This window comes from Pyrus communis, chromosome 6, assembly GCF_041283825.1.
Source record: "Pyrus communis isolate YQ-2024b chromosome 6, ASM4128382v1, whole genome shotgun sequence".
Lineage (NCBI taxonomy): Eukaryota > Viridiplantae > Streptophyta > Magnoliopsida > Rosales > Rosaceae > Pyrus > Pyrus communis.
The window spans coordinates 1,154,451-1,294,466 of record NC_142570.1 but is presented as its reverse complement, the minus strand read 5'-3'; the positions used below and the strand labels follow the sequence as shown (position 1 = coordinate 1,294,466).

Below are 140,016 nucleotides of genomic sequence, written 5' to 3'. Positions count from 1 at the left end.
ATTAATTAGCAGCACTCATACAAATAATTAAGTTTAATCAATTGAGAAGGTATGTCTAGAAGGCCGGGATTAGTATATTCGTCGGATTCTGATGACGATGGAGTAATTCACGGTGCAAAGCTCTTCGGACGTGAAAGGCCGATATATCATGTTCTTGGAGGTGGAAAAGGTATATGTAACGCTGTATATCATCTTCATTCATGTGATCTGCTAATTAATAATCATGTTCTTGAATTAAATGTGATAGAGTAGTAATTAATCACATTTATTTTGCAGTGGCGGATGTGTTGTTGTGGAGGAATATAAATGTATCAGCTGGGCTTTTAATTGCCATGACGGTAATCTGGTTTCTTTTCGAAGTTGTCGAGTACAATTTCGTGACGCTCCTCTGTCACATCTCGATTACCGCATTGTTGGTAATCTTCATATGGCGCATGGCTGCAGAAATATTCAAATTGTAACATTCTCGATCTCATTTTTGCTAATTGATTAACTCTTATGATATCAGCTTAACAATTTAAATTAGTTTTATTTAGATTGAATAATTAACATATTTATCCATGCAGTCCGCCGCCTATGGTACCTCAAATGATATTACATGAAAACACATTCAAACAAGTAGCTTCCACTGTCCATAAAGGATTCAACCACTTCTTATCAAGAGTTCTTGATAGTGAATGTGGAAGAGACTTCCCATTCTTCTTCTTGGTATATTGGAAGTTTTTTAATAATTAAAAACCAATTACCTGTTTTGGTTAATGACTAAACTTGGTACTAATTAACAGATTTAACAACTCATTCTCTTTACATTTTCAGACAATCATTTGTCTCTATATTTTGTCTGTGATCGGAAACTATTTCAGCTTTCTGAATCTTCTTTACTTGGGTAAGAAGTTTTGTCACCTTATTCTATTTTATATATACGTATATATGTATATATACGTGTATGTATATGGGCGGATCCGTGATTTATTCAATTAGGTTAACTAATTGGCACTTTGTTTGCTTGCAAATGAAGGGTTCATCTGCTTGGAAACGCTACCATTCCTCTACGAGCGATTTGAGGAAGACGTTGATCATTTAGCCGGAAAAATCAGCCGAAAGATAAAGAGATCGTACAGAAAGTTTGATTCTCAATTTCTCAACAAAATTCCTAGAGGTCCAGTGAAAGACAAGAAAAACAGATGAAACTATAATCCCATGGACTATTCATACCATGGAACACATGTATCACTCACTGTGTGAAGATTTGTGTAAATAAAACACATTATATATGTGCATATATAAAACTGTATAATACACATGTATATATATCAATACTACAGCATTGGTTCCATTTGATTAGTTGATCACTTTAGGCTTTGTGAAATGGTTCCCATTTTCTTGGCTGGCCCCGAACATGTTCCCGATCGAGTAAATGTCTATCAAATTCCATCCGTAAAAGGTCAAATTTGCCATGAGCAGTCCCATTCTGTACATTATTGACACATGCATGCATGATATGCAGCAGAAGCAAAGCCCACCTGGATACATATATATGGTGTTGTTTAGAGGTTACAAATCAACTCATTGCCTTGTTAATGGATATTCATTAAGATCCATTTAGTTTGATTTTACATTATACCATCATCACCGTTATCAATCTTACGTCTATATTATGATGATATCAAATTAAATGGATCTTAACGAATATCGTTTAACAATCTAATGAATTAGTTTGCCAACTCTAGTGCTGCTTCCTCAAGCTTTCTAATATCTACTCCACTAATAAGTAAAATATTACATGACTGCTGACTAGATATGACACCTGGGGATCGCTCAGATGGATCTCAGGATAAAGGCAGATTAATTATTACAGTTTAAATCTCTAATGGGTCACCATTAACCTAGATAGATTTGGACTAGTTGTAGCCTTCTCCAGTCAAAATCTCAGAAAGGATACATTTATCTTCTCTTAAATTATTGTACATATTGGAAAATGATGGCCATTTGGTGATGATAATTTTCACGGAAGTGCTGAGCGCATGCAGTCTAATAAAGTAGAATTTCTATAATGCATCAGTGTTTGGATAAATTAGTATTACATTAGACAGTGGAACTTGTGTGCTTCGATTAAAACATTCCAATCTAGCTAGCAGTTCGTAAAAAGCAAAGCATCACTCATCAGTTTACAGTAGAAGGTCATAGTGTAGAACACTCGCCGTTGTACTAATGTATGGAGTGCATGGTACTACAGTGAATAGTTGGTTTCGATTCAAACATTCTAATTTAGTCGCCATAGCACACTACTAGTGTAGGAGATGCATTCATAATGATTGAATTTATGTTCAATTTAACCGTTCATAGAAGCATCATATACACTGGTGTACTGTACAATGCTAAAGAATAGAAAACACAAAACCAATTTGGCTGTCACTGTCTCCAGTGACAATTCAACTTCAATACAGAAAAGGCCAGAGTGGGATGTGAATGCAATCCCAACAACCCACCATCATAATTTTTTGTGTCAAACTCTGAGCTCTGCTGTTTTTGCCTGCCAATTCTACCACCTTAAACACCCCAATTAGGAAAATCACGTACAAAAGTCCAAAAGTAAACACACACACACACACACACACACACAGAGATCCCACTAAGAACAAATAATTCTACTTGGAATGTCGACTTTAGAACAATATATTATTATTAATTCAAGAAGCCTATATATAAAGAGAAGGATGTTTTCTTAGGGCTTTTCATTCAGCAACCTGTAACACACACACACACTCACACACAATTATAGTTTGAAAGATTAGATGGTGAGAGTATCGAGCGAGAGAGGTATTAGTGATGGTGGTGGCGCTAACTGGTTAGTGTTATGGGCAGCTTTGCTCAGCCTGTGTGTTGTCTCCGCCGTAGTTTTTTCGTGTGCGGGTGGTGTGTCCAAAGAGAAAACCACAGCAACCGATACAGAGTATGACGGCGGTGAATGGGCAGGCTGCGGAGCAGCATGCGGTGCATGAAATATTCATCTCCTTACAATACGTAATCATTAAAGTGTGAGAAGTTTGCAACTTCGATAATTAATTTAGAGAAACAATATGAGATTTAATTTCCGTTCAAATATTGTATCAGTTGACATTGTAACCCTACTCAACAATTATAAAAGTGCAGCACCTTCATCTGATAACTTTGTTTCAGTGGTCATCATTTTCGTTGCTATTTTGCCTCAGTCTGTCCTTATGATCTGGAATGCTGTAGAATACATTAATTATATATGCTTTGTAAAGGGAAAACATTTATTTTGATGGTTGGGGATTATTGACGTCGCGAAAGATTGCAACTACAAGGCATATCTATAAGAGAAACGTTGGTTTAGTTTGAAGGGTGTTCAATTGAAAAGGCTTCAAGTTTTGGTGGGGTTGTTGCGAGCCTGTTTGAGATTGCTTCTTGAAAGGTTTTGTAAAATACTTTGCAACATTTAAAAGTGTTTTTAACTTCAATTTTTAGGTCATGGAAGTGATTTTTAGAGAAGTATGTTAGATGTTAACAAGTATTTGAATTTTAAGAATGAAAATGATAAACATACACTGTTTTTAACTTCTCACACAATGCTTGTTCCTACTGTATGTTGTTTCTACTTGATTTGTTTAATTCGATGACTAGAAATAAAGAAAAATGCATGAGAAGCTAAAAGAAATTGCTAACAATATTGTGAAGGAATCATTGAAAATTTCAATCGGCTAAATTGTATAAATGCGCAAGTTCATCAGTAATGTCAAGATGGCCGAGTTGGTCTAAGGCGCCAGTTTCAGGTACTGGTCCGAAAGGGCATGGGTTCGAATCCCATTCTTGACAAAACATTTTTTTTCCAATTTTTCTTTTTCTTTTTCTTTTTCAATTTTCAATCATATGTTCGACATCTTCCAATTTTTCTTTTTCTTTTTCAATTTTCAATCATATGTTCGACATCAGGATGAAAATCAGAAGACCAACAATATAATGTAATTTAAAACTTTAAATTACTGATACAATAAAATATAAGGCAAACAACTGCATCTAAATCTTATAAAACACAGGAATATAAGGCTAAACAAATTTTAAAACTTTAATTAACGTTTTGTATGCTGCAGTGCCGACCTTTTGAGTTGGCATGGAGTTTTAGAGCATGTGGTACCATCATGTGCCTTACCAGGCACACTATCCAAATCAACGTCCGAAAACGAAGAGTAAGATGCGTACACTCTCTTCCCAGCTGATCCACAAGCGCAGCGCGTTACGTGCTGCACCGCGTGCGATCCAACCTTGCACGGTACCTTGATGCAACACCAGACAACGGTTAAAGGGCAACAAATGCACAGCAAACAGGCGCTGCAGAGAAACTGTGTGGCTTTTTCGCTCCATTTCGCCTTTCGTCCATGAGAAGAAGTATAACTAGAAACAGAATGAGAATCCGAAGGCCTTGCAGTGTTCATCTTGCTTCGTTTGACATCGAAGGATTCGTTTAACCTAGCTTTCTTTTTGCTCTGTCACTCCTTTTGTAAGGTTCTATCAAGTTGCTGTTCAGTGTCTTCTTTTTCTTCCTTTTTCCTCTTTTCTGTCTTACTTTCTGTGCAAGCTTTTCACTTTTTATCATCTCCGCAGAGCACTTGAAATATACTCCGGACGCCTTACGTGGTGCTTGATTCGTCAAGGATCAACTGCCTTAGAATATCGAAAGGCAAAGCAAAAGGGGGAACTGCGCGCCGTTGCAGTACGGGGAGGGAGGGGTGGAAAAAGGAAGACAGAAACCTTCTCAACCCTATGATAGATCAGGTTCCCTTAAACTTTTTCAAGTTTTAACGATGGATATTGTTGTTCATAAAGTAGCAGAATCTTATCTCAAACATATCGTTATGCATCGATGCAGAAACCATTCACTCCGAAAGAATCGGATTCCAAATCGAGGATAATCTGTTGTCCAGGTGGAAGCAAAGCATATTTCAAGTAATAACAGATTGAGCAATAATAATGTAGCACTAACCATCTCATTAGTTAAAAAAGCAACTCATGGGTAGTACATTTAAGTTAACAGCGAAAGAGCTCGCCGAACCAAAAAGATCTTTGAAAGAATTGCACATAAACTTCAAAACAACACTGATCTTAACAACTTATACATCCATGTAAACATTTCAAGGACATGAAGGCAAAGCAATTGGCTTCCAACATTAGCAACTAGCAAAATGTACCGATCCGTGCACCAAATATCCATTTGGGAGTATAGACTCTATTGCAAAATAATAATCTTAGAGCGGGGGTCGACGAATTAAAACACTGAATGTCAAGAAAATGTCATCCCAGACCAAGAAACTTATTTGAGCTGCTGGAAGTCAAGATCTCAAGCAGGTAATGCACTCTTTCCTTGCAATCTCATGGTCTTGTTCTGCAGCCTCTCCATGAATGCAGGATTTGCTCTTAATCTCTCCTTGACATACGAAACTCGAGCATCCTCAGCCAGTTTGTTTGCTTTCCCAGCTTCCTCAATGAGGGAAAGAAGTGTCCTGAGGCAGTCCTTTCTATTTTCTTCTCGGAGTTCAAACCTTCACAAGAAATCACGGAAACACTGATTCAGCTTAACTAATAAAATACACAATCAACAATACCATGTTGGAACTTGGAGGTGTTAGGGTACACGCACTGCACTCTAAACAACAATCAACCACTAAGAACTCCAATTAATAATGAAAATGATAATAGAGAAACAGGGCATGCAGTTGCCAGTTGACTTACCTCTCACTAGTAATTGTAAGCTCATCTTTCCCTGGATGGTACCGCTTTCCAACCAAGTCTCTGAGCCGACGGAATTGATGCTTTGAAAGCCCGAGTTCTTTCACTGTAACAGACAGTTTCACTTTTCTATTCTTGGGATGCCAGGAATCACCACCAGGAGCAAAGACTACCCGTGTTTGCCACCTAAGGATTGGCCCTTCGCCTGGTGGGTCAGCCAGATCCTTCTTGTCAGACACATCAGCCTCATCAAATTGTGGGGGGCCATCGGCTTCCATCTTCTGCAAATAGTCCATGACAATCTCATCCTCAAACTCCTTGAACAACTCATAAGCTTCTTCAGGTTGAAGCTCCCCTCTTTCACACTTATCCCCTAAGTCATTGAACTTCTCTTCTACCTTCCTTTTCATGTCATCTGGAGAAGACAAATTCTATTACACATTATTCAAAACAAAACAAAAAAATGCAAGTTTGAATCAAAACGTGCAACTTCGGTGGCATTTAAACTCTTTGGTACAATATTCATCTCTGTGATAAGCAAAGAAAATGCTTGACAGCTAACAATTGGATGCACAGAAAATTACCCTTTGAGCAAGGTCTAGCCATGTTATTAATAATGATACTAAGAAAACAATTAGTGCAATCATGCCAAAACAGATAAAACAAATGGTAAATTTGAACATTTTGTGGGCAGATGCCGAAATGTCATAAAGCTTAACACACAAACATCCAGCACAAATAAGTGTATACCTGGTAGGAGCTTATCCCAGCTAAGCATATCCTCGAGAATCTCTTCACACTCCTTCGTATTTTTCATAATCCCGTGCTTAATTGCATCCTCAACAATATCATCCCACTTCTTGGGATCCATGTTGAAGTACTCATCGTTTGACATCCTCTTCATGACTATATCCTTTGCGTTATACAAGTCATCAATCTCTTCATCCGTGTCGTGCAATTCCTCAAAATCCGATTCAAACTCTTGGTCCTTAACATCATCCAACGGCTGCTTTTGCAATTCATCTATCAGCTCATCATCCGTTTCCTCATGCTTCCCAGCCAATCTCCTCTGCAGAATTGCTTCGAGTATGGCCGGAAGCGCCTCCTCATCACCCTTAAAATATTTATCAATCCGCTCCTTCAGCTCTATAAAACCAAAAACGACAATTACAACGAAAATTTCAAACCCAATCGATCTTATCTCTATTTAGAAGGCAAAAGAAAAATAGTTACAAATGTCACTTAAATTCAATAAATTTGTCCCTCCTTGGTACTAAACCAGAAACCCAATTAGCCAAAACATCCAAATAATCCAATCTCCATCAAATTAATCACACTTTCTTCCTATAGAATGGAAAAAAATTACAGACCCAAAACCCCAAAAATCCAAAAGATCAAATCTTTAATATTTGGTAATAAAAAACTTGAAAAAATAAGAGTTGGGTCACCTTTGTTATTGACGTCCTTGACTTCGACGGAAGCATCTTTCTTTTTGGTTGGGATCAAGCTCGAATCAGCAGCCGGATTGGGGCTTTCGGCGGAGGAGTCGCCCTCCGAGGAGAAGAACCGGCTGAGCAGGGACTGAGTCGAACGGGCGAGTGGGACGAGTGATGGGGTTGGATTTGGGTTGCATGTTTGAGGAGAGAGAAGGCGATTGCGAGTGTAGAGAGAGAGATTGCTCAGCAAAGTTCGTCTCATGGTTCTTTCTCTCTCTAGGGTTTATCAAAAGTTGGGATTTTGGGTTTCCATTAAAATGCTTTGCCTTCTTTCTTTCATTTTCCTCTCCGCCCAAATGTATTTTTTAAAATAAAATAATTTTCATCTTACTACCTTAGTTTTCTCAAAAATGGCACTTTTGGTACCCTTATTTTTCGTTTCACTTTCATACCTAAAATTATATTAGTCCACCACTTTCATACTTCCGTCAGCATTGCCGTCAAGTGCTCTGTTAATCGGTGACGTGGCAAGATCCATGGATTCAAAGGTTAGTGAACCAAGTCTGCATCAATATTGGGTTCTAGGCTGCCAAAACTTACATTCTAATTTACCTATTTGGACAATTACACGCCTAGTTTCTTCTGGTTGTTCTTGGATAATGGAGGGGAAGTTGTCCCGGAACACGCCCCAGAAGCAGCCGTCTGTGGTAAACGATACCAAAATCGGATTGTAGTCAATTGCCTCGCTCGCTCTCTCCCTCCCTCGCTCGTCGTTGATTAACAACTTTAGCTAGCTATCTTCAATTTTACAAGTGAGTTGCTCGCTCTCTCCCTCCCTCCCTCACTCGTCGTTGATTAACAACTTTAGCTAGCTATCTTCAATTTTACAAGTGAGTTCATTTTGCAGTCTGTTTTTCGCTACCTCTGTCGATTGTTTGTATGTCTGTTTTGCTGCTCGATGATAGAGTTGGTCTGCTCTACTGGATTTCATGCTTCCTTTTGTGCATTTCGCACCATTCGCGATCAACTCAAGTTTCTGTTTTCTATCTTTCGAAACTGGTGCATCAGATCAATCAGTTAGCTAAACAAAATGTTCATAGCAGACTGCATAAAAGTGAGTTTCGTTCCTTCTTTTCTTTTCTGTAGGCACAACGATTTCGCCAATTTGCAAGTACACATTTAACTTAACCTAAGATCATCGACAAACAGATACCATCCTGAGTCCGAAAACTGAAACAATTTGAAGAAACTAAACCATAGAGGTTTTGCTACTTTTGTACAACATTTTTCTAAGGGGACAACAGAACACCAGTTGCCTGCTGCACAATGCAATGTACTTAATCCTTGTTCCTTCATCACATTAGCTTTAATCGTCATCAAATTTCTAAATCGCTGCCGGGGAATTCATCGGAATCAGCTTCAACCTCATCTTCGATATCACTCAGCGGCTCCTGCCCGTGTCCGAGAATCTCTTCCATCAATTTCTCATCGGTCTCTTCATCCTTCCCTGCCAACTTCCTCTTCAGAATTGCTTCAAAGATTGATGGCAATGCCTCCTGATTCCCACTATAGTAGGAATCAATTCGCATTTTCAGCTCTGAAACCACATCATCAAACCCCAAAGCATCAAAACAAATGATTGAAATATTAAATTTAACCTCCAAAAAAGTAAACATCTTTCGTCCTACCAATCTTCAAGATCGAACTTTTATTGGAAAAAAACACGAGAGAAACAAAATTTATGTAAAATTTCGGATCAAATAAAAATAATAAAACCCCCCAAAAACCCAGAAACTCAACAAATTCCAACTTTTTCCAAGCCATGAATACTGCAAACTGCAAGTGATTAAAACGTAAAATAAAAAAATAGCATCTTTAAATCAATCAAATTGCCATTGTAATTTCCAAAACTTTCACAGGAAATAGCAGATAATTAAAAGCTAAAAGTTTCCCAGAAAACCCAAAATTTATATTTCTCAGAAAATCTTAATTACCTTCATTACCGACACCATCATCCCCTGCACCATTGGAAGCCTCTTTCTTGGGTGAGGGTGACTCGGTCGAGTAGAAGCTGAGTCTGGGCCGAGTCGAAGCAGCGAGTGGAGGGCCGGGTTGGGTTTTAGGGATCGGATTGTAGGAGGGAGGAGAGAGAAGACGAGTGCGAGCGTAGAGACAGACATTTCTAAGCAGGGATCTTTTCATCGTTAGGGTAATTTTTTTCCGCTCTGAGTTGGGTTTAAACGGGAAAATACTGATAAAATGGAAGACGAGTTATCTGGACCTATCGGCGGATTTGAATCATCAGGCCCAAATGAATTACGGCCTTTGGGTGGGAAAGTTGGACATAATATTGGGCTTGTTTTTTTTTTTTAACCTATTTTTTTAGGAAATTTTTTTGAAATGTCATATAAATTTGTACAACTTTTTTAATTTGTCATAGAAACTAAAATTTTAAGCAATTTTGTCATACTAACTTTTCAAAATCATCAATTTGTCACCTCATCTTAACTCCATTAAGTTTTCCATCCACAATAAGTCATGTGCGAGGCACATGACTTGTGTTCAGGGTTATTTTTATCATTTTAAGATCTTTTTACAAATTCTTTATTTTTCTTTAGTAAAACCCTTAAATTTTGTGTTTAATGGTATTCATGCGGATCGTTGTGTTCGAGCAACGTATATGCATCCTCAACTTCATTTCTAGCACCATACAAGTTCTCAACCAGTTTCTTGTATAACACAGCCCATATAAAATTCGATTTCGTGACATACCAACTAAATGCACCCACTCATGTAGCTTAGCATATTTTGAGCAACCATACGAGAATGCAATGTATGATCATTTCATTGCTACCATATCAAAAATATTGTTCCATTGCTTGATTATGATCAAAATTTAAAAAAAAAAAAAAAAAAAAAAACACCAAATACTGAGGAAAGATTGCTTAAAGTTCACAACATTGTCTTCATCCGAAAAAATTTGACATTAACAAAAGGGTAGTGTTATTGGCACTCCAAATATCTCATTCTACACTCCTTACAAGTGTATTTTTCTTTTCAAATATAGAAAGTTTGGAGTGCCAATAACAATTCCCTAACAAAATGTCTAAATGATAGAAACCCTAGAATTGTGGTTTTAGAAACCCTATAATTGTTTTGATCGAATGCAACTTAATAGAAGGAAGTGTGGTGTTTAAATGACAGAAATAATTATGAACACAAGTCATGTGCCACACACATGACTTATTTGGATGAAAAACTTAATGACGTTAGGGTAAGATGGCAAATTGATGATTTCGGAAAGTTGATATTACAAATTGCTTAAAATTTTAGTTTATATGACAAATTGAAAAATGTGTATAAGTTCATATGACATTTCAAAAAATCCTTTTTATAATGGAAATGATTTTCGGATATTTTTTCTTTCGCATGTTTCATTGTAAGGTAGTGTTATCCACACATCCATTTTTACTTCTCACACACCTGTCTCAATTTTTGGCCCTTAGATCGAATGAATTCGAGAATATCAATAACAAAAAAATTAACAAGTGTGTGGAAGTAAAAATAGGTGTATGAATAGCACTTTCCTTCTATGTATTTTTGCTCATGGATTCTATTTAAGTATTTAATTCAAAGACTAAATAAATAAAGGTGTACATAAGAAGAACAAAGCGTATGAAAAAAGAGCACGAAAATCATTTCCATTGTCGAGCCTGGTATTAAGGTTTGTAACTAAGTAAGACATTAAACTTATTTATTGTATGATGTAAATAGAGCCTAAACCAAAGTGGGTAAAGGATTTCTAATTTGGTTGACATTACTTGATGTGCGAGATCACTTAAGCACATCCTTTATTACTCGAATTAGTAGTGCACACTATCAGGATGGGTAGCTATAATCATGATAAAGACTAGAAATTACTTTCTTTTGGTAAAATTGGATCACTTAAGCACATCCTAAACTACTCAGATTAGTAATGCACACCATCAATGTGGGTAGCTATAACCATGATAAGGACTAGAAATTCTTTCTTTTGGTAAAATTGGGCATGGATTTATCGTCACTTGGCAAGAAAAAGAAAAGGAGTTGTATCAACTATATGTTTTGATACATATTCACAACTATGCAGTTTAATGATCCTTTATTTTCATGATTAAAAGAAATCCGTGTTCAAATCTCATATCGTTCATTAATTAAGGGGGCGTTTGTTTGCCCTCACTAAGTTGGACTGGACTAGCTATTAGTCCAATACTGTGTTTGTTCCATGCTGGGACTAACATTAATGAGACTAAAAGGGACTAGCATGGACAAAACCCTTCACTAAGAGGTCTTAGTGAGACCCCCCAATAACCATGGGACTAGCTAAGACTATCCTCTCTTTCTCGTCCTCGTCATGCTCAACGACCACTCCCGACAGACTCCTCGTCATCTCCGGTCACCTAGATCAATCACTAACTTTCCGACTCTCTTTCAGATCCATTTCACAACCAATTTTCATATAAAATATACCAAATTGAAGCTGGGAGTGACAAGATTACGATTTTACCTGAATCGAGGCCAAAATGTGGTCGAATGTGGCCGGAAAATGGCCTGGAAGTCTCGGCCTGTTTGAGCTTCTTCAAATCCATGATAGATTCGAGCATTCAAAGCTAAGATCTCGGTCCAGGGATGGTGATGATTTTTTTGGTGGTGCTAATTTCATCCAATTTAACGAGGGTTGGCCGGAAAACACATCAGGAAACCTGCAACTCGTCGGGAAAATTGGAGCCGTGAGGTTCCGTTCGAACAACGTATAGTTAGAGAGGGATGGAAGACAGAGAAATAGAGACTGGAATCAATAAGGAGTTTGACCAGGAATGAGAAAGAGACATGAATTGAGAGGTCTAAGAGGAAAAAAAGAGGGAGAGGGTGTGACGATGAGAGAAGAGGAAAAGAGTGGGACGGAAATGGTAGGAAAAGATGGAGAAAAAGATAAGATCATAATAAAATATTAATAATTTATATATTAAATAATATAATATTAGAATTTGTTATTATCCAGCTTCCTAGTCAAATACTACACCAAACGCTTCACTAAGTTAGTCCAGTTTAGTCTAGTCTAAGCCAGTCCAGCTTAGTCCTTGAAGCTAATCCAGTCCGAGATAGTCCGGCGCAACAAACGCCCCCTAAAAGTTCTCAAATCTATTTCATTATGAAAAAAACAATAATAATTACAAAAAATAGTTAGAAATGACATCATGTTCTTTTATAAATATCTTCATATTATGATATTTTTACTTACCGGATAAGTGATATGACATTTTGAAAATTCTTTTGTAGTTTTATACTCTCAATTTCAAATGTAATTTTGTCCTTCATGTTTGTTTTATTCTTGTAGTCAATTATTCTGTTGTAAGTGATTTAGATAGTTAGCACATTGTCTTCTATTATTTAAACCCCTTATTACATAAGAAATCCATTTTTTAACATGTGGATTGTAACTAGAAAGATGCTCAAACATTTCAATAAATTTTTCCAACTTCTAAAAATGTTTTGTCAAAACTTGACCACCTGCTAATTTTTGTTTTCTTCAAAAGAAATGTTTCTTGTAGCTGAGTGCCAAAAATGCTATTTTAAAAGCTATTTTAAAAACTATTTTTGAAAACAACGAAAGGTTGAAAAATAAGCATGGCCACAGACAGAGCACAGAAGCTGATTGTGCTTTTCCTTAAAAGCCGATTTCTGCTTTGACAATTGACTTTTCTTTGCGTCTACCATTGTCTTGTGCTTTACACTTACTGATATAAATATTAACCTGCTGCTGAGAGGAGCACACCATTTTTCCCTAATATAATAAAAGATACCCTCTTTTTACAGCATAAAACAAAGCTTATTCCGAATGGTCCGATCCTAATGCATTAACCATGAGACTAATCATAAATCTAGACATTAAAAAAATGCTTAATTATGCTTTATGGACATGGTTTACATTTTGTTCAACTATACATGATCGACTCTCGAAACTACCAAATACTTGCTGGCTGTTAAATAATATTGTCTATTGTCGAAGCACCACATATACCCTAAAGAATCCTTTCGAAGCACATAAGTCAACCCGACCTCCTTATTATGCCGCATGTTAGTTTAACAAACCAGAACAACAGTACATCCGTTTCTTTGCATTTGAGTTAAAATCTTATTTTGTAAATTAGAGTATTTCTTTTAAAAGCTAAAGCAGATTAATGTATAATCATGACTAAATATTTGATGATGAAAAAGTTCAGCTACTCTCACCACTATTACCAGAGTACACCCACAATCTCAAGTTGAAAAAACTTACGCGTGACATCTAATTGTCAGCTCCCACCAGTATGAATTGACGTAGAACTTTACATATCGTACACCAACTAAAATGCTGACAGCGAAGATCAAACTTGAATTCAAGATTAACTATAAGCACACTATTACCAACTGAACTAACCCGGCTCATCATGACTAAATTTAAAGACAAACTAATAAATTTTTTCCCTCGTGACAAGATAATGAAATCAAAACCTTTTTAATCCGTAAATTGTGGTGAAATGGTGGAGAAACAGCGAGCCTCTTTCTTTTTGCCACTATTTTGTCTGTTTGGAGTTGGACTTGGACCCATCCATGCACTCGGACACGGTTAGAATCTTCGACAACAATTTTCGTTGAATTAGGTAATTAATCCCTTGCTTTTTAGTTATATAAATAAAATAATATAAGCGGCAAGCTGTTGAATGTTGATGAATCGTGCAAACTGAAAAAATCAAGTTGCTATAATATATATTTCTATTTGAGCGATGTTATAATTTAATTTAAATTAATCATTCTTTGTTATCTGAATTTAAATCAAAACGTCACGAATTTTTATACAAAGAAGAGAAGCTAAATACACGACGATGTTGAGTTAGTGGCCGGGAAAGGCTCGAAATTCAGGCAAACGTCTAGTGGTGTTGTACGTAGTGAGTTTAGTGCACTAAGCCAAAATGGCTCGGATTTCACATCCAAGAAATAAAATGCATAGAGTCTTTATCATGGTTAAAAATCGTTATGCATAAAGAGATTCAAAATTAAATATAAAAGAAACACTACTGCAACAACCTTATAATTTCATTTCAATGTCTTTATAATAGGAAATAGAGCAACTCCCTTTCTCAAATGGCACTCAACTAGTGGAGTCATGGGGTGGGCTTCTAAAGATGCCTTGGAAATTCTCAAGATTTAAAAAAGTAAAGAAAAGTGGGGTTTTTCTAATAATTGCCTTAAATTGTGATTATAAAGCTTGCTTAGGGATCCCTCCACATTCTTTATAGTCAAAACTATATTGTCCCCTCTGTGGACATTGGAATGAACAAACAAGTCATAACTATATGATGTTTCTGAATTTGGATCATCTCTATACCTTAATGTTCAGAGCCTGGATCAAAAAATTGAAGAGAGTTGGTTTGTATGAGGTGAGTCAGCAGATGAGTTAATAAGGATCGTCAATTTTAATTTGAATGGTCCAAATTGCCTGGTCTAACTTTGACTCCAAACAATGAGTTCTGTAGTAGATCTTTATTCAATACTTATACATAGGTTTACGTTGCAATATGTTAACCTGTGAGGATTTTATTCTTAATTTTCCCTCATATGGAGCAATTAAATCACTTGAGAATGTTCTACTTCTACATTAGATAGTTTGAAAACGTTTGAGGAAAATTGGAAGTTTGAAATTTTCTCACGGAAGAGCCATTTTAACCCTTCTAGATTTAGATGTAACATATCATAGTAACATCTAGAGCAATATACTCGTCACTCCACAAGTACACGAAATATTGTATTCTATTTTGCTTGGTTCATCATGGTTATCATAACAATGTATTCACATTTATGAAATGAAATAGATAATGTAAATATTGAATAAGAAGAAGTATACCTAAAAAGGAAAAAAGTTAGTCAATGTCGTAAAAGATCATGTGACTCAGATTACACATTAGAACTTAGACTGGGTGCCAAAGCAACCTACTTCTTTACCCCGCCTAGAAATTAGAAGAAGTCATATTCCGGTAGAACGGTCCCACTGTCCCCTACGAACACAAGCTAAGAAAACCTAATTACCAAATAGCAAGGTAAAACATATATGCGTGCATGCCAAAAGGACATTTGCGTTTCTCATGTGATACATTTGCAGCTTATGTTTTGACACAATGTTTTATAATATCGACATGAAAATTGACGTTAAACTGTGAGATGACAAAGAATTTATGAAGAGTTCCACTTTTGAAAGAATCCTCTTAGCATTTCTTATTAAGTCAATTCTCAGATGAAGGTGACTAAACATATCCTCATTTATAGCACATATACATTCACCAAGTAATTGGGTGTATGCAATTACATATTCACCAAGTAAGTGGGTAGAGAGGGTGTACGCAATGAACTCGGAGTCGGAAGTGTATGAAGAATTTCACATAATGGAAATATTATTGTGATACTATGTAAATACATGATATTATGTGATATGATTTGAGATACTAATAATGTGACATCCCGTCCCGGGATTATTAGAACGCACGTGTGAAATTACATTATTGCCCCTAGTTCGTTTTTGTCACGTTGTGGGTTGTTTTGTGTGGTGTGGCATGTGTTGGACCACACACACACACACTCACACACACAGTCACTCTCATTTTCCCTCTGTCTTTCCCGTGTCTCTCTCTCTTTCTCTTCTCTTCCACCATTAACGTACAGACACACACCAAGAACCCTCAAACCTTAGCAGATCGAGGGAACCAACTACACCATTGAACTCGTGAGGTCGAGGCGAGCACAGCCATACCATTTTCAGGTGAGAAATCCTTGGTTTTCACGTCGATTCAACAATGGCCGATTTGAGTACTATTCATGCAAAGTTTATACATTGAGTTTTTGGGATTTCTGAGCTCGTAGGTGTCTTAGTGAGGTCCTAAGGAGCGTCGGAGTAGCTCGTTGGACGAAATTGGACGTCGGGAAGGCCTGGTTCGAAGTTGGCCGAGTTTTGAGTTTTGAGACAGGTATGATCGCGTGGTTTTTAGCTTTTAAAAGTTGTGTAGCGTGATTCTACTAGTCTAGGGCTTTCTTTTGGTACAAGAATCATAGAAAATGGTTGAAAAACGAAGGAGAATAGTGAATTTGAAGTTTTTCCAGTTTTCCGGCGACCGGAGTCCGGCGAGGGTAGATCGGAGAAGAAAGGAGAATATTCCGTTAAGTTTAACGGAATATTCCTAACGGCAGTGACGGCGTCAGTTAGGTTTAACGGAATATTCTGTAAGTTTAACGGAATATTCCTGACGGCGTCTGTTGACACCGTCAGTGTGCATGGCACGTGGTCGCGCGTGGGGGCGCGTAGGTCCGTGCCTATTTCGGCGCGTGGGGGCGCGTGAGGGGTCCAAAAATTATTTTAAAAATATGGTTGTGACCCTAAGGTTGTGTAGAGTACGTTGGTATATTCATTTGTCCATTTTGAGCAATGTATGAGAAGTTATTACGAGAAGTTGGTTATGTGCTTTAAAGTTAACGTTTTTATAGTTGTTTCGCATCTAGGTGACACGTACCCCGAGGACGAGCGTGCACACGCGAGGCAGGGGGGCTACGACCCTTCTACATATCAGTGAGTGAGCTTTTGTTTCCCGTATATACCAATATACATTTATATTCCCAGAAATTGATTTAAAAAGGGTTATTTGTCTTATGCCATGCATGTTATTATTATCGTTTACGCATCATTGCACACATTAGTAGTGGCATACATATATATGCATATTGGGTGCTGTGGACGCACAGGTAAGTGCCATGTAAGTGGTATTCATATTTACTTTCAGCAGTAGTTGAGAGACTTAGAGAGCTCATAACCTGCACCCCCGGTGTTAGTGCTCCCGTCCAGAGTAGGGCACAGTCTTTCACGTGATGTTCACCTCCCGCACCACACGCTCAGCTTGGATCCAATTTAGGTGTATAGGCCTGTCGTACAGACCACATTAGGTGGTTCCGACTCGTAGGTGACTCGCGATTATTCGCACAGCCTTCACGTGATCGTAGCACTAGAGCGTATATATATGTTACACCCAGGCCTGTCGTACAGACCACCTTGAGTGGTTCCGACTCGTGGGCAGGTTCAGTTATAGAGTTGAGATTTGAGCTCTAGATGCAGCCATACAGGTCACGTTAGGTGACTCCGGCTGCTAGATGTTATGATGTTGATATAATTTATACCTGGGCACTTACATTCATTATGAGGCTTTGGCATGGCATATCTTGAGCATGATTGACATACCCTTGAGCATGTTTGGCATGTTTATATATACGTTTATATGTTTATTTTCTGGGAAGTATACAGGTTTTACGGCGAGGGGTTAGAATGTATTTTGTTAAATGGTTTTCAAAGAGCTTTGTTTTTGCCCACTCACGCTTTTGTTTTGCGCCCCTCCAGGTTCTAGTTGCTTAGCCGTTGCAGTGGTTTCCCTTGAGGGCTTTCCGGCGTTCTGACAGACACTCCCCATTGTAGGGTCGCCTTCGGGCGTACTACTGTTGTCGTTTTGTTTGGGCTGTTATAGACCTGCTCTGAAATTGTATCTCACTTACTAGCACTTGTTTTAGTACTTTGTATGCTAGTTTCTAATTATTCGTACTTTTATATTGCTACTTTATTAGCTTCCGCACGTGCACATGGCTACGTCACCTTCGTGTGACGGCCAGCACGCTCCGATCTCGGTCGGGGTGTGTCAAATAAAATATATGATATTGTGAGATTGAATTGAAATATCTTCGAAATAATATATGATAATTATTATTTTTTTGTTCTTCATACTGAGTATTACCTACTTAAACCCAGCAGCCAGCATTTGCATGGACCCCATCACACTGGATGCTTGACACTGAAAATTGACAATATCCCTTCAACTTCATGCTTCAGTAAAAGTTAGGTCTCCTTTCACATGAGATTGTATATAATTTGATCAAACTTGAAAAAAAAAAATACTTGCGTGAAATAAAAACTTTAATTACAAATATTTTAAGTCTAACACGCCTTGTTATATTTTTTAACTTTCACAAATCGCTATGCATGTCTAATTCAAAATACAGCTACAGTGACGTAATTAAATGAAAAATATGTAAATCCTTGTACAAAAGTGATGAATTTCGACCTTGAGATCTGGCAGTGGGACCATTACAAATGCTGACCACAGTAACACACACATCTGTACATACGTAGACGACATTTTTTCTGCTGTCTATGTACTAGACCTGTCTTTGTCTCCAAGCCTCAAACCACTGTAGAAAGAGACATACAGAAAAATACGTTAAAATTCAAAAACCAATTAAGTCTTTGGTTTTGGGTTCGATGATAAGAAAGCATCAACTGACTTTTTTGAGAAGCAGCTGGCTTTAAAAGCACAAAAGAAAAAAGAAAGCAAAAGTCGAAAATTTTACTCAGATACCAGAGGCTCCCTTGTCTGCAGTGCTTGATGGCATGCGAAATAGATCATCTCCAGATTTTCATACTAAGAGGATCCGAACGATTAATTAATATTAAACGTTCATTAAAGATCGTACGGTTATAATTAAATGTTTTTTATATTTTTAAAAATAAAACAATCTCATTTTGTATGAAAAATATAAAAAAAAAAAAAATTTGTAACTGCATAATCTTTGATGAACGGTTGTTATTAATTAATCTCTAGAATTCCAATGAAGAGTTCCGAAGAGAATCTAATTCCGATGGCATATACCCTCAAAATCCAACAAGAAGACAAACCACAACCCACCTAAAGAAGCCATTCCCACAATTAAAATTAAAAACTCATATCTTAAAATAATAAAAAAACTTAAAAGCATTTCTGAATGTTAAAAACGCTATTTAAATAAACGTTTTTCTAAAAGAAGTACATGCTAAGTGCTACTTCTATGTTACTAGTTTCTACCACTATTGTAAAATAAAAGTACTTCTAATATAAGCACTTTAGAACAAAAGTACTTCCTACAACAATAATCTAAATGCTTAATCTCAAGTCAACAAATACAAATAAAAAACGGATATAAAAATTTTAAAATCAAATTCTATCCTATATTTTTTCTATGTTGTCTCCACTTAAATTCACCACCCCATTATTCTTTATCTCCTCTCAAACCAAACCAGTTTACTCCTCTCTCCTCTCTCCCTCTCTCTCTCTCTCTCTAGGCAATCATGCCTCTCACAGAGAGCTCAACTGCAGGAGCAGAGCACATGAAATGGAGAAGACCCAGAACCCAATTCAACCAACCCATTTCAGAAACGGATCCAGCCACCTCCCCCCTCCAGTCCACCCGCTGCAAATCTACCATCTCCTCCCTCCTCCTCTCCAGCTTCACCACCTCCACCAACAACGAAGCCTTACCCACAAGCCTTACCATCAAGAAAAAGACAAACTTTCCCTCGTCGTCGTTCAGAGGCATGGGCTGCGCCGCCTCCGCCTCGCAGCAAGTCTCGGTGCCGGAGGAGATTCGGAACTCCGCCGATTGGAAGGGAAAGAAGGTGAAGAAGAAAAAGGAGAAGAAGAGCGCCGCCGCCAAGGGCAGCACAAGCAATGAGAAGAATGAATACCGGGATGTCGGTGATGGCGGGCCCACCATTGGTATAAATTCTGCAACTTGTATGGATTTTCAGGATGTTTGGTGCGGCCCCGGAATTGGGTTCTCGCCGGAAACTGCCGGCTCGGTGGATTGCATGGTGGCGAGGAGGAATGTCTCCGGCAGAGGCAAGATTTATGGGGATAATAATAAGATGAGCAGCCACAGGGAGGTAAAAACTAATAAGTTTTTATTTTTGCAGTCAATATCTTCATGTAATGCTTCTAATTTGTGCCATTCTATTTTTTATGAGTTGGATTACTATTTTTTATTTATTTATTTTTTATTAGAACGATATTCTAATCTAATCAAAATTATGAAGGGATAGCGATATTCTAAATTACTCTAATTTACGAAAAGGGAGGGACGGGGATTCAAATTGGGTGCTTGAAGGGATGTACAAACTGTCGTAGCCAACTAGCCTGACCCTCGACTAACAGCTTTTATGGTTATTTGGTGCTTGATGAGGATATGCTGCATTGATGGTCGTCTTTGATCATTTATACATTATTGTATTCAAAGCTGATTTTCTGTAAATTTTGTGCTTCACGGGATCATTATCTCATTAATTTTTCCCTTAATTATTTTGGTAAAGCTAGGCCTCTTGATCTGTTTGGTTTTATGATTTTTCTTGGGCACTTAAGAGTTGCCTTGAATTTACACCTTTTGATTTTCTCCTAACAAGTGCAGGTATTAATTTGCGTAGTTTAGGAGAGATTTTTCAGTGTGTCAGGCCGTGTTCTCGAAAATTTTCTCATAGTTTTTGTAATCCCACACTAAACGGGATATATATCTATGATTAGATTGTGTTAGGCTTCTCGGATTTCTTTAGGGTAGGACTTTTCCTTGTTTTTCTCTAAAAACTGAATTGAATATCAACTTAATTTTCTGCTTGTGTGATGTATAAATTCTTGTTACTTTTCTAATTTGTTTGTTTGTTCATGGCAGCGTCCTTGTTTCGCAAGGCGAAACGTGAGCCCTGAAACCATCTCGTTTCTGGATTCTGAACCGGATTTTGTCTCGAGCCACCCTGAATCAGAGGTATTTGGAAGTAGGTGTTTTCGGCATGTCCGGCATCCATCCCCTGAAGGCCTTGCAGAGGTGAGTGTTTCTATGTGCTTTACTCTTGCTTTTGCCTGTTCCATCTCTCACTTGGTTTGGCACTAAAATCAGTTTCATGGAGCAATGTTAGTGTAAGGTCTCTGATATCCTTGCTTTGGTTTGGCAAGAAATCTAAATAATATGCATCTTTGACGGTGGAAACAAATTCGATTCAACAATGTAGTCTTGCCGCATATCATGTTATTAGTCTTAGAAAGGAATTTTGATAAAGAACATATTAACATTACGTATGTTTGACGGTTTGGTGATTGCAGATTATGCTGTTTCAAAGTAGTCTTATGATGGGTGGAAGAATGGATAGATTCCGTGACTGGAGACTCGATGTTGATAGCATGTCATATGAGGTACCTTTTTGCTAACTTCATCTTTGTTCCAAACGTGTGTACATTTTCGGTTACCTAAGGTCGGTATTGTATGCATTTCTGTATTTACATTCTCTCATAGTTTTTTGTTTCCTTTCTTTGTGGATAACAGCAACTGCTCGAGTTAGGCGAGAGAATGGGCCACGTGAGTACTGGATTAAAAGAAGATGAAATAAACCACTGCCTTCGAAAGATTAAGCTTCCAATGTCGAGTGACGCGGCATCACATTCATCTGGGAAAGTAGATAGCAAATGCATCATTTGTCAGGTGAGTTTGTAAAAACTCTAGCGATTATTTCTTAGAGATCTTTATCCTTTTTCGGTTTTTCATTTCTTAATCTGTAATTACTCGATCCTTACAGGAGGAGTATGAAGCAGATGACGAGATGGGCAAACTGCACTGCGGACATAACTTCCACTTACAATGTATAAAACAGTGGCTCACACAAAAGAATACGTGCCCTTTCTGCAAGGTCGAAGCAATATCTAGATGCTAGGGTTGGTGAAATCTTCGTATCCCCTTCGGTACTGGCGTATTTTCGGTCGCTGTTATTCCCGGCATATCTAGATGCTAGGGCAAGTATTCATTCTTTGGTTTGAAGGTTCCAACTTTATTTGCTTACTTTGAGGTTGGAGTTTCAGCGGCATGAAATTGAACAGTGGTCATTACACTCAAAATATATTACAGTCTGTTAATGTGGCTTTTCCTGCCTAATATGAATTTATTGATTGCTTGAATTTTCAAATGATGGTTTCTGTTGAGTGAACGCTGGTGTTTATACGATTTGTCGGGTCGGGTCGGGGTGGAATTTTCGACGCCGTAAAAGCGTTTCTCAGAAGAAAGAGAATTTGGGAAGAATGGTGTGTGGCTGCAGAAAGAAGAACAGCAAGTTATGCTGAAATGGACAAATGTCCAATCACAAAGGGATACAAGGCTAAACATTTAAAGAAATTAAAACTTGAGCCAACGTTGTTAACTGCTCTTTTTTCAGCAGCCAAACATTATTTATCTAGGAATTGGTTATACACAATAAGAATGGTGAGCTTAATTTGGCGGGTTCGTTCGTGCTTTCTTCTTCACAACAATGTGCAAAATATTTCGTTAGTTTAGTATTAGTTTAACGGCCTGTTTGGAATTGTTCATAAAACGGTTGAAGTGGTTTCTTATAGCCAAAAGTGTTTCTAACTATGTTAGAAAATTGAAAAGCATATTTAGGTTGTAAGAGCATCTTCAATAGACAAAAATCATATTTACATCTTACTTTATATCTTCGAGAGATAAATGTGAGTTAATACTCCAATGGAAGATGTAAAATTTGAAACCTCATTCATTTCTCACTTTGACTAGCACATCCTAGCTCCTAAGGACATAAATCTATATTTTATTAAAATTTTAAAAAAATATATATTTACGCCATTGGAGAGCTTTTCAGCCGAGAGGAAAAAATGTAACATACCAATTTCAAGGCATTTTGCATCTCCTGTTGAAGATGCTCTAAAAACACAATTGTCACCTTCAGTTGGTGGATTCCCTGGTGCCTTTCTGGCAGGGGTTCGAAACCAGTTGAGAGCACTTTGTGGCCAAAGGCAAGCCGAACCACGAGCGGAGATTAATTCCCCCCCTTCGGGTGTGGGGACACTTCGTGGTCTTTACCAAAAAATAAAAACCACTTGGATTATTTATTAAAAATGCAGAAAATAAAACCAACAAAACCGCTTGTAGTAGAAACGACCTCGAAAGGAAGCTTGCTTAGAAGTTCTCTTTGCCAAAGGATACATTTGTAATACAAGTATATTCTTATGGTCAAATTGCAAGCATTCTAAGTTCTAACATTTACTCATAACTTACAATCTTTCTGAACTTTGAAGTTTCTGTTGTCATATACATCTTTTCCCTTACAACTTTGTGCAAATCGTAACACAATCCGTCTACAACATACTCGTATGCGTGAAGGCCTGTTCGGAGGGTACCTCGCTCGCCATGCTTATCGTCTGTGAATTCCTTCTGGGGTTATCTTCATCTGGTTGCATTCTGTTTTGGAACTAAACAAATGGCTTTAAGGTTCACGGGTTTCGGGCCACAGAGGGAAAATAAGATGAAGAAATCAGGTCCTGTCATGACGATTGAGAAATTTGAAAATGTGCGGATATACTGTATCTGCTGCCTGCATTTAAACATGAAAACGGAGAAAGGAAAGGAAACAACGGTCAAATAACACATCCAGAATCCAATGTTAACTAATCGTGCAAGTAGTAGAAATGTATAGCTCATACCAAGCGACCTCCTACTAAATCGTAGTGAGCATAATGAGGACCGCTGGCTTCTCCAAGAACTTTGAAAGTAACCATTTCTTCGGGAATCAGCTTCACTGTTTCTACTCCACGTGCGTAGTCAAGCCCATGGACGAAAGGGAGGGGTTAGAAAAGAGGAAATTAGTTCGCTGGACAGATTATATTAAAGACAGACAGTTCAGATGAATTAACATTGTACCGTAAACAGCTTCGAGAGGACATATTAGGTCTTGATCGCCTCCAAGAGCTAAGATTGGGACATTGCTTTTGCAAAGGTGATCCTTGTAAAAGAAAGTTCCACTCCTGTCACATAAACCCCCATCCGCGAAAAGTGTTGCTAGCTGCAAGAGAAGCTTAGCGGGCACGGTACCTGCAGGTTATGATCAGATATCAGTCCAAAATTATAAGCTTCGCATAGCTCCTGAAGGTCATTTCTAACCAGCCAAACAGTAATACGAATCACTAAACAGTTATAAGCAGTTTTTACAATGCAGTTCTGAAAGCTTGGAACAATATATGCAGCAATATGGCAGTGTATGTTGACTTACAAAAGTTGTTTAAAATAAGCTTTCTGAACAAATCTGGCTGCATCATGCCTTGAGCAGAAACTTGAGGCTTAAGCCAAGACGAAATTGGAGTGCGAGTACCAAGATGATGCACAGCAGTGGCAATTAGATCAAATGGAACGGCAGGAACGTTTAGAACCTGTGCTGGGTCAGCCTAAGCACCACAGCAAGATTAAAGTTTCCTCATTATATTTTTTCCACAAGAATAAAGTTATTGTAGCATACAGAAAAGAGATTTTTCTTTTATATAACTTGCCAGAGGTAAAAATAACTTGCACGAAGATCTTGACTGCGTGTAGTCAAGCGATGATGCCAAAGTAGCAACTGATGCCAACCCAGAATCTCGCCCTTGGTAAGCTATAGAAAAAAGTAGTCATTTTAGTGTACAAGAAAGACATCGATCTTCTATAGTTGCTACATAAACGAATAATAAAAAGGATAATGACACAATAATTAAAACGACAAGTTTAGCCTGGCAACTTACAGCAGCGTGAGAGCATTGCATATAGCAAGATACCGCCCATCGAATGACCAACAGCAAGAAGCTTGCCATCCCTTGGTTTGCATTGAGTTCTTATATACTCCATCTAAGATGACATGAAGTTTAAGATAACCACTCTATCAAAGTATTAAAATCTCATGTAATCGCACACAGACAAACACACACATGCCATCAGTGATGAAAACTTAAATCTGTGGTTCCTATTAAGAAAACTAAACTGTTCCAAACAACACACAACAAAATTTCGATGTCAGTCATATTAAAGGAATGTCACCTCACCGCAACAGGCACATCCTCTTCCAAGTAGTGATCAAAGTCCCAGTCACACTTTACAATTAAGTTGAGCTGTTTCTGGAAATCTTCTAAGGCAGTAGAAAAACGTTCTTGGAAGTCTGCAAACCTTGATAATCTTTCAGATAATTGCATAAAGGTCTCCATAAAGTTTCTCACTAGTTGCAATTCATCCGATTGAGACACCAAATTATATGTCCCATTCGAAGAAATTGTCTGCTTGGACATGGCATGGGGAGGCCGCTTCACCGCCCCTAAGTCCATACCATATGTGCTCAACCCTGCACCTCTCATCTCAAGAATCCATGTATCATATCCTTCAGCAGACATGGAGCGCGCAAACGAGGACTAAACAACAAACAATTATGTATCAATAGTCTTATATACAACTCGCGAATTACGAACAAAGAAAGCTAAGCGACTGTTTGGAATTGATTCTGGAACGGCTAAAAGTGTTTTATGACAATCAAAAGCCCTCAAGTTTGGCAAAAAACTTAAAAATGCGTATGGGTCCTACAAGTGCTTTCTAGAGAAGCACCTGCTATGTACTTCTTCAGGAAGCATTTCCTGATGCAAAATTTTGAGAATTTTTTTGACATGTTTTTACTAAAAGCACTTCCTACAGAAGCAATCCTAAACGAGCCGAAATTACTAGTATGAATTTTGTAATTTATACACTGCTACGTATTTACCTTTCACATTTCAATTTTCAAAGATATTAACTTTTTAATTAAGTTTTCAGTTTTCACAAAAATAATTTGATTAACATAATAATGCTGCTGTTTAATCATCACCTCGGGAGAAAGATCGTATCCAATCGCATTCGTCGCAAGTCCTGACAGCAGCAGCAACGGATGATTCCTCGGCTCCGCCTGCATATCAATCAATCAATGAATCAATCATCCATACATACATCCATAAATGCATATATACATACATCATACGTACATACATACATACATACATGCAGAGAGAGAGGTAGGGAGAGAGAGGACCTGAGGAGAGGGAAGGTAGCGCCAGAGAGCGAGGCTCCAATCGGATTTTGGAACAGAGACATAGTGAAGCTCGTCGGCGGTACAGACCGACCACCGCGGGTCCTTTCTCTTCTTCAAATCCAAAGCGACGCCGTTTGCCACCGGACTCTGACGGGCAGAGACCCGGAACGGCTCGGGTTTCGGGTCAGGCCATGTGATTTGGCCGAAACTCCAACGGTCCGTACCACGAATCGCGGTCAGGGAACGAAGATCCGAATGCGGAGCGAGAAGCGACATGTTGTTTTTTTTTGTCCGGTGGTGTTTGGCTGCCGTTTTATTGGAGGAGAAGAAATGGTTGTTTCCCGGGAGGGAGGAGAGAAAGTGTGTAATATTTGGTTAATTCCGTTATTTGGGAAGAGGGCATGACCCGCCGGACAATAAAGCGCCTACTAAATTTGAAGAAATTTTTCAATGGGCTAAATAACCAAAATATTCTCTGAGATTTGTTTACATAACTCATCATTTTGATCCATGTGATTGAAAATCAATAGAAATGGTCTTTGAGATTGTCCACAATCTATCATTTTGGTCATTCGGTTAAAAATTTTTTGGGCAATTTTCAAATTTTCGTAACTCAATCGTTTCTTAACCAAATTCGACCTATAATATATCAAAATGAAGATAGGAAAGTGTAGAACAAGATTATACCTATTTGAAAGCCCAATGGTTGCCGGAGATGGCCGGAAAATAGTCTCAAAGGTGACTGATCCGCAATAAAATTGGAAAACTTGCCGGAAATTGTGCAAACTTTAAACGTTTGTAACTTCTTCAATACTCAACGAAATCGAGTGATTCAAAAATAAAAATCATACTTCTTGATAGGATGAAGATAATGGTACCTTTTTTGACTGCTAATTCATGGTGGTTTGGTCGGAAAACTGCTCGAAAGTGGCTAACCATTTTCAAGTTAGTCACTTTCGAGCTGTTTTCTGGCCAAACCACAGCGAGTTAGCCATAAAAAAAGATACCATTATCTTTGTCTCATCAAGAAGTATGATTTTAGTTTTTGAATCACTCGAGTTCGTTGAGTATTGAAGAAGTTATGAGCGTTTAAATTTTACCCAGTTTCCGGCGAGTTTTTCAGTTTTCTCGCGGACCAGTCACATTTGAGGCTATTTTCCGACTATCTCTGGCAATCATTGGGCTTTTAAATAAGTATAATCTTGTTTTACACTTTTCTATCTTCATTTTGATATATTATGAGTCGAATTTGGTTAAGAAACGATTGAGTTACGAAGCTATGAAAATTGCCCAAAGAGTTTTTTATCGAAGGACCAAAATGATGGATGATTGACAATCTCAATGACCATTTCTATTGATTTTCAATCTCAAAGACCATTTAGGCTATTTAGCTTTTTTCAATGTGATCGGTACACGGGGTAATATACTTCGTGTCACTATATAAATTGTAGGATATGTGTGTTAAAAAGTTAATAACTTAAAAAATAAAATTTCTCGCCATTTATACAAAACACGTGGTGTACTTCCCGTGCTCCGGTCATAATGAATTTTTTTCCTAAATTTGTTGTTTGGTTGGAACTTGGAAGCATTCTACTTTTGTTAACTTATGTAGCCAAAAATCAACATCAATTTCACCAAATTGCATGGTATTTAAAATTATTGAGATACGAGTCAAGTTAGTTAGTTCAAATAATGCGGACCTTATACTCAAATTTATGTACTTCTTTTATATTTCTTTTCGCTAACGTACATTGTTTGTAACTTTATATTATCTAATAAAAATAATAGTGAGTTAAGGAAAAATTGATTTTTAACAAAGTTGCATAAATTGAAGTAATGTTTGTTGACAAGGGGTTAGATGTAAGAGAATTGTTACTTTTACTTTAAGAAGATCATCGTGTGCTCCAATTTCATCAGAAACACGAGGAAAATTTTGTATACGTATGAGTTCATGATGATCATTTTAGAACCCCAATCGTAAATTCCATACACAATTAGATATTAAACTCACTACAAATATATGTCATCACGTCAAATTTAAAATACCAAGAGAAAGTGGCCAAATGATCATTATACAAATCCCAATTGCTAAAATAATCAAATTTTCAGTATATCGTCAAAATTTGATCGTCATGTCATCAAAATTTGATCAATCAATTAATGATATTTGATTTTAATCAGTTCATCGTTTAAAGAATTTGGATTATTTTAGCTAATTTTCCAAATATTGAAGTGAAGATAACAACACTAACTCAAAAACTAGTTTGGTTTCAAATGGAGAAAGAATGATATCTCCCTTTTGGATCTTGAGGATTGGGATGCCATTCATCATGTAGGTTGTTGAGTGTTCACTGTACTTGACATGGACCATCGACCAACCAATCGTGGCTTGTTCAGCAACTTCAACTACTTAGTTTGCTGTTGATTTTTAGCTACTTCTGCAAGAGATCCGTCCGATGGTGGGAGAGAACCAGGACAAACCGACAAAGTTTGCTTTGTCAAATATAAGTAGATGATGCATACATACATTGCTCATAAAAATTCTTCGGTGTCAAATATAAGTAGATGATGCATACATACATTGCTCATAAAAATTCTTCGGTGCTCCTGAATGTTTAGCGCAAAATCGTGAGCAATGAGGTCTTAAGATTTATATAGCCGATCTTACTTAGTAGGATAAGGTTTGGTTGTCATTATTTTGTTGTTTTTTGTTGCTCCGGAATACTATGAATGTTTAAACCTTTAGATTTTGATTTTTATATCTTTGAACAAAAATCTAAGGATTTAAATACCGGAAGTACTGAATACTTCATAGTACCCAAGAAAGTTCTCAAGTCATTGTCTTTGCTGGAATTGGATTCCATTCGGATTCACTTTGTGGGGATCCTAGGGATTTCCACATCTTAGTCATTCATCGTGTATTGTACGGTAAAAAATCATTTGACTTTTTTATTTTTATTTTAAATTAAACATAAATAGTATCTGATGAAAAGTGACCGCATAATGTACGATGAACGGCTATGATGTAGAGATCCCTGGAATCCCTACAAAGTGAATCCGAAGAGAATCATTTTCCGTCTTTGTCTATCTTCCTCCACAAACAAATTAATCAACTTTGATTTTGTGGGGACTAAAACATTAGTTGAAACAAACAATTTGGTTCATCAACTTTGATTTTGTGGGGACTTTGTTGATTCCCTCTCTTTTTTGACAATTGCTGTATTAGGGGGAGAGAATCAAACACGAGAGGTGTAGGAACGAATACTCTTAACCAGCTGAGATACAAACCTCCTTGAAATTCCCGCTCTTGAATTATAGGGAAAAAAGAAGGGTTTATTAAAATTGTGGAGAGAAAGTACACTCCACATTATTAGTTACAGAACTAGTCTAGCTACAACCATCGTAATCTCTTTCGTGTGGGATTACTCTTTCTAATCAGGCATGAAAATGAAGTGCCTAACAATGGTAAGGAACAACTTGGCAACTCATTTAGGCAAAGCTAAAGCAGTAAGTGAAAAACAAACTCTAGGAACCTAGCCCGCCTACTACATTCATCGACAATTTCACGACCTCAAGTTCTACCTACGAAACACTCAAAGCTTCTGCATATAACAAGCTAACTCATCTTCTGTCGACTGCAACAATTTGAAACGGAGGAACCAGCTTTCAGGCCTTGTCCTGCCAAGCATTGAGTACAAATTCTACTTCTCTTTTGTTGTTGACAAGTTGACTAGAGAAAGAACACGCTGTACAATCTCTGTAGAGGCGTTCGAATTTGCAGCTTTCAGAGCCCTCTCGGACAACTCTGCCATTTTACTCTCGTCCCCTGTAAAAAAGAAATGATGGTAAAAATACAGATATCTACATTTTCATAACAAAATGACGTTACTCACCTTTAATCTATCATATCTAGTAAATTTTTCATTACAAGCGGTGAAATACATGCACTTCCTGTAGTTCAAATAACTCTGTCTTCCATTACAAAACGATATACGCAAAACGTAAGGGAAAAATACTTGGTGTGAGTAAGTGTTTCAAAGTTCCGACCCTCAATAGGAAAAACACTTCCACATGTAAGGGATCTTAATTATTTCCGCAGACTAATTTTTCCATGACTCTAAATTATCTTTTGTATCAGCATGACGAATAAAAACAATACTTATCCCTGATTCCCACACTAGGAGAAACTGCTACTTTGTGGCAAGAAAATGAACATACCTAATATCTCTTCAATTGCACTCCCAAGAGTTGTTGAATCAAGTTCATCTTCTGTTATAACCCTTGTACCAGCTAAGTCCGCCATTAAAGAAGCATTTCTGAACTGATGACCTTCAGCAACATTTGGTGATGGTATCTAAAAATTCAAAAACCAATTCTCAATTTTCCCCTTAAGCAATACAATCAACGCAATTACAGTTATTAAGAACACGATCAAAACTGATAAAAAGGAAAAAACAATGACTGTTAATTTGCTCTTATATCATGAAAGTCAGACAATCAAGCAATAAGGGTCATCCGACGCCAATGTTTTATTAGAGAAATTAAAAAAGTACCAGAATGGAAGGCTTCCCAGTTGCCAAAATCTCATAGCAAGTCATTGCACCAGCTCTAGAAACAATAAGGTCTGCTGCTGCATATGCCAAATCCATTGAATGCAGGAACCTTCATTATACAGAGATACATCAGCTTCAATGAAAATATGTAAACATACATCACAACCAAAGGTGGAAGATAAACAAAGTCCACTACCACTATTGAAGTTGAACCCTCTTGGGATTACGAGAAAGTTATTAACAGGATTCTTGAATATGAATGCCACATAAAAGTAAGCATTCTTAGCTAGAACATTATCTGAAGTTCGTTACGGAACCCTTATGTAGGAAATTCTTCCCCAATCTTTCCAAATACGAATAAGTTCTAAATTTCAGCATTTCATCGTACAGAAGTAACTTTCACTAGAAGTTCATAACCGAAAACCAGAAGCACTTACGGCGTCAATAGCAAGTGCGGATGATTCTTAACAAGGCTCTCCATTTCATTGTGAACCTCCACTCCTGTTTGCCATATGATAAACAAGTTATCATTCTCCAGCAGCATCTGATAATACAAATTCAGCAAAGCAATGTTAATAGCATTAGCCCCCAAAGACCCGCCAAGAACCAAAAGAACCTTAGCTTTCTCCAACTCCCCAACTCCGCCGGCCTTGGGAAAAAACCGCCCTGTTGCCGCCGCCTTAGGCACTTGCTTCTTCAAGGACAACCTCACCGGATTCCCACAAACCACACACTTAGTCCTACCACTCGGGAAGCAATCAATGGTGCAATTGTAAGCTACAAACACAACATCTGCAAAAAATGACAGAACCCAATTGGCGATTCCCGGAACGCCGTTCTGTTCTTGGATCACAAGCTTGGCGCCAATCAGCTTTGCCGCCAAGCCTAAAGAGAAGGAGACATACCCGCCGGTGCCGATGACGACATGGGGGCCGAATTCGCGCAATTTTGAGTAGCTGTGGACGACGGACCTGATCAAATTGTAGGGGAGGAGGAGGTTCTGGGGGGAGAATATTGGGCGGTGTAATTTGGTGGTGGGCACGGTGTCGAAGTCGTAGCCGGCGGAGGGTATTGCGGTGCTTTCCATGCTGTTGGGTGAACCCAAAAAGAGGATTTTGGAGGAGGGTTTTGTGAGTTGGAGCTCGTCGGCTATGGCTACGGCCGGGTATATGTGGCCTCCGGTGCCGCCTGCGGCGAAGACCACGCGGAGGTTGTCGACGGCGGCGTTTTGGGTTGCGAGAGCTTGGTCATTGGATTGCTGTAGAGACAAACAGAAGGTGATCTTCAACTTCAAGGTCCTGCAATGGAAAAACAGAGTTGTTAGACAGAGAGAGAAAGAGAAAGAGAGAGAGAGAGAGAGAGAGAGAGAGAGAGAGAGAGAGAAGGAATTCGGTTACCTGGGTTTTGCTAAGGGGGTTGCGGGGAGTGGGAAAGTTGGGAGCTTGGGAGTGAGAGAGAGGTGGCGGAAGGCGGCCATTAAAGGTGAGGTCTTTGGAGGTCTGGGGAATGCATTGGTGGAGAAGGAGGAGTTGCAGAGAGGTTCAGAGTGGTGTGGGTATTGGGTCCTTTGTGGCCGCCGTATTCAAAGCCATTGAGGGGGTTTATTTAACCAAATGGGGGAGACTCAGTGCGACCGTTTGAAGTCAGAGTTGCACATCATGAGCTCGAGTAAAAACAGGCCACCGGTGGCCGGTGGGCCGGTGGCGACCTTTATTTGTCTTTAAGCTTGCTGATTTGAATACACACCACTTTCACTAGAAAAGTTGGACAAGAATCCGGCTCTCACAAAAACATGATATTTTTAGTATAAAAGAGATATAATGTGACACGTTGGATTCTGATATTCTCCAAATACCAGGCTAGACACACGTTGGCTGACACATGAAGGTGACGAAATCATATTAGGGTGCATGAGAAATAATAAATATAAACAAAATATTATAAATTTAAATATAATGAATATGCAATTAAGGAACGTGTTCAGAGTATACAACTAATTCTAGACACTAAAAAGGAAATAAGATAAAATTGAATGAACAAAGGAGTGGGTCCTACACCGAGAGGACTCGAAGATGCCGAAGTGGGCATGCCTTGACGTCCGGATTGTACGTCTCGATTCTAAATCCTGAGGGGGCGCAAAACAAACATGAATGGACCAAGTTGATAAATAAGTAGTACAAACATAGTTATTCAATAACGTACTAACCTCCAAAGTTTATGAAAGCTAATAGTAGAATATATAATAGGTTTTCCAAAAATCATAGCATGCCATAAAACCTTTCATGAAACATATATCGTATAATGTGCTAAATAGTGGTATCATGTATCAGTATCTCACGGCAGAAGCCACCAACCTACGCCCGACCGAAGCCACCAACCTATGCCTGGCCAAAGCCAATATAAGTATCTCGCCCGTAGGCAGAACAATGACCACTAGATAAGCACAAAAACATTGAATATACATTTTCCAAACATATGTGCATATATCTCAAACCATCTTCATAGTATATAATCATTCATCATATATACTACAAAGAGTGTAAAAATATGTTCATAAATAGTATATAATCATCCATCATATATACTACAAAGAACATAAATTCGATAAAGTATGGTATTCCAAAATATTCTCAGTAAAGCATGATAATCATAAAGTGTAAATCTAATTTACTCACAAAACGTTTCATAACACGTAACCATTAAATCATACTTTTCATGTATGCATTTCTACTATTAAAACATGTATTTTAGTAGGGGTCCACTCACAGTTACTTCGCCGTCGAAGAGCCATGCAAACTAGCGAAGTCGAAAACGCCACAATAAATGCACCTAAGCACATAAAGGGTCCAATTAATAAAACTCTATTAAAACAAATGAATTTGGGAAAACAGACGTCGGAAACAGATTCAGGACATCAAATTACCTAAAGAAGGGTCCTGGGTAAATTTCGAAAAAGTCGACACGAGAATATTCCACAAAATATTCCTCCAATTTGGGTTGGGCCATTCAGCTAGTTTTGGGCCTAGACTTTGGGTTGGGTTCTGTGGCCCAAGGGCCTAGTTCCATTTGAGTTGGTATTTGGGCCAGGGTCTTTAAGTTGGGCCTATAGTTGGGCCAAAGGATTTCAAGTTTGGGCTTGGTAGCCTGGCCCAAGGACAATGGGTTTTGGCTCTTGGGTTAGCACGGCCCAAAGGCTTAGTTTCGACCGAAAATGGACGCCGGAGCTTCCCCAGCTCTGGTCAACTCGATTCTCAACCAAACGTATACATTAAAAATAAGCCTGAGAGACAAGGAAGAAGTTCGTACCACTTTCACGACGTGTGGTGGTTGGAGTTGGCTGGAAAACACTCTGAAACCCACGGGTTCTTGCGCGAAGACTGGGTCTAGCCTTCTCGTGATGTTTTCACTATAAACCTTCACCAAGCACCTAAAATGAGTCCCAACTAGAGTTTGTTCAATCTACAACAAAGGTTAGAAAGAGTCCTAAAGCTTATCAATGTCAGGAACAGCAAAACTCGCTGGATTTTTTCCCTGTTTTGCACCAACTTTCATGGGGTTACTGTCCTAGTTGCAAAGGGAGAAGAGGAACAAATGATGAAATGAGGTCTGAGGGAGAGAACGTTGGTGTATGGGTGTGGAGTTGTGTGTGTGCTACTCAGGGAAGAGAGGATGAGAGGGAAAGTGAGCTGAGAGAGAGGGCTCACGAGTCGGAGAAAAAGAGAAGGACCGAGAAGAAGAGAAGGAAAAAGGGCCGGGGGACAACCAAAAGGAATTAGGCCCCATGTGGCACACACTTTAAGACCCAAAATCACAAATAAAATACCTAATTTCCAAATAAAATTACCACAATACCCTCCCGATTCAAGATCCATTTAAATAATCGGGACGGGTTGTTACATAATGTGAGTCGGGGACCGAAATATAGGGAAAAAAAACAGAATGTCTTTAGATGAAACGATAGGGTTTTATTGCATTAAAGTTTTGAAGTCATCTACACCCAAGCTTAGAGGATTGAGATGACACTCCAAAGCCAGAAAAAATTTCATTCCTAATGAAAAGGTCAAGCACTTCGCGAATTAATATTTGAGAAATTATACATACAAGTCTTGAAAAGAACGAACATGAAGACACTCTTTGACAATGAGCAACGTTGACTTTGAAAAAGAATTAACAACGAACAAACTAGTGTTCATGCCAACATGAATTTTGTGTACAACCATCAGCAAAGATATCTATTCCAACAAAGTAACCCAGAAAGAGCCAATGACACACCAACACCAAATTAAAATACTCGCGAAGAAGGACTCACAAAAAAGCTCACCAATGGGGCACATATTGATGAAGAATAAACAAGCAACAATCTATAAGAAGATAAAGGATGGAGGATAGAAACATGAGGAAAGGGCTTGCCACCGGCCCCAAGTTGGATCAAGGGGCTAGTGGCTACGAAGTTTGTAGATTTAGGGTTTGGTTTACATATACCTCTCGTATGTTTCTAATATTGGGCTGAGCGCCGTTGCGGCATTCCAAAGTGCATGTAAGTTTCTCTCTATGTTAAAGGTCATTGAATTTGAACTACATAGAATGAAAGCCCTAGCATGTTTATTACATGACTCATGACACCATTCACAAAAAAGTAAAATATATTTAATATTGCAAGAAAAATGTTATTCAGACGCTCATTTTTACTTCTCACCCTTGTTAATTTTTTGATATTGAACATTTTCAATTCATTGAACCGACTGTCAAAAATAAAGAGTTTGTGAATAACAATACTCGGTTATAAAAGACCTATCATTTTAAATATCTCCTAAACTGTTTGGGCTAGACACCATCCACAAGACGCGCAAAAAGAAAAAAACATATCGTGGTCGTCACCTTTCCACAACATTAAAAAGTGACCTTACATAATGTCATGATCATGGCTCCTAACTTTCCTTTGGTGCTTCACAGCACTGATAAGGGCAAACACTTGTTGAATAATAATTGTGTATGTGCTTGAAGTGGTAGTTTGTGCACTTCAAGTGGAGGGTTTGCACACAGAGCGATAATATCCTAGCCCGGGTGAAAGCTATCCGGCGTTTAGTAATTTCAGATACGTTACACTATTGGAAGAGTACTGACCTTTACATTATTGAAATGGTACCCGAGCTGACTAAGGTTATCGATACTTACATTGTAAGTAAACCCTAGCCATGATTCTTTACACTATCGAAATAGTACTTAACTTTCCACGATCAAAACTTCGATTAGATTAGTACTAAACTATATGGACATGGAGCCAGCTCTGCATCTGGCTTTTCAGAAAATATGGTAGAAAAGGTCAGAAAATGCGGATTCCCCCACGATGCCCCTATAAAATATTTCAAGTTTTATGTTATTTACGATATGCCAACGCCACCAACCAACATGGATCAGTCCTATATTATTACACACACATGATGGGAGTTTTGGTATTGTTGTGCTTTGAAAAAAAAATGCGTCTGTTTATTGTGAGAATAAGCTCATTTTTGTTGTTTCACGTTTTTAGTTTTTTTTTCATCCAAAATTGTGAAAATAAACTGTTTTTAAGTGTTTACCAAACACCTTTTTGAGCTCAGATTTTTTTGATACCCACTTTTTATAAAAGTACTTCAGTACCAAACTAGTATTTCTAGTTTTTATTTATTTATTTATTTATTTTTATTTATAAAAATGAAGTTAGTTGTGAGGCTCACACCAAATGAAATTTAACGATCCGAACTGTCTATTTTCAAGTTGCATATCATAGATCATCCTTGCAAAGAATTAGCCAAATCAGAATATTTGAGGCATCTAATTGAGTTCAAAGAAATTGACAATACTTTGTTTTCTAAGAAACATTAGAATTTCATCATGATAATTAAATAGACAAATGGTTTCAAATTGAAGTGAATTTTTGCAACGATGATCTATGAATGAAGACTTGCAAAATGAACAATTTAGATCATTAAGGCTCAATGCAAAGTAGATCCCACAACTAATCCTCATATTTTTTGGAAAAAATGAGAATCATTTCCCTTAAAGGCCCGTGTATATGAATATATATGTATGCATGCATGCGCCCGTGCCGGAGACCATGTGACTTTATATATATCTAGCTAAGCTGTCAATTTGCCTCATGAACTATCACTTAACTTTCGATTTCCCTCATAAACTTTTTAATTGGAAAATTAAGGACTTAAACTAATTTTATTGGCTGATTTCCCCTACCGTTATTTTTCATATATTTCATCCAAATTAACGTTAAATCTTATCATATACACATTGTGCACAAAAGTGTCATTTCGCTAGACCTTCAGACACAAAAGTTATAGAATCACACATATTTGCATAAGTTTATATTTTAGAAATCTAAGGTTTTCAATTATTTTAAAAAATGAAGCGATTGAACTACTCTTACATGTTGTGCACATGCTTCCATTTAATAAAATTTTGGATGGAATGAATGAAAAATTAACAGCAGGAGGCAAATCAGCCAAAAAAATAGTTTAAGTCCTTAATTTTCCAATTAAAAGTTCGGGAGGAAATCGAAAATTAAGTGATAGTTCGGGGGACAAATCTTCAGTTTACTCTGTATATCTACATGTTCTGCATGCAATAGTGGCTGTCTATTTATATGAATTTAAATGAAGCCCCAAAGTGATCATCTTCTTTGCCAATTGTAAGGAGAGGGTCTACATACATTTCAAGTCAATTCATACTGAATCACTCATACACGTCACTTGAAAAAAAGTAAAACACATGATAACGCTACAGTGGCATTCCATGGGTGTATGTAAGTCCTTCCTCAGTTGCCGTGCTAACCCTGTTGTTATGTACATTGTGGACCTGAGACACCACAAATGTGTGTCCGAGAGGTGTACGTAAGTCCGTCCCGTTTGACGAGAATATCTAGTGGATCAGTACAGAGAAGCAAGTATTCACTGACATGAATCTCAGCATTCATACAACATAAGACAGCAGTTCTAATATATAGCCCATAAAAATATGACAGAACAAGAAAATCTATTCCCTTTATTAGATCAAATTCTATGCATAGGAGCAACGTCTATAATAATATAACTATCAATTAAAGAAAGAAGACCAAATATATGTGAATTTAAGGTAATTCTAGCCTAATGAATTATGGTTGTGTGGTTCTGATCTGCTGAATATGCCGGTAGCTGCTGTTTCGATTCTTCGGACAGTGCCACTGCTGCGGCCGCTGCTGCAGGAGTCATAGACTGGTATTGGGGAGGCAATGGGGCGACCTGATGCTGTGTGTAGAACACTTGTTCATGTTGAGGATTGGCGTATTCGTAAGAGTAATTAGCAGTTGCAGACGGAGGCATGGCAATGGACTGAGAAGGATGGTGATGCATTTGAGAGAACCCCGCATATTGCTGCTAGTATTGGTTAGAAGGAACTTGGACTAATGTTGGAGTTTGTGGCCCAGCCGTTTTGTAAACACTTGCAGACACTTCAGGCGAAGCCGTCATTGTGGGATAAACGGGTGGGATATTACTGTCCTTGTAGACGGCAGAACCAGGATTTGGGGATGTTAAGCGGCTTGAGGCAACCACGCTCGTGTCAACCATGTTAGGTTGCATAGGGATATTGTAGGATTGTTGTGACTGCGCAACAGGCATCAAATAGACTGGATACTGCTGGTGATCCATTTGGTGGTGAGGCTGTTGCTGTGATGGCGGCGCATACATTGTGTAGTAAGATTGCATTGGCACTTGGCCTGCAGCGGGATGGTGCATGTAATGTGTGCTGGCATGGACAAATTGTTGTTGCTGCTGCTGCTGCTGTTGATCTGATTGTGGAGGGATAGCGTACCCGGAATCCTGAACTTGCTGAACTTGATTTTGAGATCCTGGATCGGAAGCATCGCCGGGTGTATTAGGGCTAGCAGGACCTCTGATGTTGTCCCTGTTTGCAGCTTGAATCTGCTCTTGGTAGTACATTGGTTTGGAGAGAGAGTTGGCAGATGTAATGCTACTATCACTGGACAATTTGGACAAACAATATAACCCATTTTTATCCAACTATTATCTCCAAACTCTAAAAACAAAAATTGGAAAAACGCAACTGACTTGTAACTCAGTTAGGAAGAGCATTTGCCCCTATACTCAATTCTCCAGTTTGATACCCCCTCCCAATATCGCTTGTGTAAAACAAAATTAGAAAATTGGTTGGATACTAAAATTTGAGGGCGAGCCTTGGCACAACAGAAATATTGCTCTTTGGTGACCCAAAGGTTTGAGTCATGGAAACAGCATACGATAGACGTTTCCCTCATCTAAAAGAAAGCCAACCCTACTTAATGGGATAAAACTTAGTTGTTGTTGTTGGTTGGATCCTAAATTTCTCGGTATTAAAGTAAAATCGCTCATCAAGCTTTACATCTAAATGTTGAGAGGCACATGTTCATACTCATGGCAATTACTATCAAGTATAAACTATCATCTTTTTTGTTTTTAAAAACAATATTGTAAACTACACTAATATTTCCGAGAATTCAAACTCAGCTGCAAAAAGCGGGCACACTGAACTAACCCACATTTGCAAAAAAAAATATTTGATACAAACATTGAAAGCACGTACCTTGTAACTGAGTCCGGTGAAGGCAAACTATAACCTCCGCCGCCGCCGCCGCCACCAGCCTTATTAACTTGCAAGGGCTGCAATGGCAATGGCAGGGGAGGCTTACGAAGTCCGACCGGCATACTCTGATCCAATGATCTTTCATCATCTACCCTGTTCACATTTTCTCCAGAAACACCAGAAGCATTCATCATATGACCCCCAGATGGCGGCAAAGCACCCGAAATCGCCACTATTGGCGGCGGAGCAGCAACAACAGCAGCATAGCTAGTACTTATCTGACCAAACTGCTCCTCAATCCCAACACCCCTGTTACCACCCTGCATCAATCTTGCCCCATTTTCGTCCATTCGAACCCGAATCGGAGGTAAATTCGACAAGCAAGGCGACGAAGTAGACGACCCGCATGACGAAGTACTGTTCTCGACAAATGGGGACTCTTGACTGATCGAATGAACATCATGGACAACCACATTATCAACATTTTTCATCACGACGCGGTTGCCCTGTTTGTTGTTGTCTCCGAAGAAGTCGCCTTGCGCCTCCAAATCATTGCAAGAATTCTCACTCCTCGTCAGTAAGCAATCCATGGTGGCAGAATCCGACAGGTTCCTCGGAGGACCGGACCCGTTCAGCGCGTCGACGAACCAAGACTCGGACTTTGCGTCGTCGAGCAGAACACCCATCGACGCGGCGGTTTCGGGTTTCACGAAGAAGAGGAACAGTCGGAGGCGGGAGGGTTTGTAGGGGGAGGCGGAGGCGGTGCGGTCGTATTCTTCGACCATGTTGTCGAGATCTTCATCGGTGGTGACGGAGATGAGGGAGTCGAGGTCTTCGTTAGGGAGCTGGTACTTGAGGGAGAAGGGGCGGCCGTTGAGGAGCGTTCGGGAGAGGCGGGAGCAGAGGTCGGAGAGGGTGGAGTGGCGCTCGGCGACAATAATGCGGGTTTCGCCACCGACGTAGCAGAGGGTCTTGTCATGGGGGCGGGGGATGATGTGGCCGCCGTAGCTGCACATGAGGCGGAGCTTGGCGCCGGGGACTTGAGGGAGAGGGTCGTCCCAGGTGTCGGCATTGCGGGAGCGAGGGGAGGAGTCCACGGAGTCGGGGTAATTGAGTTGCATGCTAGTGGCTGCCGTAGTTGCGGTGGTGGTGACTGTGGTGGGGAGAGGCGGTAGTGGCGGTGGATCCATTTGGTTGTGGCCGTGCGAATGAAAGTTTGGGGCTTTTTGTTTGTGCTTTTTGAACGTTGGCGCCTCTTATTCTGCTTTTGACTTGATATTGAACAGGTAAAGAGAGTCTTTGTGCTTCTTGAGGTATGTTATGTGTTGTCTATTTCACTTTGAGAGTTCCTTTAAGTTAGGGTATTATACTATTATATAAGAGGAGAGAGACTTGAACTCCAATGCAAACACACTATTTTGACAAATTAACATGAAAGATTGATTATAGGAAAAATATTTGGATTTTGAGTACGACGGTTGAACACATTATTCTGAGTCCTTCAATTTACTGTAAGAAAGATTTGAACTCGATTTAAGGACTTTGACAGGCACATTATCTTTATAAACCAACCTAAACTATTAAATTTACAGAAAAAAATTTAAACTCGAGTGTAAAAGAATGAACACACTATTCTCACAACCTAGTCTAAGTCACGTCTCTTGATCACCTTTGAGTATAAATTCAATGAAATGCTTGATTTGTCCCCTGCCTTCGGCTGGTTACATGATCTGTCCCTTATGTTTTGCTTCTAACAAAAGTGACTTCAAAGACAAAAGGGAGAACCCTTAATTATGAGTAATGTTATTTATATCGTATTTTTATATTACATTTCTATACCACCTTAGATGACATCTAATGTAGACAGCCACATTATTTGAAAAATTTGCAAAACTCAAGGAAATGAAGGAGAAAGACTCCTCGTATACCACAATCATCATTAAATTAACTAGTTTTTCTTAATTATTAGTTTATTAAATAATGAATTAAATTTAAAAATCTGATTAATTCAAATGATGTGACCGTAAATGTGATATAAAAACACGGTATGAATAGCATTACTCTTTAATTATACACCATTCATGGGATTAAACCAAGTAAATGGGTTTTATCTCTGCAAATACAATTATATAGGTAATTAGTAAATTTGGTAGATGCAACACAAAAGTTGTGTTAACCAACCAAATGAAGGTCCAGTTTGGTCAAATTAAAATTAAATCTGAAGAAAAAACAAAAAGAAAATGCAATATATTGCTCCTATGCACGCGTGGAAGAGCCGAGGTCCTCTCTGGAATTTACATTGGCGGAGTCGGAGTCCAAAGACATAGAGATTCTTGTCGTTGAAGAGAGAGAAAGAGAGATCAAGACTTTTGATCGTACGAGGTGGATCAGTAAAATGAGCTAATAATGAATGTAAGATTTAAAATGAGTGTTCTGAAATCTTCGAGTTTGTCAGCTTCAGACACAACGAAGATCTCAAGGAATGTGATATCCATAGACCACTTTTTACTTTTCACATACCCTTCTAATTTCGGCCGTCAGATCAGATGAATTGAAAAATATTAAATGATAAAAATTAATAAAGAGTATGTAAGAAATAAAAAATGATGTGTGGATAATACATCTATATCTCAATTGTGCGTGGAGAGAGTTGAAATTTTGACGCGTAGCCCATTCACTGAAGCACATGAACTTTACAGAGAAACGGATCAATCACATGCACATTTCGTAGGTACTTGTGCACGATTTATTCTAAGTTTATAAACCCTTGGTAGTTGTGGGATTAGATTTGGATCTATATAATTTGATTTGATGAAATCAAAACCCTTTTCTTTCGCTTTAAAATGATTTGCTCCTTTTGCTTCTCCTTCAGATACGAGAATGCTGTAACGCAATATCAAAACACGAGAGAGCAAATATAGGAGAACAATGTGGTGTGGAGTGTGGACAATATTAAATCTCAATATATATATGAATTACATATACTTATCATAGGAGAGAAGTTTATACCAAAGATAATACGATGACAATCTATCATATCTTTCACGTAATGTTGTGGATACTGATTTTCGTACATGACGCCATCATGTGAAAGAAACAAAGATAGAATTAAAAAAAAAATTCATTAATTTGATTCACCAACCAACTTTAACATGATTGATTACTTAAGATATCAATTACTTGCAACATCATCGTTGCAAGAAAGTTCTTTCGCTAGCTTGTTACAAGAAACTAGATTCACTTTGACTAGTACTAGTATCCCTTTTTCTTTAGATTGTAATATTTCTCTTTAGCAAACTAATGTGAAAAATTGTCTGCAGTAGTGTGTCCATTGTCAAATGTCATGTATCCATTGTGTTGGGTTAAGGAAGAGTAATGTTATTCATACCATATTTTTATACCACCTTAGAGCTACGTCTGATGTGGACAACCACATCATTTGAAAAATTTGCAAAACCCAAGGAAAGGAAGGAGAAAGACTCATCGTATACCACAATCATCATTTAATTAACTAGTTTATCTTAATTATTAGTTTATTAAATAATGAACTAAATTTAAAAATCTGATTAATTCAAATAATGTGGCTATCCACATCAAATGCCACCTAAGATGGTATGAAAATGTAGTACAAAAACATGGTATGAATAACATTACTCATTAAGGAAATCAGAGGCCTTTCCAGTGTGCAATTACTGTCATAACTTCTATATTATATTGTTTTGAGCAAATTTAATACAAGAATGTGAGTTGAGTTTTCCTAAATAATTCCCAAGCTCATAAATTCTTTATGGAAGAGCTAGGTGTTATCCTTCGAAAATCCAAGATACCCTTGAAAGCTGCCCTCTAATTGCTGGACGAATTACCTCTATGGACACTGATTGGGTAGCTACTAGCCTCATGCCTTAGTATGTGTTATGGGCATATGGTGATAAGCTCACTGGGCATAGGTTAGCATTTGTTGACATGCTTGCTCAAAAGTTACTGACATCAGTTGACATGCTCACTCGAGAAATGTTGACATTTGTCAACATGCATGCAATATAACTTGGCAAACAACCTCAGGCTTACCAAAGTTCGATGAAACGCCAATTTACGCACTATTCTTACTGACTCCCAAATAATATTTCTTGAATCTGCCACTTATTCATGGTACTTGAAATAACAGATTATACACGAGGTAGCAATGGGTGAGAATTATGGAGAACTTGATCAACTCGATGGTTTTCAAATTTGATTAAGCGGACATTTCCCAAGGGAAAAATTAATACAATTACGTTATTTAGAAGAAATTATCTATGTCAAACCTATATATACACGGAAAAAATCATGTGGTAATTAATAAAACTCACAAAAGGCGGATATGAAATGTGGATTAAGTCAGTTAGAGCCATGTATCTTCTTTTGCATTCAAGTTTAAGTTAGTCGACTCCGTAATAGGAGTACTGATATTAATCTCATCTGCTATACTTTTATTTGTAAACAAAATTTCTTCGACAATACATTTGGCTTATTTTATTAATGCATATTCAAGGGAGATTATCCAACAACAACAAAAAAGAAAATAAACTTTATAGCAAATGAAATTAAATGAAGGAGAAGGATGAGGACTGAAGTTATCATTTGAACAAAATGTTAAGATAATAAGATAAACTAGGTTTATTTTCTATTTTTTGACAGACCCCGGCCGTCCGCCCGCCCTTCTCTCTCCCTTTCTTTCTGTTTGAATCGCGCCATTGATGAGGGAGCCCGAGGCTTGGGGAGCTTTTCTTCTTCACAGTTCTCTATAATCTCTCCCAATCTCTCTATATCCAATGTATATAGGACAGTGTTTATTAGGAAAATATGATACGTCGTATGAAAACTAGGGTTCATGCATATCTTCAAGAATTGTGTTTTGTGAAAAAGTAGGCTTCACGTTCTTTGATTAATAAGAATTTTACCTGGCAGTTTGAATTGAACCACAAATTGTTATTGTGAAACTTTAATCAGATAGTTTTCATGAAACCTAGCTTGAGCATCAAATTTTTGCCAAAAATGGATTGGTATTTTCATGTCATTGATATCGTTGTCACACTAACAAGCTCAAAAATCATTCTTAGTCCTCGTTTGGTACCAAGGATTAAATTGGATTGGACAACTTACTAGGTTCATATGATCCTTCAAATGTGTCATTTTCAGTTCCTTATCTTTGGGAGAAAGAAAACAGTTGAGCTAATGACATTTGATTCTTCAATTGTGCCTATTCTTCTCTTCAAACTGGCCGTGTAGCTCACTCCTTTCCGGAAGATCATTTTGAATTGGTTTCGCACTCCAGTTGGAAAGAAGATGCCAGAGATGCAGCTAGGATCTCACACATTAAGATCTCATGGAGTCAAAATGCCTAAAGTGCACTAGTATGACTCGTTAATTCTTCTGCTTCTCGCGGCAGTTGATCTAACTTTGAATCTTATAGAGCCTTTTCATCGTTTCGTTGGCAAAGAAATGATGACTGATCTCAAATACCGTTTTCAGAAAGACACCATTCCTTTCTGGGCCGTTCCAGTATGTATCAGTATTGACAGTATGGACAATATGGAATAATGGACAGTATGGAATACTGTCAGTATGGCAGGGAATATTGCAGTCAGTATGGAAGGGCACGTGAAAAAGGAATGTTGTATTATTCCTTGACAGCTAGTCAGTATGGTTTGCTGCTTATTTTTCTCTAGTTGCTGCATCATGGACAGCAAGCACAACACACTGCATTGCATTTGTTTATTGCATGCGTATGTGTGCATGCGTGTATGTAAAATATGTATAAAACACTGCTGCCGTTGCAGCAGTTTAATCAGAAAAGAACAACAAGTTGAAACCAAAATCGTGAGATGGTATCAGAGCAGGAACCATAGGGTCCTGCCTCTGTTGTTTATTCTTCTAGCATGTTCTTCTTCCTCTGTTCATCATTTGTTGTGATGGCAGAAGATATCCCATCTAGTTCTGAGGCTACAAGTTCCTCAACCCTAACACCAGCCAACATGATACACGGGGAGAGCAACCCACGACTGTGCACCGTGTTGTTGAATGAGTTCAACTACTTGCCATGGTCACGAGCTATATCTCTTGCTCTAGGAGGAAGATCGAAACTAGGGTACGTAAATGGAACCATCAAGCCTCCAGATTCTTCCTCAGCTAACTTTGATGCATGGCACTCAAATGACCAGCTTGTTATGTCCTGGATACTTAACTCGATGGAGCCCAAGTTGTCCGAGATCTTCAGCTACTCAGATTCTTCACACATCTTATGGGAATCAATCAAAGAAATGTACGGCAGTCAACACAATGCTGCCCGTGTGTTTGAACTGAAGAAAAGCCTCGCTGGACTTAAGCAAGGTAATCAAACTTTCATTCAGCATCTTGGAAGCATGAAATCTATGTGGAATGAACTTGATCTATACCGTCCACACACCACTGAATCCGCTGCACTCTTGAAAAGGGCTGATGAAGATAAAGTGTTCCAACTATTGGCAAGCTTGGGAGTTGAGTATGAAGACTTGCGTAGCCACTTACTAATGACTCCTGAGCTACCATCGTTCGTCAACGTGTGTCATGCAGTCCAAAGAGAGGAAACTCGAAGGAAAGTAATGCATGTTGAGCCTCGGTCTAGCCCAGAAGCTAGGGCTTTCACCAGTAACCACAACTTCACTAGTGAAAGGTTTTTTAATGGAAAGAAAGCTGACTGGAAATGCACATACTGCAACACCAAGGGGCACGTAAGGGAAAAATGCTGGATTTTACACCCTGAGTTAAAACCTAAGTTTAACAAGGAAGGAAAAATGATCAGGGATGGGAAAGGGTTTACGCCTAAAGCCTTCCAATCTAAAGAGATGTCAAACTTCACCTCAAGCCCTTTCTCCCTGATCAATGAGTTTGCCGCCTTTCTCCAAAAGAAGAGTGATATCGCTGAGGGTAACAATGTCACCACGGAAAATTCCACAGAAATGCTTGGAAAATTTGCTGGTTTTTTGGCAAATTCAAACACCACTACATCTGGCAATATCCCAGGTATCATTTGTGCACTTTCCACGGCTCTCAATCTCACACACGATTTTTGGATTGTAGACTCAGGTGCCACTGACCATATAACCAACAACCAAGCTTGTCTTCATGAGTTTCAAAAATTACCTAATCCTACTCATGTGTCTGTAGCAAATGGGAAAGGGGAACCAGTCCTAGGAAAAGGAAAAATTAAATTGATGGGGAGTGATGTAGAGTCTACGGCACTATATGTACCCTCATTTCCATTTCAGCTTCTGTCCATAGGAAACATCACACATACTTTGAACTGTCTTGCTATTTTTTCTCCTCACACAGTTGTGTTTCAGGATCGAGTCACTCAGAAGAAGATTGGTGAGGGTTTTTTCTTAAATGGTCTGTACTACATCTCAAAGGAGTTCAATCAAATTAAGGAACCCATTGCCACCCTAAGCCATGTCCAGAAGCATCAACTTTGGCACCAACGTCTCGCTCATCCCTCCGAACCAGTAATGTCTAAATTATTTCCAAATTATTGTACCAACACACATGAGTGTGAGATCTGTCAAATGTCAAAAGCCACTAGGCTACCTTTTGTACCCTCTAAATCTAGAACCAGTAAACTCTTTGAAGTTGTACACTCAGATATTTGGGGACCTACCCGTGTTGAGTCATTTGATGGGTACAAGTATTTTGTTACATTCATAGATGACTACTCTAGGGTTACCTGGTTATATCTCTTAAAGTCTAAAAGTGAATTTTTTACAGCTTTTCAAGACTTTCATAAGCTAATAACCAACCAATTCTCCTCAAAAATATATACCTTACGGTCAGATAATGGCACCGAGTATACCTCTAATAATCTGTCAAACTACTTGAGCAGTCATGGTATCTTGCATCAAACTAGTTGTGTGGGTACACCACAACAAAATGGTGTTGCCGAACGCAAGAATAGGGATTTATTGGAGAAAACTAGGTCTCTTATGTTTCAGATGCAAGTTCCCAAGAGATTCTGGTCCCAAGCACTCCTCACTGCAGCCTATATCATTAACAGACTTCCCACTCGTGTCCTGAATTCCAAATCACCTTTTGAAGTTATGAAGGGAAGAACTGCTGATTTAACTCATTTCAGGATTTTTGGATGCACTTGTTATGTTCACGTTCAAGCAAATCATCGTGATAAACTCGAACCTCGAGCTATCAAGTGTGTGTTTATGGGGTACTCGAGTTCTCAAAAGGGATACAAATGTTATAACCCACACACTGGGAAGCTGGTTGTTTCTAGGGATGTACGGTTTGATGAACTAGTTCCTTTCTTCAACAATCACTCCCCGAATAGTTCTCAGGGGGAGAGTCTAATGGATATTTTTCCACTACCAACTCTTGCTGAAATCCATACAGACACCCCCCCATACCACCCTATAAGTGATTCCCCAGTTGATGAGATGGTCAGTGAAGATATACCTCGTGCCCCAGCACCAGTTGTTGCCACACAACCAATTGTAGCAGCACCAAAAAGGAACCCAACTCGCGATCGCAATCCTCCTCTACGGCTGCAAGAGTACATCACTTACAGTGCAAGGCATCCCATTTCTGAAGCTCTTACTTATCACAAACTGTCAGCATCTCATGCATCCTTCCTAAGTCAGGTGACAAATAATGTTGAGCCTAAAAACTTTCAAGAAGCAGTATGTATGCCCGTGTGGAGAGAAGCCATGCATAATGAGCTCAAAGCACTGAACGAAAATCAAACCTGGAATGTGGTAGACCTTCCCAAAGGGAAGAAAGCCGTAGGGAGTAGATGGATTTACAAGACCAAATTCAATTCCAATGGTACCATTGAAAGACACAAGGCACGATTGGTTGCACGGGGGTTCACTCAAACCTACGGTATTGATTACAAGGAGACTTTTGCTCTCGTCGCCAAAATGAACACAGTAAGGGTGTTGTTATCAGTAGCAGTCAACCACGACTGGCCCTTGTTTCAAATGGATGTTAAAAACGCATTTCTTCACGGTGAGCTTCAAGAAGAGGTGTACATGAAGCTACCTCCAGGACACCCTCAAGAACAAGAACCTACCAAAGTCTGCAAGCTTCATAAAGCTATATATGGACTTAAACAGTCTCCTCGAGCTTGGTACGCCAAACTGAGCTCCGTTCTTGAAGTGGCAGGGTTCAAAAGGAGTCATGCTGACTCCTCTCTCTTTGTTCGAAGTGGTGTCCAAGGGAAGCTCATAGTTCTTATATATGTTGACGACCTTATCATCACGGGGGACAACATGGATGAACTCGAGGCTCTTAAACGGTCGCTTCACCAACAGTTTGCCATTAAAGACTTGGGAACCTTGAAATATTTTCTGGGAATTGAGATGGCTACCTCTTCCAAGGGTCTATTCTTGAATCAAAGGAGGTATGTTCTTGACCTTCTTAAAGAAGCACATATGGTCAACTGCAAACCTGCTCGCACCCCACTTGCTAGCAAACTTCAATTGGATGCTCCAGGTAAACCCCTATCAAATCCTAATGTGTATCAACGCATGGTTGGGAAACTCATTTACCTCACTATCACAAGGCCTGATATTGCTTACTCCGTTAGCCTTATCAGTCAGTTTATGCATTCTCCTACATTGGTTCATTGGGAAATTGTCAAGAGAATCCTCCGATATCTCAAGGGCTCGATCGGCAGAGGCATACTCATGCAGAAAAATGAGTCTAACAACATTCTGGCCTATACCGATGCTGACTGGGCTGGTAATTCCCTTGATCGAAAATCCACCACAGGTTTTTGTACCTTTGTAGGTGGAAACCTTGTCACCTGGAAAAGTAAAAAACAAACAGTGGTTGCACGGTCCAGTGCGGAAGCTGAATATCGGGCCATGGCAGCAACAGCTTCTGAACTCATCTGGTTGAAGAGTCTCCTTCTTGATCTTGGCTTCACCAGCAAGGAACCCATGTCCTTATTCTGTGACAACCAGGCTGCAATGCATATTGCATCCAATCCTGTCTTCCATGAACGGACTAAACACATTGAAGTTGACTGCCACTTCATCCGCACTCAAGTTCAATCCAAAGTCATCGAAACTGTGTACACTAGAAGTCATGATCAACTTGCGGACCTTTTCACGAAAGCTCTCGATTTTACACAGTTTCAACGGTTATTGTTCAAGCTTGGATCAATCAACCCCCTTGATCCAGCTTGAGGGGGAGTATTGACAGTATGGACAATATGGAATAATGGACAGTATGGAATACTGTCAGTATGGCAGGGAATATTGCAGTCAGTATGGAAGGGCACGTGAAAAAGGAATGTTGTATTATTCCTTGACAGCTAGTCAGTATGGTTTGCTGCTTATTTTTCTCTAGTTGCTGCATCATGGACAGCAAGCACAACACACTGCATTGCATTTGTTTATTGCATGCGTATGTGTGCATGCGTGTATGTAAAATATGTATAAAACACTGCTGCCGTTGCAGCAGTTTAATCAGAAAAGAACAACAAGTTGAAACCAAAATCGTAAGAATCAGTTTCTCACCAGCTCTTTTCTTTCTATCTTACATAGAATACTGAATACTTTACTTGACTATATCTTCACTTCCTGCATCTAGATTTACGCCGTACTCTTGCCTGTCGCCATCTTTCTCGTGTACTACATTTGCAGAAAGGATGTTTATGATTTGCACCATGCCATTTTGGGTACTGCCTGTGTCCTTATAGGCTTCCTGTATACTCGGTTTTTGTTTGGAAAATGATTTCCGCACAACCCTTTTCTTTTTGTAGGTTGATGATTACTTTTTCAACTTATAGGTCTTTTCTATTCTGTTCTCATAACTCTTGTAATAACGGATGCAATCAAGGATGCTGTTGGCCGCCCGCGTCCAAACTTCTTCTGGCGGTGTTTCCCTAATGGAATAGGTGTAGGTGACAACTTTTCTTTGGTTGTAAGAGTAAGGACTTGTCCTGCATTATGCTGAACTCTTTGTCAATCACGTTTACAGATATATGATCCTGCCACTAACAATTGTGTCTGCACTGGAGAGAAGAAGATTATAAAGGAAGGACATAAAAGCTTTCCTAGTGGACATACTTCAGGTATCAAATCATCAGTCTCTTTCTGTGCTTTTTGCATTTTTAAGGCTATGCAGCTGAAGAAGACAACGCCTAATTCAGTTTGCAATTGTCAATTGTGCAGTTTCATTTGCAGGTCTTGGTTTTCTTGCATGGTATTTGTCCGGGAAGATCAAAGTGTTTGATCGTAGAGGCCATTCCGCAAAGCTCTGTATTGTTATTCTTCCGTTACTCTGTGCTGCTCTCGTGGGAATCTCTCGTGTGGATGACTACTGGCATCATTGGCAGGATGTCTTCGCAGGAGGTCTTATAGGTTTGCTACTAAATGCAATGATACAATTTTCAGTTCCTTGATCTTCCACTATATGCAAAACATAATGTAGAAAGTTAAAAGTATTAGTGTATAAGCTGTGAGCTAAGTAAAGTTAAAGTAAATAAGCCTTGTTTCTAATTGTGTATTCACTTAGTCTTAGATTATGACAAGTGTAAGGCTGAGATTGTATTGTTGGTTGTGTGTATCCAGCTAAGGCTATCAGTTATGTACTCATGCCTTTGTGCATGTTTTTTAGAGTGATATATATGAAAAAGCATCTACTCTCAGACTTTGAGAGTGAGCAGAGCATCGTTTCTTCATACTGTATCTTTCTTTATTCACTCACTTTTCTTCCTCGCATAAAAACTCAATTAAACATCAATACTCTAACATGGTATCAGAGCCAGGATCGATTGTTTGAGATCTGGGAGTAAAACCAATCGAGCTATACTCGAACTTGTTCCGGGTTGGGTGACGTTGCCGGAAATTTACAAAACTCGATTTCGATTTGTATTCGCATCATCAAAGCTCGAAGATGGCTGGATCTGGAAGTTCTGAGGTGAGAACTCCGATCTTCTCCGGTGAGAACTACGAGTTCTGGAGAATCAAGATGGTGACGATCTTCAAATCTCATGGGTTATGGAAATTAGTTGAAAAAGGGATTACGATCTCAGAAACAAAGAAGAAGAAGAAGGCTGAAGGAAGCTCAGAGGAAGAAGAAGACGATGAGAAAATGGTCGCAGCATATATGCAAGATGCAAAAGCTCTGGGTATTATTCAGAACGCAGTCTCAGATCAGATATTTCCTAGGATTGCTAATGCAGATTCTGCGAAGATGGCTTGGGATCTGTTATATGGCGAGTATCATGGTGGTGATCATGTGAGATCTGTGAAACTACAAAATCTGAGACGTGAATTTGAGTATGCTAGGATACGCGATGATGAAACTCTGTCTGGATATCTTACTAGGCTAAATGAATTGATTAATCAGATGAAAACGTTTGGTGAGATTCTGTCTAATGAAAGGCTTGTACAGAAAGTTCTGATTAGTCTTAGTAAACCATATGATCCCATATGTCTAGTCATTGAAAATACAAAATGATTGGAGACTGTAGAATTGCAGGAAGTTGTAGCAATTTTGAAAAGCCAAGAACAACGGTTTGATTTGCATACTGTTGATGCATCTGAGAAAGCATTCTCTTCACTTTCTGTGAATCCAAAGGAACAAAACAAGAGTAGTGCATACTCTAGTTCATCCAGATCTCAGAAAAACTGGAATTATAAAGGCAAGAAATGGGAGTCTAAGCCTAAGTTCCAACAGAAATCATTTACTAATTCTGCACAGAATTCATCTTCTTCAGGATTCATGAAGCAAGATATAGTTAAACCACAGTGTAAAGTGTGCTCTAAGTTTCACTTTGGAGAATGTCGATACAAGGGGCAATCCAAATGTCACAACTGTGATAGGTTTGGACATTGGGCTAGAGAATGTACAGCAGGCAAGGTTGTTCAGAAGGCAAACTGTGCTAATCAGGCAGAAGTGACAGGTAATCTTTTTTATGCTAACAGTGCAATTACTGAGGTCAAGGTGAATGAAAACTGGTACATTGATAGTGGTTGTAGTAACCACATGACTGGAAATGCTGAGCTACTTAGGGATGTAAGGACAAATGTCACTGGAAAGGTACAAATGCCCACTGGAAATCTGGTAGATGTTGCTGGAATAGGTCCACTTATGATTGATACAAATTGTGGTAGTAAATGCATCAAGGAAGTCATGTTTCTACCTGGTTTGAAGGAAAATCTGTTGAGTGTGGGACAGATGGACGAACATGGATATTATTTGCTATTTGGTGGAAGAGAGTGTTGTATCTTTGATGGTCCTTCACTTGATTGTCTGGTTATCAAGGTTAAGATGAAAAGTAATAGGTGCTACCCTTTGTTTTTAATGCAAACTGATCAAGTTGCATTGAAAACTAGTGTAGCTGAATGTACCTGGACTTGGCACAAGAGACTAGGACACCTAAATCTTAGAAGCCTCAAGCAGCTTAGAGAAAAAGAAATGGTGCATGGTCTTCCGCACCTTGAAAATGTTGATGGTGTGTGTGCATGATGTCAAATGGGAAAACAACACAGAGATTGGTTTCCAAAAGGACAAGCTTGGAGAGCCAAGAATCCTCTAGAATTGATACACACAGATTTGTGTGGTCCCATGAATAATGAATCAATTGCTGGGAATAAATATTTCATGTTGTTTATTGATGATCACATAAGAATGTCATGGGTTTATTTCCTACGACATAAGTCTGAGGCACTAATCTGTTTTAGAAAGTTCAAAACAATGGTGGAGTTACAATGTGGATTTAAAGTGAAATGTCTAAGAAGTGACAGAGGGGGAGAATTTCTCTCAACTGAATTCAGCAAGTTGTTGGAATCTGAAGGCATACAAAGACAGTTATCCATTGCTTATACTCCACAGCAAAACGGAGTAGTGGAGAGAAAGAATAGAACAGTTGTAGAGATGGCTAAGGCAATGCTTCATGATAAAAGCATGCCATACTTTCTGTGGGCAGAAGCTGTACATACAGCTGTTTATATTCTGAACAGATCGCCTACAAAAGCTCTTGAGAACATGACTCATTTTGAAGCCTATAGTGGGAGAAAACCAGGAATTGGTCACTTAAAGGTGTTTGGATCACTCTGTTATGTTCATGTACCAGCTAAAAGAAGACAAAAACTTGATGCAAAGTCTGTCAAAGGTGTGTTTGTGGGTTATGCAACTTGTGAGAAAGGGTACAGAGTATTTGATCCATGTTCAAGGAAGTTAATTCTATCAAGGGATGTGGTCTTCGATGAAACTATGTCTTGGAATTGGAAGAAGAATTCAGAGAAGTCTATTGCAATAACTAACATTTAAGATCAGTATAGGACTGTGAATGATTTCAGTCTACAAGAAGTGACAGAAATAGTAGACAGTAATCAAATGGGAGAACAAGATAGAGATGTCTCTGAAACTGTTGAGATCACTAGTCCATATGACCATACACCAATTCAATGGAGAAATATCAGTGATATCCTAGCACAATGCAATCTTTGTATTGTGGAGCCAGAGAAGTATGAGGAAGCTGCACAAGATAAAGCTTGGATAAAAGCTATGAAAGAAGAATTGTCCATGATTGAGAAAAATGAGACTTGGAAGCTTGTAGACAGACCAAGTGATAAGCAGGTTATTGGTGTGAAATGGGTGTTCAAAACCAAACTAAATTTGGATGGCTCAGTACAAAAGAACAAGGCAAGGCTGGTTGCTAAAGGATATGTGCAGAAACCAGGACTTGATTACAATGAGACGTTTGCTCCAGTTGCCAGATTGGACACCATCAGAACACTAATTGCACTTGCTGCACACAGAAGCTGGAACCTATTTCAATTAGACGTTAAGTCTGCTTTCTTAAATGGAATATTGCAGGAAGAAGTATATGTTGATCAACCTGAAGGGTTTGTGATTAGTGGCAAGGAAGATAAGGTTTACAAGCTGCACAAGGCTCTTTATGGCTTGAAACAGGCGCCTAGGGCCTGGTATGGAGAGATTGACAGCTATTTTGCTAAGTGTGGGTTTGAGAAAAGCTTAAGTGAAGCAACTCTCTACACTAAGACAATGGGAGAAAAGGATATACTAATAGTTTCCATATATGTGGATGATATTGTGTATACTGGAAACAATCAAGATATGCTGGATGAGTTCAAAGATGATATGAAGGAGAAGTATGAGATGTCAGACTTGGGTCTTCTTCACCATTTTCTGGGGATGGGGGTGATTCAAACAGAATCTAGCATCTTCATTCATCAAAAGAAGTATGCCTCTTCTCTGTTGGATAAGTTTGGATTGAAAGAATGTAAATCTGTCTCTATTCCTTTTGTGGCTACTGAAAAGTTAAGTAAAGAAGATGGAAGTGGTGCAGCAGATGAAGAGAAATACAGAAAACTTGTAGGCAGTTTATTGTATCTTACTGCTACAAGACCAGATGTGATGTATGCAGCTAGTTTGTTAGCTAGATATATGCATGGCCCTTCTAACAAGCACTATGGGATAGCTAAGAGAGTGCTCAGATATATCAAAGGAACACTGGACTATGGTTTGCATTATATGAAAGGCAAGAAGGCAGTTTTGGTTGGTTTCTGTGATAGTGATTGGGGAGGATCAATAGATGACAGCAAGAGTACCTCAGGCTATGCGTTTTCTTTTGGCAGTGGAGTGTTCTCATGGGCTTCTGTGAAACAAAATTGTGTTGCACTATCCACAGAAGAGGTTGAATATATAAGTGCTGCCGAAGCAACATCTCAAGCTATATGGATCAGGTTTGTTCTTGAAGATTTTGGAGAATTACAAGCTGAGGCAACTCCCTTACAGTGTGACAATACGTCTGCAATCTCAATAACTAAAAATCCGGTGTTTCACCAAAGGACTAAGCACATTGACAGAAGATATCACTTCATAAAGGATGCCTTGCAGCAGGGAATTGTTGATTTGGTATACTGTCCAACCAAAGAACAAGTAGCAGACATTTTTACCAAGGCTTTACCAAAAGAGAGATTCAACTATCTCAGAGACAAGCTTGGAGTTGTATCAGCTCAAAGCTTAAAGGGGAGTATTAGTGTATAAGCTGTGAGCTAAGTAAACTTAAAGTAAATAAGCCTTGTTTCTAATTGTGTATTCACTTAGTCTTAGATTATGACAAGTGTAAGGCTGAGATTGTATTGTTGGTTGTGTGTATCCAGCTAAGGCTATCAGTTATGTACTCATGCCTTTGTGCATGTTTTTTAGAGTGATATATATGAAAAAGCATCTACTCTCAGACTTTGAGAGTGAGCAGAGCATCGTTTCTTCATACTGTATCTTTCTTTATTCACTCACTTTTCTTCCTCGCATAAAAACTCAATTAAACATCAATACTCTAACAAAAAGATGTTAATCCATCTTTTGGAACGTTCAATTTGTTTAAGCACAGGAATTGGCATAGCTTCAATTTGTTACTTGCAGTCCTTCCCTCTCCCAAACCAGCGGGATGGTGTGTCCGTCATCTTATGTAAATATGTTTGTTTTCATCAACTGATAGCAATGCTGACCTAATTTTCATGTTTACAAACATGCGTATTTCCACATGCTGGCTGCAGAGAGGAGGAATGTTGGCGAGTCCGTGTCTCCGCCCACGAGGGTCAACTCTCTTCGGATGCGAGGAACAGATATCGAGATTCTAGACTTGAGTCCCCAAGATTCGAGTCCGCCAGTCCACTAATTACTGGAAGAAGGAAAAGATACTGAGTTGAGTTTGTATGTTAAATAGAAATCATATAGAAGGTGTATGCGTATATATATAATACGCGACGCGGGACTTCATTCAACGACTCCATATTGTATGTGTAGCTCCTAACATCATTCTTTATTCAATGAAAATTTTACAATGTCTTGCTTTCCAAGTTCATCAACAGTCACGAGTCTGAACTTTCTAAGGATTTGTTCGTTGGTGAATGGTTATACAAGAAGCATTTATGTTGATAAGCATTCTTTTAGATACACGTTAAATTTTTTATTAAACATCCAGCTGCGTCCTGAAAAAAAACAATTGGAATAGCTTCTTGAAGAAACAATTAGCAAGTGGTTATCCATAAAGCACTTTTATGACTTAGAAAAAGTTTTAAGTTTTTGTCAAGGATAATGCTAGGGAAACAAAATTTGTAGACAAAATTTACAAACTAAATGATGTGCCACCAATAGAAATGAGCACGTTTATCAACGTTTAAGTAATAATTTAATCATTAATTTACATGTCGTTTAGTTTACACAATTTAATTTACAAATTTAGTCTCCCTAATATTACACTTTTGTCAAACGTGAGAAACGGTTACTTGGAAGAAAAACGCATTTACTCTCTTCAAAAGCAATCACAAAGAAAAACGCATTTACTCTCTTCAAAAGCAATCACAAACATGGTCTAAGTCTTGGTGTTTTTATTCTAAATATTGCAATGTGTTTCTCTTTTCATATAAATCTGTTAGTCTTTTTTTCTTTTGGTGAATAAATATGTTGGTACTTTGACATGTGAAGTTCTTGACTATGAGCCTATGAGAAGAAATTAGAAGGAGAAAAAAAAAACTCTTAAAGTCAAAGAAAACAATGAATAAATATGTCGGTGCTTTGACATGTGAAGTTCTTGACTATGAGCCTATGAGAAGAAATTAGAAGAAAAAAAAAAAAACTCTCAAAGTCAGAGAAAACAAATAAAAATGTGGCGTTAAATGGAACAGTTGGTTGTTAATTGGTGATTGCTGCCAACCCCAAGTAGAGAGCTCCATTTACATCATTACAGTTGCTGAACTGCGTGCTCTCATAAATTCCTTCAATAATTTAAACCCCTTACCTTATTTGTCTGTGACATAAATACCTTCATGTCATCTTCATCTTCATCACATACTATATATATGTACATGTATATCTATTGCCTTGCCATATGTAGCTCTCTCTCTCTCTCTCTCTCTCTCTCTCAGAAAAAAAATGCAGAGGACCTTATTCTGGGGAAACATGAAGAGGTACAGGAGGAGAAGGCGTTACCGCAGACTAAGAAATGCGGTTACTAATGGGCAAAACGCGATGGTTTCAATGGGGAAACGTCTTAAGTTTGGGAAAATTCGAGTGACCCCGATGCTACAAATAAAGGTGAAATCGTCGATAATGCTCTTGAAAAAGTTTAGAAATGCTTATGTGGAAATGATGCTTTGTTTTGCTGGACGTGTTATGCACTTGAATAATGGCATATAATGTTCACTTGTATCAGAAGACTAATGCTTCCCAGTTCTTAGCTTGAAAGCAATATATAAAGTTTTTACAATCAAGCTGAAGAATAATTTGTCTCCTTCTGTATATGTACGGAAAACAACTTCCCAGAGAAAAAGTTTCTCTAAGACTCCGTCTTCCCCAAGATATTGTGAAAGGAGAAAAGCGAGGAGTGCATCACGAATATTTTCAATTTACTGGGGTGCTTTTATAATTTGGAAAAGAAGTTTTAAAAATTATTGAGTTCTTGCGATTTTTTATTTTTTTTGGAAACACGATGAGCAATATTGCAAGATAGGATGCTTTTTCTTTTGTTTTTGAAAGATGATGTTTAATTTCTTTCATACGGTAATAGGACAAGTTAAAAATTCGGCAATAAAATGCGAGATTACAACATGTGTGAAATTTTATCACAAAGAATTATATGTATAATTAGTAGTGGACATTTTACTTTCTTTAACATTTAATTTATAAGAAAATAGATTCGATCGAGTTCAAGTGTAAAATGGTGATTAAACTGCCTTATCCGCCAAACCAATTTATTACTTGTGGCTAAACCAAATCTTCCAAAACACGGTGGATGCTGATTGGTAAGTACACATATATAATGGAAAGCAACTGCCCAACTCACATCACATGCTCTGCGTGGCTAACTGCTGACTTTAAGTTCCTCCAATTTATTTACATTGCCTAACATCGTGTTCATTCACAATTCCTGCATGACTACTGCTACTCACTTTGGTTTCTTCAACAAGTTTTCTAGATGGATATGAATTGCACAACTTAATATTTACTCATCTTTAATAATCTTTTTGGTCTATTTCTAATCCAATCAAACCTACTTTTTTAATTATGACTTACACGAGTCATTCAACTCCATTTGCCTTGTTTTACAGGTCTATCTTGGCCTTGAATTATATCCCTCTCCGTCTCTCACACCCTCATATCAACCGCGGAAAGACGAAGTTTAGGCAAGCTAGCATGGAGTGGTACAGCTACCAAAGGAGGATATCTTCGTCTAGTTCTAAGGGATGCCCTTACCACAGACTAGACAATTTTGTAACGGCTTATGATGAGGAAGAGGACAATGAGAAGAGTGCAGTTGTGTTGAGACAAGGACAAATCAGTGATCTCAACTTCAAGTACACAAAGAGGAGAGGGATATCGAAACTGCCACAGAAGAAAATGTCGTCGATCGTGCTTCTGAAAAGGTGTAGAGATGCTTATGTGGGATTAATGTATAGGTTTGCTGAACATGTTGTGCAGTTGAACGGTGGAAATTCCTACTTATAAATGCTCCGTAGTCCTCACTTCTCAGCTCCGAAGTCGTTAAAAGTTCTACTTAATCAAATTAAGGACAAGTTTTAGTTTGTGGGTATGTTGATTTGGATTAGGGCTCTTGTATTAGATTAGTGATGTTTTACTTAATTATGTATTTTGCATATATTTATGTTCATGAAATTCTAATTAGCACTCCAATAAATCCAACATCATGTTGATTCTTTTTGATAAACTTTCTGAAAATCAGCGACTAATTACAATTACATTACATGTACACTTGGCCTGATGATTTTCAAACAAACATTTTCTCTAAAGTTTTGTCCTTGTGTATAGGTAAATATATAATTTACCTTTTGTATGTAATATACCATGTGAGCAGAAACGCAGGACCAAATTCTGAGATTCATCAAGACTGTTGTCAACGTTTTGGTGATCAAAATCAATTTTATTTTAAAATCAACTTGCTTTTGTCCAACGAACACTTGTGCTTTCCAAAAAATATCTTACATCTTCTAGTTGCAGCTGCCATGTTCACTCTGCAGCTAGGTTTGATCACAGCAGCAGGTATAAATGATAATGGTCATAATTTTCGCACTCCATTACTTTCTCTTTTTTCGGTGTGGGAGAAAAAATGAGAGTGCAAAAATTGTTTTCAGGTAAAATATATGATCTACTCTATCCATACAAGTTTTATTTATTTATTTTTATATTGAAGTGTTGCATGGTGATGCAGATCATCACGACATGAATATAATTAGGGAACTGAGAGAACGGCGGTCACCACCTCGTTAATTTGAGTCCAAAATCACCACTGCAAACCAACAGCCGGTCATGAGGGTACCTGCTCCTGATCCTCCTGTTGAACAACCGCCTCCGGCTGGCACTCCTCCTCCTCCTCCACGGCTTCCAATCCCAAACAACGACAATTTTGCCTGAATTTCTTCACAACATTAATTAATTTTCTAATTGCTAGGCTTTAAGCGCCAAATGCAACGAATAAGTAGTGATTAAGCTTAGTTGCTTGGTTCATTAAAGATTAATAAGTTGGAATAAGGGGATAAGATTGCCATGCATGAATTGTAGCTTTTCCGTTTTATTTGCTTTTATTAATAAACGCAGTTTCCTTGCTGATTTTCTTGTCACGGATCAGCTAACCAAGTGCCGTCTTCTTCTGCTTCAGATTTCCTTTTTTCTTTTACTTATCAGTATTTTAAAAAATTGCTTTTACACGTAACGTACGTATATATACATATACATATATATCCAGCAAGTATGATGAACACACGCGGTGAAAGGGACGGGATCATACCATATTGCATATATGTATAATTGTAAGGAAGAACATTCAAAACATAGTCGTCCCTGAGATCTCAGAGGCCTTGAGTTCTTCGAGCATTCATGCATCCCACAATCATATATTTTAATTGAATCAAGTATACCAAGACTATAAAGTTTGCAACAAAAAAATGCTAGATAAAATGTGATCCAAAAGAAACATACTAGAGATTGATACGTAGGGCTGGTTTGAGATACTGACATAGAAAGTACTTCTGCTTACAAGCATTTTTGCTTGAACCGGTTTTATGGGACAAACTTTTTCATTAAAAGTTCAAGTGTTTTATGAAAAAGCACTTAAAAGTTGTTTGGAAGTGATTTTAAAATAGTTGCACGCTTTTTGGTGAAAATGTTTTTGAGATTAGTCCTTAGAAAAAATGTAAGTGAAACCTGGAAAAGCACTTAAAGTGCTTCATACTAGAAGCACTTCATACTATAAGCATATAACGGGTGCTTCTTGCAAGAAGCAGTTCAATTGCTTTTGGAACTCAAAAATATTTTTCTCAAAAACACTTTCAACCATTAAAAAGTACTTCCAAACGAGCCTTATATATCCAGAATACGCTTCTATTACTAGAATCGCTTCTATATTAATCTATCAACGTAGTCAAAACTGAAAAGTGCTCAAGTTTGTCAAAGTGCATTTGTAACCATATCTTGAAGCCGTCTCAAACAGGCCGTAATATGCTGCACACTATTAGTCAGCCCACAAAACCACAAATTCGCACGAGTCCCTCTTTAAGTCCAAAATCCCACGCCGCAGCAGCCCAGCCCACATCTCTTCCCCGTGCACTCCCTGCTTTCGTTACTCGTTTCCTCTCCAGTCGTCTCTTCCTCCTCCTGCATCCTAATCGATCTTCGTCTTCTTCTTCTTATTAGCTGAATCGGGTTTTCCAAGACCAGGTAATTTTATTTCCATTGGTAATTGTTTCGTGTGTTAGCTGACACTTATTTCATTGAATTCCATTTTTCTTGTACTTGAATTTAACATTAATATTGCTTATTAAACTTCATATTTCTTGGGTTTAGATTGATTAATCTTGTTTTTAATTAGTATTAGCATGCCCCCATTACCAATTTACTAAATTTCATAGCTTTGCTTAATTTTGAGATGTTTATTAACAGATGGGAGAGCTGGCAGCTGAGAAACATGTTCAATTCATTCTCTCAGTCGAAAAGGTCTGATTTTTAATCAAAATTCAATAAAAAAAAACGTTTCCTTTTCCCACACACATATGTATAAATACATATAAAAGTATGTTTGTTATATATATAATGTATGTATAATACTAACATGGTGATACTGTACTCAGAAGAAGGACTCTTTGGAGGCTGTGGCAATGGAGCATCTAAGAATGAATGGGGCATACTGGGGTTTGACAACTCTGGATCTTCTCGGAAAGATTGAGGTTGTCGATGTCGATGAGATTGTTTCGTGGGTACTACAGTGCCAGCATGACTCAGGTTGTTACATTGTATACATTTCTTAGCTCAAAAACACTAACTGAATTTTGTTCGTTATTGGTTGTTTGTTGATTTTGAGTTCGAGACCAAATGATGACTTGATACAGCTTCGTACATGTAGGTGGGTTTGGCGGTAACATTGGGCACGATCCACATGTACTATATACCTTAAGCGCTGTGCAGGTCTTGGCCCTGTTTAACAAGATTGATGTTCTGGATGTTGACAAGGTTGCAAGTTGTATCCTTTTAGCACATCTGTTTGTAAAATTTGAAATGAATCTTCATTTCGTAATGTATGCATTTTCATTTGGTGAATGCTGGTGTACCAAATAATCGGTAATTCTTGTGTAAAGCGGCTGCTTATAGCTCAATTTGTAGTATTTTGGCATTTATTGATTAGACAAACAAATTAAATCAAAGAGAAATAAGCAAATTTTGTTAAACTTAATATTCAACTCAGATGTTGCTGCACTGCAAAACGAAGATGGATCATTTTCCGGGGACATGTGGGGTGAAATTGATACAAGGTAGTCGTTTCCAATTTCCTTTGCATCTCGTATTTGTTGAAGTTACCAGCTCTTTATTCGAAACATGATTTAGTAACAAATTGTTTTCTGTTTCTTGAAACGAAAGAGAAAGTAAGCAATTCTATTTCTTTTAGGTTTTCTTACATTGCTATATTGTGTCTTGCGCTACTACATCGATTGGACAAAATCAATGTGGAGAAGGCCGTGAACTACATTGTAAGTTGTAAAAATCATGATGGCGGATTTGGATGCACACCTGGTGCGGAGTCTCATGCAGGTCAAAGTATGTTATTTACCCTATAGTATCTGTGAGAAGTTTTTGTTTCTGATTAGTTGTTTCCTTTTTCTCTCTTCAACAGAAATAGCAATCATTCTTGCATTTCATCTGTCCCAATGGAATTGATCATCAATATAACTTGCGTGGTCTGAGAAGAGATGCAATCCAAGAATGACTGGTCTTTAATGGAATTATCAGTCAAACTCCCAAATCTAGGAAAATATTCTTAATTTTGCTTAAACCATCCACAATTGATCCAGCAATGGCATGTTTATTTAGTTATACTATCTGGATGCCTAAATTAGACTCACTTAAACTTTGATCTGCCCATGCCGACTGCAGTTTTCTGTTGTGTGGGTGCTCTTGCTATTACGGGTTCTCTACATCATATTGACAAAGATCTTCTTGGGTGGTGGTTATGTGAGCGGCAAGTTAATTCTGGAGACATTCTTATCAAATCAAAAGCTAAACCTGGAGGCCTTAATGGCCGTCCAGAGAAACTTCCTGATGTGGGTTTTAAATTTTTTTAATTGAAACAATTTTGTTCAGTAAGCAAACTTGTACTCATCCTTACTGCATTTACACTTCGTTTCAGGTCTGCTACTCATGGTGGGTTCTTTCTAGTTTGGTCATGATTGACAGAGTTCATTGGATTGATAAGGAAAAGCTTGTCAAGTTCATTTTAGACTGCCAGGTTAGATTACCCTAACAAGCTATATGTACATTTGGATTATCCCTGTTATCTTATTTTCGTAATTCAAATGCTATTCATGTAACAACCAATTTATCTGGGATGTTTTGGGTAATCACTGAATATTGCAGGACATTGAAAATGGAGGAATTTCTGACAGACCAGACGATGCTGTTGATGTCTACCACACATACTTTGGTGTAGCCGGTATATAAGCTTTGGCGTCACCTTTGTTTGTTTTCCTCATTTCTTCGCCTAATTATTTGGCACCTTTTACATTGTAACCTTTCTGGATGATTATAATTGATGTGCAGTTGGAGCTTCTGAGCTTCCAACTTCATCCAGACGGGTTGCTAGGATATGCTTATAGTTGGGATAAAATTTCAAAGTGATTATATGAGATGATTTATGTTCTTAGTTGAGTCTCATGCTTACAGGGTATTGATTAATTAAGGTTGATGCAGGACTTTCCCTTCTTGAATATCCCGGGGTGAAGGCCCTAGATCCAGCTTATGCTTTGCCAGTTGATGTTGTGAATAGGGTTATCTTGGGCAAATAAAGGTTCGTTTACAAGATTCCGATTTGCATCTCTTGCTGCAATTCAATGCCTTTGTGCTTTCTCGTATAATGTCACAAATTCTCAACTGCCTATTGAGATGCAGTAAGTAACTAATTGAAAATGTCTGCAATACCTGCATGCAGCACCAACATTGCTAATTGCTAATCTCTATTGTGTTTATTTTGATGGGTCAATTCAGCCACTCTCAAGCTTGCAATAATAATTTGATTACCACACAGTTTTCATAATTTGGTCTGTGATATTTTCCTTTAATCTTATTTCCTTTTGTTAGTACGCGGTTTCCCTTGTTGACTTTCTTGTCAGAGATCTTGGCCAATCCGTTTTTAAGAAGTCTTTTTCTTTAATTATTTTTATTTCTTCACAAACTATTCAATCATCGGTTGTGTATATGCAATTTGAGTTTTTTCCCCCAAGTCCCAATCTACATATATGCATAAAAATAAAAAAGGTGTACATATCAACTGTGATGGAGACATCACATATAACATAGAAGGAAGAATATTTCAAAGTCACCCTTAGAGATATACTGTATGTTTTGTTGTAGAACTAAGTATTGACATGTGAACTGCAAGGCATTTGTAAAATATTGTTTTGGGCTTTCATCAAATTAAAGTTTTGCAATGTAGCTAGCTGGTAGTTCATGAGTCATGACTGATCAGTAAGAGTATATATTAAAGAAGTGGGGGATTGACAAGAGCGAAGAAATTAACGAACAATAAGAGATATGCGAGTCTCTTCTTTCTTTCGTTTCATTTTGCTTATTGCTTTGCTAACCACTAATTTGGCTATGCAACTGAGTGTGCAGGCTAATGCAGGTTGGTATTTTCGTTTCGTATATTCTTATTCATACGCGTGTTTGGAGAACCCTTATATATATATATATATATGTATGTATGCACTAGCTGGGATCCAATTTTACTGACTGTATAATGTATATATAGAAAATTTTGCAGACATGAGGCTGCAGAGAACAGAAGGAAATCACATATTGCCAAGCCCACATCCTCCTCCCTATTCCGAATAAGGTCAAGAGTTCACTAACACCAGGTGTTTCTGGTGGGGCTGATACCCCAATTACTCCTTCACCGGCTCCGACGGCAAGATGATATCAGGCCATCAGATTAATATATATCAATTTATTAGCTATTTACATGTAAATATATATTGTCACTAATATTATGTTTGGATGAAGAAATTTATTGTTACTAAAGAATTTTAAAATGACGGAAATTGAAATGACGGAACTTTATTTTCTAGAATTTATGAGTTTTCTTGTTTGGTTAACCTAAAACAACAATGGAATTGAATGCAGAAATTGTTATTTATAAACTCTCAAACAAAGAAATTGAGAAATAACACTTATTTACATTAAATTTAAACTTGAGAATTGAGGTCCCAAATTCCAAGTTTTTTTTCCACCCGAAAATTCTAAATTTCTTTGTTTATGAATTCAAATAAGGGAATTAGTCATGTCAGTTTATAAATTCTGATTTTTATTTAAATTTCAAGTTTATTTTTTTTATCCAAACATAGTGTAATAGTCGTTCTAGATCAAATTATTTCTGTACTAGTTAGTGGTCCCTTTGATCAACGGTTCTGATACATTGGCACCATGCTTGCGCATTAGTATGTTAAAAGAGGATATTCAACACAAATATACGAGAGGGAATGTTCATGTATAATCTTTATAAAGGTGGTGACGAACAAAGCGTGAAGAAACCCAAACAAAAGAAAGCCCTAGCTGCCGGCTTTGGTGCCGGTGACAACCCCTTTTTTCACCTTCTTCCCTCCCTTTCTTCTATTTCTCTCTTATCTCAATTTGTTCTCAAGTTTTGTCTCGGTTTTCATTGAGCTGTGTCTCAAATTTCTTCTGGACTTGTCTCAAATTTGAGCTTCATGCCCCTTCTCTCACTCCCTCTCCTCCGATTGTACCTTTCCAAACTCAAACCTCCAACTCTCCCACCCTTTCCTTCTACCTCCTTGCCTCATAATCCATCCTCACATCACCTTTGCTCTGGCCGGCGGGTGTTGAACCAAAAATGGATGCCAAATTCATTTCCCTCCTTCACTTCCTCTCCCCCGACCGCCATGTCAAAATTCCCTCGAGGCCAAGTGTTCTTTGGCTTTAGCCAAAATAAGGATATTTTACTTACTCACTTAGCCTCACATTCTAATTCTATCCATGTGAAGGATTTGGGTGCAGTGACTATCTCTTGGTTTAGTGTTTTCAATGATGAAATCTAGTTGTGGTGTGCTTAATTGACCACTCAGTTATTTTCTCTCGTGTTGCTACCTTGGTGGCTGCTGGTAAGCCGTTCGAGGCAGCAGGTGCTGCATTCTGCCCTTGGAAGATAGAGATTAGGGTTTTTGTTTGTTTGCTTATTGGGCTAGGCTTTTGTGTATATGAATTCCCCAATGTAGTTTAGGTTGACATGTAACCTTTTTTTTTTTTTTTTTTTTCCTCTGCTCAATGAATGTTACTTTTCATTAAAAAAAAAAAAACAGAAGAATACGAACTAATGCAATATATATCTCAAATGGGAAATTTTATTTAAACCCATCTAACCTATTTTGACACTCAACTTACTTTTTGCACCCATTTGATTTTTAACTAAACTATTGATATCTCTTTAAACCCAAATTTAATACCTAATATACCCTTATAAACCCAGTCAAGTAATAGGCAGATGAGGCCATTGGAAGAACCCACAAGGGATGAACTGTTGAGACTAGTATCAAATGCAAATTCATCTTCAAGGTCTCTATAGCTGCTTTCTATTGCTGATGATGCGACTGCAGAGGCGGAGGCGCCGCCAACATTCTTCTTCAGTGATTGGTAGTCAATGAGTCGGGGAAATCGAAAGGGGATTGGTGGCCAGTCATGGGGAAATGGATAGAGGCATTTAAAGAGAATCAGGACATCCTTCTTGTTGTCATTGTTATGTGCTCGGTGTTTAGCGATGAACTTGGAAGTAGAGATTAAGTTGCGTCATGACTTGCATACACAATGGAATAAGAGGAGAGATATGACCGGTAGCCATGAAAGTATCTCGACAAATATATCGTCGTTGTTGGATGAGAAGATGGCAATTCTCCATCATCACCCGCCATAATATAGTAGAAAACGAATGGCTGAATATACTTCAAATCGTATGTATTGATCGTTAGGGTTACGATATATATACACACACATATATGCCATATCTCACAAGGAAAGGAAGAATACAAATCCTACTCCGCCAAATATAGGAGTCCTAATATATATACAACTTAATGATTTATATTAGACCAAATATAAAATGGAATATTTTTTTTCACCTCTTGAGAGCCTCCTGATATTTGACTGAGAAGAGCGATGTTTATAGCTTTGGAGTGGTTATTTTTGTGTATGAGGAAATAACTAAGCAAGATAATGCAAAGGAATCATGGTTTTCACTTCAGAACCGCAAGAAAGGAGCATAAGTTTGACTTTTCTCAGTTGTTTGCCAATTCAACCAGTTACTGGGTCCTTCACACAAGACATTTTTCATCGTTGGATGCTTTCATTGTTGTTTTAGCCGGAAGGTAGGATGCTTTCGTTGTATTTGTTGAAAATTTTTACAGTAAAGTAACTTCTACAATCTAAAAAATTGAAATCAAATGAACAAAAAATTCATAAATTGAGTCATACCTTGGTTGGAGGATTCAAAACTTAAAAATCACCATCATCAATAAAAAAAACTTATTTTTCTCTATAAGAGCTATTAGGGGGCATTTGTTTGCCCTCACTAACTCGGACTGGATTGGACTGGACTAGCTATTAGTCCAATACTGTGTTTGTTCCATGCTGGGACTAACATTAATGAGACTAAAGGGGACTAGCATGGACAAAACCCTTCACTAAGAGGTCTTAGTAAGACCCCCCAATAAACATGGGACTAGCTAAGACTATCCTCTATTTCTCGTCCTTGTCATGCTCAACGACCACTCCCGACAGAATCCTCGTCATCGCCGGTCACCTAGATCAATCATTAACTTCCCGACTCTCTTTCAGATCCATTTCACAACCAACTTTCATATAAAATATACCAAATTGAAGCTGGGAGTGACAAGATTACGATTTTACTTGAATCGAGGCCAAAATGTGGTCGAATGTGGCCGGAAAATGGCCTGGAAGTCTCGGCCTGTTTGGGCTTCTTCAAATCCATGACAAATTCGAGCATGCAAAGCTAAGATCTCGGTCCAGGGATGGTGATGAATTTTTTGGCGGTGCTAACTTCATCCAATTTAATGAGGGTTGGCCAAAAAACACATCGGGAAACCTGCAACTCGTCGGGAAAATTGGAGCCGTGAGGTTCCGTTTGAACAACGCATAGCTAGAGAGGAAGGGAGGACAGAGAAATAGAGACTGGAATCAATAAGGAGTTTGACCAGGAATGAGAAAGAGACATGAATTGAGAGGTCCGACAGGAAAAAAAGAGGGAGAGGGTGGGACGATGAGAGAAGAGGAAAAGAGTGGGACGGAAATGGTAGGAAAAGATGGAGAAAAAGATAAGATCATAATAAAATATTAATAATTTATATATTAAATAAAATAATATTAGAATTTGTTATTATCCAGTTTCTTAGTTTAATACTGCACCAAACGCTTCACTAAGTTAGTCCAGTTTAGTCTAGTCTAAGCCAGTCCAGCTTAGTCCTTGAAGCTAATCCAGTCCGAGATAGTCCGGCACAACAAACGCCCCCTTAGGGTTTAGCCAGATTGAACGTAGACTAAACAAAGAGTGATTGTATGGTTTAATTATAGTGTTTGGGTTTATTGATAAATTTGAGTTTTATTATTAATTTCATTTTATACTTAATAGTAATTATGCAATAGGGTAAAATAGACAATTAAAATTTAAAATTTAAAATTTAAGTTAAGCGTAAAAGGAAGTTAAATGGGTTTAAGTAAAATTTCCCATCTCAAATATTTGCGACATCTTGACGTTCTCCTTCAATTTTCTCAGAAATTCATACAAATTAGTATTTAATAGTTAAAACTCTTTCTGATACTAAACGAGTAAGAATCTCTCTCTTTATATTGAAAGAAAAATATCAAAAAGAAAATGAACAACAAATATGCAGAGATATTGCATCAGATATTAACCCTAGACAAACAAATTAAAACGTATCAAACTACCGATGGCCCAAAACAATTATGATGTGAAGCTAAGATCTTTCATTTATAAATGAGGAGAAATATCAGTAGATTGTAGTATTAGTGGCTTTTGAAATGGTTATATATGAGTTAATATAATTTGCAGATATGAATTAATTTAAGGCAGCATCTTCTCTCAAACCGAAGAAACATCCTATGGAGATAATGAATTAATTTGTCGTGAATTATGAATTATTGTAATATTTTTATGCATAATATGGAGATATAAGTTTATTTGTAAGATTTACGTACGACAAGTAGAGTTATTTCATAGAAATTGGTAAATCAGAAGGCAAAAAGGTCATCTGAATCGAGTTTTTGATTTATAGAAGATCAATGATGGGTAAGATCGAATACAAACAGAGACAGACGCTGTCTCTTCGGTTCGGTTTTATTTTATTTTATTTGGTAAGTTAAAAATAATTAATGTAATTAGAAATCACTGATATGCATAAATGAAATGAGATCTTCTGAAGCTCTTATATGCGTTACTACTCTTCTAAAGAGGAAAATATCTTAAGATTATTTTTTCTTTTGCTTTAAATTCTACTTTCTGCAATTTTCTGCTTTAAAATTCCAGATTTTTTTCTTTTGTTTTTGTGAAATGTGTATTTTATAACTTCAGAAGGCAAGATTTCACCTTCACCGGTATTATTGTTAACTGTTAATCTTAAAAAACCGACATATTTAAACAAAGAAGGAAAATAGTTTGTACCGACGTAATCTAAAAATATATGATTGTTCCATCTTAATAAATGACCAGTAAAAATTCCATCACCCAACTCTATAAATACCACACTCTCGTCTTGTCTCAAAACCATTATATACCCTAGCACGAGCCTGCCTCTTTTTCTCCTTAGAAAACCCTACTCTCTCTCTCTCTCTCTCTCTCTCTCTCTCTCTCTCTAAGCACTCCTATCGTGAAGGTGTTGGAATCAAAAGTTGTCTGCAATGGAGTCTCGTACTTACATGGTATGATCTATAACATAATTTCAATACGGGAAATGATTCCGCACATACTTTTTCTTCTTTGATTTTATTCAACTCAAATCCCAGGGAGAAACAAGCGTGAAGAAATCAGTTTCCGTTCAATATCCTATTTCAACCTCTTTTGTCCTGAAAATAATTCATTTTGGGCTGTCTCTTAATTCACAGACTTGTGGATTGAAAGTGGATACCAAAACTGGTGGATGGCACAAGTGCTTGACGAAAATGCTGAAAAAGATCCAAGGTATATTAACTCTCTTTATTAAGTTTCGTTTTAATTAATTTAGCAAACCATTGTTTTTCTTTATCGGCACAAACAGTGGTACGCACTGATCTCATCAATCGGACAGAAATTGAAATGTTAGTTTGTGTTTGGATGGTTTATTAGGAGCATCATACAATGTAGATGCAGAAGCAGGTATGGCATATATTTCTGGGAAAGTAGACCCCAGAAAGTTACTGAGAAGGCTAGTGAAGGCCGGGAAAGAAGCCGAAATCTGCTGGGTCAGGACGGGAGATCAATGTACCTACTATGACGGATATGGCGGCGAGGGTAATATTCAAAATGGCAATGGTTATTATGATCATTCATATAATTATATGGATGGTTATAATGGTCATTATGGACAGAGTTCATCATACTACCCACACGGCCATTATGGACACAGTTCATCGTACTATCCCCAGGCGACGCCGTATTACTATTGATCATCCAGATGATCAATAACTAATTAATTTTGTTCACTCCTTGTATTAATTTGGAGAAACAATTTTGTGTCAGGGTTGATCATTAGATGTCGACCGACCTAGCTACGTACTCAATTATTTCTTTGTACTAGCTAATACGTATATGGTATCCATTATTTTTGTTTGGATACCATGTGTGGAACAAATGAATAAGTACTCTTGGGATCTATTATAAATTGTTATTTTTTTTAATAAATTTTAGTTTCTTTTGTTCTGGTTTTGTTTCGATTAATTGCCTAATGTGCATATATGTGGAACTCATATACGAGCAAATGATTTCACCCTTGCGTTCTGCCTCTTTAATTTTTGCAGGTAATTAAACAAAACAAAAATCGTTTTCTGGTGTAATTCTGCTTTATTTACGTATAAATCTCGAGCCTAATCAAACAAGATTTTCCGGTAATTGTTCAAAAGTTTTCTGTTTAATTCAGCCTCTTTAATTTTTGTTTGTAATCTTATCATTTGATTCTTAACTACAACTTTTTCTGCAGGCACCTTCTACTCCCACAGGTTCATGTTTTACAATTTAATTAAAGACTCTGCTGCAAGTTCTCAATGATCAACTACAATTTCAATATTTGATTTTTATAAACCATAACTTGTACATCTACTCTTCTAAGTTGGAGATCCTTGATGTTTATAAAACCATAACTTGTACAATACCTCTACTCTTCTAATTTGGAGCTTGAAGCGAACGAAATGTTAATAATTTATGTATAATTGTGTTCCACAATCATCTTTCTTTGTTCTTGTTTACTTGTTCAGTAATATGAGTACTCAACAAATTAATCAGCGAAGATTGAGGATTAGCAATGTTTTGATTGACGCATTATTCTGTGCACATTTACGAGAATCCCAATTTTTGTGCATATACCTTTCTTAATCCCTAATTTTGTGCATGTACGAGAAGTTTACTTCTGCTCCAAGCAACAGATTGATGTAGAGACCTTCCCATTAGGTTTCATGTCATGACTATTTTTTTAGTCATTAGAGAACAATGAAGAAAAATTATTAAATTACACCTAACCTAAGAATAATTTGTTTGATTGCTACTATGAATAGTTTATATAGATAATGCTCTCCTCCCTTAGAGTTTGCAACCCCAAAGTCCTTTTTGGACCCATCAAGCATGAATCTCCTCTCTTCAAAGGTTAGTTTAGGGTTTATACATTTCTTTCTTCGATGTTGAATTCTTTTTTACATTCTAACAGGTAGAGATTTTTTTTGAGCAGCTCTAGTCGGAAGTATATGCCCAGATTCAGGAGCTCTTCCTTCAACTGTGAAAGCAACCAAAAACAATGTCAACAGCATTTCACAGTTCACAAGATCATACATGTTAGCTCTTCAATATCATAAGCTCAAGCAACTTCACCAATCATAAAATTTTGTAAATAGCCACGAAGTATTTTGAGGAGGAACTCCCCCCCCCCCCCCAACCTGAAGGAGAATTGAGCTCTCCTCATTTGAATATGTATATTTTTTTGGTCTGATGCTACATCCCTTCTATTTTTTCTTTTCGGCTAACTTTCTCAAGGAGTTGGAGAGATGGGATTTTCCCAAAAAAAAAAAAAAAAAGAGTTGGAGAGATGGGCCAAATTGTCCAACACTAATATCGTGTTCAATTTAATTAAATATAGCTCAAGAGATGGGTATTTTATCATAAAAAAAACATCATATAAATAGAAATGGAACCTAATAATTTTGTTAGATTAGATATTAGATTAAGAGCCGACGGGGTTTGAACCCACACCGAGATGCAAGGACACAACTCTTTTCTACCACTGTTGTAACTCAGCCAGCCAGCCAGCCCCGGGCTGGCCAGAATTTTCAGTATTCTTGTAAGTTATATCCGACAGGAATGGTAGGCCTTTTCTTTTTCTTTTTTTTTTTTAACAAAATTTTTAAATATGTTTTTTAAATTCTATTTTTTTCCTATAACTTCCTAAGTCATTATACAACATTAAATTAAATTAAGTAACATTAAACAACATGACACAACATTAAACAATATGAAATAACATTAAATTTAAATAATAAATCATGTTTGGCCCAATGGCCCTTGGTTGGAGACGGTTTTTTTGTGACAGGGCTAAAACGAATCATGTGGCTCTTTGGCCCTCGATTAGAGATTGAGGCAAATATGGCCCTGTACTGTTAATTAAAATATTAATATTTTGGAGGGCTAGAGGGCTAAAACGAGCCATTTGACCCTCGTTCGGTTGGGTCTAGAGGACCAGAGGGCCAAAAATAGCCCGAAAACCATCTTCAACCAAGGGCTAGGCCAAAGGGCTCATGGGCCACACTGGACAAAAAAAGGCCAAAGGTAACTAGCTGACGTCAACTAGCCATTATTTTTGAATTTTTTATTTTTATTTTTACAAAATTTTTAAAATTCTATTTTTTTTTCCTATAACTTCATAAGCCATTAAACAACATTAAATTAAATTAAGTAACATGAAACAACATTAAATTAAATTAAGTAACATGAAACAACATTAAATTAAATTAACTAACATGAAACAACATTAAAATTATACAACATTAAAGAAAACATTTAACAACATGAAAATTTTAAAAAAAATATTCCTATAATGTCATCTAGTCGTTGGATTTGAATTTGAATTTTTTTCGGCCAAAAATTTTTAAAATATATTAAAAAATTCTCATTTTTTTCCTATAAATTTAAGTTGTTGTAGTTTTAAAATTTAATTTGTAGTTTTTTAATTCAAGTTGTAGTTTTTAAATATAAGTTGTAGTTTTTAAATTTAAATAATAAATTATATTTGGCCCTATGGCCTTTTGGCCCTCGGTTGGAGATGGTAAGAAATATGACCCTGCACTGTTCATTAAAATATTAATTTCTTGGAGGGCCAGAGTGCTAAAACGAGCTATGTGGCCCTCATTCGGTTAGAGATGGTCTTACAAACCAAAACTACCTCTCAGATTGACCAATTCCAACTTTATAGTAATATTTGGTATTATACTGCATAGTACATGTATAATAATAATTAGATGAAAATATAAATGTATTTTTAATCAGAAACATTTCAAACACCTGCATCTGAATAAACTATTCTAATTTATGGGAAAGATTGAAGATATGAATTTTGTGGAAAGTTGCCGCTAAGGTTGAAAAAACAAATAAATAAAAGGCAAAACATAAAGGGTTCATGAAATTTACCTCTAATCCTCTGATGCTGTAGTGGTGAATGTAACCAGAAGTGTAATAATAGAATTTATATTGTTTGGCTTTGCCCTCAGCCTTCTTCGGCTTATGTTTTTCGCTCGAAAAAATTACTACTAGAACCTGGTTCAGCCATAGTGACCCATGACACAATCATTGCCGTCCCCTTCTGATTTCCTTTGTTATATGAACGTTAAATCAAAACCACACACAAATAATGCAATTAGACAAACTTAGAAATATGAAGTGGACATGTTATATAAATTCCATAAAAAAGAAAACAAAATGTATGACGCAAATCCATTACGTAAAAAGTAAAGGCTCTTAAAAGAGATGAAAAGTTCAATTGGAAGTTATGTCATAACCAATGTTCTAAAAAACACCAGGTGATGTTAGTTAGCACTAGTTTAGTGGTATTCTTCTTCACTTATAAGTGAAAGATTTTAGGTTTAATTCTTATCAAATACGAATTTAAATTAAATTATTGCTAACTCATTGTGAGTAACTTACCCCGTGCATATAATATTGTTTATTAAAAAAAAAAAATCTCACCAGGTGGTAGTCGGAAAGGCCTAGCACCTAGGGGCTTAGTTTTTTTTTTTTTTTAATTACATTTATTATATATAATAAATATGAGTACGTGTAAAATTTTAGAGTTTTTCCTATTAGTTTTATAACATTTTGTAAGCCCATATTATTGGGCCTTGTTTTCACATTTTTAAAAAAGTTGGGTTTGGTTTTGTCATTAAAATATAAAAATAAAATTCTCTCATGAGTTAGCAGTGAAGACAACAAATGCGATGGCTACCGAAGACGAGATAGAAATTTTTTTTTTTTTTTTTTTTTTTAGAAGAGACGAGATAGACTTAGTATGCAAAGAAAAAAAGGCCTTGATCGCCAAGAGCGCCTAGGTTGATTTTTAAAACAACGGCCATAACAAGAAAAAAGAAAAAAGAATCAAAATTATCTCTACAATGTTATAGAGTTGTGTTACGGTTAATCGTCTATATGAGTGACGTTAGCAAAAAAACAATGTCATAAAATTCCTAATTGACTATGGAGAGATAAAGGAGAGACTAGAGAGGGAAATTTTACTTGTTCAGGTGCATTATAACCTGGAGCGATTTGGAAGACATCACTTTCATGAGGCATATCGACAGTACTCTCAACTTTCCTTACAAAAGTGCTCGTTACACCTCCATTACACCCCACAGTCAAGCTTAAAACCATAGCCAAAACTACAACAGCAGCCATCTTTCTCATCGTATAATCCAGAGCACATACAAACCCTATCAAACTCGCACTCCCTCAAAACCCTATCACGCACATCTAAGAACAGCACACTCCTTTTTATATAGACATGAAAAGAAATAAAGAAAAAAACAAGATTAATTTATCATGAATTTGGGGGGAATATTCATAGTTTTATTCTCATTAGGTTTGAATTTGCATGGTTTTTTTTACCTCGGACACCACATGAGTCACGATATGTAAAATTAACTAAGAAATTATGAATATAATATATAATAAAAACCAGGAGAAAGAAAAATTGACTCCCTCAACTGCCATTTGAAAAATAGTTACACAAAGTCAAAAGGATAGCCTCCAAAATCCAAATCCCGCCACTTCCACCTTTGACTCCTAAGAATCCTGACAACCCCCTTATTTCCTCAGTAACAAACCTTATCATCAACTTCATCGATCACTCTTTTGAATCCAATCTGGTGCCCTAACTTGCTCATACACACTACGTTTTTATTCTTCCAATTAAGCAAAGAGCTCTCTCGAGAACAATATTCCAAACTTGGTGGACTCCTCCATAATATTTATCTTCTTTTTTTTTTTTTTCTTGTTTCTAGCATCCAAGTCTTTTTTGTAATTTGTACTCAGTTTGAAGTAGGAGACAAGAGCAATGGATGGGAGGTCCCCAAATCAAAAAATGATCAAGATGTGTACAACCAATGGGCCTCCAAGAAAAGGTTCAAGGTTGATGATACCATCTGTGAGTACTTTATTTACTTGGCAATATAATGGTGTCGTAGCTACAAATATTATTATAGTACTATCATATACCGTTGTATTGTGTAATATGTATTTTGGGTTGCAAGAAAAACAAACTCAGTGTTGGTAGTGACCAAGGACGGTTATGAAAAATGCAATTCGGATCATCCGATTTACTTCTCAAACGATGGTTACAGTGTGGTGATACTCAACCGACCCGATTGGTTCTATTTCATCAGTGGGGTTGCTGGACATTGTGAGAAAGGCCAGAAGATGATCGTCAAAGTCATGGAACCAGTTGCTGCAGGTGCATGCATCTAACTAATCTCCAAAAGACCACAATAATGCAACTCGGCACCACAACAGAATAACTCCAACAACCATAAGGCCAATTGTGCATTTGCGTTCTCTGCTGTCATCTCTTTCACAATTATTGCGTTCTCTGCTGTCATCTCTTTCACAATTATTATGTTCTACATCATGATCATGTCACTCCTTGGGCTCTTTTTCTTCTAAACTAATGCAATAATTTATTCTTTAGTATTTTTTCCTTATTAATCTTCACTCCTTGGAAATCTGGTAACAAAATTGTGTGGTAGCTAGCCAAGGCCTACGGCGGCCAATATTTTGTTAGAGAGATGCTAAGGGACCCTCTCAAAGTCTCTATATAGATCTATGTCATCTCATATTTTTGACACAATATTTTAAAGATAATTCATGGAGAATTCCAATTTTGAGAGAGTTTGACTTAACATTTCTCATTTTGTTATTGCCAAATAAAAAACAAAGGAATATATTTGTACAACAGCATATCCTTGAATTGAACAAAGGAATATATTTGTCCATTTCTTAATGGTTCTTGTTTTATTTCTTTTACTTTTCATAATGTGCTGTAAAAAAAAAAGTAAAAAAAAAAAAAAAAAAAAAAATGAAGAAGACTTTTGAGAAGGTGTGGGTAATATTTGAAAGGTTTAATTTTAAACTACACTAGACAGTAAATTCGAACTCGAAGGTATGAGAGAGCAGGTGAAGGAATGGAGTATGGGGAGGTAGTGTGGTAGGAAGGAGGAAGGATAACTGCAAACACAGAATAAAAACAAAACATTAGGAAAGAAAACTGCTTAAAATTGATTTTTTATTTTTTATTTATTTTTAGTATTATTTTCATGTGCATATCTTCCATGTCTATTCTTTTGGTGGCATCCTTCATCTGTTCTCATTCATTCGTCCATTCTTTCAATGTAATATCTTTGAAAGAAGATAATGAACTTTTGCACCTTTTGACAGCGTAGCCTGCTTCAAACGCTACCTCCGAGACAACACAAAACATATATATACTCGCATAAGGATTCAACATTTTCCCAAGAATAGTCAAACGATAAACGATAAGAGAGGATAATAATAACTGAGAGACGATTCTGAAATGTTCTAGAGGCCGAACATGCAGAACCCCCATCTGGCCAATCAAAAAATCTCCCATCACCGTCGCCTCCTGTCCAAAAGGGGAAAGCTCAAATTCCAAAGAATAATTCAGTTCCCAAATGTGGGCCCTAGTAGGTCCTACTTTCTTTTTCTCTTATTCTCAAATATATATGGTTTTGTAATATTGAAGAAGTGTAGGCTTGTCAAGATTTTTAGGGTTATTAGACAGAAAGAGGAGATATGATTCTCTCTTTTCTTATTCTAATTTTTTTTAATTTTTTCCTATCACACTATATTTTTTTTTTCGTCTTCATAAAAAATAAATATAAGATTTTGCTCGTAGTTGTTTAAGCAATAAAAGAGAGAATGGGAGAGAAATTAAGAGGAAGGAATGGGAGATAGGTTAATTAGGAGATTGAGAGAATGAACTAATTGGAGCCTTAGATAACAGGGTGTCCGCACGTGCACCGCCCCATATGGTTTTCCACCTTTAAGTGGGTACTCTGACAGAGACAAGAGGAGGGATGAGGATTGTGTGTTGAGGGATGCTTTGAAATCACCTTGCTCTCGATGCTTCTTGGCAAGTTGCAATAAATGCCACGTTAACCCTAACTGAAGGCCAATCCCGCATTCACCTTTTCTCTCTGCATATTAAAGACATAACAAGTGTAAGTGATTTCTGTACATTATTTTTAGGATAATATTATTACACTCAATTTTTTTTTAATACTTTTATTAATTTTTAGATATTGATCTTTTTTAATTCATTCAATCTGATGATCAAATATTAAAAAAAATATGTGAAAAATAAAAATAAGTATATGATAGCACTATTCTATTTTTGTTTTCTTTACATCTTCTCATAATTCTTGCCATTTCCTGTACGGCTAAAAAAATATGCAAGAATCATTTTTCTAAATAAAAAAAAAAGAAGAAGAAAAGAACATTAATACCAAAATGAAATAACTGCACCTGAAAGAAAATAAAGGCTTATTTTTAGCTACGTTTCATGCGATTCGATTTTGATCTAACTTTGCGCCTTGAAATTCATAAGTAACCACTATACTCCTTGAAACTCAAAAATCGCTTCACTTTATTATGTTTCCATTTTTTCTATCAAATTCGCTCCATTTGATCCCACTTCACCACTTTGAGTTGCAGAACAAGTTTTTTTTATATTTTTACATATCTTTGTAACTTCAGCACAGCAACCCTTAAAAATTTCAATTCTTAATTTCTTCTTTTAACTTAATGCTTTTTTACTGTTGGATGTTAACGCATAGTGGAGATTTATAGTGAAGATTATAATCAAATTTGTCGCCACTGTGCGTTAACATTCAACAGTTAATGATGGAGATTTATAAAATGACGACTTTTGAGTTTTAGGAGGTAAAGTGAGATCAAAATCAAGTTCTAGATGACAAACACATCCCAGACCGGTTTCGCCGTAGCACTATATTATCCGCTTTGGACCTCGGCCAGGCCCTCACGGTTTTGTTTCTGGGAACTCACACGAGAACGTCCCAGTGGGTCACCCATCTTGGGATTGCTCTCTCCCGAACTTGCTTAACTTTGGAGTTCCGATGGAATCCGAAACCAGTGAGCTCCCAAAAGGCCTCGTGCTATTGGGAGGAGAGCATGTACATATAAGGCACATCACCCCCTTTCCGTTGGTCGATGTAGGATCTTACAAAAGTGATGACTTTTATGTTACATGAGGCAAAATGAAATCAAAATTGAGTTTCAAAAAGCATAACTAAAAATAAGACAAATTAAAAACCGCGAAGTAATTAATGGAACTAGAGGTAGCTAATAGGGTTATGAAATGTTTACGATGGGCGTGGAGTTAGGCATGTGGAAGTGGACTATGGTATTGCATGGCACTAGGGTTTTGAACACACGAACATATAATCAATAGTGTTATTTACACATTTATTTTTACTTTTTACACAATTTTGTTAAGTTTCTACAATTGATATTCTTTAATTCATTTGATATGACGTCTGAAAATTGAGAAAAATATGTGGAAAGTAAAATGGGTGTGTGCATAACGGTATCTTATATAATATAGCTGGATTGTCCATATATTTTTTATCAGATAGAAAATTGAATATTTTTTGGGAGAGAATTTTTGAGAGAAGTGTGTTCGCGCGCTTGTATATATCTATATTCAATTACGTGATGATCAGTTAAATATTTGGACCCATGGTTCTGCGTCCTGCATGACCATGCAGTATTTGGGCTCTTTTATTTAATTATATAAATTTTTTGTTATTAGATTAGTAAACTGCTTATATAAAGTTGAATAAATTTAAGTTGAGATGACAAAAGTACTAGTAACTTTTTTTTTTTGTCAAAAAAACCGAAACCAACAAATTTCAGTTCAATCTCGGAAGTCAATTAATGAAATAAATCATTAAATTTGGAGCGAGATAATTTGGTTGGAACATAAAGACCAATGTATGCAACCGCGCCTATTATTACACATGAAATTTTCTAATGTCTTTCTGGTATTTTCCTTGAGCATGAGGCATTAATGGTCAGAGAGGGTTTTACTTTAGAGCTTTCTAGGGGTTTTCAGAATGTTATTGTAGACAGCGAAGCGAATCGCTCCAAATCACCCAAGCGCTGAGCTTCTTCTGTTGATTTTGTCCCCCCTTGAACTTATTGGGAAGACTTAAAAGCTCTTTCTTCGGGGATCATTGGGGTTCTATGAAGTCACCCACCGCCTGCTTGGTTCAATCTTTCTTCTGGCTAGCAGCCCCTGCTTATGGTTTGAGAACCACCAGATTTTATTATAGATGTTCTGTTTGATGACTGTAACCCTGAGTAGAGACTTGCCTCCTCTTCTGTACCTTTCTTCTATCAATGAAATCCATCGCTTTGCTTAAAATAAAAAATAAAAAATAATAATAATAATAATAATAAAAAATGAAAAACTACTTTATGGAGGCAAATAGCTTAACAAATGCTTCAACAAGACAAAGGGAGGATAAGTAGCCAAGAGAAACTAGCCAATATAGTATACGGTCTCCATCTTCTTGGGGAAAAATTCCTAGATCTCCCTTGGTCGGCACAAGTATACAAAAATCTTAGGGGTGTGCTATCCACACCCCATTTTACTTCTCACACCACTTAATAATTTCTGTCTATTGATCTTCTTCAATTCATCCGATTCGACGACCAAAAATTAAAAAGATGTGTGAGAAGTAAAATGGGATGTATGGATATCGGATTCCAAATCTTATTGATCATTGTCTGACCATATATGATCTTGGAGGTGGATTGTCAACCCTTCCATTTTCATACTCTCCCCATGCTCTCCTGTGATGTGTGGTCACAGTTAAGCCACGTCAACATTTTATATTAATTTTTTATAGAAATAATAAAACAAAAAGTAATAGGAATATAAAATATTGACGTAGCTTAACCGTGACCACACAAACAAAAGAACATAAGAAAAATATGAAAATAGAATGACAGACAATCCACCTTCTATGATCTTTTATATTTTAATAAATACTGCATGAAAATATATATTAATATCTAGATTGTGAATATTTCATATCTCACAGTGTTGCTCATCATTTATCGAGGTGATGGTGACAATGGACCCATGCACCTCTACACAGCTCTAGATGGTTATCTTGCGGTTGGGATCTATCCAAATAAAAGTGGAAGCTTCAAAGGTTCCAGTCATAAGATTAAGAATAAATTCAGGTATTTGCTAATTTTATCAGTACTATTCATACATTTTTTTTATCTTTCATACATTTTTATTAATTTTATTCTTTCCTTCAATTTATTTTATTTAACAGAAAAAAATTAAGAAAATATGTGAGAAGTAAAAATAAGGATGTAGATAACACCACTCTTAATTTATTTTGAATTTCCTTCTTGAAAGCAAGTTATATTCGAGCACGTCACTTTTTCTGTAGCTAAAGTATATATAGTATAATTGACTTTGCAAAGGTTGATTTGTCCAGTACAACTCTCATGATGTTTCTATTTCAACCGCTCAAACTAATTGATAGTGTATTTGATTACCTGTTTCTATCGATTGTGCTTTGTTCGTCTCGTGAAACACGCACATAACGGATGATAAATAATTTATGCACTTTTTTTTTTTTTCATTTACTAACTCTTATTTATTTATTTCTTTTCAATTTTTTCATTTATTCAAATCAAGGACAAAATGAACAAAAAGTTGTTGGAGAGAAAAACCGGCGTATGAAATCACTTTTTCCATAACATATATCATTCATTAATCAAAACCGAGATGTGAGACATAACAACTAGAGTTATCATGCATGCAAGAGTCATGATCATGACCAAGGATTTCATGACCACAGCCATATGGGTTGGCACAACCATGATCTCCAAGGATTATGGCAAATCCATAGTGCACATGGGGGCGTATCAAATAAATTTTGCATGCATATATGCTGTTAGGATATATCAGTACTACAAAGAAATAGTAGAGAAAGATTTCTTACTCATTCAACGCTACTCAGTCAACAACTAGAGTATATTCTTCGTCAATCAAAATTTGTGTACTGGGTTGGTTAAGATACGCTGATCACTATCACTGGCTATTACTATATAGCAAGGGATATGCAGGGTTTAGCCGCACGTTACAAATATTGAAGAGTACTACTGGTTGTACTTTGGAGAAGATTTTATCTCGTGAGAAACGGTTGCAAGTAGACAGTAGATGAGTGATAGTGAGACTGCCATTACTTAGAGATATGTACCATAGGAGTAAATTTATGTGTACTTAATATACTTGTCATGGGATGCATTATTTCATTTACGATATAGATGGGTGATTGAAAATATTTATCACGTGGTGTATTATTTTATTTGTTACGATACGGATGGGCGACAGAGTTATATGTTACATTTTAAAGATATTTTAGTAGAATAATAATAGCGTAACAGTTTTTCTTTTCTTTTCTGCCACTAAGAGAAATTTTATAATATTCGAATAGAAACATTCATATCCCTCTCAATGTGTTTCTATTTTTATTTTTATACATGATATATTACACTAAGATCATCTCCAAAGGAGATGTCAAATTTTGAACATAAAATTTAAATTTTGGCAGCTTATGTGGCACTTTGACATTTTTAAAGTTATGTTCTCCAACCGATATATCAAATTAAATTATTATTTTATAAAATAAATTATTAAACTAATTAAAATTTAATAAAGGACATTTGTTTAATCAGTAATCTATTCACCTTCCTTAATTGAAAAGAAGAAAAAAATAAGATAATTGCATCGGTCAACTCAACATTAATTATAATAAAAACTAATTAAAAATTAATAAAATACATTTAAAATTTAATAAAAAAAACATTTGAAGCTGTTGTCAAATTTCACAGCAACATTTTTTGCTGCCAATCCATGTCATCGTCACATAGGATTTGGCACTTCAGTTGGAGAATATTAGTGTGGTTTTTTTATTTATTGTTCTAGCTTATGTGTACATTTTGACATATCATTTAGAGATGCTCTAAGGTGTAAAGTGATTAAATTAGTATCAAAGTTGTCTTTCAAAAGTATTAAATTTAAAATCTCTTATTTACAAAATTTAACAATGAAAAAAAATATTAATTTAATATTATATTGCACATAACAGTATCTTAGACACATTAAAAAATCACTGGAAGCATTAGTACCCTTGTGACTGAGTTGCTAAAAACTAGGAGTACGTGTATATCTGCCTTTTTTAATTCTTTTTCAATGAGAATATTTTCGCTAGTCGTCTTATTTATTTTATAAATTTAAATTTTAAGGTATATGTAATCAAGACATAAACTTAAAAATTTAAATTTATTTATAGAATAGTAAATATTATCACTAGAGTGTTCGAGCAAAATAAATTCTTTTTAGTGGGCGGGTGGTACATTTTCTCCTATAAATAGGGACCATTGGTGGAGATCTGTTGAAGTATCTTCTATATCTGCAACTCTAATCTTTAAACATTATTATAATATTAAATTTAGGGTAAGGAGTAGGGAACTGGGAGAGAGAAAGAGCAGGGAGTGGTGATACATTGTTGACAGAAGATAGAGAGCACAGATGGATGACTTGCAATTGACTATGCATCTCACTCCTTTGTGCTCTCTATGCTTCTGTCATCACCTCGTTATATCTAGCTTCCTTGCCTCTCTCTACGCCCGTGCACCTCCCATATTAATCTAATTCATAATAAAAGAATATTTGAGTGATTACTAGTTAATCAGCTGATATATGCTTCCCTTTCAATTGCTTATATATTGTTTTGATTTTGTAATTTCAGTATTAATCTCAAGTGATTTTGCGTATATATTCATCAATTTATTGATTTCTCAATTTTGGATCTGACTTGTATATATAGTTGGATTTCCCTTTTTTTCTCTTTTGTAGGATCTTATGTTTTACAGGTTTGAAGTAGTAGTACTGGGCAAGCAGATCTATCAGAGCCGCAGGAATACTTTGCAATCACAGGTTCTTATAAACATATTTATAAGTATATATACACACACACATATATATATATGTGTGTGTGTGTGCGCGCGCGCGCATTTTATGGGGTTTGTTCATGCGTAAGTTTGTTTATTTAGTTTTTAATTGTCAATGTGTAGTTCATGATCGCAACAACAATTTTCACATTATCTTGGTTGAAAATTTTCCAAATGGCTAGCTAGGTCTGAATTCTACATATGAGATCGATCCAGTGATTTGGTGCCAGATATCTCATACCCCTAAAACCGGATATAGTTAGGTTTTCTTTCACCTCTTTTTTTCTCTTGTTCTCTTAATTTCATAAATATTAGTTTGTTTTCTTCAAGAATATAATGCCTGAACAATCTGATGCTATACATATCCCAGCTGCCTAGAGATATTTGAATCAGGCGGTTCTTGTCTATAGAGGGAGAAGGATTTTACTTATTTGCTTTGAGGGAGAGGAGTTTAATTTTGCACTCTGCATATATTGATTCTGTTGAGAATTCCAGATGTGGACTAACTAATAGAACCACTGTAATAGCTTAAGCTTGAGCTGTTTGAGAAGGGGCAGAATTAATTGTTGAGGTAATTAATTAAGCTCTAGTATGGCTATTTGTTAGACCAGAAAGAGAGAAATCATTGTTTCTTAGTGCAAATATGTGAAGAGTGAGCAGCTTGTTCTTATTTTCATCTTCCATTTCTGGGAATTGATGTCTTTATAGAGCTTGCTGTAAAAAAGATGGAGATCTGTAAGAAAGTTCGCAGATTCTCTTCATATATACTAGGCATAATATGCATTTTGCCATTGTGGTACACAGTCACTGCATTCAAATTTTGCATATGCTACAGCAGCTTTAGCACATATTTTCTATGAGTTAATGTTGATCTTGTGTTAATTGAGAATATTTTTGCTCATCACCATCCAGTGACAGTGATGCTCATCACTGTATTTATTACCCTATTTATCATTGTTGTATGAGTTTAAATTTTGAGATTTATGTCTATCTACTACACATATCTCAAAATTTAAACTTACCTAACAGTAATAAATACAGTGGCAAGTATTACCACCACTTAATGGTGGTGTTAATTCGGTCTTTATTAATTAGTGGCTGATTCAAGTTGAACATATCCATAGAGGTTATGACCCCTATTATACTTTTCTGTTTTGTTTTTGTGGTTAATATGGTTGAGTTGTAACTTGTAAGGAAGCAAGTTAATGATTCTTGAGATTTCTAGCATCTACTGTCCATATTCCTCATGAGGCTTTTTACATAAAAAGTCTTAAACGCAAGCAATTGAGGAATGAATTTACCTATTTCTTCTTTTAATATTTACCTACCTCTTGGTGTTATACAAATAATTCTAGCTTGAGTCTCTGGTTATCATGATACTGCATCTGCAAAAGATTTCTAAGACAAGAGACTTGTAAGTCCGAGTCAATATTACTTGATCATGATTTATTTCTTATTCAGGTAATTATTTAAGTGCCATAGTATCTCACCAAAAAATATATATATTAATTAGTAAGAATTTCAAACGTTCAAATAGCTAGCAACTGTGAAACCATATTTGTTCTTAACATTTCAATGTACATATGCTTCTTGGTACTAGAACTGTTTCCTCCTTCTAGAACAAAATCTTATGAAGGAGATTGGAGATGAACTCACTGGAGGAGTCAAGATTTTAGTGTAGTCTCAATATGAAATGCTTAATCTTACAAAAATTAGTTTGCCAAGTGGTAACCAACCACCATTGTTTGGGTCTGGTATGGTGTCGTCCTTCGTTCTTGTCATCTTCTTTCTTAAACCTAAACCCCAAGCCTCTCTAACTTTCTTCCTTTCTCCTTCCACTAATTCTCATGCCTGAACCTCCTCAAAGCTCACAAAAAATGGATTTGCTTGAACCCTATAGGAGCCACCAACTTCAAATCAAACCCGACAAAAGAAAATAAAATAAAAAAAATGTCAGATTGAGGCCTTGAGGCTAGGAAAAAACCGTAAAATTATAAGTATAACACTAAACTTCTGCGTGAAAAAAATGGCAAAGTAAGCTTAGGACCATCTTTGGTCCTTTCATGGCTTTGCCTCTAGTTGGACGTATCCAAAATCTCCAAGTGAGAGAAGCAGATTTCAATTTATAATTAAGCTAGTGATTGAGCAAAGGTTTTTATAATAATGATTGTATATATCAGAATCACCTTAACTTAGTCCAATTGTAGTTAGTATTCATAGTGTTTGCAAATCATGACGGTTAAGTTATTCTCTTTGATTTGATATGAACTGAGAGTCAAAACCCGACGGAGGATGAAGCGACTTCTCATGAATTGATCTTTTGCTTCATATAAATTTATGCATAATGACTTTATTTAAGAAAGTTGATGACTTGTCGTTGATGTGATATGAAAATTAAAAAGTAAAAATAAATAATGAGTGACAAATTCATAGTTCTCATCCACTGGAATATAATATGTTGCTAAAAGTAAAGTTGTAATTTACAATGACATTGCACATACCGTTCAATTGTGTGTGTTTGTCATATATATAGCTATAGCCGTAGCCAGGCAAAAGACAACCATCTTCCTTCTTACCATGGAAATTGAGAGTACTGAAGTGGAAAAAGATTACGTTTGTAGATGGAGTAGCGAATATGTATCGCACAGATAAAGAGTTTCGAGGCAAGCATGCATTGGTAATTTCTTGTATGATTTGGAGTATATTTTACTCTTTAAGTTTTGAATCGTTGAATTCTTAATTGGAAATGTCATGACCAATAATTTAATAGTAAAATGTTACTTAGTGCTTAATATAGGATATTCCGAAACATAATAAAAAGAGTGTTGATTTCTTGAATTTGTTATTTCTAGCTAGTGCCTAGTGGGATGATCTTCTTACATGGCTTGACCGATCATGTGGATGTAGTTGGCGAATGACACGCTTTGTTGATCTCCGAAATGAAAGAAGGAAAAAAGAACACAAACTTCACTAAGCCTGACCTATTATCTCTATCCACCTCACTTATTCAAGTGCATGTTATGTTAAAACTGTGCGTCTTCCAACTATGCAGATTAGACCTTGATGTGAGAGAGAAAGAAATGGAAAGAGAGTCGTGTCGATCGATCGTCACAAAATGAAAGTGTCTGCAGTTTGATATGCCCCATTTAGTCTCTTGCGCGCGGCTTTACTTTGCCCTTTCTTATAGTTATACATGTCAAGAGAAATGCTAGGAGCCTCTGTATACTTTATTTTTGTAAGTTTTATTTTATAATATTAGTATATGAATTGACATTAACAGTAAAGTATTAGAAAATTCTTGAAAAACCTTTTTAAAAAATCTCCTTAACATTTCTTTCCATATCCATGTCACGTTTACATATATATGAACTCTTTTTCATTGGATGATATAAAAGGCTTGAGACTTGGAACTTATCCAAAAACAATCGAATGACCCTCCTTGAAATATTTGATTATGATCACTCTCTACTGAGAAGACAGAAAAATTTGTCTGCAACATGTTGTGTAATTAACAATACATCTTTGTCTTCTCACATATATAGTCAAGTGTCATACAGCATCATCAGGCTATCCAGTATGCCTACGGGCATGCAACATGTTATATATATATGCACAAGTGTGTCCAGCAACTAGTAGTTTCTCTCCTCTCGTGTATCATAAAAAAAAAGTTGGAGTTTTACCATAAAATTAATTAGCGGTATAAAGAGTAGTCCAACCTCTTATAAGCTCTTGCAAGGTTCCTCCTTTCATCAATGTGAGATTCATTCTCAACAAGCCTTCACATGTGTAGCGAATTTTCAAGCCTAACATGTGCAACACAAATTAGGTGATGTAGATCACGTGTGGCGTTTGGCTTCACAAATGGGACATCTTACTCTGATACCATGAAGAAAGTTGAGGTTCCAGCATAAAACCAACTGGGCAATATGAGGAGTAGCCAAACTATTTATAAGCACATGTGAGGTCCTTTATTTCTCCAAATGCGGGATTCACTCTCAACAAGCTCACTCACGTGTGACAAATTTTCTAGCCCAACAAGTGGACAACATAAATTAGGTGGTGTAGAGCACACGTGGCTGTTGGACTTCACACATGGACAATCTGCTCTAATATCATAAAGAAAGTTAAGGTTTTACCATAACCAATTAGCAATATGGGGAGTCGTCCAACTACTATTAGCACATGCAAGGTTCACTATCAACACGTTGCCTCACGTGTGGCAAGTTTTTAAGCCTAACACATGGGCAACACAAATTGGGTGACATAGAGTACGTGTGGCCGTTGGACTTCACACGTGACAATTTGCTCTAATATCATAAACTAAGTTAAGGTTCCACCATAACCAATTGGTAATATGGGGAGTAACCCAACCTCTTATGAGCCCTTGCAAAGTTCCTCTTTCCATTAATGCGGGATTCATTCTACATTCATATCCTCACACGACCTCTCACGTGTGTCAAATTATCAAGTCAAACATGTGGATAACAAGAATTGGGTAACGTGGAGCACGTGTGGTGGTTGGGCTTTACATGCACACATGGACCAACATGTTCTAATACCATGAAGGAATTGTACTGTCACCATAAAATCAATTTACAATATGGGAAGTAACCTAACCTTTTATAAATTCTTGCAAAATTCCTCATCTATCAATATATGATTCATTCTCAACATATCATATACATAAATGGGCTAGCTAGTACGCATAGGGTTATGCAACATGTTGTATAAAACATTGCTTAGGTGTGTGCAAAGGCGTATGTAGGTAATTATTAGTCTCTCTTCTCACGTGTCATACAAAATTAAGTGGGATAACTAGCTAATCTGTAAGACGTATGCAACATGCATGTCATATGAAAAATTGCCTAGACACATTCATGGATATATCAAGCAACTAATAGCATCTCTCTCAGCAGGTATTATACATATTGTAGAGTTGTATATAATAACTGACGCAGGGAAGCCAACAGAAAGAGTAGAGAACAAATACGATCGTAACTCTGGGAATCACTCAATCAGGTAAGAGATTGGGACTCACTCAACCAAAAAATAGAACGAGCAAAGTGTTTACTAGAAGCTTAAAAAAAATTTCAACCACTTGTATTATGACACTTAAGTGTTCCGAGTCTATTCTAGGCACATTGAAAAATTTATCATCCCTCACGTCAGATATTTGATTTGTTATTATAAATAAGGAATGTTTGGCTACTTAAGATAGATAAGAAGTTCCTCTTCAATTTACTTCGTGGTTGATTCAGAATTTTGTTGTTATGGTCGAAATTGTTTATATTATAAATCACTATGTAAAGGTCATCTCATCAAAAAAAAAAAAAAAAATGATCATTTAGTCAACTAGCTGTAGTAAATAGGTAGACGGTTGATATTGTTTTTGCTAAATTCGTTTATTTGTTTTTATATTATTTGATGACTCAATGATCTCATATTTCATTTATTTTTTGCAAAGATAATTATAGTATTAATAGTTTTGGTCATAAGCCCGAATTTTCGTGAATCGGCCACAAAATGAATTGAGGAGGAACGCCAAGCGTCCATTGTGGAGCCAAGTCACTTGTAATTATCATAACCCATATAGACATTTAGGGTTACTACTAACACTACGGGCTCGTTTAGAGGCGCTTTTAACAAGACTGAAAGTGTTTTTAGAGAAAATTTTGAGTTCTAAGAATACTTAAAATGCTTCCTGTAAAAAGCATATAACTGATGTTTCTTGCAGAAAGTACTGTGTGTTTTTGCAGAATTTACTTGCGAATTTTTAAGAATTGATTTTAAATTTTTTTAACTAAATCACTTTTAGTTATTTTAAAAGCATTTCTAAACTAACAGTAAGAAAATTGAAACATATTTACTCACGTGATCACTTCAGGGAACTAATCAATTTGAAGACATAGCTAGATATCTATGTGATAAAAGGAAAACCACTTGCAGGTTTCATCTTTTATGTAATGTTAACGTGGACACAGAGCAAAATTTTCAAATATTATAGGAACAGTCTGACCAGACAAGTAGATAGCCAACTAATCGTAGGGGGTACCTTATCCTTTCAGTACTGTGTAGGGTTCCTGCTAATCTTACAGACATCAGATTCCACACATGACAAGATATCGCGATGTTATTTTCAGATTCCATATAATTTTATTACGTTTAAGATTAGACCCTCCCTCATTTTGTCGTTAAATGAAAACTTAAAATATAAACGCTTTTAGTTTTCAAAAAAAAAAAAAAAAATATATATATATATATATATATATAAACGCTTTTGATTATTGAAATGCATTATGAAATAATTGTAGGCATATGAAAGTTAACGGCATAATTACATATATATAATTTGTGTCGTTTACGTATTTAATTTGAAAATTTATTACATATGAGGAAGCATCTAAAGATGTATATGAGAAAGTATGTGAAGATGTAAAGTTAAAAAAGTTCTACATCGATGAAAAAGAAAGCTTGCCAAGGCTTATAAGAGTTTGAACTATGTCTCATACTGCCAATTACATTTATAATGAAACTCTAAATCTCTTGAATATATATATTCCGTTTCTGCTTAAAATAAAATAGACCTACAACATTTATCTTGTAGTGCGTGCCAGTCGATCATCAATCACGATGAAGACTGAAGAAAAAGCCAACGCACGTCGGCTTCCCAACATTTTCCTTGCAATATGGTAGGGATGACAAGTGCTCCATCATTCACTCTCATATATTTTTTTCTATGGAATATAAGCATTATTGCAATATGGTAGGGATGACAAGTGCTCCGTCATTCCACAATTATGTCTGCTTGCTGCTGCTGGCTTCAGCTAGCATTAACATTCCAAAATTGTCCAAGTTCAAAGTAAAACCATCTTTTAAGTTTCATCCATGAGCCATCCTTTACTTCTTTTAACTACAAGGCATGCTTCATAATTCGGCTATGACACTACGAATAATTACATAATTTTATCTGTATATGGACTTATCTAAGTTGACTAGACTAGTATGTTTCTCCATCTACATTCAAATTTGAATCCTACTTAACGCAATTTAGATAACATTTAAGCAAAAGCTACATATGCTGCAGTGTAAACAGCGGCCACCATTGCCGAATTCAGCAATCGGAATTGTGTATCCCTCCAAGTTCATGCAGAACTAGAATCCATAGCAACACAAAACTCACACATATAGAGTCTACCAAAATATTGTAAGCCCAACCTCCCTAGCAAAAGAATGAGGTAGCCCGCCCCATTGAAAATTCCTGGCTCGGCCCTTACTCTAAGTCCATGCACAAGTCATCAGTCGACTCTAAGTCCATGACGGTCCATGGACTTCCTTAGTCGGATTTCTCATAATTTGGGCAAATAGCTTAGTCTTGTTTGTCCAAATATATATCTTAGTATGACAATGTGAATCGTGTTTGTAAACTTTATTTCGATTAATTTATACAGCGATATGATCTCAAAACTCAAAAGTATGAAATGTTTACATCCCAGAGCCTTTTTTATTATTTTCTAGCCTTTCAGCGAACGATGATTCGCTGAATGAATTACAAGGGAAAAAAAAAAAAAAAATTCTCACTTGTTTGAAGGAGTAAGGATGGTTCGAGTAGGAAGCGTAGTTTAGGATTCTCGACCTGGGTGTACCGACTGATGAGTTATTGAACTCTTAAAAATGAAATACAACCATGACTCACTGTATTAGAAGTTTAGAACCAGAAGATAGCACCTTTTTGCCGAGCGAAAACATAAAGGCGAACCTTCAAGCCTACGCAATGCTCGTAGAGACGAGAGAAGGAAACACTTAGCAACCAGCAACGGAAACATATTGCAGACTGTCTGGCAACATTAAGAGGCAGAAGCTGAATCGGCAGTAAGTAGGGGGAAGCGAAGGTGATTAAAGTCCTCACGGCCCGAGTTTTCCCTGAGAATTTGGAACAGCACCTATTTAGAGTAAGCATTCTAAGAGTTACATATGTTTAAGGAAAATCATACAAGTTAACAAGTTTGTTTTCAAATGGCACCTACTAATAGCCTATACGGTGTGAAAAATCATACGATATCTTTTCTTAGGCGCTTTCTTTTCTGCAGAATGTACGATCTGATATGAAAATTTTTCAACATTTGAGCATTTGTACGAGGGGAATCAAGACTATTGCTTAAGAATATAACAACAGAACTTGCATAAATATAACACGAACTCCGCACTCAAGTGAATACATTGGTTTCTAGTTTCCACTATGCTATTCATCCAACTTCTTCGCCTTAGACTACGATTTCCTTAACACCGAACGTAACAATATAAGACATGCATGAATTTCTGCTAAAAAATGAAGCAACTTATATGAACAGACACCCAAACACATGCAGAGTATAGAAACACACACATCATAATCGAAACAAAATAGATACTGTTATGTTCAATATTGACTTAAGAATTCCGAATTATGACAGTTACTATCGAAGAGAACTTACGATGATTGAACAATTGATTCCACATCATTGGTTCTCTCCCTTTCTTCTTTGAGTGAAGAGCCGAGAACAAGTTGTGTTGAACTGGTTGTAGTGTCCAAGAAATAGAGGGCACTTGACATAAGGCAGCAACAGACAAACATGGCAATTGGCCCAAAGATCCAAAGAAACATGGGAATTGAGAGGTAAAACGCCCGCAATCCGAAGGACCAAAAGTAACTTCCTCGATTCAAAGTTATCGCAACATATTCAACGTAGTCTGTTTTGTCTGTCCATACTGGCAGGGTAGCCAAGAAGCTGGTATGAGCAAAGTATCTAGTGGCCAGCACATTGCAGATAAATCCAACGAGAAAACACAGTAAAACGCAGAAGTACTTGATTGAAGAGAGAGGGAGAGAGGAAAGTTTTTGTGTTGAAGTGCTTTCGGAGCTCGAACTGGTGCTCACGAATACGCTGATTACCGAAGAAAGAGTGATTGCTGCTGTTGCCAAAAGGGAAGACGCCATTATGTTGTTGCGCAATGTTTGTACCATCAAAACTCCATTCTTCGAGGGGTCCTGAAATTCATGGACTCAACGTCTTGAGGTTTGGCAATACAAATCAAAACACCGTTTGGAAATTCTCTCTCTAGAAAGCATTACAGGAAGCACAAATTTTAATATGGTCCATGTTCTTCTTGGAAAAGCGCACTTCCAAGTAGTTTTCTAACATAGAAGCACCTTTTAACTTTTTATGCTAAACATAATTAGAAGGTCCTCCAAAAACACTTGGTCATTCTAAAAGCACTTATACTTTGCTTTTAGCTATTCTAAAAGCGCTTCAAGACAGAAGACATAAATAAAGAAGGGGGTAAGGAAATTACTTTCTAAAAGAAACATGTGCACTAACCCAGAAACTCTTTTCTTTTTCTGCCAATCATAGCTAGAAGAATCTCTAAAAATGCTTAATCATTCTAAAAGCACTTTTATTTCGCTTTATTTCGCTTTTAGAACCTCTAAACGAGAGGGGGAGAGAGAGAGAGAGAGAGAGAGAGAGAGAGAGAGAGAGAGAGGGACTAACAGTCATCATGGAGAAGATCCATTGCGTGCGAACCACAGCATTGAGGCCAATGACAGTTCGTGAGGGATTGCATAGCACTGTGATGAGTAGCCAAACGTGGTATATTCCCAGCACAAACAGTCCCGCCGGCACCAGATAATAGTTCAAGCTTAAGCTATCCAATCCCATATCCCTCATCTGTTTCCAGTATTGAGAACCGAAAACAAGTTAAAGGCAAAGTACGACAGAACGCAAACCAGAACAACCATGGAATTATGTCAACGTTTGGGACTAAAACGCCTCAGATCCCCTTGGATCTGATCTTCGATACCATTGATTACAAATGGCACATGATCGATCAAAACAAAAGACAAGTGGCACGTTTTTTTTTATTTGAATGTGATTTAAGGTCACGTTACTCCAGTCAGATGGATGCCGACATTTATTTTATTTGGTTTTTTGAATAAACGAAGAGGTGGTCCCTTTTTATATTCAAAATTACTTTAATTAGTTTCGATTAGGAGACGGACACATTGTCTTTATAAATTGGTGTAACTCAAGTTTGGAACAAAAGACACGTCATTTATCTATATATGGTTGTTATGTTAAATAAAGTTGAAGTTCTACTTTAAAATCGATTAATAATAGTTGGATGTTTGCCATTTAAATCAGTACATGAGCTGGATTCAGAACGTCGTGAGATAGTTTGGTCTATACTAGTGTGGACGTTAGAGCATTGTGAGAATCTTTCCCTAGTACGAGAGACCGGGAAGGACGCGCATCCGATGTACCAGTTATCGTCCCCGCGATGAACACTGAGTAACGGAAAATAGCCAAATTCTTTATAAGCTCGTGCAAGGTTTTCGAGACGCGACAACTCTGCACATCCTCCGATAAACCAAACGTTCGCTGCAGCATGCATGACAAATGTTCGACTTACATAAAATAAGACATGAAATCATTGTTCTGCTGAATTTTTTTAAATAAAACTGGGAGAAAAGAAACAAAAATACTTACTTCAGGTCAGATTAAATCAAATCCCCCAAATAATTTATTTTACAAATGATCCCCTAACCTCCAACAGCAGCAGCAACAACAACAATAACAGAGCCTTATCCAAATCCCCCAAACACTTTATTTTACAAATGATCCCATAACCTTCAACAACAACAATAACAAAGCCTTACCCCATTAGGTAGAATTAGCTGTATGAATCCTAGAACGCCACTGCGGCAACCTCCCGTAACCTCCAATAGATCTTAATAGTTAACAACCTCCAATAGATCTTAACAGTTAACCACATACCCGATTACGCATAATATACAGAGGACCCATCTATTGAGGATATAAACACCCTGCAAATATTCTAAATTTCTAATAAAACAGTATAAAAACTAAAATTAAGGCAATTTTCGAGACCTTATGACGACGATTATCCAACCGATTCGACATCATCGGTTCCTCGGATGGAATTAGTGTGAAGATGTCTAGTAAAACTGGTGGTTGTGTCCAAGAAATACAGAACAAACGACATAATGCAGCAGCACACAAACATGGGGATGGGACCAAATATCCAGAGGAAGAGTGGGAAAGAGAGGTAGAATGCTCGCAATCCGAGGGACCAAAAATAGCTTCCGCGATTCAAGTTTCGCGCAACGTACTCGAGGTAATCCTTCTGGCCTTTCCATGTGGGCACAGTGGCTAAGAAGCTAACATGTGCGTAGTATCTAATGGACTGCACATTCAAGAGAAAGGCAACGAGAAAGCAAAGCAAGATGGAAAAGTACTTGACCGAAGAGAGAATCGGACTCTTGTTCCCGTAAACTAGTCTGGATGCTGTGTTGCCGGAGTCCGATGTAGTGCTGACAAATACGCCGATGAGAGAACTGAGAGTGATGGCTGTTGTTGCCAACAGCGTAGACGCCATTATGTTGTTGCGTATCGTTTGAACAGCCAAAACACCATTCTTCAAGGGGTCCTGATCAAATCAGAATTAATGGAGAGGAGTTAACTCTATGATCTGACTAACTTTCACCCATCAAAGACAACGTGACTGAATTCTGTAAGACATAAAAAATACAGGAAATTTCGTATCTCATCTAGCTTCAAATACACCTTCGGGGCTCGTTTGATTTCTTGGATTGGACTGGATAACTCACTATATTCAAGTTATTCAACTAGATTCTCGTCCCGTCATGTCTAATCTTTTATAAACCTGCCTCACATTTTATGTTTGCTATCCAATTCAACCGAATCTCAGCTACCAAAAGATCCCTAAATATCTTAACTTGAAGGAAAACTTTCCCTGCGTATCGAAAAGTATACGAACTACCTACAATTCAATCAAAATGGTCGTGTCCAGAGATCAGCCTAACTATGGCACATGAATCCTTCAACTACTAATGCTTAAATTGAAGAATCTTAACTATAGTTAGAATCTTGAAAATCACAAGCAACAAGGATGCCATGAACAACACTAAGTTAAAGCAAAAATCTTTTCTTACAAGTAAAGGATCAATGTTAGAATCTCAATCGGGTAGCGATTTTCTCACTCTAAGGTCTCTCCTTCTGCGGTTGTTTACTTGTTTTCATCCCCTTGATTCAAGAGAGGACCGCAATAATACAAAAATGATGTGCAAAAATCACTTTTCGTATCGATATTAGCTCAAAAAGTAATATCATAATCATGTTAATTCTTAGGGGATATTCAATTGGGAATTAGAGAAATTTTAATCGACTTATAAATTTATGAATTTTTATAGAATTTAATTGATTTGTAAGGATTTCATGTAAAATTTTGATTCAATTCTCTTGAAATCTCATGAGGAGAGATGAGATTTGTGAATTCTTAAAATACATTACAAAATCTCTCCAATTCCCTCTAATTTCTCAACCTTTTGAAATTCTTTAAAATCAAATTCTAATTGAACACACTTAGAATATTATAAATTTCTTTAAAATACTAATTGAATACATTCAGATTTCTAAGAATTTTAATAAACTATTTTAAAATTCTGATTGAATACACGTTAAATTTAAGAGAATCACTAAAATTCTGATTGAATACTCCTAGATTCATTAAAATAATTAAAATCTCAAAAACCCAACAAGGGATTTCCTTCATTAGTTCGTATGGGATGTAATTCTGGAGAGAGAGAGAGACAGTTCAAAACCAATTGAATTCTAGAGAGAGAGGTGGGGAACTGACTTACAGACATGATGGATAAGACCCATTGGTGGCGAGACTGCGCGTTCAGGCCAACGACAGTTCGAATAGGATGGCGGTGGATGGTGATCAGCAGCCATACGTGGTATGCACCCAGCACCAGCAGACCCAGCGGCACTAGCACATAGTCCACCTGCTCCACTTCCATCGCTCGCTCTCTCTCTCTCTCTAAAAATTAATATGAAGTTTAACGAGTAAGCGTGGAACATAGTTAGAGCGGAAAAGAGTTTTGACAACAATTGTACGGGTAATATTTATTGGCTTAAATGTTAAAGTGGCGTTTTTTTTGGGTTATTGCGTTAACTTAGTGTCCCTATTTTTAATTTAGGCAATTTTTTTTTTTTTTGTGTTTTTCTCCGTTATCTAATTAGACATTTCATCTAATTTTGGTTAATTTTTTTTTTTATAAATTATGATAAAATAATTTATAAAATAATCTATTTAATTTAAATATTAAAGAAAAGAAATTGAAAAAAAAAAAAAAAAAAACTCTCATCCATCCTCCCCGCATCTTCAAATGTCGCCCCTTTCTTTTCTCTGTCACAACTTAATAATTTTTCAAAATGAGAGTTTTATTTCTTATATGTGTTATTTCATATTTATTTGCGTTTTTCAGTAAATTTTAATTTTCATGAAAAGAATAGTTGTTCAAAAAAATTAAATAAAGAGAAATAGTATTATATGGCTCTCTCAGTTATAGTTAATTTCTCGATTACACAGTTGAAGGTAATGTGGCCCGGGTTAAATTTCTTGGGACCACGATGATGGAACTCGCATGGTGATAGGTGAACTCTAGGTGGATCTAGAGATGGTTTGTCGAGTTGTCTGTGTGTGTGGCTAGTGTTGGAGGTTGTGTCAAGAACAAGGCCCATGGCAAAGCAAGTTTGTTTCATTTTTTCTTTCTCAATTTGAAATAATATTTCTTTCTATTTCAATTGAACCATATTTTATTATTATAGGTTATAATAATTTTATGAATTTTTAACAAAGATTGGATGAAACAGAGATAAACACGAGAACTAAATTGATTAAATGATTACAACACATTAACCAGTTTGACATTTATGCAAATATATAATTTTCACATGCTAATTATGAGAATTTTGTGTATAACCGCGGCATACAACCTCCCTCAAATTCTCACATTAAAATTTACCCTACATTGTATCACATTAAATTTGATTATTAATAATTAATTCAAATCAATAAATATATATATATTTTTTCATTTTAACTTCTTAAAATAAAGAAAACGTGAGTAAAACCAGTTGATTCTAAGAGTGCGTCCACCCTTAAGTTCGAATCCCTACTTGTAGAGTCGAACTTGGTGTACGAACGACATAGGATGTCCTTACACAAGTTTTTCTCGCAATTATTATGCATATAAGTAAGAACTTGAAAGCCTTATACTGTTATTACAAAAAGTCGGGGAAAAAAAGTCACATTATACATGAGATTTCGGCATTGAACTTTCGTTTTATGAGCTTTTACCGGCAGCTTTGGCCAATGAAGTGAAATTCAACCTGCAAATGAAAGGAAAAGAAAACGAGGTTTGAGACACAAACGTTACTCGAAAGAAGACCAATGTACCAGTTTTTCAAAGTATTTCTGGCGTGCTGAATCAATCGCGTATAATTAGAATGAAATGGTACTACATTTTGATTTGAATCGATGAATACCTGATGATCGGCTTTCTCTGAGCCAAAGGCGGAGAAGGGGTTCCGTTTGAGAGTGGCGCCATAAGTTCAGCAGGCTTCAAAAATTAAAACATAAAGAAAAAATGACTTAAAGCTCCAATGAATAAGCACACAGATGTATTAGACAACCGAAAACACCAAGGCAGATCACGACACAGGATAAAGTAGAAAGATCAGTTTCACCTTCGATGTTCTAATAAGAAAACCAAACAAAAACCTTAAGAAAATATTTCATATACAGCAAAATGTAGCAGTCCACAAGGGAAGTGGAACGTAAATGAACGATGAGATGAAAACATTGAAAGTTGAAAAATAAGAGCACAAGCAAAAGTTGTGTGTTTACCTCAAGTTCCTCTAATCCCCCATTATATAAATCGGTGGAAGGACCAGCTCCGTTGCTATAATTTACTGGTGTTGCAACTGACACGCTCTCCTTCGAAGCCTCCATTTGACTGCCTTTCATGTTTCCTGATAAGTCTTTCACTAGATGTCTGTATTCCAAATCATCTTCAAGCTCATCTACTTCTGGCAAAGCTTGGTGGGAAACATATGGACCGACCATAATCTTCTCCAGTGCATCTTCTTTACAATTTGATGTATTCACAGCAGAAGATAGACTATCGACTGGTGGATTGTACCTCAATGATACTTCAGTCTGACCATTCTGACAAGGAATGTCTGCAGGGTTTTCCATCTTCCCTATGCTAAATTTCACGTTATTATTGTGGTTTTTGTTTGCATCGATACTGTCACATTTTGTGGAACGCGAACTGACATTGCTGATAGGAGGGCTAGCCTCACGAACTTCCTCGCTGCAGAGATGTAAAGACTTGGTATGCCTTGAGTCAGTCTCTACATTATCATCCACCCGCTTTCTCTTCTGTCCACTGTCTGATCCATCTAAATCAGCTTTACCTTCCCCACTGCAGAGACGTAAAGACTTGGCATCCCTTGAGTCAGTCTCTAAATTATCATCCACCCGCTTTCTCTTCTGTCCACTATCTGATCCATTTCCTTCACACGATTTCTCTGCTTGGGCATCACCAGAAGCCTTCAGTTCTGAACTCCGCCTGCTGTCCCAAGTAACTTTAGATGGGCGCAAAGGTCGAACACCACCAGGAAACACAAAATTAGGAATGTTCCTGCGTTTTACATGGGATACACGGATCGCCATTCCAGTCTTCAATAATGTGTAAACGTTGACAGCATTCTTAAATTCCTCAACAATTCCCCTTATGTCAAACTGTTCGCCTTCAGTGACTGGAACTCCTTGTTTTCGTTGCAGGCCCATAAAGAAAGAACTATGAAAAGGTCTCGATCTGTCTGAAAAATCACCTGGATGTGGGTGACACTGCAGCATGTCATTTGTGTACTTCTCAATCTGGAGATTTTTCAAACACAAACAGATGAAAAAGGATCCGAAAGAGAGAGAGAAGGGGAGGAAAAAAGAGGGGGGGGGGGAGAATAAGTAAAAGGTATAGTTTCACCTTCAGGGTTAGTTGACGGAGACGAGACTCAACCCAACCTTTCCATTGTCTAAAGTCATCAGCATTTTCTGCACTGATGTCTATCTGTAAATAATTCTTGTACGCTTCAAAGAAAGCATAAAACTCAAAAAGGGTATCCCAATCAGCCTTATTTGCTTCCATAGCCTGCAAGAACTACCAAACATCAAACTCGGGAACAGAGAGAAAGTGTGTGTGTCTGACAATGGGACAATATTCCCATTTTGCAGATTTTGTTTTGAAGGGATATAACTCCCCCACTAAACTCATTTACAGATATCATTGACACAAACCAATATCTAGCCCAATAGGTGCAACCCATGGTCACGATGACTTACAAAGGACCCAAATATAGATTCAAACTCAGAAGACTATACTACAAATAGCTGAACCTCCCATAGCCTTTGAGCAACATACAAAATTGGAATAACTTTGCTTAAAGCAAACAGAAGAACTGGTATGATGCCAATGAAAAATCAACCATTTAAAATGAAAACTAGACGTTGTATAGCCTAGTTAATAAGAACAAGAATATCACTACTCCACTTGGACAAATGATTACAAAATACAAATCAATGAGGAACCTACATGTTTTGTGTTGGGAAAGAAGATATCAAAACTTGAATGGAGAATCATACCTCACAAATTTCATTACCCCTCTGAAACTCCTCTAACATGATACGCAAAGTACTTGCAGACACATTGTAACTAGAGTTCATGCTGGGATAAGCCGGAGTAATTATAGGCATCAAATGATATGTGTCCTTTATATATCTTCTAGGATCCCAAACCTGAAGTCGAAGAGACCCATCTTCAATAGCACAAAGCATGACTGGATTTGGCCAACGCCACTGAGTATATACCCTGAAGAACCGAGAAACTAGCATATTAGGCAGTGCATTCGGGTAAAGTTGGCATATGCGAGCAACAAGAATTGCCCAGTTTATACCACCAAGAAAACCTGTAACCTGCTCATGACAGAAACACACATAATAAGCAAAAATAATACTGTGCGAGTTATAGAATAATCTAGCACATCAGCAATACCCCACCATACATTTGAATAAACACCACGATGCTTTGCCCATAACCTCATGCATCTCAATGTTGTGCGGAAACTCTACAATCCAAAGTTCAGATACATGATGAGAAGCAAAAAGATGCTAAACAGATTCAAACAAAAATCCATATGCAAACAAGCTAGTCATTGGTGGTGAGAACCTGAATGTTAGGGACTAAACGCAGAATTTGGTCTGTTACTCTACAGCCGTTGAGACTACGAACTGTCTGTTCATCTGCATTCTGTAGTATTGAGTCTTGTGATATATCCAAGTCCTGCTCCAAATGGAAAACGTTGAAAACAAATGATACCATAATTTATATGGAATAATCCATGCAAAATTAAAAGATGACAAGGTGTTCGATTGTTTAATATAAACATTCAAACATATAGGCAACATAAACATTCAAGCATATACGCAACATAAACATTCAAGCATATAGGCAACACTTACTTCAGGAACAACCCAAAGTGCTAGTTGTGCATAAAGAAGATCTATTGAAACCCCACTGAACTTGAATTTCATAACAGGGACGTGAGCATCAGGAACAGGATGCAACTCTGTCACTTCAGACATCTCAGACAGCATCCTATGAAGTTCGCCAAAGAAATCTCCCTACACCAAAGTCATAAAAGAAACTGAAAGTTGATTAAGTGATGCTGCGAAAATAAGTAGAACTTATTGCACATTAAGTTAAGGCTGATCATACTTCTCGAGTTGCATGTCTAGGTCCAACACAGAGTGTGTCTATATCTGCTCCAGGGCCATGAACCTGACAATAAGGGGAAAATGAGAAAAAGAAAGGAATATTTGAAGCTCAGAATGAGAAAAAAAAAACTAACATAGAATAACATCACAGATTCCTCATCCAAATAGCATTATTTACAAGAAGCCTCATAATTTATCAAGTAAAGGGCTCAGACAAGACAACTCTGACCCATAATAATTCAATCAAGATGTAACAAATCAGGCACAAATAGAGAACAGGAAGCAAGAATGGTGAACAACAGCTCTTTCAAGTTTCAAGTATCTTGCTAATTATTAAAATATAGAAACTGCAGGTTAACAATTCTAGACAACGAACACATCAAGAGTTACAAAGACTTTAGAGAGAGAGAGAGAGAGAGAGAGAGAGAGAGAGATCGATAAAATAGTTTCTTCTAAAAAGAGAAAGTCTATGCTTCTGGATAGGGTTCAAGTGTCACTTAATTACGACAGTAACACAACTGAAATCAAAACAATGTCGTACAGCAAGAGAAGTTTATGCTTTGCATCTACAATCTACAAGCACTGCTAAAGGTGTTTAAGATATAACTTTCCAACAGTCAGGCATTAACCGGACAATTGCAAACACAGAAACCATCCATAGAGTGGGAAGGAAAGAGTGAAAGGGCTTCATACCCCTAGCCGATATGAACCAAAGGTGAAAATCTTAGCATTTGCTTCATGCACCAGTTGCTCATTCAAGCCCTTCGCCCGGCTAATTGTTTTAACCCACGTCTTCACAATCTGACTTGGATTTCAACACCAGCATTAAACATTATAATCAGAGAGAATACAATATCAAATATATATCATCAAGAAAGGAAATAATTAAACACGAACCGACAATGTGCAACTGATCAGCTCAATCACGAATACGAACATTGCAATAACAACAGCAGGAACATAAAAAAAAAGTTCAACCTGGTCTAGCCTGCCAAGAACCTCCTCCCTACCCACAGCCTCTTCCTGACTCTCATACAATCCAGCATCTTGCAAATACTGAAAACCCACAAAAAAACCAACAGCAAAACCACAATTCAGCAAAACCTCAACTAAGCACCCAAAATTCAGTTATGAATCATAAAAAACATCAATCAAACCACAACCTTTTCGAGTTCTCGAGTTTTGATCACATCATACTCCGTCGGCCCGCCCAGAGAAATGGGCTCTGTAATGCCTAACCGCTGCCCGTTATTTCGGTTGCTTAATGCAGGGCTCCCCATTTACAATGTGAGTGAAAGTTTAATTATTTCTGTATATACTTATATATATCAATACTTGGGAATTGGGAATTTGGGATGGTGCAGTCAAGAACAAATTTTTATTGATGATATTTTTGCACTCTTTTACTCTTCTTTTTTCTTTTTTATTCCTTTCCAAAATAATTAAATCGTAAACAAACAAATCAAAAAATAATAATCAAGTAATTCTCAGTTACACACGGTATTGGGCATAATCCCCCAAAAGCTACAAGGTAGAGAAAGACAGAATTCAAAATTGAACAAACCCTAACCCTAGAATTTTGATATCGTAATACAAAATGTACAAATTCACCAATTTCCAACCCTGAGCCCTAACTCTAGAAGGCGGAAAAGGAGAAACAGCACCGATTGACACCCAGAAATTGAGTGGAAGCACCAAAAGTGTCCGGCTTTTCAGAATCGTCGGTGTGGGTATTCCACCAAGGTCGTTAGCGGAGCCTGAGAATCTTCGAGAAGAAGAGAGCCTAGAACAATCGCAGGCGAGAGGTAGACGGATAGCTTTTATACAGGGAGATTTAAAAAAATATTTTTTAAAAACATTTTCAATTATTTTAAAAGCACATTTAAACATGTCTTTATCAATTTTGGATTATTTTCGGATCCTATGCCATTTATGAATCATGTCTGTTTATCATACACCGTACGGTTATAATTATTTTATTTAAAATTAAACACAATCAATACCTGATGAAAACTGACATGCAATTTACGATAAACAGACACGATTCACAAATCTCCGGTTCCTCGCAAAAAGGATCCTATTGGGTTGTTATCAATCCAAAATAGTCATTGGCACAATGACACTCATTTACTTACTTCTTTTACGCAAAATTGCTCATATTGCGAAATATTTATATTTGTTGATTAATAGGTGTAACTGTTGTAACTATCATGTATTTGATTGTATATTTTAGTTTTGGAGTGGTCGAATACACAAAAAGTGGAAACTTGCGGGTGTAATCTGTGAAACTTTATACTATAACGGGTCGATGGCTTGAAGGGATGAGGATCCCATCCCGATTTAAACGGTGTGCTTCCTAAAAATTCTTATATCCTAATTATTTATTATATATCGTACGATCATAAATTATTTAAATTTTATTATTTAAAATTAAATGTAAATATTATCTGACGAAAATTGATTGCACAATATACAATGAACGGTAAAAAGACACACATACGATGAACCGTTAGGATAAGATGTGAGAATCATAAGATCCCACCATTTGGATCCGGATGGGATCGTCATTCGGCTTGTAGCTCTAATTTGCATCGTCGATCCCTCTTATTAAAGCTGCAACCTTTCAATCGTGAATTTGGTCAAGCCCAAATATTTTCTCAGCAACCAAACAATCTTTTTCCTTGTTCTTGGTTGCAGTGGCCACTTGTTTGATAGTTGATTCCACACGATGACTGAAACCGAAACCGCCAATCCAGTCCCGACGAACGAGAGTGCAAGAGAGGAGGCGGAGGCCGCGTCAAAGCAAAAGAACAAGCGGGAAGGCGATTCCAGCAATGCTATTTCAGCTGCCAAGAAGTCAAAAACGGAAGAAGATGAAGACCCAGAAGGTGATATGAGCAAAAGGGAAATGGGTTTTGAAATCGAGGCCGATGCGGCGGAGCATAAGGGGCTGAGGCACGCCATGGAGGACGGTTGGGTTGTGCTCTTGGAAGCCGCCGGCGAGGATTTTCCCGGAAATTTGAGGTTTTAAATTCCAATGCTTTGTTTGTTTGTTTCTTTTATTGTAATTAATATTGTGTTTGCTTAAAGTTTGGATTTTTTTGGTTGTGATTTTGCTTTGGGGGTCAGATGTGCGCATTTTGCAGTTTATGATGGGCATGGAGGTCGATTGGCTGCGGAGTATGCTCAGAAGCATCTGAACACGAATGTGCTTTCGGCCGGATTACCACGTGAGTTGGTGTGTTTGCTTGGTCTGATTTTTGTATACATGTTTAAGCACTTGATAGTTGATACTTTATAGCAGATTGACATGATCACCTTCCATGGTTACTGTACTTGTTGGATTGTTTCTCCGATGCATTGGTAGTTGAATTCAATTATGAAACAATTCTAGGAGCTTCGTCGGTTTTCCTGTTTAATGCCTGACTTACTGCATCGACATTGTGGTCGCCTGAACTTTGTTTCCCTTGAAGTGTGATTGTATCTATTATTTTGCAGTTGGATATAAAAGCAGCAAAGAAAGCCATACTTGACGGTATAAATTGCTATTCGAGTCTTTTTATTTCTTATCATATAGTGCTTCAATCCAGCTGTGAATTTTTTGAATTCAGTGTATTTATTTGAATCATTTCCCGTAATTTAGGTTTTCGGAAAACTGATGAGTCTCTTCTTCGAGAAAGTGCTGCAGGTACAGATTTATTCTTCATTCTCTATTTCGGATTTTTACTTTCCTTTGCCTTGATTGTTTGAGCACTAGAACGATTGCATCTCAGTTAGTTATTTCTCATATGCTTTATCTGTTTATCTATCATTTTTCCGCACATATAGATTGTAGAGAACCATTTCATGAACTAATGCTTTCCTATTATCTTCTGAGGTTTCATGTGTTGGTTTTAATTTGCTGTTAGGGGGGTGGCAGGATGGTGCTACAGCTGTATGTGTTTGGATATTAGGAAAAACTGTAAGTACTAAATATGGAAATCGGTTTCTAAATTTGAAGAATTGAGGCCTTTTTGTATATATGCGGTGTGATGCATTAAGCATCACTTTGTTGCATTCTTTGGTCTAGTTTCTGTAATCTGTGTTCGTTTAAGGATACAGTTTGCAAATTTCTGGTAGATCACCCTATCAATTCGAATTTTAATGCTACTGGATGGTTCTAGGTTTTTGTTGCTAACATTGGGGATGCAAAAGCAGTGGTAGCAAGATCATCTCCCGCTGAGGGGTTGCAAAATGGTTCTAATGAAGCGTGTCCCCTGAAGGCGATTGTTTTGACAAGGGAACACAAAGCCATCTATGCACAGGAGCGTGCTCGTATTCAGAAGGTAAGGGCTGTGGATACGTAAAGTTGGGAGTACGAATTTGTTGAATTGAGTTAAACTTTTTTTAGGTTTTTTATGTACTCTCCAAACTAGGGTTAACACGAGATAGAGAAAAATGTTTTATTTCCAAAAAGGATATCTCGTCAGTTTTCTTCATTTGTTTTTTCATATGTACTTCTATCTGAATTTACATGAAACATTATGAACTCCCTTCTGCTTGGAACATGCTTGATCGTCATCAGGCTGGTGGCAATGTGAGTTCAAATGGACGACTACAGGGGCGCCTTGAAGTTTCTAGGGCCTTTGGAGATCGCCAGTTCAAAAAGGTTCTATTTTCTCTTCTTTTAACACTTTGCCCTGTATTTACATTTTGACTCTGGCCTAAAACAATATGTATTTAGCTCTGTATTCTTTAAATATGTAAAAACCTGTGTTGTTGTTAGTGTAAGTTCGAATCTTGTCCGGAAAGAAAAATTATATCATTATTCTTTTGTATATACGCAGTAAAATCTTTAAGTTTACCTCCATCTGTCTACAAAAAGATGATTGACATGATATATCCATGAACTCTGTAATTTGCAGGTGGGCGTTATTGCAACCCCAGATGTTCATTCTTTTGACCTTACAGAAAGAGAGCACTTCATAATTCTTGGTTGCGACGGCCTCTGGGGGGTATAGTTTTTTGTCCGGTTCCGATTTCTAGCGGATCTTATTCTCTATGTTTTATTTCTTTTTAACGATGCAATGTTTCTAAACTTGTTTCAGGTAATTGGACCAAGTGATGCCGTTGATTTTGTTCAGAAACTGTTGAAGGTTAGAGCAAATAGTTCCTTTCTTGATGCCCATCGTTTTATACGGTTCATTTAGATCACTAACTTATCTCCGTTCTCTGAAATAACGGCACGTTACGTACTGTTTCCGTAGGAGGGACAACCTGTTGCAACTATAAGCCGTCGTCTTGTAAAAGAAGCTGTGCGAGAGAGGCGCTGTAAAGATAACTGCACTGCGATCATAATCGCGTTCAGGCACAAGTAGTTTCTTTGGTTGTAAGTGCCCGAAATTGTTGTCCACCGTTGATTAGTTGCTCAGTCGAGAAGTAGCCGTTGAATTGTTAAGAACCCGAAATATACAGCTACGGATGCTTGTTGCAGACCTACTTGCTAGATGTATTAAAATTTGTACCGCGCTAACTATGTATTCTCGAATTTTGTCGATAAACCCTTTTCTTTGGACGAAACATTTTTCAGTTCATGCTCGAGTTTCCAGCACTCGAAACTGTTTCATGACTTGGAATGTAAGGTTCACAATTTTGCAGGCTCCTGTGTCGAAAAAGTATCCTGCAAACTCTCGCTCGCATCATTTACATTCTTCGGTTTGATTTAGTTCCTGGTCACAGCGGTCGTCGCAGAGACTGTTTCTGCAAACTGGGATATCAAATCGGCAGAGGAACTGAGTCAATCCGAGGAAGAATGCGCGATAGAACACATTCTTGTGCTTAGAACCCGAAAAAATTAACCACAAGGGTACAAACGAGAGGGAAGAGCATCTTATAAATGCAGTAAGAAAAAAAGGTTCAGATTATCAGATCCCCCGCACCCTCGGGCAAGTGACAGAGGTGCAAAGGATGCAAGACAATCAATCAACCGACGCACACACCTCAATCAAAACTCCGCCCTCGCGACGCCAAAACGGAGAAACTCAAACTCTACTCGACATTTTGAATTATGTCCAAGCAAGCTCAAACACGAAAACGTAAATCAAACGCAAGAAATGAACAAAAAATTAACGGAGGCAAATCACAGAGCAATGCACAAAGAAATTCAATAAATTAGAGTCTAATTTGTGCGATGGAACTCGATACCTAATCTTTTGACAAACCAAGAAACGCAAAAAAACATCATCGCTATTGGCACGAAAACTTGACACGACAAACAGATTAGATGATATAAACGGGCAAAGGTAGGTTACATAACATCCCCTAACAAACACAAAAACAAAGTTCAAATCCAAAGTAAACATCCAGAACCAGTACCAAAATTCGGAACAGAAATCCGCCTCGAATGAGCAACAGATGAAATATCAAGTATCCAAATCTATCTTACTGTAACTATGTCATCGATCTTCAAAATCATCCGCACACACTCGGCGGCCAGAGTGATGGCACTTGTGCTGACGAGCAATGGCTGCACCACATTCTCCTCCAAGATGTTGGTAATCTGCCCCTTCCTCACATTAATCCCGGTGTTGATCTCTCCCTGTGCGTGCCGGTTCCTCAGCTCAGTCACAATTGAAATTGGGTTCAACCCGGCATTCTCAGCCAGCGTATAGGGAACAACCTCGAGCGCCTCAGCAAACGACTTCACACAATAACCCTCCATCCCCTGCAGCACCTTAGCCCACGCCCCCAACTGCCTCGACAGCTCAATCTCCGGTGCACCGCCACCTGCAATCAAAAACCTTTTGCTCACCAAACACCTCACCACACACAGAGCATCGTGCAGGCTCCGCTCCGCCTCATCTAGCACCAGCTGGTTTGACCCGCGAACCAGCACAGTGGTGGTCCGACCCATGTTTTGAATTCCCGTGATCTTCACAATCTTCCCATCACCAAGCGAAACCTCCTCAACCAGATCAGCATAACCCAATTTCTCTGCCCGGAAATGCTCGATATTCGCAATGGGCAAGCAATTCAGAGTCTTGGTGATGAACTCAATCTCATCTCTCTCCACATCCTTGATCACTAAGATCTTCGCTTTCGCCAAGTAATGCAAGGACAAGTCAGTAACTGCATCTCTCAGAATACTCTTCTGAATCAGCAAAACGTTGCAACCGGTCGCCTTGATCTTCTTAATCATACCCAGAATGTAATTCCTCTCTTCCTTCAAAATCCTATCCATCTGAGTATAATCCGAGACGACAATGCTCTGCTCGATATCGGTTTTTGGGGGCGAAATCTGGAACTGAATCACAGCAATCTTGGCGTTCTCCATCCTCGTCGGCCCACCAGCAGCGTGGCTCGCCTTCTTATCGAAAACAAGTCCCTTCACCGTCTCAGTATCGTCCACGGTTCCTCCAAGCTTCTTCACGATCCTGATATCCCTCAGGTCCACCACCTCTGGCTTCGCTGGGTCCACCACGGAGAGCACGGCGTCCACGGCCATCGGCGCGAGCAGAGTCGAGTACTGGCTCACCACCTTGCTGTTGAGCGACGTGCTTGCAGACTTGACAAGCGAATCACGGTCCGTGAGCTCGACGGGGACGGCCATGGCGGTCAAGACGTCGACCGCTTTGGTGGAAGCCTTGTAGAGAGAGTCGGAGATCACAGTCGGGTGAATGCCGTGGGACAGAAGGACCTGGCACTGTTTCAGGAGAGCGCCGGCAATGACGACGACGGTAGTGGTGCCGTCGCCGGCGGCGGCGTCCTGGGACTTGGAAAGCTCGACAAGCATCTTGGCGGCTGGTTGGAGGACCTCCATCTTGTTAAGAATCGTGGCGCCGTCGTTGGTGATGATAACCTCGCCGTTGGCGGTGGAGATCATCTTGTCCATGCCCTTGGGTCCCAGGCTGGTTCGGACGGCATCGGCGACGGCGCGGGCGGCGGTGATGTTGGCCTGGCGGATGTCCTCCTTGCGCTTGTTATCGACATAAGACTCGGTCTTGGAGGAGCGCGGTTGGGAGATGACTGCCGGGGAAGCCATGGATGCTGGGATCGGCGGAACCCTAACCCTAACTGAAATTTCAGAGTGCGGTGGAGGGTATCGGGGTAAAAGTCGCTAACTTGCGAAGGAAAAAGGGTTTCTCTGAGTTCCAATTTTTGAAATGGTGGAGAGAGAATGGAAACCCTAGAGTGAGTGACAAGTAGAGGGAGTTGGGTTTTAGGTTATGAGAGAGAGAGAGGGAGAAAGAGGAGGGATCTAGTAATTAGACGAAAATGGCCTTGTTGGGAAGGAGTATTTGGGTAATGGGGTGGACACGGTTCGGATTATGAAATTACATTCGAATTAATTTGATTTGATTCGATTTTAACTAAAATTATTGAGAAAACGAATCAAATTAAATTATTTTTCTACATGGTTACTTGGTCTCACTATTGCGAAGGTGACGAAGGCTAATGTAAATTAATTTTCTTGAAGACTCTGTATTTTATAATTAGTTGTTCTGGTATTTGTAAGGCATTTTTTTTTAATCCTCGTGATATTAATCAAATTTAACTAATATAATAGCAATAACTCACAATCTCATTTTCAAATTTAACATTTTTATTGAGTTATTAACCAATAAACAACAATAAACAAGTAACTAGAATAGTTTTGCATACGGTCTCATATCTTGGTGGATAAGATGTCGAATTTTTACTCATACATCCCAGGTTCGAAACTCATTTTTCTCCTATCCTATATTGTTATCATAATTTCAAACTTTCTCGTTCTCCTTAATAATACTAAAATAAAATAAAAATAAATAAATAGGGAGTCGGTCCGCTTCAATTTAAATAGGTTTTTACTAAAACTCATATCCGCAAACCGAATTGAAACATTTTAGGGTGATAAGATTGGTTCATTCATATTAATGCCCACCCATATTAGACGAGAAGAACATATTTAGATTCACGTTTTAAACTAATAATTCAATATTATATTTTCTTTTACGTAATTATATATGTGAGTTTTAATGAAACATTATTGGTATTCTACATTTTTAACGAAAAATCATATTTTTATTTTTTCTTAGTACTATTTAATACGCATTTATTTGTCATTTATTATTATTATTATTATTTTTTTGAACTTTTTGTTAATTTTTTTATGATATTAATGATACGAAACGACATGTTAAGGGAAAAAAAATATTATTTTATTTTATTTTGAAGGGCTGGACTGTAATATTATTTATTTAGTTATTTATTCTTTTAATAGATAAAAGAAAAAACAGAGTCCAGCTCCAGAGTCATGAGCGCCGCTTCTCTCCAACCAACACAAACCCCCACCCACACCGTCACCTGTCAAAAACCCTAATCCCTGCAAAAATGGCGCCCTCCCCTCCCTAGCTGCTCCAACTGACAAAACTCACAACCACCATAACCGCCTCTCTCACATACCCCAACCCACAACCATGCCGTACTCCGCCCTCTTCCAGGGCTATATATTCCGAACCACCACCATGTCCCTCAAACACTCCACCACCTCCACCACCCCGTTTCTTGTCTCTGTACGCGGAACTCACCATCGCCACCGCCACCACGTAGCTTTGGTAAGGCCGTCGCTGCTATTGGGATGCTCCATGAGGAACAGCCGGTACCACCACTCGTTCTGCCTTGCTCCGGCCCGGAATTGGAATGCGTGCTATTATCTGCCGCGTCACGTGGGGGACGTCACGTGCCAGGCATCCTCTCGGGCGGCGGAGCTGGATTGGAAGCAGAGGCAGCAGCTGAGGAGTTCGGCGGTGCCGTTTTACCAGCAGAATTTGAGCTATGGGCGGTTTGCGTACCAGGACGCCTCTGCGAGTGAGGAGTCCGATGCCGAATTGGGGTCGTCTCAGCGCCAAATGGTTAGTTCTGCTCTGCCCGTTTTGTTAAAAATGTTGATTACTTGAATTGGGAACCTTGGTTGAGTTGCTTTTAATTGCTCTCGGAACTGAAGATTTCATTTTTAACCTCATAGTTTATCGATTTCTGAAGTCGAAATGCAATGTAGCTGTGCCAAGGAAAGTGGAATTGAATTCCCTTGGTGCTGGCCAAATAAGCACGTAGGCTAGACCGTAGAGCTTAGATATCAGTACATGTTTTTGAAGCATCGAACTTTTTCGGACTTTGAAATAACAACCGATGAAGTAGCACTTTTTTAAGCAGAGCTGAAACCTGTTATTTTCTTATCATTCTGCTTAAATGTAAAGGTTGTGACTTTTACTTGTTAATATATGCTTAGGGTGGTTCGACCCTTGATAACATTGATGAATGGAGATGGAAGTTAACCATGCTTCTTCGCAACAATGACGAGCAAGAATTGGTGTCGAGGGAAAAAAAGGATAGACGTGATTTTGATCATCTTTCAGCACTGGCAAGCAGGATGGGTTTGTATAGGTACGTCAGTTTCGCAAGTGTACAGTTATTCTGTGCCCATTTTTGTATGTTGTTCTGATCCTTGATTTTCTCAAGCAGCCGTCAATATTCTAGAGTTGTAGTATTTAGCAAAGTTCCTCAGCCCAATTACAGACCTGATCTTGATGATAAGCGGCCACAAAGGGAGGTACTTTCTTATATGTTTATGCTCAACTTAGTTTAAATCATGCATGGAAAGAAATGGATGACTTTCTTTCCTTTGAAAATTGTGAAACTATTTCTCTGTAGTGTATGATGTGGGGCCTGAATTAGTTAATTAATCTTGGTGTACATGTTATTTGAAGTTACAAGGTTTTTTATCCAATGTATTGCTCTAAACTTTTTGAACCGTGTATAGGTTGTCTTACCTTTTGGACTTCATAGAGAAGTAGATGCTCATCTCAAAGCCTACCTATCTCAAAAGCCAATGAGCCAAGGAAATTTGTCAGACTTTTCCTTGTCAAGATCAAACAGTAGTAGAAGCATTACTAATGATGGAGGATATTATGAGCAGCAGGAGCCCTTGATACAGAATACTGATGCCATGGAGAAAATTCTTCAGCGGAAAAGCTTGCAACTGCATAATAGGCAACGACATTGGCAGGTTATTTTTCCTTTCTTTTTGTCACCATTATTCAGGCTGGAAGTTGATCCTTTTTTCTTTTTGTTAGTTATTATTTATTGATGTAGGAAACAATGCATTGTGTCTCTAAATTTTTGTTCTTCTGTGTCTTTTTACAGTTTGACTTTGTAATGCAGCTTTTGTTCATCTTCATGTAGCTTTATAGTAGATTTATAGACTTATAAAAACATTCATATTGACATGTCAAGTCCTATACAGGAATCGCCAGAAGGTCAAAAGATGCTTGAACTTCGTAAAAGTCTGCCTGCATATAAGGAGAAAGATGCACTGTTAAAAGCTGTATCAGAAAATCAGGTGAGTTATAATTTATTATTTCTATAATTGGTTATGGATGATTGCTTTTGCTCACCAGCATAGTTAAGTTTTTTTTCCTTCAAATTTATGTTGAGCAGGTCGTAGTTGTCTCCGGCGAAACAGGTTGTGGTAAAACTACACAACTTCCTCAGTACATTTTAGAATCTGAGATTGAAGCTGATCGCGGAGCTTCCTGCAGTATTATTTGTACCCAGCCTAGACGGATATCTGCCATGGCTGTTTCTGAAAGAGTAGCTGCGGAACGAGGGGAGAATCTGGGGGAATCTGTAAGTTACTTTTTTGGTGACGTAGATTTATCTTCAAAATGTTAGACTTCATTTATTTCCTACCTTGTTTTATTTCACTTGGTTGTTAATCATTTATCTTTGTTTCTAGCTGATTTGAACTTAAATCTCTCCCTATGGTAATAGATTGGTTACAAAGTTAGGCTTGAAGGGATGAAAGGGCGGGACACCCGGCTTCTTTTTTGCACCACGGGCATATTATTAAGGAGATTACTTGTTGACAGAAAGTTGAGAGGTGTTACACACGTCATTGTTGACGAGATTCATGAACGCGGAATGAATGAAGGTAATTTTCAATTTTGGAAAGTAAATTTGCCAATTGGTATTCTAATGTGGTGTTAAGCATAGCCTTGCATTTATTTCAGATTTTCTTCTTATTGTTCTGAAAGAACTTCTCCCTCACCGGCCAGAGTTGAGGTTGATTTTGATGAGTGCCACCCTAAATGCTGAGCTTTTCTCCTCCTACTTTGGTCGTGCTCCAACGATCCATATTCCCGTAAGTTCAGGGAACTAGGTCTTATTTTTTATGGCTTTTTAATTAACTTTTGTTTCTTTTAGTTATCTGTTCCATGTACCCAAACTGTCATCTAGCAATCTATGCTCTTTATTGTGCATTTATGTCAATATAGCATGATCTTAGGTGATTCCAGGTGCCATTTGTATTGCAATTACAAAGTATTTCCTGATTCCTTCAGTAAATCCACTTTTGATTCAGCTACATTTGTTCATGATTACGTTTTTATCTTATTTCATATTTGATTTGGGTGTTGGGCATTGCTCTATTTACAGGGGTTTACTTACCCAGTCCGAACACATTTTCTGGAGAACATTCTAGAAATGACTGGGTATCGGTTAAATCAATATAATCAGATTGATGATTATGGTCATGAAAAGTCGTGGAAAATGCAGAAACAAGCTCAAGGTTTCAAAAAGAGGAAGAGCCAAATTGCTTCTGCTGTAGAGGTATAGAAAATTTGTGTCTTATTTAGTTTCATCTTAATTCCTCGGTTGTATTTAATTTTTTTTTGGCCCTTTTGAACAGGATGTACTTGAAGTTGCCGACTTTGGGGAGTACAGTCCAAGGACTCAGGAGTCTCTGTCCTGTTGGAATCCTGACTCTATTGGTTTTAACCTCATTGAGAGTCTTCTTTTACACATAGTCAGGAAAGAACGGCCTGGCGCAATTTTAGTTTTTATGACGGGTTGGGATGACATAAACTCCTTGAAGGATCAACTCCAAGCTCATCCCCTATTAGGAGATCCTAGCAGGGTCCTACTGCTGGCATGTCATGGTTCCATGCCTAGCTCTGAGCAGGTGATGTCACTGTTCTCTTTTATGTTAATTTTCGTTGCATACAGATATTACCATGGTCTGGTGATGGAAAAATACTCGAGAAAGAGCGTCTTGACTTTCTCGATTCTCTAAGGATTCTTGTACTGGGGAGTTAACCAATAATTCCTTACAGCTTCGTATTTGTTCAATGAATCTTTTGATGCTATCATTCAAAAAATTTAAATGGAACTCTATTATTTTTGGGTTGTTATTCTTCTTCTTGTAGTTCAAGGACTGGCTTTATATTTTATTTATTAATTTTTTGTTGTTTTTTGTAAACAGAAATTGATATTTGATAAGCCAGAAGATGGTGTTCGGAAAATAGTTCTAGCTACAAACATGGCTGAGACTAGTATCACTATCAATGATGTAGTTTTTGTTGTTGATTGTGGAAAGGCGAAAGAGACATCATATGATGCACTAAATAACACTCCCTGTTTGCTTCCTTCCTGGATTTCAAAGGCTGCTTCTCGGCAAGTAAGACAGTCTGACAGTTTCTGTATCAATTTGATTATTTCTGTAGTTCATGGTTGGATATTCTATTACCGACTGTAATGCTTCTTAATTAAACTGTGCAATTATTTTTGTTTTGTGGTACTCAAATTTTTACTCAAGTTGCCCTCTTACACGGAGATTTAATACATTCGTTTACAATATTAATTTGATGCCTTTAATCTGCAGAGAAGAGGCAGAGCTGGTCGTGTTCAACCTGGCGAGTGTTACCATCTCTACCCCAGATGTGTATATGATGCCTTTGCTGATTATCAGTTGCCTGAACTTTTGAGGACTCCGTTGCAATCATTATGTTTACAAATCAAAAGTCTACAACTTGGAAGTATTTCAGAGTTCCTATCTAAGGCCTTGCAGCCACCGGAACCTCTGTCGGTAAATTTCTATGCGAGTACTCAGATTATTCTTTATAATACTTGCATGGGAGGTGATAGTCTTGTAATGCAATGATATCTAAATTTAACATGTGAAATAAGATGTTTGGCTAAAAAATGTGTGAACTAAGGTATAATTATTCTTAACAGTGATCTATGCATATCTTTGTATCAGTCCTCACGATTTTTTTTGTTTTGTTTTGTAGGTTCAAAATGCTGTTGAGTATTTAAAGATCATTGGGGCGTTAGATGATAATGAAGACCTGACAGTGTTAGGTAATGAATGATTATCAAAGCTGTTTTAAGTTGTGTGTTGATTTGTTTGCAAGTCAGAAAGATTAACTGGTGATTTTATGCTATGCAGGACGTCACCTGTCAGTGCTTCCCGTTGAGCCTAAGCTTGGAAAAATGCTCATATTGGGGTCTATTTTCAACTGTTTGGATCCAGTAATGACTGTTGTCGCAGGCCTTAGTATGAGAGACCCATTCCTTATGCCGCATGACAAGAAGGATGTAAGTATGATATAGTGTTCCTGTTACACTTTGCTGTTGCATATTATAATGGTGTCTCCCGTCCCCTGCACACCCTCATATTCCTATGTCATTAGAAACTGATGTTTTCCCCGACTTAATACTTGTAGTTGAGTAAGTCGACTTTTATACTTTTCACTAACTTTCAAAGTAAAGAGATATGCGAAGAAGTTAACAGTGATCAGCTATTTAGTCTTTTGCCCTAAGCACAGTTCTCTTCCTGTTTTTTTTTCCTGGGAAACCAACAAGCATAGGTTCAGTAGTAGTAACCTTGTCATTTTCAACTTGTGTAGCTTGCAGAGTCCGCAAAAGCACAGTTCTCTGCTCATGATAACAGTGATCATCTTGCTCTTGTCCGAGCTTATGATGGTTGGAGAAGTGCTGAAAGAACAGAATCTGGCTATGAGTACTGCTGGAGAAACTTTCTTTCTGTACAAACTCTGAAAGCCATTGACTCTCTTCGGAAGCAGTTCTTCTTTTTGCTCAAGGATGCAGGTCTGGCTGACCATAATACAGAAAGCTGCAATACATGGAGCCATGATGAGCATCTTGTCCGAGCAGTCATCTGTGCTGGATTATTTCCTGGAATATGCTCTGTCGTGGTAAGTTCTTATGCATTTCTTATAATGTTTGTATATTTTTCATATTCGAATTTTCTTTTATCGCATGATAAGAAACTGTTTTGTTTGTGGGAATAGGCTCTTTCACACTGTACAATATACAAATAAAAGATTGATATGCTCAAGTGAGTAAAACAGAGTGATAGAGGGTGTTGTAATCTTTACATTTAGTTGAATCGATTCGATACTCCAATAGATATGTTAAGTTTACAAAAACTGTGATAAAGGGGTCATGATTCTTCAGATTAAGTTGAATTTCTGAATGGCTGGATTCTGATTTTGTTTGCATCTGTTTTGCTTGTGGATGGCTTGTCTTTTCTCATCTATTGTATATGTTGTGACACGTTCTACAGAACAAAGAGAAGTCGATTATGCTTAAAACACAGGAAGATGGACAAGTGATGCTATACTCGGTTAGTTCTTATTTTGGTTGAATTCATGTTTCCTTGTTGTATTGCTTAAAGTTTCCTGTTCTAATTGCATATGATGACCCATTTTCTGTTCTATTGTTTATGATTGATCTATTAGAGTTCTGTCAACGGAAGCATACCTAAAATTCCATATCCATGGCTAGTCTTCAATGAAAAGGTGAAAGTGAATTCGGTTTTTCTCCGGGATTCAACTGGTATATCTGATTCTGTGCTCCTTTTGTTCGGGGGCAACATTTCCATGGGTGGCCTGGTAAGTTTATTGATCTTGGATATGAATATGATTGGTAACTTTTTGTGTGTTCTTGACGAAAAAGTAGTAAATACTCCTGCTTGCTTTTGGTAGAATGGGCACTTGAAGATGCTGGGAGGATACTTGGAGTTTTTCATGAATCCCGCATTAGCAGATACATATCTTTGCTTAAAGAAGGAGCTTGATGAACTGATTCATAATAAGGTTTGTATTTGCCTTCAGCATTTGTCACGGCTCTTAAATTTATCACTTGAATCTAGACCTACTCTCTCTCTCTCTCTCTCTCTCTCCCCTCGTCTCTCTCTTGCTTTCTCGCACATACACACGAACAATCACTCAATTTGTTGCTAAAATGCTAACATGGGGATGCGTTCTTTGCAAGCAGCTCCTGAATCCCAAGTTGGATATGCAATCACATACAAACCTCCTATCGGCTCTAAGATTACTGGTCTCAGAGGATCAATGTGAGGGTAGATTTGTATTTGGTCGCAAGGTGCCACTGCCCTCAAAGAAGGCAACACAAGAGAAGTTACCAAAGTTAAAAGGCACCATGAAGAAAGTTGCAGAGAACAATAATTACAAAAATCACCTGCAAACATTGCTCACCAGAGCCGGGCATGATGTACCCACCTACAAAACAAAACCATTGAAAAACAATCAGTTCCGTTCCACAGTGATCTTCAATGGGTTGAACTTTGTGGGGAAGCCTTGCAATAGTAAGAAAGAAGCAGAGAAAGATGCAGCTGCAGAAGCTGTACTCTGGTTGAAGGGAGAGAACCATTCTTCGTCCACAGATATTGACCATATGTCGATGCTTCTTAAGAAAAGTAGAAAGACAAGCCAGAAAAGGACCTCATTTGATAGTGCCAAGTGGGGTTAAGTGTTGCTCATCATATAATGGAGTTAGCATACAATCAAAAGCACAATCAGCGGCAAAGAGACGCCCGAGGCTAGTCCAACTTGAAAGGTTAGGATGAATAAATATTGAACATCAATCTTCCAGGCCGTTGAGTTACCTTCAGAATAGAAGCTACTTTCTGTAGAATCTGTGATCAGTTACGGCGTTTGAAGATCCATATTTAGAAAGGGGGTGATATAGAACATTCTTTATCGGCAGATGCGCCCATATTTTTGGAAACGGGTGATGAGGCACACTCTTCATGGGGTATGAAGAATGTACCTTGTTCTGTCGAAGTAGCAGATTATTCTACACTTCTTTTTACATCAACTTATGGATCACACTGACCCATGGCTACTGCTGGGTCAAGGAGCTGCATCCTGTATATATTCATGTCGGTAGAGCGCAGTCTTAGGGTTGCATCGGTAAAGCAGCAGCTTATTATTTTAATTTTACAGATAGACAGCATGGCGGAGTTTGCCTCATGCCCGCGCTAGAACTTGTAGCTCGGCTGGTCAGGTTCGGCCTCCCTGTGGCTGGTAATACCATCAAACTTGTTGAACACTGTCCTTGCGGTGTTATAAATGATATAGAAGTTTTCATTTCGGATTCAAGATATTGTGCGAAACATGATAGGTTGTGTTTGGTTGATCACCACCATAAACTCTTTCTTTACTAGCAATGGCAATTCTTAGGCCAGTGGGCCGAGACATTCAAGTTCGGATCCCCCGTCAAGTTTCACCCTTCCTGCTTACTAGACTACTTTAGAATATCGTTTTGTCAGAAGCAAAAAAAAAAAAAAAATGGAACTTTAACGAAAAGCTTCTGGTACTGTTCATTTTAACGAAAAATCACATTTCTACACTAAAAAGTCAATCCTGGTACTATTCACTGTGCTCTTTATTTTGTCCTTATCGTTCAAATTCAAAGTTTTCAAGCTCTTTTCGTTAGTTTTCCTAAAAATAAAAAAAATAAAAAAAAGCGATTTTTTAACTAAACGACATTGAATACTATGATGGATTTTCACAAAGAGTATGGAAACGAAGCAAGGAAATAATAGCATGCAGAGGCCTCTGCTGCCTCTAGAAACTAAACAACGGCCTACTGAATCTGATGCAGAAGTCCAAGGGCTTTTTTCAAAGTGGTTCTAAACCTTTTGACGTTAAGGGTTACATTTTGTGCATTCAGAAAAGTTGACTTGAATGCTTGCCATCCTCGTATTCGATTCTTATTCGGGTCAATTTTCAGCGTGCTCTCGTTTCTGTTGATCTTGTATTCCAAATACTTGATCTTCATATCCCTCGATGGCTCTCCGAAGTAGTTTGTTGCAATCCATTCGAACCCTCCGAGCGGAAGTATTTGGATAAGAACTGCATTTTCAGGGAGGAACAGAATGTTTGTGAGGGCAGCTCCATGAACCCCCATTAACACATCACAAGAGTTCACTACTTCTGCAATTCTTGACATGTTCCTGTCAGCCTCCATAGCAGTTACCTTGTAGCCCAAGCTTCTAGCCATCTTAGTAATTTGTCTCAGATTCGTGAAACACCTCGTGCTCCTTCTCGATATGATGAGAAGCTGGGGCTTTTTATGCCGGCCACCACCTCTGATTCTGATTGCATTGGCCTTCTTTAGTGAGTAAGTTTTTCTTAAGAATGCTCGGAAGTCAGTAATCGAATATGAATGTTTCGAAGGATCAATGCTCAGATCCTTTGGATGTCTTTTAAGTCCAACTGCTACGCTTGGGAAGCAATGCACTGCATCTTCCTTGTCAATGTCAATAATCTCGTACTTGGACAGCCCTTTTAGTATTGCTTGGTACTTTTCGATCCACCTGCTTCTTTTATCGGTAATCAGAAACTGAACTTCCCCATCATATTTTCGAGAAGTAATATACAGAGGAATGACCATGTCAGTGAATTCATGGAAATGGTTTCCGGTATATCCTCCCGTTGAAAATAAGACGGCTGGAACACTATGATTTCTTGTGCATTGAAGGATTTCCTGCTGAGCATCAGACACTCGTTTCACTGACCACTCTCGAACATGATTCAGCGCCTGTTTATCTTCTTTTCGAGCATAAGGCCTTATAGTCCAGGAGCTATTCCCTGCCAACATGTCCGCTTGAGATGAAACAATGAAAACAGAAGACAAATTACCATCAACGCGAACATCCATGTTGATCTCACAAACATCAGTTCTTGGCTGTGAAACATCACAAATCGGCTCCAAATTCTTCGTCACTTCTGAAACTGCAAGATGAATTTAAATTGTCTAAGCTGAATTTTCTTGGATCATCAACCTAATTAACTTCAATCCCCTTGGACAGTTAGTACAAAATAATCGTGTCATGTTCTTACTGTTTGTCTCTGATTCTGAACCATTTCGAGCAAGGAGAATAGTGGGAGTGCTTGCATTTTTCTGTTCACCAGAATCCTCTCCTCGAAGACTTGTATTTTTGAACTCCTCCGCTCTTATCTTCTGATCGAACTGCTCACGTTCGATTACTTTCTGAGAGCTGTTTTTCTGTTGGACTTGCAGCGCTTCCCAACCAAGACCCACTGACATCTGCAATTTCACTGCGAGTAAACGAAAGTTGCACACCAAACATATCATGTTAGTGCGGTCACATTACAACTTTCTTGCAACACAAGGTAAAAAGAGTAGGCTAATTTACATACAAGCTGATAGATTCAAACTAGGTTTGAGAACTGCGCTAAAACATACTGCTATAAGCAAGAGTGTCGCAAATGCTCCACATCGGAACCTCTTCTGCTGAAGGCGAGAAACGTTTCTGGCAAGTATCGAATCGGGCTTCATTTTTCGCTCAACTTTGATATAAGCATGCCTTAAACTTTGATGAAAAAGATAATCTGATGTAGAAGGAGATTGAAGCTCAAATACGAAGAGGGACGCTAAATTACAACGTTATGGTCAATTCAAATACAAGCAGTTTTGTGGGAAACCCGATTATATAGGCATGTTCATGAAAGCTAACTAATCCAAGCTAAAATGGGAGATGAGTAAATTCAGATAACAGCATATCTAAAATCCCTTATATAACAGAAACGAATCGAGACACAGTAAATATGGAAAGCATCCAAACATAGCAGTCCCTGAATGCTCATATCTCAACCGGAAACAACGAATCAACTTAAAAATCTCGAGATACACGTAGTAATTAAATGAAAAATCTTGCAGGATCTCCACCATCCCCCCTTGTATGAAAAACTCGCCTTGGGCAAGTTAAAATTTCAAGTGAACGAAAAGAGTGATACAATTAGTGTAGTCCCGGTAAGGTTTATATCGAGGCCTATTTATGCACCAATACTCTGTTTTATACATAGTCTTCTTGTCTTAATGAATATTGTACTCTTTTCAAAAAAATAAGTAAAAAATCAGCGTAGTTTGCATCTGTTTTTCTCAGTTTTCTGCATATGGAAAATACTAGCGGCGCAAGAACATATCCAGAACTGAGGCCATCTTCAACCGAAGGAGGGCTTCTTTTAGCCCTATAACCCTCCAAAAAATTAATATTTTAATGAACAGTGTCATACCATATTTCTTACCATCTCCAACCGATGGGTCAAAGGGTCATGGGCCAAACATAGCCCTGTGACAAAAAACAATCTCCAACCGAGGGGGCCAAAGGGTCATAGGCCAAACATAATTTATTATTTAAATTTAAAGACTACATGAACTTAAATTTAAAAACTACAACAACTTAAATTTAAAGTTTATAATCATCATCATCATCATCATCCGCCATTGTAGAATTATAGTCGGATGTAAACAACTCCCGTCAGGCCATAATTTCCCTCTTTTTCTTATCAAAATAGGCCTTACTCATTTAAGTGTAATCCGAAGTGTTCCTTTGCATGTTCCTATCATCCATCTCTTCTTGAATTTGTTTTGCCCGTTCTTCATGCCTACGGTTCATTTCTTCCGCAACAAAGGCATTTTGCTTCGCCATTAATCGTAATGAGGACGTCATTTCCTGTTGAAAGGCGTAATCATCCTTTGCCTTGCCCTTTTCCTTCAATTTTCGGGCCTTGTTTCGTCCCATAGCTCTAGGTATGGAACCTTCACCCGAAGATGAATTTTCTACCCTTGTTTCTTGAACGGTAGGAGATCCATGTTCATCCCCAACTGCATTTGAGGATGCATTTCCGAACACCGGCATAGGAGCAACTCTTTCTTGAGGTGGATCTTCAAATAACACTCACCCTTTACAAATTTCCCAACAACCATGATGATTAAAGGGTTTTGAGTTGTCCTCCATATACAATTCCTTCGCTTGGCGTACCTAGAAAATATAATTACAAAAATTAAAGGAAATTAATTTATGAAATTAAATGTAATATAATTAAATATTTAAAATAACTTGTGAAAACACCTATTTTGTTGTAGTAATTGGCTCTGTTTTCATGTCTAATTTCGGCCTTTAACACAACTTGATGCCATTTATTCAAATTTGGATGAAGATGTTTTTTCCATCTTGAAGAACAACTCTCGTGGTTTCGTGAATTCGGTGGATTGGTGCCTTCGTAGAACTCATAGTACTTTTTGGACATACGAGTACAAACACTTTCACTTGTTTGAGAACTCCCCCTCACACTATCTTCGGAGACTCATCTACAAGCCCTGCAAAGAGCTTCATCTTCTTTTCAGGTCTAAGCCCTACCCTTCAATGCAGATCCACCCATTTGAAAATTATTGAAAAAATTGAAGCAAAGATTACTGGAAGAGGTAAGAAATGATGTAGGAGAGAAATGGTATAAGATAGCATGGAATGGTGAAAATAACGTGAGAAATGGTGTACGAATGGTTTAGGTATTTATAGGAAAAAAAAATAGAAATTTTTTATTTTTTAAATTTTGTCCCGAAAAAAAAAATTTCAAATCCAACAGTTACCTGGCGTCAGCTAGCCGTTGGTGTTGAAAGGTTGGGCCAGCCCAGGGCTAGCTGGCTAGCTCATTTAGGCCAGCCGGTTGGCCTGATTTGGTATTTTTGGCCCGGTGAAGCCCACAAGCCCTATGACCTAGCCCTCGGTTGAAGACGGTTTTCGTGTCATTTCAGGCTATTTTCGGCCCTATAACTCTCTGGCCGGATCGGTTGGAGATAGCATGAGTTATGTCGATCAAAACATCTTTGAAATGTCCTTCACCATTTTTAAGAGGCTCGAGGTGCGGCAAATGTTCTACAAAAATAGCTCCATTGATCACTTTTGTTCTGTATAAATTTTGCTAAACTGATTAAAACAATGAGTTACTGCTTCTAGTTTTAATGAAAAATGTGATTTTAAGGTTTTTAAGATCTTTTTACGAGAATCTTAAGTCTTACCATTTGTTGATTAACAAAACTAGTTTTATTGAATTTTAAGCTTAAACACACAAAAAAAAAAAGTTAAAAAAAAACCAATAAAAACACATGCATGGCTGAAATATGGAGTTCCGTGATATCTATGGTGGGGCGAAAGTTCCATTAAAATGCCCCGACTTTTTTAGAACATGTCCTTATCAAATATCAATGATTTAAAACAATTCTATATTTTATACTATTTCGAAAACCCAAAAACTCAACAGATTTTGTAAAAAAATTCCCAAAATCAATTAAAAAACAATTAGTTTGCTCACACGGTAAGAAATATATTACAAGTCATTTAAAGCTGGATTCCCAATTTATTGTGTTAAAAAGGATTTTATTTCATTTCTAAACTTTAAAAGGAATGGAGTTTTAACGAAACATTTTCAGTATTATTCACTTTTAACAAAAACCACATTTTTACCTTTCCTTAGTACTATTCACTACACCTTTATTTGTCATTTTTCATTAAAACTAAATTTTTTTTTTTTATTTTTACTTTTCATTAGTTTTCCTTAAAACAAAATATAATCAATAAAAATACTAGTTCGGCATTCATTTGAAACGGTCCTCAAAAATTTTAAAAAAATTATGATGCAACAAAATTTATACAAAAAAAGGTCTTATGATGACGTTTGTACTTGTAATAGTCCACAAAACTGATTAAAACCGTGAGTTATTTCACAATTTTTGTTGCGTAAGCAAAAAGAGGATAAATAATAACCATGCTATCTATTTCGTGCTTCAGATTAGAAAACTGACTGAAAATAAATTTGAAATAAAACAAAATCAAATGAAGAAAAATAAATAAATAAATAAATAAAGACTAGAAGGACGTTCGGAACATCCTACCGAATGACTACGGAACAATAGCAAATTTTCACCGACGCTTACAAAAGCTTCGCAAATCTTTCCCGAATTTCCAATATTTCTGAACAAATAATTACAAGAGCGGATTATGAATCAATGAAATCGAATTCTTTGCTACGAAAAGTACACGAAACGAAAACAAAACGAAATAAATATTCAAGAGGACCTTGCTTCCTCCAGAAATCAAACAATGACGTCTCTCTACTGATGCAGAAGCTCAAGAGCTTTTAACAATGTAGGTCTAAATCTTTGGACATTAAGATGTACGTTTTGTTTTTGCAGATAGAGTGAATAGAACGCTAGCCAACCCTGTTTTCCGATCGATGAAGGATCGGTGAAAACCGGGTGATCAAGCGGGTACTGCTGTGTCAACGTGCTCTCCTCGTTGCTTATTTCATACTCCAAATACTTGAGATTCATACCCTCCGAAGGCTTGCCGAAGTAGTTGGTTGCGAGCCATTGGAACCGTCCGACTGGAAGTATTTGAATCAAAATTGCATTTTCTGGAAGGAAGACAAGGTTTGTGAGGCCAGCTCCATGAACTCCCACTAACACATCACAAGAGTTGACAACTTCTGCAAATTTAGACAAGTTCATGTCAGCTTCTGCGACGATTACCTTGAACCCCAAGCGTCTAGCCATTTTCGTAATTTCCCCTGTGTTCGTGAAAGACCTTGTTCTCTTTCTCGGGATGATCAGAAGCCGGGGCCTTTTTCGCTGATGATTTTCTCTGATTCTGATTGCACTGGCTCTTTTCAATGAGTAACGGTTTCTTAGAAACTCTCTGAAGTCTTTCATGGAATATGAATGCTTTGAAGGATCAATGCTCAGCTCCTTTTCGTGTCGTTTAAGGCCAACGGTTACGCTTGGGAAGCAATGCACTGCCTCTTCTTTGTCAATGTCGATAATCTCGTACTTGGACAGTCCTTTTAGTATTGCTTGGTACTTCGCAATCCACCATGGTTTCATATCCGAAACAAGAAATTGAACTTCTCCATCATATTTTCGAGAAGTAATAAACAGTGGAATCACCACATCAGTGAACTCATGGAAATGGTTACCTACGTATCCTCCAGTAGAAAACAAGATGGCTGGAACGCTATGATCTCGAGTACACTGAGGGATTTCGAGCTGAGCACCAGTTATTACTGGTTTCACTGACCATGCTCGAGTATTGCCCAACGCAGTTTTGTCCTCTTTTCGAGCATAAGGCCTTATAGTCCAGGACCTGTTCCAAATTTGAGAAGATGAAGCAACAAAAACTGAGGAAGAGTTCGCATCTACGCGAACATCCCTGTTAATGATCTCGCAGTATTCAGTTCTTGGTTGCTCAGTCTTGCAAAGTGGCTCCAAATTCTCCTCTACAACTTCCACAACTGCAAAAATGTTCGCGTTAGTTAATGGTTTCTTTTTGTTTGTACCAGCTGTATTGGAGGAAGGGTGCTTACTCTTAGTCTCCTCATCAACCGGCACTCTGCTTTCAATGGGACTAGTGAGAGTGCTTGCATTTTGCTGCAAATCAGCAGAATCTGCTAACACTTGATCACTCAAATTTTCGAACTCCTCGGTTTTTATCTCTGGAAATTCTAGCACATTTTTTATTGCTTGCTGAGTGCTGTTTGTTTCCCAGAGTGCCAATATCTTTTGTTTGACACCAATTGATCTCTCCAACTTCACTGTGGCATGATCCAGAAAATTAAATTACAAACAAATATATGTCACCTAAAAATAAAGTTAACAATGCTGAAAAATATAAAAAAATGCATGAATGTACATACAAGCTGGTAGAGGATTCAAATTAGGTTTCAGCAGAGTGCAGAAGCACAGTGCTATGAGCAAGCAGCAAACGAATGCTCCATATCTCAATTTCTTCTGCTCGTGCTTACTAAAGCTTCGGGCTAGTATCGAATCATACATCACCGCCATTCGCTTTTCGATCAATGTAATGCTACACTCTATGTACTCGAAATGCGAAATGGCATTTCACTCACAAGACGGAGAAGACTCAGTAGTGTTACTTGTGATGAGAGGTTGAGTGAATTGTGAAGCAAAAGACTTACTTGGTTGCCATTTTGTATAGCAATTTAAGGAGGTTGAGGTGCAATTTTCTATGACTTGTTGCACCCCACGATTTTGTTCTCTCTCTCTCTAAGTCTATGAGATTCTCCAAATTTAAAAAAAAAACTAGGTATGAAAAGGACATCTTGGTTGACTGTACTCGAAACAAAATCCTTTTTTCTTTTGGCATAATATTTGTTATGAGCTAGAGTTTCATATTTCTTGTTTATATTTGTAATGCCATAATCCGCCGGCCCTGGATTCGAGCTTCAATTGAAAGCTATCAACCAACTACGACTGTAGAAATTAGGATATTGCGGTTAGGTTGCATAATTACATGTGTGTCACTACTATTAGCCCGAAGTCCAACTGCAAGTGCAATTGCAAAGATGAAAGCGACCCCATCAAAATGACTTTTATCCTGCATTTGAAAGAAGAAAATAAACTTATAAGTTTGAGATAAATTGTTACTTTGAAATTGGTTTACTTTAACTCCTTTATTTAGATTCATAAACGAAAAAGATTAAAAATTTCACGCTAAATAAGATAGGGGACGGATCTGTGGCATTATTTTTTTACACAACTTTTGACATATTTGTGGGGCTCACTTCGTAATGTATTTCAATGATGCAAATCTTCTATCTTTTAGGTATTTTCTCAAAGATCATGTCTATAAAAAACTATACAAATCTGAAACCATATGACCGTTTCATTAATGGTTCAAGGTTTCTTTGTAGAACCGTATTTGTTTATTTTCTTCACTACTTATGGTAAGGGTGATCTATGAATGATGTCATAAAAGATAGATAGTTCAAATCGTTAAAATACATTACGGAATTAGCCCCGTAAAAACATGTGTAAAAATAGTGGTGTCACGAATCCAACCCCAATAAGATATAGGGTTTGGTGAAGTGAACCTATTATATAGAATATTAATCAATATCACAGAAAAATGCAATTAACATAAGGATCCCCTAACATAACCATTTAGGCAACAACTCACCTTAGTGTTCTTTTCCCTTTTATAAGCATAATTATATTTTAAACTATTCTAATTAACGAGTAATTCAAAATCAAGCGCAAAATGGCAGACATATTGTCATGACAGTACTAGTGTTACCCTGCCAACAATGCACATGAGAAAATTCAATCAACATTGTATACGGATTGTTTGCTTATAAGTTATAACCCAGTTTACTCACTAATTTTCAATCTAATGATACTTTTCTTGAATTCTTTCCAATATCCAAGTTTGAATCCCTATTTTCCGTTCATAAGAAATCAAATAAAAACTAAACTAAGTTTAAGAGGATTGTCAATGGATCACCAATATCATTAAGTGCTAATAACTACATCATCATAGTGTAAACCTCTTGTCGGTGAGGAGTTCAAAAGTCTAGACCGCAGGAAATGCTGAGGCATCCATAAAACCAGTAAGGGAGATTAGAGAAGGACATCTTAACTACACATTTTGTCTCTCTATTTGGGTGGGCAGCATGATGAGGTTTCGAGTTAGAGGACTTAGTATTTTTAAATTGGTTTTCTCTCAAGAGAATACGTGTGTGACATAAAATAATATATGTTTTTTCGGGGCATGTTTCATATATATTTTTAGAAAGTAATAGGAGTTGTTAACGGATTGTTATCAACACAATTATGCAACCACTCTCTGAGACTGCGGGCCTCAAGTTCTAAAGGATTAGACATTTTCAAATTTAACATAATATTAGTGGGTATAATTATATATTAGTCGTATTGAGCATGCGTGTTGATAAGCTTTGTACACACTTGAAAAAAGCGAGCACCCAACAACAACCATTTGACCTTTCTGGCCCAATTCAATATTAGGTAACACGTATACAGCACAAGGGTAATTAGGGTATTTTGCTATCCCATGCAACGTGTACAATTAGATGTAGTTCTGGCCGTTGATGAGCTTCATACCTCGGTGTAATTTTTCTATGATACCATGAACGAAATTAAAGTTATACTTCAAAACCAATTGATAATAAAGGAGTAGTTCAATTTCATACATATTCATGTAAGATTCGTTAGCTATTTTTCACAAGATAGATTTATCTCGTTTGTCTAATGAGTTTAATGCTACCATCTTATGATAATTGTAAGAATTTAATGTGTCAAGTTGTGTATATATAACGAGTAATGCTACCATCTTAGGTGATATTTTAAGTGGACCGTCACTTCATATAAAATGTTCTAAATTTTTATTCAATTAAAAAGAATTAAAAAGAAGGTAAAAAGGAAAAGAAAAAACCCTAAAACCTAACAATGTTAACGTACGTGAAACCAACTTTGCTTGTGTTTTTGCCATCGTCTCCTACTCCCTTGTCCCTCCTCTGCTTCCGTCGCCTACTCTTTCACAAGCAACAACAGAAACTATATACGGTTTCATGAAATGTTTCCAAATGTATAACAACAGTAGCAATAACAAGAACTAGGGAAATTCATACTATTACTTCCATCATGCATATGCATATACGTGTGGCAGGTAGGACATCTGCAGGCCAAAGAGGAGGCGGAGACGTCTGTCTCGCTAAAATTATAATGAAAGAAAGCAACGTAAACGTTCTTAAACTACGTGCACTTGGTAAATAAAGTACATTCTTTTCGATAACGATAGAAGTATGCTCCGAAACATTGTCTTTCTTTCAGCATAGCATATGTGTTATTAACCGTTGATAAGAGTATGAATTTCACATTAAATAAAAAACGGAACCTTGTACGTAATTAAGCTATTTTTCATATTAGTAATTGATTTTATGGTGAAATCTCAACTTCTTTATAGTATGAAAGCAGGTTGTCTCATGTGTGAAGTCCGAATGCCACATGTGCCCGATTCCTGTTGTTCATATGCATGTTAAACTTGAAATTTTGTAACACGTGAGGGGACGTGTTGAAAGCAAATCTCATGTCGGGGAAAGAAGTGACACTGCATCTACTTATAAGTAATTAAACTACTCTTCATATTACCAATTGATTTTATAATATAACCTTAACTTTTTCACCATTATGCATACGAACGACTGGCTAGAAAAATCCTCAATAAAACCATATTTACAGTGATAACCATAGAGTGATCACTCTTTCAGCAACCAAACGTGTCTGCTCCTATTCTATTTTTGTTAATAAGCATGATTAGTATTATTAATCAGTGATGTCTGCTCACGAGTCTATTGTTTGGTACTGGTCAAAGTCACTTCCGAGCAATTTCATTAAGCTTCCACAACCTTTAGCATTCAAGCTTATTATGCTACTGTAGTAGGAAAATTGATGCCTATAATTAAGAATAATATAATTATATATTGCACCGTATTATTCGATAATGACAATTGGCAAGGGGCCTAATGATAGTATTATGGCTAATTAATTAGAAAAAGCTGCCTTATTGCCATTGACAAGTTGGGCTAATCTTGGCCCGTAATTATCATGTCATTTTATTACCTAAGACAATATTTATCAAAACAGTAACGATAGGAGGAAGTGAAATCCAAACACTCTATTTTTTATCTTTAGATTAAATAAAGGAAAAATTAGGTTCTCATCCCTATTTTTCCCACTCCATTGATTAAAACCTTATTTATTTTCAATTTTTTTTATAAAGGTCCTTATATTTTAATAAACGTCATTAATTATTTTAATAATAAAATATTTTTATTTCTAAATATATTCATTTAGTATTAGAAACGTTACATTTGTTATATTTATATTCATGGCTAAATTTTTTATCATATATTTTTACTTTTAGTTTGTACCCATTTTTAATTTGCAACCTTTTTTTTAATTTGTACTAATTTTCTTTTCAGTTTTAATCTGTACCCATATATTAATTCTTTTTTGTGCCCATATTTTTTAAACTCTTATTTGTATTTGTACCCATATTTTTTTAATTATTTGTACCCATTTTTAATTTTGCTAAATGTACCCATGCTAATTATATGTATATAATTTATGTTTTAAAATATATCAATAGTGTGACATCCCATATTGCCCAGGGAAGTGATCCTTATATGTATATTCTCATCCCTACCTAGCACGAGGTCTTTTGGGAGCTCACTGGCTTCGGGTTCCATTGGAACTCCGAAGTTAAGCGAGTAGCACGCGAGATGTCACATCCTGGCCCAGGGCGAATCACTTTTCGGGCCCGCTCCACCACCGTAGCACGATATTGTGACAATTTCGTATCAAAGCCTAACCTTGGTCGCGTGTGTGCCGACGAGGACGTCGGGCCCTTAAAGGGGATGGATTGTGACATCTCACATCGCCCAGGGGAGTGATCCTTATATGTATATTCTCATCCCTAACTAGCACGAGGCCTTTTGGGAGCTCACTGGCTTCGGGTTCCATAGAAACTCTGAAGTTAAGCGAGTAGCACGCGAGAGCACTCCCATGATGGGTGACCCACTGGGAAGTTCTCGTGTGAGTTCCCAAAAACAAAACCGTGAGGGTGTGCTGGGGGCCCAAAGCGGACAATATCGTGCTACGGTGGAGTCGGGGTCGGGAAGTGGTCCCACCCGGTCCGAGATGTGACAATTGTGACACTCACATCACCCAGGGGAGTAATCCTTATATGTATATTCTCATTCCTACCTAGCACGAGGCCTTTTGGGAGCTCACTGGTTGCATAGCATAAGCCGAGATATGTGCTTCATCGAGAATTGCTTTCTTTAAATCCAAATTATTAGGCACAAACATCCTACCCTCCTGCATAAGCAATTACCCTACCATGCTGCATCAACACACATCCCAGACCATTCAAGGAAGCATCACTATAGACCTCAAAATCACCACTATCGTCCGGGAGTGCCAAAACAGGTGCATGAGTGAGACAATACTTCAACTGCTGGAAACTCTGCTCACAATTATCATCCCACTCAAATTTAACATCTTTCCTCGTTAGCCTCGTCAGTGGTAAAGCAATCACGGAAAAATCCTTCACAAACCATCGATAATACCCTGCTAAACCAAGGAAACTCCTCACCTCAGTGACGGTTTGTGGTTGCTCCCACTTCTCCATAGCTGCCACCTTCTGAGGATCCACCAAGATACCTTGAGCAGAAATAACGTGCCCCAAAAATGCTACTTGATCTAACCAGAATTGACACTTGCTAAACTTAGCATACAGTTGGTGTTCCCTCAACCTTTTCAACACCAAAGTAAGATGTCGAACATGCTCCGATTTAGACTTAGAGTATACCAGAATATCGTCAATGAAGACAATAACAAACCTATCCAAATACGGCTGGAATACTTGATTCATCAAATCCATAAAAGCAGCTGGCGTATTCATCGATCCAAATGGCATAACCAGAAACTCGTAATGACCATAACGAGTCCTAAAAGTTGTCTTAGGGACATCCTCCCTACTAATCTTCAACTGATAATATCCAGACCTCAAGTTAATCTTGGAGAATACACAAGCACCCCGAAGCTGATCAAACAAATCATCAATAGGCGGCAATGGATAACGGGACAAATCAGTAAACCTCCGATAATACTCGTTTGCCGTCAACTTCCCCTACCTCAACTCAATGAATTCCTGCTTTTTGCGGTCTATATACTCAGGAGGCACAAACCTTCTCCTGAACAACTCTCTGAACACCTCCCAATCAGTCCTCTCTTCTGGGGATAAACGACAAACCTCCTACTCCTACCAGGATGCCGAATCCTTACCCAAAAACCAAGATGTCGTCTCAACCCACTTCTCAACAGGGAGATTCCCCTGATTATGCAGAACACAAAAGGTCTTCTCAATATGTTCTAGCCATCGCTCTGCTCCCTCAAAACCCTCGTGGCCCTCGAACTTATCCAGCTTCAGATTGTACATAGTTTCTAGAGGAGTCCTCTGGGGAGGGCGGAGCACCGACTAAATAATGGTGGCGATAGCTTCCCCCAGTTAAGCTACATCGGGGAAACTATGCTCAGCAGAGCGATGTGGTTTCTTACGAGGCGGCATAGTTCTGATAAAAGACACCAAAACAATTAGAACACTCACAAAAGTACAGGACTGCCTAACCTAGGCTCTGATACCAAATTATTGTGACATCCCACATCGCCCAGGGGAGTGATCCATATATGTATATTCTCATTCTTACCTAGCACGAGGCCTTTTGGGAGCTCACTGGTGTCGGGTTCCATAGGAACTCCGAAGTTAAGCGAGTAGCACGCGAGAGCTCTCCCATGATGGGTGACCCACTGGGAAGTTCTCGTGTGAGTTCCTAGAAACAAAACTGTAAGGGTGTGCTGGGGGCCCAAAGCGGACAATATCGTACTACGGTGGAGTCGGGCCCCGGGTGGCGTACTACGGTGGAGTTGGGTCCGGGAAGTGGTCCCACCCGAGACGGGATGTGACAAATAGTTATTTTTAAAAATATGTTAATAATTATGTGGGTACATTATTGTTTTGCTATAATTTTTGTGAAGAGCAATATTACTCTAAAATTGATTTTTAAGTATTTATTATATTTAAAAATATTATTTGAATTTGTTTAAATGAGGCTAAGGACCTCGATCAAAATATTTAAACAAATAAGGTTTCAGTTTAACAATTAGGTTGATTAGGAATCGTGTGACATCCCACATCGCCTAGGAGAGTATCCTTATATGTATATTCCCATCCCTACCTAGCACGAGGCCTTTTGGAAGCTCACTGGCTTCTAGTTCCATGGGAACTCCGAAGTTAAGCGAGTAGCGCGCAAGAGCACTCCCAGGATGGGTGACCCATCGGGAAGTTCTCGTGTGAGTTCCCAGAAACAAAACTGTGAGGGCGTGCTGGGGGCCCAAAGTAGACGATATCGTGCTACGGTGGAGTCGGGCCCGGGAAGTGGTCCCGCCTGGGCCGGGATATGACAATTTGGTATCAGAGCCTAACCCTGGTCGTGGTGTGCCGACGAGGACATCGGGCCCCTTAGGGGGGTGGATTGTGACATCCCACATCGCCCAGGGGAGTAATCCTTATATGTATATTCTCATCCCTACCTAACACGAGGCCTTTTGGGAGCTCACTGGCTTCGAGTTTCATGGGAACTCCGAAGTTAAGCAAGTAGCGCGTGAGAGCACTCCTAGGATGGGTGACCCATCGGGAAGTTCTCGTGTGAGTTCCCAGAAACAAAACCGTGAAGGCGTGCTGGGGGCCCAAAACGGACAATATCGTGCTACGGTGGAGTCGGGCCCGGGAAGTGGTTCTGCCTGGGGCGGGATGTGACAAATCGGAACTAAAATGATCCTTAAATAAATTATAGAAACAAAAATAAACATGGTTTTGCAAAAACAAAATAAGTATGCAGAAATCATTTTTAATGTGCATGATTGCATCATCCTGACCCAAAAAATTAAATTAAAGAATCGGTGGTGGGAGTTCTATTACGACTTGAACAATGAAATAGGTAAGGCCTCTTTCTGTATGGCAAGTATCTGGTGCCTGTCTCATAGACGTCATTATGAACATTGACTTCAACTGTGTACTGCAAAAAAACATTATTTAGTTCAATTTGTCTTTGTTCAAATAGTATTGTATTAATTAATTAACAACATTTGTATGGCCACCTACTTCTAGTAGATCTGAGAAATTCTTGCACTGCCTGATAATCTAATATGAAACGATACGACAATAATAGATTTCAGGTTAACTCATTAACGAATCAGATGTCGTTATTGGGTCATCCGTTAATAACTCATCAAACGAATCATGTCGTTATCAGGTCACCTGTTAAGATAACAGTATGACAGGTAAACGACATGAACACGAACCGTTTGCCCAGTCTGGACATTAAACATGATAATTTCTTCCTGATTCATTAGCCTGATACGAAACGACACGACAAAGTAATGAGTTGGATAGTTATTGGAACACCTGTTAAAAATTTATTAAAATAATGAATTTGATACGACACAATTTATTAAGGTAACGAGTATGACATAATACGACAACCATGGTCCGTTTGCCAAGTCTAACTTCTAGCAAGAGAAATACAAGCAATGGCTTAAGTTTGTTTCAAATAATATTGCATTAATTAATTAATGAAACAAAATTGTTACTAATTAAGTTTAAGCGCTAATCAATCATAATCCATGTCATGCTCATCTAAGTATCTAATAAACAAAAATTAAGAGTAGTAAGCGTCAAATTCACCTTAGTTACATGATTATATTAATTCAGATTAATCTGCTAAATATACTTGACAATTTAAAAGGCCGAATCCGCTCAAAATCCATGATCGCATTCCGATTGTGACTTGATGTTATTGTAACAACTGCGAGGTTACATTTGGGCTACATACACCCATATGCTTGATTCGGATTGTTAATGTTGATCAATTTTTTTTGGGATTTTAATAAATTGGTCTTTGAGAATGACATAATTTCTCACTTTAATATATGAAATTTGAAATCGATAGAAGTGATCCCTAAGTTTATCCACCGTTAACCGTTTTGGTCATTCTGTGAAAAATCTATGTTGAATAAGGACCAAAATGACAAAAATACCCTCAAATTTAATAAACAATACTCCAAAATGTTTTGAAAAAATTAAGGGTATCTTTGTCATTTTGGTCCTTATTTAATAGAGACTTTCCACGGAATGACCAAAAAAAATGAACAAACTCGGAAACCACTTCTATAGATTTTAAATCTCAAAAACCAAAATAATGAGTTATGTGAAAAGTCATCTCACTGACCACTTCTATCAATTTTTATCTAAATTGAATTTTATTCCAAATTCTTGTAACCTTTTGGTAGTTGGGCTTATTTGTTTCTTGAGACCATCAACGTTTAGAACCCAAGGACATTTTTATGGGCCAAGCAGAACAAAAATGTATGGTTTAGGACACTGGTATGAGTTAAACTAAGTCCAACCATTAAATCTCAAGTGACAACCCAACAATCAGCATTGTGAAAGAACACAACTAGCCCATACCATTTACATTTAGGCAAATGAAGCCGGACATTTGATGTGTCTTAGGCCTCTATAACTCGATTTCACTTCAAGGAGGGGATGTTAGGAGGAGTTCTTGTGTGCGTCGGTCGCATAGGGCACCACACTCAAAGGTGTCATTGTGTGATTGTGCGAGATCAAACGCATGAAGTTCCTATCTATGAAATGGTCGGACATGTAACGTGAAATGATGTAGATTTGGAAGTTCCTATCTATAAAATGGTCGGACATATGACGTGAAATGATCTAGAATTCAAATCTGGGAATTGAATTCTCAAAATGTCAAGTGTAGGGTGGAAAGCCATAAAGACAAATTAGTTGCAAATTCCAATTTGGCACAAGTGGTTTGTCCTTTTTTTGGTGGTGTCAAGTCAGCCATGTGGATATACAGTACTTGCGTGCATCCGAAGTCTGACATGCAAAGAATCAAACTGCTGATTGTGTTTGAAATATATTCGATGAACTTTGCTGAGAATATTTTGAGATGTACATAATGAATTAGACAGTTGGAGAAAACAAAATATGTAGATGTAAATTAGGTTGTAAACTAGGTTTTTTTTTTTTTGTTTTTTTATTATTATTTTTATTTTATTTTTATGACCATGTCTTGGGTCTTCTAGGTGGTGTTTACGTTTTGGTGTGGACGAGATCGATATAAAAGAATCTTTGTGTAATGGTCAGTGACAAATTCAGACTCACAAATTGTTTTGTATATGATTTTGTCCGGACTCTGATAACCCAATTGAAGATATTGAACCGAAGATGTCGTGGTAATTTTGACTACTACTGCCAAAAAGATTTATCAGATGTGATATGAGAATTATACTATTTTATTTTATGAATAACGCGTTTTGATTATAAAAAATTTATAATCGTAATTATTCAATTTTTTAATCTTCATTTTAAGATTATCATTGCAAAAATTATTTCAATTGAAAATTGTTTAGTCATTAAATATATAGAATAAATTGACGGTATATTTAATGACTAAATATTTAATGACTAAACCGTTTAGTCAAGCGTATTTTTATGATCGTTTAGTCATTGACTAAACGTATATTAATGACTAAACGTTTAGTCATTGAAAATTATTTTAAGATTATGATCGTTTGATACGCTTGGATTATCAAACGATTTCCAATTTGAAATTTTTTTTATAAGATTGATCTCCAAATAAAGATTAATAAACTGAACAATTATGATCGTTGATTTTATTTAGTCAAGATATATTATTTACAAACGAAAAAATATGTGTATATTCCACATTGCGGGATCCAATTATTAACTTTTTTGTATTGTTAACATTATATTGCATTCATTTGTGGAAAAAAAACAGTATATTCCATTCATATTATGAAAAAGAAGACTCGATTAAAAGAAGACAATTATAGTCCAGTGGGAGGAGCCTTTTGCATTGCTCTTCGTCTTGTCGAAATAATTGCCATACGAATGATAGCCGCCGAATGTTGTCGTTTTGTTTTCACGTCAATTATTATTTTTATCCTAATTACAAATCCACCCCTTTACTATCATGATTTCTTATTATATCACAAGATCTTTTTTGTTTATATCAATTTACTCACTGCAATCACCAAGCTAGGTCTTAACTCTTGAGGGAGAGTTACATAGTTTTTTTAGCACTACGGTCTAATAGTATTTCTCTTCGTTTGTAAGTGAGATGTTTTAAGTTTGATTTTTAACAAATACGAATTTGAACTACTTTATTGTTAGCTCATTATAAGGTTCAGCACACTTTCTCATAATATCATTTGTTACAAAAATAAAAAAATAAAAAAATAAAAAAATAAAATAGCAGCATCACGCGCACCTTTTCATTGGGTTGATTATAAGAAGATTCAACTATTTTATAAAAAAGATGCTTTCTCGTTTCTTTTTTTGTCAGATTATTTTTTGTGAATGTAATTAGACAACGTATTTGTAGTTACAAATGTTTTTGTTTATGATTGATATTTTTGGATTATAAACGAACATTTTATATAAATATATAGAAAGAGGAATTGTTTGAACTCAATACTTCGACTGTAATCAACCAACTACGTGACGAACACCTTGCTATAATATGTAATGTACTAAAAACGAACAAAAAAACAAGATCCTCAACTCCTTTATAACATAATCCAAACTACCATCTGTCTTTCTTCCCCTCCGCCACTCACAATCTCTCTCTCTCTCTCTCTCTCTCTCTCTCAAGAAGCTAATCAGAAAATGGAGAGAGAAGACGACAGACCATCTCTAAGCTCGCCATTGATTCGAGCTTGCGAAGAAGATGTAACTAAGGAGACTGGGAGAAATAACCATGGAATAAAGGGATTTAAAAGAGAGGAAATAGTTAAAGAAGTGAAGAAGCAGATATGGCTGGCAGGACCTCTTATTTGTGTGAGCTTATTGCAGTACTCGATACAGATAATAGCTGTTATGTTTGTAGGTCACCTTGGTGAATTATCTCTCTCCGGTGCTACCATGGCCCTTTCTTTCACTTCCGTCACCGGTTTCAGCTTGTTGGTACGTTTGCCTCCTCTACATCTATGATTATTGGTTCAGTATCGCTTAAGCGTTTACCAGATAGTAAGTTAATACTGCGCTAATCGGTAATCACTCTTTAGACCCACTTAACACAGTATTGTAATATGCATGATTGTCCAATCCGCTCTTACTTTTTAGGTCATCACTGAAAGATTAACTCTAAAGAAGTTCACTCAAATGGAAAAGTGTTTAATTTTATAGTTTATGTGACTTAAGAGTTTCATACTTTAGATACTAGGATACAATTGTGTTAAACTTACACCCCATTTAGCTTTATGGATGCTAGGGTTTGTGTTGAAGTTACAACCCTCTTCCAAGTTGAAACAGTTGATCTTTCTATAAGTTTCTGATAATCTTTTCGGTTTTCGATTCAAACAGATGGGAATGTCAAGCGCATTGGACACATTATCCGGCCAGTGCTATGGTGCAAAGCAGTACCGTCTGATGGGCATACACATGCAGAGAGCAATGCTTGTTCTTTCACTTGTTTGCATACCTCTCGCCATCATTTCCGCAAACACAAAAACAATCCTAACAGCTCTAGGCCAAAATGCTGCCATTGCAGCAGAAGCTGGGGAATTTGCGCGCTTCACGATCCCTTCCCTTTTCGCATACGGACTCCTCCAGTGCCTCGTCAGATTCTTACAAACTCAAAACGTCGTGTTCCCGATGATGCTGAGCTCTGCGGTTACAGCTTTGCTTCACATCCCTCTCTGTTGGGTTCTTGTGTTTAAATCCGGTCTTGGTGGCAGGGGAGCTGCCCTGGCAATTTCAATCTCCTTTTGGATCAATGTGTTATTATTGGCGCTTTATGTCAAGTTCTCTTCATCATGTGCGAAAACTTGGACAGGCTTTTCGAAGGAGGCTTTTCACAACGTTACTACATTCATTAGGCTTGCTGTTCCTTCAGCCGTCATGGTTTGGTAAGTTTCTCGTATATAGTTTTTCGACGTTTCACAATGTTCCTACATACGTTATTTTTGTTGAGAATATCAGGTTTAAGAATGGGAAAAACAAGAACAAACTCCGGAAATCGAAAAACAAATAACCAAGATAAATAACATCAAGAATTTACGTGGTTCAGCAATATGTGCCTACGTCTACGGGATACCAACAACAATCTTTCACTATATCAATAATGAGTACAACCAATAATCTTACCAAATCTCTAGAACTAGGAATTGATGAAAAACCTGAAAGAACAAGAACAAGAAATACATTATCTCTTTTCTTTTCTCTCGCACACGCTTTACAATAATCTCTCACTCTAATCCCTAGAGTGGTATACAATTTATTGTTTTGCTCCGTCCAATTCAAAACTAGTACAATAGCTCCTTTATATAGACATAATAAAGGTCTTCTTCAATAAGGATTACTAATCCTAATTGGAATCTAGTTATGAATCCCTTCTTCAATTGAGAAAACAACTCCAATTGGGAAAACAATTTAATCCTCTAAGACTATAATTCCTTATAGACTTAGGACAACTTATCATGGGCTGTAAAAAACCCAACAATCTCCCCCTCTAGACCATGAGGAAGGTAGAACATAATAGGATCAGAACTCCCATTGATCGAACTTTTCATGACCAGACTCCCCTTGATCGAACTACCCATAACCAAGCTCCCCTTGATCGAACTACTTATTAACCAAGACCCTCTTGATTAGACTTCTCTTAACCAGGCTCCCCTGATCGCAATACCCATGACCAGACTCCATGTGATCGAACATCTCATCTTCATTGGCAAAGGAAATTATAGACTTCTTTGCCAGAAAGCATCTCTTATCTTCATCTTGGTCCAATCAGCATCAGACATACTTGCTGGCTTGCTCTTAACACCTTCAGTAAAGCATGTCCTCCTCTTGATTTCCACGTAACCCAATTAAAGCGGGTTGCACCCTCCATTCTAAACGGATATTAGCCAAACCAGGCTCTGATACCACTTGTTGAGAATATCACGTTTAAGAATGGGAAAAACAAGAACAAACTCCAGAAATCAAAAAACAAATAACCAAGATAAATAACACCAAGAATTTATGTGGTTCAGCAATATGTGTCTACGTCCACAGGATAGCAATAACAATTTTTCACTATATCAATAATGAGTACAATCAATAATCTTGCCAAATCTCTAGAACTAGGAATTGACGAAAAACCTGAAAGAACAAGACCAAGAAATACACTATCTCTTTTCTTTTCTCTCACACACACTTTACAATATTCTCACTCTAATCCCTAGAGTGGTATACAATTTATTGTTTTGCTCCGTCCAATTCAAAACTAGTACAATAGCCCCTTTATATGGACGTAATAAAGGTCTTCGTCAATAAGGATTACTAATCCTAATTGGAATCTAGTTATGAATCCTTCTCCAATTGAGAAACTAACTCCAATTGGGAAAACAACTCCA

General features: G+C 37.4%; 16 protein-coding genes, 1 long non-coding RNA gene, 1 other non-coding gene and 2 pseudogenes across 23 annotated transcripts in view; 9 read left to right on the top strand and 11 right to left on the bottom strand.

Annotated features, from left to right (window-relative positions):
• The window catches only part of LOC137709749 (reticulon-like protein B9), a 1,363-nt gene extending 11 nt beyond the window's left edge, over positions 1 to 1,352 (top strand). Inside the window, exons 1-5 of the mRNA XM_068448727.2 lie at positions 1 to 169; positions 277 to 457; positions 567 to 708; positions 817 to 886; positions 1,019 to 1,352. The exon at positions 1 to 169 is cut by the window's left edge and continues 11 nt beyond it. Of these exons, the coding sequence (XP_068304828.2) occupies positions 52 to 169; positions 277 to 457; positions 567 to 708; positions 817 to 886; positions 1,019 to 1,188 (681 nt within the window). The 5' untranslated portion in view covers positions 1 to 51 and the 3' untranslated portion in view covers positions 1,189 to 1,352. The remainder of the gene's footprint in view (positions 170 to 276; positions 458 to 566; positions 709 to 816; positions 887 to 1,018) is intronic.
• A 2,404-nt stretch (positions 1,353 to 3,756) lies between these two features.
• TRNAL-CAG (transfer RNA leucine (anticodon CAG)) lies at positions 3,757 to 3,837 on the top strand. Its single transcript has one exon. It is a non-coding gene; the product is annotated as a tRNA-Leu (tRNA).
• A 548-nt stretch (positions 3,838 to 4,385) lies between these two features.
• Positions 4,386 to 5,025, top strand: LOC148696084 (uncharacterized). The gene is made up of 2 exons (XR_015963307.1): positions 4,386 to 4,519; positions 4,624 to 5,025. It is a non-coding gene; the product is annotated as an uncharacterized LOC148696084 (long non-coding RNA).
• LOC137710985 (uncharacterized) lies at positions 4,977 to 7,631 on the bottom strand. The gene is made up of 4 exons (XM_068450172.2): positions 7,194 to 7,631; positions 6,496 to 6,891; positions 5,749 to 6,160; positions 4,977 to 5,558 (listed from the first exon to the last, which is right to left on the bottom strand). The coding sequence occupies exons 1-4, from the start codon at positions 7,441 to 7,443 to the stop codon at positions 5,357 to 5,359; spliced, it is 1,260 nt and encodes a 419-aa protein (XP_068306273.2). The 5' UTR covers positions 7,444 to 7,631; the 3' UTR covers positions 4,977 to 5,356.
• Positions 7,632 to 8,286: 655 nt separating this feature from the next.
• LOC137711584 (coiled-coil protein) lies at positions 8,287 to 9,421 on the bottom strand. The gene is made up of 2 exons (XM_068450836.2): positions 9,176 to 9,421; positions 8,287 to 8,778 (listed from the first exon to the last, which is right to left on the bottom strand). The coding sequence occupies exons 1-2, from the start codon at positions 9,381 to 9,383 to the stop codon at positions 8,558 to 8,560; spliced, it is 429 nt and encodes a 142-aa protein (XP_068306937.2). The 5' UTR covers positions 9,384 to 9,421; the 3' UTR covers positions 8,287 to 8,557.
• A 9,836-nt stretch (positions 9,422 to 19,257) lies between these two features.
• On the top strand, positions 19,258 to 22,041 carry LOC137710781 (uncharacterized). The gene is made up of 5 exons (XM_068449907.2): positions 19,258 to 19,983; positions 20,760 to 20,912; positions 21,188 to 21,277; positions 21,408 to 21,563; positions 21,658 to 22,041. Exons 1-5 carry the CDS (start codon positions 19,390 to 19,392, stop codon positions 21,790 to 21,792), a joined length of 1,128 nt encoding a protein of 375 aa, XP_068306008.2. The 5' UTR covers positions 19,258 to 19,389; the 3' UTR covers positions 21,793 to 22,041.
• A 971-nt stretch (positions 22,042 to 23,012) lies between these two features.
• On the bottom strand, positions 23,013 to 26,441 carry LOC137711355 (alpha/beta hydrolase family protein). The gene is made up of 9 exons (XM_068450580.2): positions 25,942 to 26,441; positions 25,741 to 25,818; positions 24,935 to 25,294; positions 24,638 to 24,740; positions 24,410 to 24,510; positions 24,136 to 24,307; positions 23,787 to 23,957; positions 23,570 to 23,670; positions 23,013 to 23,460 (listed from the first exon to the last, which is right to left on the bottom strand). The coding sequence occupies exons 1-9, from the start codon at positions 26,215 to 26,217 to the stop codon at positions 23,401 to 23,403; spliced, it is 1,422 nt and encodes a 473-aa protein (XP_068306681.2). The 5' UTR covers positions 26,218 to 26,441; the 3' UTR covers positions 23,013 to 23,400.
• Positions 26,442 to 29,217: 2,776 nt separating this feature from the next.
• LOC137710901 (UDP-Glycosyltransferase superfamily protein) lies at positions 29,218 to 32,318 on the bottom strand. The gene is made up of 5 exons (XM_068450059.2): positions 31,892 to 32,318; positions 30,932 to 31,792; positions 30,495 to 30,603; positions 30,160 to 30,295; positions 29,218 to 29,767 (listed from the first exon to the last, which is right to left on the bottom strand). The coding sequence occupies exons 1-5, from the start codon at positions 31,969 to 31,971 to the stop codon at positions 29,643 to 29,645; spliced, it is 1,311 nt and encodes a 436-aa protein (XP_068306160.1). The 5' UTR covers positions 31,972 to 32,318; the 3' UTR covers positions 29,218 to 29,642.
• A 5,185-nt stretch (positions 32,319 to 37,503) lies between these two features.
• Positions 37,504 to 40,375, bottom strand: LOC137710241 (uncharacterized). The gene is made up of 2 exons (XM_068449173.2): positions 39,105 to 40,375; positions 37,504 to 38,504 (listed from the first exon to the last, which is right to left on the bottom strand). The coding sequence occupies exons 1-2, from the start codon at positions 40,292 to 40,294 to the stop codon at positions 37,901 to 37,903; spliced, it is 1,794 nt and encodes a 597-aa protein (XP_068305274.2). The 5' UTR covers positions 40,295 to 40,375; the 3' UTR covers positions 37,504 to 37,900.
• Positions 40,376 to 44,423: 4,048 nt separating this feature from the next.
• On the top strand, positions 44,424 to 55,788 carry LOC137710242 (lipid phosphate phosphatase 2-like; annotated as a pseudogene).
• Positions 55,789 to 60,701: 4,913 nt separating this feature from the next.
• LOC137710522 (geranylgeranyl transferase type-2 subunit beta 1) lies at positions 60,702 to 64,737 on the top strand. Of its 3 annotated transcripts, none has more exons than XM_068449566.2 (11): positions 60,702 to 60,842; positions 61,065 to 61,118; positions 61,253 to 61,403; positions 61,525 to 61,641; positions 61,864 to 61,930; positions 62,065 to 62,213; positions 62,550 to 62,716; positions 62,803 to 62,901; positions 63,030 to 63,105; positions 63,363 to 63,459; positions 64,432 to 64,737. In XM_068449566.2, the coding sequence occupies exons 2-10, from the start codon at positions 61,065 to 61,067 to the stop codon at positions 63,455 to 63,457; spliced, it is 975 nt and encodes a 324-aa protein (XP_068305667.1). In that variant the 5' UTR covers positions 60,702 to 60,842; the 3' UTR covers positions 63,458 to 63,459; positions 64,432 to 64,737. The 3 variants fall into 3 exon arrangements, with proteins under 3 accessions (XP_068305667.1, XP_068305666.1, XP_088551433.1); XM_068449565.2 differs by having other exon boundaries at positions 64,420 to 64,737; XM_088695307.1 differs by having other exon boundaries at positions 61,256 to 61,403; positions 64,420 to 64,560.
• A 26,170-nt stretch (positions 64,738 to 90,907) lies between these two features.
• LOC137711669 (uncharacterized) lies at positions 90,908 to 93,369 on the bottom strand. 4 transcript variants are annotated; one of them, XM_088695305.1, is made up of 4 exons: positions 93,036 to 93,352; positions 91,980 to 92,533; positions 91,529 to 91,605; positions 91,290 to 91,428 (listed from the first exon to the last, which is right to left on the bottom strand). In XM_088695305.1, the coding sequence occupies exons 1-3, from the start codon at positions 93,210 to 93,212 to the stop codon at positions 91,557 to 91,559; spliced, it is 780 nt and encodes a 259-aa protein (XP_088551431.1). In that variant the 5' UTR covers positions 93,213 to 93,352; the 3' UTR covers positions 91,290 to 91,428; positions 91,529 to 91,556. The 4 variants fall into 4 exon arrangements, with proteins under 4 accessions (XP_068307031.1, XP_068307032.1, XP_088551431.1 ...); XM_088695306.1 differs by having other exon boundaries at positions 91,293 to 91,428; positions 91,533 to 91,605; XM_068450930.2 differs by lacking the exon at positions 91,529 to 91,605 and having other exon boundaries at positions 90,908 to 91,448; positions 93,036 to 93,369.
• Positions 93,370 to 94,010: 641 nt separating this feature from the next.
• LOC137709672 (uncharacterized) lies at positions 94,011 to 96,453 on the bottom strand. Its single transcript, XM_068448659.2, has 2 exons — positions 96,227 to 96,453; positions 94,011 to 94,992 (listed from the first exon to the last, which is right to left on the bottom strand). The coding sequence occupies exons 1-2, from the start codon at positions 96,386 to 96,388 to the stop codon at positions 94,447 to 94,449; spliced, it is 708 nt and encodes a 235-aa protein (XP_068304760.1). The 5' UTR covers positions 96,389 to 96,453; the 3' UTR covers positions 94,011 to 94,446.
• A 1,147-nt stretch (positions 96,454 to 97,600) lies between these two features.
• On the bottom strand, positions 97,601 to 103,077 carry LOC137710640 (nuclear poly(A) polymerase 1). Its single transcript, XM_068449719.2, has 12 exons — positions 102,375 to 103,077; positions 102,190 to 102,267; positions 101,905 to 102,012; positions 101,213 to 101,275; positions 100,957 to 101,118; positions 100,664 to 100,777; positions 100,500 to 100,562; positions 100,081 to 100,410; positions 99,425 to 99,589; positions 98,281 to 99,318; positions 97,920 to 97,993; positions 97,601 to 97,763 (listed from the first exon to the last, which is right to left on the bottom strand). The coding sequence occupies exons 1-12, from the start codon at positions 102,489 to 102,491 to the stop codon at positions 97,718 to 97,720; spliced, it is 2,358 nt and encodes a 785-aa protein (XP_068305820.2). The 5' UTR covers positions 102,492 to 103,077; the 3' UTR covers positions 97,601 to 97,717.
• A 660-nt stretch (positions 103,078 to 103,737) lies between these two features.
• On the top strand, positions 103,738 to 106,847 carry LOC137709671 (Protein phosphatase 2C family protein). Its single transcript, XM_068448658.2, has 10 exons — positions 103,738 to 104,235; positions 104,341 to 104,449; positions 104,710 to 104,746; positions 104,855 to 104,899; positions 105,120 to 105,172; positions 105,375 to 105,536; positions 105,776 to 105,859; positions 106,116 to 106,205; positions 106,299 to 106,346; positions 106,458 to 106,847. Exons 1-10 carry the CDS (start codon positions 103,940 to 103,942, stop codon positions 106,566 to 106,568), a joined length of 1,035 nt encoding a protein of 344 aa, XP_068304759.2. The 5' UTR covers positions 103,738 to 103,939; the 3' UTR covers positions 106,569 to 106,847.
• Positions 106,848 to 107,452: 605 nt separating this feature from the next.
• Positions 107,453 to 109,461, bottom strand: LOC137709670 (T-complex protein 1 subunit delta). Its single transcript, XM_068448656.2, has one exon. It carries the CDS (start codon positions 109,229 to 109,231, stop codon positions 107,627 to 107,629), a length of 1,605 nt encoding a protein of 534 aa, XP_068304757.1. The 5' UTR covers positions 109,232 to 109,461; the 3' UTR covers positions 107,453 to 107,626.
• Positions 109,462 to 110,444: 983 nt separating this feature from the next.
• On the top strand, positions 110,445 to 118,433 carry LOC137711053 (DExH-box ATP-dependent RNA helicase DExH3). The gene is made up of 19 exons (XM_068450255.2): positions 110,445 to 111,080; positions 111,458 to 111,612; positions 111,691 to 111,778; positions 111,989 to 112,234; positions 112,472 to 112,567; positions 112,666 to 112,854; positions 112,999 to 113,158; positions 113,238 to 113,368; positions 113,662 to 113,835; positions 113,915 to 114,187; positions 114,488 to 114,682; positions 114,887 to 115,090; positions 115,296 to 115,365; positions 115,454 to 115,602; positions 115,914 to 116,222; positions 116,594 to 116,653; positions 116,769 to 116,921; positions 117,015 to 117,125; positions 117,307 to 118,433. The coding sequence occupies exons 1-19, from the start codon at positions 110,646 to 110,648 to the stop codon at positions 117,799 to 117,801; spliced, it is 3,693 nt and encodes a 1,230-aa protein (XP_068306356.2). The 5' UTR covers positions 110,445 to 110,645; the 3' UTR covers positions 117,802 to 118,433.
• Positions 118,434 to 118,920: 487 nt separating this feature from the next.
• Positions 118,921 to 120,639, bottom strand: LOC137710244 (beta-1,2-xylosyltransferase XYXT1 pseudogene; annotated as a pseudogene).
• Positions 120,640 to 124,060: 3,421 nt separating this feature from the next.
• LOC137709705 (beta-1,2-xylosyltransferase XYXT1-like) lies at positions 124,061 to 126,318 on the bottom strand. The gene is made up of 3 exons (XM_068448686.2): positions 125,832 to 126,318; positions 125,502 to 125,729; positions 124,061 to 125,429 (listed from the first exon to the last, which is right to left on the bottom strand). The coding sequence occupies exons 1-3, from the start codon at positions 125,977 to 125,979 to the stop codon at positions 124,255 to 124,257; spliced, it is 1,551 nt and encodes a 516-aa protein (XP_068304787.1). The 5' UTR covers positions 125,980 to 126,318; the 3' UTR covers positions 124,061 to 124,254.
• A 10,892-nt stretch (positions 126,319 to 137,210) lies between these two features.
• LOC137711405 (protein DETOXIFICATION 16) overlaps positions 137,211 to 140,016 on the top strand; it is a 4,284-nt gene continuing 1,478 nt past the window's right edge. Inside the window, exons 1-2 of the mRNA XM_068450640.2 lie at positions 137,211 to 137,584; positions 137,984 to 138,528. Coding sequence (XP_068306741.2) covers positions 137,288 to 137,584; positions 137,984 to 138,528 — 842 coding nt within the window. The 5' untranslated portion in view covers positions 137,211 to 137,287. The remainder of the gene's footprint in view (positions 137,585 to 137,983; positions 138,529 to 140,016) is intronic.

Coding starts and splice junctions, on each gene's coding strand:
- LOC137710985 (XM_068450172.2), bottom strand. CDS start 7,443: ATGAGACGAACTTTGCTGAGCAATCTCTCTCTCTACACTCGCAATCGC. Junction 6,161..6,495: donor CTGGGATAAGCTCCTACCAG/GTATACACTTAT, acceptor TGTCTTCTCCAG/ATGACATGAAAAGGAAGGTA. Junction 5,559..5,748: donor CTTACAATTACTAGTGAGAG/GTAAGTCAACTG, acceptor TTTCTTGTGAAG/GTTTGAACTCCGAGAAGAAA.
- LOC137711584 (XM_068450836.2), bottom strand. CDS start 9,383: ATGAAAAGATCCCTGCTTAGAAATGTCTGTCTCTACGCTCGCACTCGT. Junction 8,779..9,175: donor TGATGGTGTCGGTAATGAAG/GTAATTAAGATT, acceptor ATGTGGTTTCAG/AGCTGAAAATGCGAATTGAT.
- LOC137710781 (XM_068449907.2), top strand. CDS start 19,390: ATGCCTCTCACAGAGAGCTCAACTGCAGGAGCAGAGCACATGAAATGG. Junction 19,984..20,759: donor AGATGAGCAGCCACAGGGAG/GTAAAAACTAAT, acceptor TGTTCATGGCAG/CGTCCTTGTTTCGCAAGGCG. Junction 21,564..21,657: donor GCAAATGCATCATTTGTCAG/GTGAGTTTGTAA, acceptor CGATCCTTACAG/GAGGAGTATGAAGCAGATGA.
- LOC137711355 (XM_068450580.2), bottom strand. CDS start 26,217: ATGTCGCTTCTCGCTCCGCATTCGGATCTTCGTTCCCTGACCGCGATT. Junction 25,819..25,941: donor GCTACCTTCCCTCTCCTCAG/GTCCTCTCTCTC, acceptor ATTGATATGCAG/GCGGAGCCGAGGAATCATCC. Junction 24,511..24,637: donor TGCAATGCTCTCACGCTGCT/GTAAGTTGCCAG, acceptor TTTTTTCTATAG/CTTACCAAGGGCGAGATTCT.
- LOC137710901 (XM_068450059.2), bottom strand. CDS start 31,971: ATGGCCGCCTTCCGCCACCTCTCTCTCACTCCCAAGCTCCCAACTTTC. Junction 30,604..30,931: donor CCGCACTTGCTATTGACGCC/GTAAGTGCTTCT, acceptor TGTATAATGAAG/GTTCCTGCATTCAATGGATT. Junction 30,296..30,494: donor CTGGGAAGCCTTCCATTCTG/GTACTTTTTTAA, acceptor TTGAATTTTTAG/ATACCATCACCAAATGTTGC.
- LOC137710241 (XM_068449173.2), bottom strand. CDS start 40,294: ATGGATCCACCGCCACTACCGCCTCTCCCCACCACAGTCACCACCACC. Junction 38,505..39,104: donor TCACCGGACTCAGTTACAAG/GTACGTGCTTTC, acceptor CAAATTGTCCAG/TGATAGTAGCATTACATCTG.
- LOC137710522 (XM_068449566.2), top strand. CDS start 61,065: ATGGGAGAGCTGGCAGCTGAGAAACATGTTCAATTCATTCTCTCAGTC. Junction 61,642..61,863: donor TGTTGACAAGGTTGCAAGTT/GTATCCTTTTAG, acceptor TATTCAACTCAG/ATGTTGCTGCACTGCAAAAC. Junction 62,902..63,029: donor AGTTCATTTTAGACTGCCAG/GTTAGATTACCC, acceptor TGAATATTGCAG/GACATTGAAAATGGAGGAAT.
- LOC137711669 (XM_068450930.2), bottom strand. CDS start 93,212: ATGAGGGATATGGGATTGGATAGCTTAAGCTTGAACTATTATCTGGTG. Junction 92,534..93,035: donor GGATCTTCTCCATGATGACT/GTTAGTCCCTCT, acceptor CATGAATTTCAG/GACCCCTCGAAGAATGGAGT. Junction 91,449..91,979: donor GAATCAATTGTTCAATCATC/GTAAGTTCTCTT, acceptor TACTCTAAATAG/GTGCTGTTCCAAATTCTCAG.
- LOC137709672 (XM_068448659.2), bottom strand. CDS start 96,388: ATGGAAGTGGAGCAGGTGGACTATGTGCTAGTGCCGCTGGGTCTGCTG. Junction 94,993..96,226: donor GGGTCTTATCCATCATGTCT/GTAAGTCAGTTC, acceptor TGATTTGATCAG/GACCCCTTGAAGAATGGTGT.
- LOC137710640 (XM_068449719.2), bottom strand. CDS start 102,491: ATGGGGAGCCCTGCATTAAGCAACCGAAATAACGGGCAGCGGTTAGGC. Junction 100,563..100,663: donor GTTTAGTCCCTAACATTCAG/GTTCTCACCACC, acceptor TTTGGATTGTAG/AGTTTCCGCACAACATTGAG. Junction 100,411..100,499: donor ATCGTGGTGTTTATTCAAAT/GTATGGTGGGGT, acceptor TGTCATGAGCAG/GTTACAGGTTTTCTTGGTGG.
- LOC137709671 (XM_068448658.2), top strand. CDS start 103,940: ATGACTGAAACCGAAACCGCCAATCCAGTCCCGACGAACGAGAGTGCA. Junction 104,747..104,854: donor AAAGAAAGCCATACTTGACG/GTATAAATTGCT, acceptor CCCGTAATTTAG/GTTTTCGGAAAACTGATGAG. Junction 106,206..106,298: donor GTTGCGACGGCCTCTGGGGG/GTATAGTTTTTT, acceptor AACTTGTTTCAG/GTAATTGGACCAAGTGATGC.
- LOC137709670 (XM_068448656.2), bottom strand. CDS start 109,231: ATGGCTTCCCCGGCAGTCATCTCCCAACCGCGCTCCTCCAAGACCGAG.
- LOC137711053 (XM_068450255.2), top strand. CDS start 110,646: ATGCCGTACTCCGCCCTCTTCCAGGGCTATATATTCCGAACCACCACC. Junction 111,779..111,988: donor ATAAGCGGCCACAAAGGGAG/GTACTTTCTTAT, acceptor AACCGTGTATAG/GTTGTCTTACCTTTTGGACT. Junction 114,188..114,487: donor CCATGCCTAGCTCTGAGCAG/GTGATGTCACTG, acceptor TTTTGTAAACAG/AAATTGATATTTGATAAGCC.
- LOC137709705 (XM_068448686.2), bottom strand. CDS start 125,979: ATGGCGGTGATGTATGATTCGATACTAGCCCGAAGCTTTAGTAAGCAC. Junction 125,730..125,831: donor TTTGAATCCTCTACCAGCTT/GTATGTACATTC, acceptor ATCATGCCACAG/TGAAGTTGGAGAGATCAATT. Junction 125,430..125,501: donor GGTTGATGAGGAGACTAAGA/GTAAGCACCCTT, acceptor ACATTTTTGCAG/TTGTGGAAGTTGTAGAGGAG.